The 131,934-nt window shown below is 45.8% G+C and overlaps 5 protein-coding genes across 6 annotated transcripts; 3 read left to right on the top strand and 2 right to left on the bottom strand.

The window, feature by feature from the left end:
* The first annotated feature begins 26,477 nt into the window (after positions 1-26,477).
* Positions 26,478-45,135, top strand: LOC106563567 (gamma-aminobutyric acid receptor subunit rho-3). Its single transcript, XM_014129265.3, has 9 exons — positions 26,478-27,001; positions 27,951-28,063; positions 33,565-33,632; positions 34,562-34,785; positions 34,948-35,030; positions 36,109-36,246; positions 42,610-42,762; positions 44,059-44,252; positions 44,491-45,135. The coding sequence occupies exons 1-9, from the start codon at positions 26,859-26,861 to the stop codon at positions 44,815-44,817; spliced, it is 1,443 nt and encodes a 480-aa protein (XP_013984740.1). The 5' UTR covers positions 26,478-26,858; the 3' UTR covers positions 44,818-45,135.
* Positions 45,136-45,294: 159 nt separating this feature from the next.
* LOC106563566 (uncharacterized) lies at positions 45,295-59,021 on the bottom strand. Its single transcript, XM_014129264.3, has 31 exons — positions 58,898-59,021; positions 58,740-58,814; positions 58,405-58,452; positions 58,151-58,224; positions 57,587-58,035; positions 57,409-57,454; positions 57,255-57,292; positions 56,895-57,028; positions 56,681-56,804; positions 56,484-56,563; positions 55,883-55,927; positions 55,716-55,783; positions 55,423-55,472; positions 53,557-53,596; positions 53,407-53,441; positions 53,157-53,284; positions 52,928-53,048; positions 52,103-52,458; positions 51,725-51,950; positions 51,393-51,546; positions 51,017-51,184; positions 50,689-50,811; positions 50,525-50,570; positions 50,326-50,429; positions 50,077-50,201; positions 49,395-49,666; positions 49,180-49,282; positions 48,722-49,005; positions 48,456-48,557; positions 46,909-47,025; positions 45,295-46,046 (listed from the first exon to the last, which is right to left on the bottom strand). Coding segments are annotated over exons 1-31 (3,846 nt in total). The 5' UTR covers positions 58,899-59,021; the 3' UTR covers positions 45,295-45,936.
* Positions 59,022-79,672: 20,651 nt separating this feature from the next.
* On the bottom strand, positions 79,673-93,052 carry spsy (Spermine synthase). 2 transcript variants are annotated; one of them, XM_014129238.3, is made up of 11 exons: positions 92,771-93,052; positions 91,693-91,813; positions 85,167-85,254; positions 84,768-84,832; positions 84,429-84,604; positions 82,398-82,552; positions 82,124-82,213; positions 81,834-81,948; positions 81,527-81,606; positions 81,188-81,303; positions 79,673-81,056 (listed from the first exon to the last, which is right to left on the bottom strand). In XM_014129238.3, the coding sequence occupies exons 1-11, from the start codon at positions 92,814-92,816 to the stop codon at positions 81,026-81,028; spliced, it is 1,083 nt and encodes a 360-aa protein (XP_013984713.1). In that variant the 5' UTR covers positions 92,817-93,052; the 3' UTR covers positions 79,673-81,025.
* A 16,272-nt stretch (positions 93,053-109,324) lies between these two features.
* On the top strand, positions 109,325-110,599 carry LOC106563632 (carbonyl reductase [NADPH] 1-like). The gene is made up of 3 exons (XM_014129387.3): positions 109,325-109,653; positions 110,023-110,146; positions 110,215-110,599. The coding sequence occupies exons 1-3, from the start codon at positions 109,514-109,516 to the stop codon at positions 110,452-110,454; spliced, it is 504 nt and encodes a 167-aa protein (XP_013984862.1). The 5' UTR covers positions 109,325-109,513; the 3' UTR covers positions 110,455-110,599.
* A 7,747-nt stretch (positions 110,600-118,346) lies between these two features.
* LOC106563565 (carbonyl reductase [NADPH] 1) lies at positions 118,347-120,767 on the top strand. The gene is made up of 4 exons (XM_014129263.3): positions 118,347-118,779; positions 119,511-119,691; positions 120,059-120,182; positions 120,266-120,767. The coding sequence occupies exons 1-4, from the start codon at positions 118,494-118,496 to the stop codon at positions 120,503-120,505; spliced, it is 831 nt and encodes a 276-aa protein (XP_013984738.2). The 5' UTR covers positions 118,347-118,493; the 3' UTR covers positions 120,506-120,767.
* Positions 120,768-131,934: the final 11,167 nt, after the last annotated feature.

Raw genomic sequence — 131,934 nt, 5'->3', positions numbered from 1 at the left:
TGCTTCGAATGGCTGGTCATGACTCACATCAACACCATTATCCCAGAAACCGTAGACCCACTTGAATTCGCATACCGCCCCAACAGATCCACAGATGATGCAATCTCAATCGCACTCCACACTGCCCTTTCCCACCTGGACAAAAGGAACACCTATGTGAGAGTGCTATTCATTGACTACAGCTCAGCGTTCAACACCATAGTGCCCTCAAAGCTCATCACTAAGCTAAGGACCCTGGGACTAAACACCTCCCTCTGCAACTGATCCTTGACTTCCTGAAGGGCCTAAAGGGCTGCCCCCAGGTGGTAAGGGTAGGTAACAACACATCCGCCACACTAATCCTCAACACGGGGGCCCCTCAGAAGTGCGTGCTCAGTCCCCTACTGTACTCCCTGTTCACTCATGACTGCATGGCCAGGTACGACTCCAACACCATCATTAAGTTTGCTGATGACACAACAGTGGTAGGCCTAATCACAGACAACGATGAGACAGCCTATAGGGAGGAGAGAAGGTCTGAGCCATGGCAGTGTGGTGCCAGGATAACAACCTCTCCCTCAACATGATCAAGACAAAGGAGATTGTGGACTACAGGAAAAGGAGGACCGAGCACGCCCCCATTCTCATCGACGTGGCTGTAATGGAGCGAATGAGAGCTTCAGGTTCCTTGGTGTCCACATCACCAACAAACTATCATGGTCCAAACACACCAAGGCAGTTGTGAGAAGTAGACACGACAAAGCTGATTCCCCCTCAGGAGATTTGGCATGGGTCCTCAGATCCTCAAAAAGTTCTACAGTTGCACCATCGAGAGTATCCTGACTGGTTGCATCACTGCCTGGTATCGCAACTGCTCGGCCCCCGACCGCAAGGCACTGCAGAGGGTAGCGCATATGGCCCAGTACATCACTGGGGCCAACCTTACTGCCATCCAGGACTTCTATACCAGGCGGTGTCAAAGACTCCAGCCACCCTGGTCATAGACTGTTCTCTCTGCTACCGCACGGCAAGCGATACCGGAGCACCAAGTCTAGGTCCAAAAGCTTCTTAACAGCTTCTACCCCCAAGCCATAACTCCTGAACAGCTAGTCACTTTAACCCGTTCTGCCAGTCACATTCTGTTAAAGGTCCCAAAAGCACACACATCCCTGGATCACTCCTCTTTTCAGTTCGCTGCAGCTAGCGACTGGAACGAGCTGCAACAAACACTCAAACTGGACAGTTTTATCTCAATCTCTTCATTCAAAGACTCAATCATGGACACTCTTACTGACAGTTGTGGCTGCTTCGTGTGATGTATTGTTGTCTCTATCTTCTTGCCCTTTGTGCTGTTGTCTGTGTCCAATAATGTTTGTACCATGTTTTATGCTGCTACCATGTTGTGTTGCTACCATGTTGTTGTCATGTTGTGTTGCTACCATGCTGTGTTGTCATGTGTTGCGGGCATGCTATGTTGTTGTCTTAGGTCTCTCTTTATGTAGTGTTGTGTTGTGTTGTCTCTTGTTGTGATGTGTGTTTTGTCCTATATTTATATTGTATTTTTTTTATTTAATTTTATCCCATGCCCCCGTCCACGCAGGAGACCTTTTGCCTTTTGGTAGGCCGTCATTGTAAATAAGAATTTGTTCTTAACTGACTTGCCTAGTTAAATAAAGGTCAAATAAAATACTTTAAAAAAAGATTAATATGAAAAATGATTCATTCTGTGACACGTTTACATACTCAACTGTGGTTTTAAGCACCTGCCATTTTCCATTTTGCTAGTAAGGTACACTGCACTGTCGCCTGAGGTTATGTTTAACACAATCATGACAATTGAAACATCAGTGTATAAAATTACTCTAATAAGAAATGACCAACTTCAATTAGCCTGTAGCTGGGTTGTTCCACCAATTAGGTGCCTTTTGTGGGGGGGGCTTGGTGTGGGCTGGCCTGTGTTGGGCTTGGTGTGGGCTAGCCTGTGTTGGGTTGGTGTGGGTTGGGCTGGTGTGGGCTAGCCTGTGAGGGGGGGGGGGGGGGGGGGGGTTGTGTGCAAGAGAAAGTGCAAAATGTCTCACTCTCACATGACTAAATAAACCTGTTTGACTGGTAACATCACTCCCTCCGTAAGAGACCTAGCCCAGATTAGAACACACACACACACACACACACACACACACACACACACACACACACACACACACACACACACACACACACACACACACACACACACACACACACACACACACCATACACACACACAATAAAGGTTAAATAAAAAGATACAAGAAAAAATAACTCTACCTACATGTACATATTACCTCGACTAATCTGTGCCCTCGCACATTGACTCTGTACCGGTACCCCCTGTATATAGCCTCCATATTGACTCTGTACCGGTACCCCCTGTATATAGCCTCCACATTGACTCTGTACCGGTACCCCCTGTATATAGCCTCCACATTGACTCTGTACCGGTACCCCCTGTATATAGCCGCCACATTGACTCTGTACCAGTAACCCCTGTGTCACGACTTCTGCCGAAGTCGGTTCCACTCCTTGTTCGGGCGGTGTTCGGCGGTCGACGTCACCGGTCTTTTAGCCATTGCCGATCCATGTTTCATTTTCCATTTGTTTTGTCTTGTTTTCCCACACACCTGGTTTTCATTCCCTCATTACGTGTTGTGTATTTAACACTCTGTTCCCCCCCATGTCTTTGTGCGGAATTGTTTGTTGTAAGTGCTTGTGTACATTGTTGTCTGGTGCGCGATGGGTTTTGTACCCATACGTTGTTATTCTGGATGCCTGTGGTTTTGTATATTAAACTGCTCCGGTTATAACCCAGTTCTGCTTTACTGCGTCTGACTTCTCTGCCACCAGTTACGCACCCCTTACACCCTGTATATAGCCTCGCTACTGTTATTTTACTGCTGCTCTTTAATTATTTGTTATTTGTATTTATATTTTTTTTATTATCTATTTTTTACTTATCTATTCTTAAAACTGCATAGTTGGTTAAGGGCTCGTAAGTAAGCATTTCACTGTAAGGTGTTGTATTCGGCGCATGTAACAAATCAAATTTGATTTGATATGATATAATTGATTAACTTGTGGACAGGTTAATAGACTATTTATTATATTTCAAAAGGGAAATTGAATTGTGTTTGGTTGTCAAGGAAACCAAATATCAACATTAAAAACACATATAATTAATATTAAAATGATTAGTATTTGAAAGAGATTAATCTTCTGCTTGGAAAGTTCCATCTGTGCAATTGATTTTGTCTGGCTTTAATTCCAGTTTGTCTACAACTTAATAATTGATACATTAGGGCAGAATGAAGATTTCCGCCTAAAAATGCATACCAAAAAGTAATGATTTTTCATGAGATGGCCATAAACAATAACTAGTAATGTTGAATAGTTTTAGAAAGGTCTAGAACTCACCTTTCTGGTAAAAAAAAATAGTTATAAATGGCTGAGGTTGTAACGCCCTGGCCATAGAGGGGTTTTTTGTTCTTTATTTTGGTTAGGCCAGGGTGTTACATTGGGTGGGCGTTCTATGTTCATTTTTCTACGTTGGCTGGTTTCTTTGGTTTGGCCGTGTGTGGCTCCCAATCAGGCACAGCTGTAGTTCGTTGTTGCTGATTGGGAGTCACACATAAGTAGCCTGTTTTTCCTTTGGGTTTTTGTGGGTGATTGTTTTCTGTTTAGTGTGTAACCGGACAGAACTGTTGCTGGTCGTTTTGTTTATTTTGTAGTGTTCATGCGATTCATTAAATCCTTTATGATGAACACATCCTCCGCTGCACCTTGGTCTCATTTTAACGACGGCCGTTACAGAGGTGTACCCACTTTTGAGGACACAACGTGTCCAAAAGTATGTGGACATGTTGTCGAACATCTCATTCCAAAATCATGGGCATTAATATGTAGTTGGTTCCCCTTTGCTGCTATAACTCTTCTGGGAAGGCTTTCTACTAGATACTGGAACATTCATGCAGGGACTTGCTTCCATTCAGCCACAATAGCATTAGTGAGGTCGGGCATCGATGTTGGGCGATTAGGCCTGGCTCACAGTCGGCATTCCAATTCATCCCAACGGTGTTCGATGGGGTTGAGGTCAGGGCTCTGTGCAGGCCTGTCAAGTTCTTTCACACCGATCTCGTCAAACCATTTCTGTATGGACCTCGTGTTTGTGCACAGGGGCATTGTCATGCAGAAACAGGAAAGGGCCCTCCCCAAACTGTTGCCACGAGTTGGAAGCACAGAATCGTCTAGAATGTCATTGTATGCTGTAGCGTTAAGATTTCCCTTCACTGGAACTAAGGGTCCTAGCCCGAACCATGCAAAACAGCCCCAGACCATTATTCATACTCCACCAAACTTTACAGTTGGCACTATGTATTGGATGCCAGCAGAATGCTGGTGTGGATGGACAAAATCAACAAAAGCGTGATGGTGCACGAGGATGCACGCCCGTGCCCAGTGTAGTCGGCTTGTGACGCATATTTTTTGTTGTTGTTGAGAAACTACCCTACAGCATTACATGCTGACGAGCCGGCTCTGCGCGTGCACCATCGTGAGTGTTGGATTTTGTCTATCCTCAACATACAAGTTCATGACATGCAGGTTAAAATACCAAAACCAACTGTGAAGCAACTGTATTAAACACACATGAAACATTCATGGACATAATTTGTCCTGGAAAATAAACAATGGGTTGTTATTTTAACTGAAATGCATATGGTCCTGGATCTCTGTAGAATTTTGACCAATGTTGAGTCATACAAAATCGTCTGTTCTCAAAAAATTCAACATATTTTATCCAAGGTTTGCTTATGTTGACATTTGGTTATCATGAACAACAGTTTACGTTGATGACTTTAAAAAAAAATGTATTTCCCATGTCACAATGCATTGACAAATTGAGTTGAAACAACGTTGATTCAAAAAGTCTGATTGATTTCTTTCCATGTCACTCTGTCAGCCAAATTCCCACTTCTTACACTATTTCAGTTGTCACTAGTTACCACAGCCGCAAATGGCTAAACCCTGCCTATTTCTACAATTTATCTTAAATAAAATCAGATTTGAAACCTAACCTTAACCACACTGCTAACCTTATACCTAACCTAAACCTTAAATGAAGACCAAAAAGATAATTTTTGATTTCATGAATTTTGAAGACGTAGTCAATTTTAACTTTGTGGCTGTGGTAACTAGTGACAACCCGATTTCACCTTAACTCTCTTCTGAGTAATAACTGCATACACAGTTAGTTCTCCTTTTTATATCGTGGTTTCCAATGAAACAGTATATTTTCTTGTATCTTGTAGTTCCGTAAAAGGCAGCTTCCTTTTTCTCTCAAACCTTCAGTACAGTCATTCACATCAAAGAGAACTGGTCTGGACGAGAAAAGCCACAGCTGGATGTCACAGTGCAGGCAGGCATGAGGCAAGAAGTTGATTCATGTGTACTATGATTTCCTTTCATGTGTACTATGATTTCCTTTCATGTGTACTATGGCAACTAAAAGATGAATAACAGTAACACACACAGGAAACACATTTCAATAAGATGAGATACAACAAAATCAAAACGTCAGGGCGTTGAGGTGTAACCGATGTGAAATGGCTAGTTAGTTAGTGGTGGTGCGCGCTAATAGCATTTCAATCAGTGACGTCACTCGCTCTGAGACTTGAAGTAGGGTTTCCCCTTGCGTTGCAAAGGCCGTGGCTTTTGTGGCGCGATGGGTAACGATGCTTCGTGGGTGTCAGTTGTTGATGTGTGCAAGGGTCCCTGGTTCGAGCCCAGGTTGGGGCGAAGAGAGGGACGGAACCTACACTGTTACAGAGGCAAAATTGGAACCTCAGGGAGACGAGATCAGCTCAGGGCCAATGATATCTCAATGTCGAACAGATTCAGTCACAGTGGTCATTTTTCTCCGAGGAGGTGCTACTGCCACTGTAATATACCCCCACGATCACAAACCCCACTAACCAACCCTGAATCCTAGTCTATTTCTTGTTGTGACTGCATATATGAACTTTTAAGTTTCTCAGCAAAGTAGGACTCCATTGGCTCCACATGACTATTCGATGGGCATGGTGGGCAAGGGCTAGCCCACACCAAGCCCACACCAGTCCAAAATGTGCTAGCACGTCAAAAGCTGTCGCACAGTAGCCCAAGATGGGCCAGCCCATATCAAGCCCAACACGGGCTAGCCCACAACAAGCTTAGCATATGCTAGCCTACAGCAAGCCCACACCAGCCCAACACATGTTAGCCTACAGCAAGCACACACCAAGCCCAAGATGGACCGGCCCACACCAGCCCAGGAAGGACCAGCCCACACCAAGCCCAACAAATGCTAGCCTACACCAGCCCAACACAGGCTAGCCCACACCAAGCCCAACACAGGCTAGCCTACACCAGCCAAACACAGGCTAGCCCATACCAGCCCAACACAGGCCAGCCCACACCAAGCCCAACACAGGCTAGCTTACACCAGCCCAACACATGCCAGCCCACACCAAGCCGAACACAGGCTAGCCCACACCAGCAAAACACAGGCTAGCCCATACCAGCCCAACACAGGCCAGCCCACACCAAGCCCAACACAGGCTAGCCTACACCAGCCCAACACAGGCCAGCCCACACCAAGCCCAACACAGGCTAGCCTACACCAGCCCAACACAGGCTAGCCCATACCAGCCCAACACAGGCCAGCCCAAAACAGGCTAGCCCACACCAGCCCAACCCACACCAACCCAACACAGGCTAGCCCACACCAAGCCCAACACAGGCCAGCCCACACCAAGCCCAACACAGGCCAGCCCACACCAAGCCCAATGTAGGCTTACCCACAGCAAACCCAACACAGGCTAGCCCTCACCAGCCCAACAGAGGCCAGCCCACACAAAGCACAACACAGGCCAGCCCACACCAAGCCCAACACGGCCAGCCCACACCAAGCCCAATGTAGGCTTACCCACAGCAAGCCCAACACAGGCTAGCCCTCACCAGCCCAACACAGGCCAGCCCACACAAAGCACAACACAGGACAGCCCACACACCAAGCCCAACAAAGGCCAGCCCACACCACGCCCAACACAGGCTAGCCCACACCAGCCCAACACAGGCCGGCCCACACCAAGCCCAACACAGGCCAGCCCACACCTAGCCAAAGGTAGGCTTGCCCACACCAAGCCCAACACAGGCCAGCCCACACCAAGCCCAACACAGGCCAGCCAACACCTAGCCCAACACAGGCTAGCCCAAACCAGCCAAACACAGGCTAGCCCACATCAAGCCCAACACAGGCCAGCCCACACCAAGCCCAAGATGGACCAGCCCACAACAGCACAGGAAGGACCAACCCACACCAACCCAACACAGGCTAGCCCACACCAAGCCCAACACAGGCCAGCCCACACCAAGCCCAACACAGGCCAGCCCACACCAAGCCCAACACAGGCTAGCCGACACCAGCCAAACACAGGCTAGCCCATACCAGCCCAACACAGGCCAGCCCACACCAACCCCAAAACAGGCTAGCCCACAACAGCCCAACACAGGCTAGCCCACACCTAACCCAACACAGGCCAGCCCATACCTAGCCGAACGTAGGCTTGCCCACACCAAGCCCAACACAGGCCAGCCCACACCAAGCCCAACACAGGCCAGCCAACACCTAGCCCAACACAGGCTAGCCCAAACCAGCCCAACACAGGCTAGCCCACACAAAACCCAACACAGGCCAGCCCACACCTAGCCCAACACAGTCTAGCCCACACCAGCCAAACACAGGCCAGCCCACACCAAACCCAACACAGGCCAGCCCACACCTAGCTCAACATAGGCTTTCCCACACCAAGCCCAACACAGGCTAGCCCTCATCAGCCAAACACAGGCTAGTCACACCAAGCCCAAGATGGACCAGCCCACAACAGCACAGGAAGGACCAGCCCACACCAAGCCAAATGCGGGCTAGCCCACAACAAGCTTAACATATGCTAGCCAACAGCAAGCCCACACCAGCCCAACACATGAAAGCCTACAACAAGCCCGCACCAGCCCAACACGTTAGCCTACCGCAAGCACACACCAAGCCCAAGATGGACCAGCCCACAGCAGCACAGGAAGGACCAGCCCACACCAAGCCCAACAAATGCTAGCCTACACCAGCCAAACACAGGCCAGCCCATACCAAGCCCAACACAGGCTAGCCCACACCAGCCAGACACAGGCTAGCCCATACCAGCCTAACACAGGCCAGCCCACACCAAGCCCAACACAGGCTAGCCTACACCAGCCCAACACAGGCCAGCCCACACCAAGCCCAACACAGGCTAGCCCACACCAGCAAAACACAGGCTAGCCCATACCAGCCCAACACAGGCCAGCCCACACCAAGCCCAACACAGGCTAGCCTACACCAGCCCAACACAGGCCAGCCCACACCAAGCCCAACACAGGCTAGCCCACACCAGCAAAACACAGGCTAGCCCATACCAGCCCAACACAGGCCAGCCCACACCAAGCCCAACACAGGCCAGCCAACACCTAGCCCAACACAGGCTAGCCCAAACCAGCCCAACACAGGCTAGCCCACACAAAACCCAACACAGGCCAGCCCACACCTAGCCCAACACAGTCTAGCCCACACCAGCCAAACACAGGCCAGCCCACACCAAACCCAACACAGGCCAGCCCACACCTAGCCCAACATAGGCTTTCCCACACCAAGCCCAACACAGGCTAGCCCACACCAGCAAAACACAGGCTAGCCCATACCAGCCCAACACAGGCCAGCCCACACCAAGCCCAACACAGGCTAGCCTACACCAGCCCAACACAGGCCAGCCCACACCAAGCCCAACACAGGCTAGCCCACACCAGCAAAACACAGGCTAGCCCATACCAGCCCAACACAGGCCAGCCCACACCAAGCCCAACACAGGCTAGCCTACACCAGCCCAACACAGGCCAGCCCACACCAAGCCCAACACAGGCTAGCCCACACCAGCAAAACACAGGCTAGCCCATACCAGCCCAACACAGGCCAGCCCACACCAAGCCCAACACAGGCCAGCCAACACCTAGCCCAACACAGGCTAGCCCAAACCAGCCCAACACAGGCTAGCCCACACAAAACCCAACACAGGCCAGCCCACACCTAGCCCAACACAGTCTAGCCCACACCAGCCAAACACAGGCCAGCCCACACCAAACCCAACACAGGCCAGCCCACACCTAGCCCAACATAGGCTTTCCCACACCAAGCCCAACACAGGCTAGCCCACACCAGCAAAACACAGGCTAGCCCATACCAGCCCAACACAGGCCAGCCCACACCAAGCCCAACACAGGCTAGCCTACACCAGCCCAACACAGGCCAGCCCACACCAAGCCCAACACAGGCTAGCCCACACCAGCAAAACACAGGCTAGCCCATACCAGCCCAACACAGGCCAGCCCATACCTAGCCCAACATAGGCTTTCCCACACCAAGCCCAACACAGGCTAGCCCTCATCAGCCAAACACAGGCTTGTCACACCAAGCCCAAGATGGACCAGCCCACAACAGCACAGGAAGGACCAGTCCACACCAAGCCAAACGCGGGCTAGCCCACAACAAGCTTCACATATGCTAGCCTACAGCAAGCCCACACCAGCCCAACACATGCTAGCCTACAACAAGCCTGCACCAGCCCAACACGTTAGCCTACCGCAAGCACACACCAAGCCCAAGATGGACCGGCCCACAGCAGCACAGGAAGGACCAGCCCACACCAAGCCCAACAAATGCTAGCCTACACCAGCCAAACACAGGCCAGCCCATACCAAGCCCAACACAGGCTAGCCCACACCAGCCAGACACAGGCTAGCCCATACCAGCCTAACACAGGCCAGCCCACACCAAGCCCAACACAGGCTAGCCTACACCAGCCCAACACAGGCCAGCCCACACCAAGCCCAACACAGGCTAGCCCACACCAGCAAAACACAGGCTAGCCCATACCAGCCCAACACAGGCCAGCCCACACCAAGCCCAACACAGGCTAGCCTACACCAGCCCAACACAGGCCAGCCCACACCAAGCCCAACACAGGCTAGCCCACACCAGCAAAACACAGGCTAGCCCATACCAGCCCAACACAGGCCAGCCCACACCAAGCCCAACACAGGCCAGCCAACACCTAGCCCAACACAGGCTAGCCCAAACCAGCCCAACACAGGCTAGCCCACACAAAACCCAACACAGGCCAGCCCACACCTAGCCCAACACAGTCTAGCCCACACCAGCCAAACACAGGCCAGCCCACACCAAACCCAACACAGGCCAACCCACACCTAGCCCAACATAGGCTTTCCCACACCAAGCCCAACACAGGCTAGCCCACACCAGCAAAACACAGGCTAGCCCATACCAGCCCAACACAGGCCAGCCCACACCAAGCCCAACACAGGCTAGCCTACACCAGCCCAACACAGGCCAGCCCACACCAAGCCCAACACAGGCTAGCCCACACCAGCAAAACACAGGCTAGCCCATACCAGCCCAACACAGGCCAGCCCATACCTAGCCCAACATAGGCTTTCCCACACCAAGCCCAACACAGGCTAGCCCTCATCAGCCAAACACAGGCTTGTCACACCAAGCCCAAGATGGACCAGCCCACAACAGCACAGGAAGGACCAGTCCACACCAAGCCAAACGCGGGCTAGCCCACAACAAGCTTCACATATGCTAGCCTACAGCAAGCCCACACCAGCCCAACACATGCTAGCCTACAACAAGCCTGCACCAGCCCAACACGTTAGCCTACCGCAAGCACACACCAAGCCCAAGATGGACCGGCCCACAGCAGCACAGGAAGGACCAGCCCACACCAAGCCCAACAAATGCTAGCCTACACCAGCCAAACACATGCCAGCCCACACCAAGCCCAACACAGGCTAGCCCACACCAGCCAAACACAGGCTAGCCCATACCAGCCCAACACAGGCCAGCCCACACCAAGCCCAACACAGGCTAGCCTACACCAGCCCAACACAGGCCAGCCCACACCAAGCCCAACACAGGCTAGCCCACACCAGCAAAACACAGGCTAGCCCATACCAGCCCAACACAGGCCAGCCCACACCAAGCCCAACACAGGCTAGCCTACACCAGCCCAACACAGGCCAGCCCACACCAAGCCCAACACAGGCTAGCCCACACCAGCAAAACACAGGCTAGCCCATACCAGCCCAACACAGGCCAGCCCACACCAAGCCCAACACAGGCCAGCCAACACCTAGCCCAACACAGGCTAGCCCAAACCAGCCCAACACAGGCTAGCCCACACAAAACCCAACACAGGCCAGCCCACACCTAGCCCAACACAGTCTAGCCCACACCAGCCAAACACAGGCCAGCCCACACCAAACCCAACACAGGCCAGCCCACACCTAGCCCAACATAGGCTTTCCCACACCAAGCCCAACACAGGCTAGCCCTCATCAGCCAAACACAGGCTTGTCACACCAAGCCCAAGATGGACCAGCCCACAACAGCACAGGAAGGACCAGTCCACACCAAGCCCAACACAGGCTAGCCCACACCAGCAAAACACAGGCTAGCCCATACCAGCCCAACACAGGCCAGCCTATACCTAGCCCAACGTAGGCTTGCCCACACCAAGCCCAACACAGGCCAGCCCACACCAAGCCCAACACAGGCCAGCCAACACCTAGCCCAACACAGGCTAGCCGACACCAGCCCAACACAGGCTAGCCCACACCAAACCCAACACAGGCCAGCCCACACCTAGCCCAACACAGTCTAGCCCACACCAAGCCCAACACAGGCCAGCCAACACCTAGCCCAACACAGGCTAGCCGACACCAGCCCAACACAGGCTAGCCCACACCAAACCCAACACAGGCCAGCCCACACCTAGCCCAACACAGTCTAGCCCACACCAGCCAAACACAGGCCAGCACACACCAAACCCAACACAGGCCAGCCCACACCTAGCCCAACATAGGCTTTCCCACACCAAGCCCAACACAGGCTAGCCCTCATCAGCCAAACACAGGCTTGTCACACCAAGCCCAAGATGGACCAGCCCACAACAGCACAGGAAGGACCAGTCCACACCAAGCCAAACGCGGGCTAGCCCACAACAAGCTTCACATATGCTAGCCTACAGCAAGCCCACACCAGCCCAACACATGCTAGCCTACAACAAGCCTGCACCAGCCCAACACGTTAGCCTACCGCAAGCACACACCAAGCCCAAGATGGACCGGCCCACAGCAGCACAAGAAGGACCAGCCCACACCAAGCCCAACAAATGCTAGCCTACACCAGCCAAACACATGCCAGCCCACACCAAGCCCAACACAGGCTAGCCCACACCAGCCAAACACAGGCTAGCCCATACCAGCCCAACACAGGCCAGCCCACACCAAGCCCAACACAGGCTAGCCCACACCAGCCAAACACAGGCTAGCCCATACCAGCCCAACACAGGCCAGCCCACACCAAGCCCAACACAGGCTAGCCTACACCAGCCCAACAAAGGCCAGCCCAAAACAGGCTAGCCCACACCAGCCCAACCCACACCAACCCAACACAGGCTAGCCCACACCAAGCCCAACACAGGCCAGCCCACACCAAGCCCAATGTAGGGTTACCCACAGCAAGCCCAACACAGGCTAGCCCTCACCAACCCAACACAGGCTAGCCCACACCAGCCCAACACAGGCCAGCCCACACCAAGCCCAACACAGGCCAGCCCACACCTAGCCAAAGGTAGGCTTGTCCACACCAAGCCCAACACAGGCCAGCCCACACCAAGCCCAACACAGGCCAGCCCACACCAAGCCCAATGTAGGGTTACCCACAGCAAGCCCAACACAGGCTAGCCCTCACCAGCCCAACACAGGCCAGCCCACACAAAGCACAACACAGGACAGCCCACACCAAGCCCAACACAGGCCAGCCCACACCAAACCCAAGATGACCAGCCCACAGCAGCATAGGAAGGACCAGCCCACAACAAGCCCAACATGGGCTTGCCCACACCAGCACAACAAAGGCTAGCTAACCCACACCAAGCAAAACACAGGTTAGCCCACACCAAGCCCAACACAGACTAGCCCACACCAAGACCAAGATGGACCAGCCAACAGCAGCACAGGAAGGACCACCCCACACCATCCCCAACACAGGCTAGCCCACACCAGCCCAACACAGGCAAGCCCACACCAAGCCCAACACAGTCTAGCCCACACCAGCCCAACACAGGCTATTCCACACCAGCCCAACACAGGCTAGTCCACACCAAACCCAAGATAGACCAGCCCACACCAGCACAGGAAGGACCAGCCCACACCAAGCCCAACACTTGCTAGCCCACACCAACCCAACACAGGCATGCCCACACCAGCGCAACACAGGCCAGCCCACACCAAGCCCAACACAGGCCAGCCCACACCAAGCCCAACGTAGGCTTTACCACACTAAGCCAAACACAGGCTAGCCCACACCTGCAAAACACAGGCTAGTCCACACTAAACCCAAGATGGACCAGCCCACAGCAGCACAGGAACGACCGGCCCACAACAAGCCCAACACAGGCTAGCCCACACCAGCCCAACACAGGCTAGCCCACACCAACCCAACACAGGCTAGCCCACACCAGCCCAACACAGGCCAGCCCACACCAAGCCCAACACAGGCCAGCCCACACCAAACCCAAGATGGACCAGCCCACAGCAGCATAGGAAGGACCAGCCCACAACAAGCCCAACATGGGCTTGCCCACACCAGCACAACAAAGGCTAGCTAACCCACACCAAGCAAAACACAGGTTAGCCCACACCAAGCCCAACACAGACTAGCCCACACCAAGACCAAGATGGACCAGCCAACAGCAGCACAGGAAGGACCACCCCACACCATCCCCAACACAGACTAGCCCACACCAGCCCAACACAGGCAAGCCCACACCAAGCCCAACACAGTCTAGCCCACACCAGCCCAACACAGGCTATTCCACACCAGCCCAACACAGGCTAGTCCACACCAAACCCAAGATAGACCAGCCCACACCAGCACAGGAAGGACCAGCCCACACCAAGCCCAACACTTGCTAGCCCACACCAACCCAACACAGGCATGCCCACACCAGCGCAACACAGGCCAGCCCACACCAAGCCCAACACAGGCCAGCCCACACCAAGCCCAACGTAGGCTTTACCACACTAAGCCAAACACAGGCTAGCCCACACCTGCAAAACACAGGCTAGTCCACACTAAACCCAAGATGGACCAGCCCACAGCAGCACAGGAAGGACCGGCCCACAACAAGCCCAACACAGGCTAGCCCACACCAGCCCAACACAGGCTAGCCCACACCAACCCAACACAGGCTAGCCCACACCAGCCCAACACAGGCCAGCCCACACCAAGCCCAACACAGGCCAGCCCACACCTAGCCAAAGGTAGGCTTGTCCACACCAAGCCCAACACAGGCCAGCCCACACCAATCCCAACACAGGCCAGCCAACACCTAGCCCAACACAGGCTAGCTCAAACCAGCCAAACACAGGCTAGCCCACACCAAACCCAACACAGGCCAGCCCACACCTAGCCCAATGTAGGCTTTCCCACACCAACCCCAACACAGGCTAGCCCACACCAGCCCAACACAGGCCAGCCCACACCAAGCCCAAGATGGACCAGCCCACAACAGCACAGGAAGGACCAGCCCACACCAAGCCCAACACTGGCTAGCTCACACCAGCCCAACACAGGCTAGCCCATACCAGCCCAACACAGGCCAGCCCACACCAAAACCCAACACAGGCTAGCCCAAACCAGCCAAACACAGGCTAGCCCACACCAAACCCAACACAGGCCAGCCCACACCTAGCCCAACATAGGCTTTCCCGCACCAAGCCCACCACAGGCTAGTCACACCAAACCCAAGATGGACCAGCCCACAACAGCACAGGAAGGACCAGCCCACACCAGCCAAACGCGGGCTAGCCCACAACAAGCTTAACATATGCTAGCCTACAGCAAGCCCACAACAGCCAAACACATGCTAGCCTACAACAAGCCCGCACCAGCCCAACACATGTTATCCTACCGCAAGCACACACCAAGCCCAAGATGGACTGGCCCACAGCAGCACAGGAAGGACCAGCCCACACCAAGCCCAACAAATGCTAGCCTACACCAGCCAAACACAGGCCAGCCCACACCAAGCCGAACACAGGCTAGCCCACACAAGCCAAACACAGGCTAGCCCATACCAGCCCAACACAGGCCAGCCCACACCAAGCCCAACACAGGCTAGCCCACACCAGCCAAACACAGGCTAGCCCATACCAGCACAACACAGGCTAGCCCACACAAGCCAAACACAGGCTAGCCCATACCAGCCCAACACAGGCCAGCCCACACCAAACCCAACACAGGCTAGCCTACACCAGCCCAACACAGGCCAGCCCACACCAAGCCCAACACAGGCTAGCCTACACCAGCCCAACACAGGCCAGCCCACACCAAGCCCAACACAGGCTAGCCTACACCAGCCAAACACAGGCTAGCCCATACCAGCCTAACACAGGCCAGCCCACACCAAGCCCAACACAGGCTAGCCCACACCAGCCCAACACAGGCTAGCCCACACCAGCCCAACACAGGCTAGCCTATACCAGCACAACACAGGCTACTCCACAGCAAACCCAAGATGGACAAGCCCACACCAGCACAGGAAGGACCACCCCACACCAAGCCCAACACAGGCTAGCCCACACCAGCCCAACACAGGATAGCCCACACCGGCCCAACACAGGCCAGCCCACACCAAGCCCAACACAGGCTAGCCCACACCAAGCCCAACACAGGCCAGCCCACACCAATCCCAACACAGGCCAGCCAACACCTAGCCCAACACAGGCTAGCTCAAACCAGCCAAACACAGGCTAGCCCACACCAAACCCAACACAGGCCAGCCCACACCTAGCCCAATGTAGGCTTTCCCACACCAACCCCAACACAGGCTAGCCCACACCAGCCCAACACAGGCCAGCCCACACCAAGCCCAAGATGGACCAGCCCACAACAGCACAGGAAGGACCAGCCCACACCAAGCCCAACACTGGCTAGCTCACACCAGCCCAACACAGGCTAGCCCATACCAGCCCAACACAGGCCAGCCCACACCAAAACCCAACACAGGCTAGCCCAAACCAGCCAAACACAGGCTAGCCCACACCAAACCCAACACAGGCCAGCCCACACCTAGCCCAACATAGGCTTTCCCGCACCAAGCCCAACACAGGCTAGTCACACCAAACCCAAGATGGACCAGCCCACAACAGCACAGGAAGGACCAGCCCACACCAGCCAAACGCGGGCTAGCCCACAACAAGCTTAACATATGCTAGCCTACAGCAAGCCCACAACAGCCAAACACATGCTAGCCTACAACAAGCCCGGACCAGCCCAACACATGTTATCCTACCGCAAGCACACACCAAGCCCAAGATGGACTGGCCCACAGCAGCACAGGAAGGACCAGCCCATACCAAGCCCAACAAATGCTAGCCTACACCAGCCAAACACAGGCCAGCCCACACCAAGCCCAACACAGGCTAGCCCACACAAGCCAAACACAGGCTAGCCCATACCAGCCCAACACAGGCCAGCCCACACCAAGCCCAACACAGGCTAGCCCACACCAGCCAAACACAGGCTAGCCCATACCAGCCCAACACAGGCTAGCCCACACAAGCCAAACACAGGCTAGCCCATACCAGCCCAACACAGGCCAGCCCACACCAAACCCAACACAGGCTAGCCTACACCAGCCCAACACAGGCCAGCCCACACCAAGCCCAACACAGGCTAGCCTACACCAGCCCAACACAGGCCAGCCCACACCAAGCCCAACACAGGCTAGCCTACACCAGCCAAACACAGGCTAGCCCATACCAGCCTAACACAGGCCAGCCCACACCAAGCCCAACACAGGCTAGCCCACACCAGCCCAACACAGGCTAGCCCACACCAGCCCAACACAGGCTAGCCTATACCAGCACAACACAGGCTACTCCACAGCAAACCCAAGATGGACAAGCCCACACCAGCACAGGAAGGACCACCCCACACCAAGCCCAACACAGGCTAGCCCACACCAGCCCAACACAGGATAGCCCACACCGGCCCAACACAGGCCAGCCCACACCAAGCCCAACACAGGCTAGCCCACAACAAGCCCAACACAGGCTTGCCCACACCAGCCCAACACGGGCTAGCCCACACCAAGCACAACACAGGCTAGCTAGCCCACACCAAGCCCAACACAGCCTAGCCCAAACCAAGCCCAAGCCCAACACAGGCTAGCCCACACCAAGCCCAACACCTAACCCACACCAGCCCAACACAGCCTAGTCCACACCAAGCCCAACACAGGCTAGCCCACACCAAGCCCAACACAAGCTAGCCCACACCAACCCCAACACAGCCTAGCCCACTCCAAGCCCATCACTGGCTAGCCCACACCAAGCCCAACACAGGATAGCTAGCCCACACCAAACCCAACACAGCCTAGCCCACACCAAGCCCAACACAGGCTAGCTCACACCAAGCCCAACACAGGATAGCTAGCCCACACCAAGCCCAACACAGGCTAGCCCACACCAAGCCCAACACAGGCTAGCCCAAACCAAGCCAACACAGGCTAGCCTACACCAAGCCCAACACAGCCTAGCCCACACCAAGCCCAACACAAGCTAGCCCACACCAAACCCAACACAGCCTAGCCCACACCAAGCCCAACACAGGCTAGCTCACACCAAGCCCAACACAGGATAGCTAACCCACACCAAGCCCAACACAGGCTAGCCCACACCAAGCCCAACACAGGCTGGCTAGCCCACACCAAGCCCAACACAGGCTAGCCCACACCAAGCCCAACACAGCCTAGCCCACACCTATGCCAGTGCCTAACCCACACCAAGCCCAAACCCTAACCCACACCAAGCCCAACACAGGCTAGCCCACACCAAGCCCAACACAGGCTAGCCCACACCAAGGCCAGTGCCTAACCCACACCAAGCCCAACACTGGCTAGCCCACACCAAACCCAAGATGGACCAGCCCACAGCAGCATAGGAAGGACCAGCCCACAACAAGCCCAACATGGGCTTGCCCACACCAGCACAACAAAGGCTAGCTAACCCACACCAAGCAAAACACAGGTTAGCCCACACCAAGCCCAACACAGACTAGCCCACACCAAGACCAAGATGGACCAGCCAACAGCAGCACAGGAAGGACCACCCCACACCATCCCCAACACAGGCTAGCCCACACCAGCCCAACACAGGCAAGCCCACACCAAGCCCAACACAGTCTAGCCCACACCAGCCCAACACAGGCTATTCCACACCAGCCCAACACAGGCTAGTCCACACCAAACCCAAGATAGACCAGCCCACACCAGCACAGGAAGGACCAGCCCACACCAAGCCCAACACTTGCTAGCCCACACCAACCCAACACAGGCATGCCCACACCAGCGCAACACAGGCCAGCCCACACCAAGCCCAACACAGGCCAGCCCACACCAAGCCCAACGTAGGCTTTACCACACCAAGCCCAACACAGGATAGCTAACCCACACCAAGCCCAACACAGGCTAGCCCACACCAAGCCCAACACAGGCTGGCTAGCCCACACCAAGCCCAACACAGGCTAGCCCACACCAAGCCCAACACAGCCTAGCCCACACCTATGCCAGTGCCTAACCCACACCAAGCCCAAACCCTAACCCACACCAAGCCCAACACAGGCTAGCCCACACCAAGCCCAACACAGGCTAGCCCACACCAAGGCCAGTGCCTAACCCACACCAAGCCCAACACTGGCTAGCCCACACCAAACCCAAGATGGACCAGCCCACAGCAGCATAGGAAGGACCAGCCCACAACAAGCCCAACATGGGCTTGCCCACACCAGCACAACAAAGGCTAGCTAACCCACACCAAGCAAAACACAGGTTAGCCCACACCAAGCCCAACACAGACTAGCCCACACCAAGACCAAGATGGACCAGCCAACAGCAGCACAGGAAGGACCACCCCACACCATCCCCAACACAGGCTAGCCCACACCAGCCCAACACAGGCAAGCCCACACCAAGCCCAACACAGTCTAGCCCACACCAGCCCAACACAGGCTATTCCACACCAGCCCAACACAGGCTAGTCCACACCAAACCCAAGATAGACCAGCCCACACCAGCACAGGAAGGACCAGCCCACACCAAGCCCAACACTTGCTAGCCCACACCAACCCAACACAGGCATGCCCACACCAGCGCAACACAGGCCAGCCCACACCAAGCCCAACACAGGCCAGCCCACACCAAGCCCAACGTAGGCTTTACCACACTAAGCCAAACACAGGCTAGCCCACACCAGCCCAACACAGGCTATTCCACACCAGCCCAACACAGGCTAGTCCACACCAAACCCAAGATAGACCAGCCCACACCAGCACAGGAAGGACCAGCCCACACCAAGCCCAACACTTGCTAGCCCACACCAGCCCAACACAGGCTAGCCCACACCAACCCAACACAGGCTAGCCCACACCAGCCCAACACAGGCCAGCCCACACCAAGCCCAACACAGGCCAGCCCACACCAATCCCAACACAGGCCAGCCAACACCTAGCCCAACACAGGCTAGCTCAAACCAGCCAAACACAGGCTAGCCCACACCAAACCCAACACAGGCCAGCCCACACCTAGCCCAATGTAGGCTTTCCCACACCAACCCCAACACAGGCTAGCCCACACCAGCCCAACACAGGCCAGCCCACACCAAGCCCAAGATGGACCAGCCCACAACAGCCTAGGAAGGACCAGCCCACACCAAGCCCAACACTGGCTAGCTCACACCAGCCCAACACAGGCTAGCCCATACCAGCCCAACACAGGCCAGCCCACACCAAAACCCAACACAGGCTAGCCCAAACCAGCCAAACACAGGCTAGCCCACACCAAACCCAACACAGGCCAGCCCACACCTAGCCCAACATAGGCTTTCCCGCACCAAGCCCAACACAGGCTAGTCACACCAAACCCAAGATGGACCAGCCCACAACAGCACAGGAAGGACCAGCCCACACCAGCCAAACGCGGGCTAGCCCACAACAAGCTTAACATATGCTAGCCTACAGCAAGCCCACAACAGCCAAACACATGCTAGCCTACAACAAGCCCGCACCAGCCCAACACATGTTATCCTACCGCAAGCACACACCAAGCCCAAGATGGACTGGCCCACAGCAGCACAGGAAGGACCAGCCCACACCAAGCCCAACAAATGCTAGCCTACACCAGCCAAACACAGGCCAGCCCACACCAAGCCCAACACAGGCTAGCCCACACAAGCCAAACACAGGCTAGCCCATACCAGCCCAACACAGGCCAGCCCACACCAAGCCCAACACAGGCTAGCCCACACCAGCCAAACACAGGCTAGCCCATACCAGCCCAACACAGGCTAGCCCACACAAGCCAAACACAGGCTAGCCCATACCAGCCCAACACAGGCCAGCCCACACCAAACCCAACACAGGCTAGCCTACACCAGCCCAACACAGGCCAGCCCACACCAAGCCCAACACAGGCTAGCCTACACCAGCCCAACACAGGCCAGCCCACACCAAGCCCAACACAGGCTAGCCTACACCAGCCAAACACAGGCTAGCCCATACCAGCCTAACACAGGCCAGCCCACACCAAGCCCAACACAGGCTAGCCCACACCAGCCCAACACAGGCTAGCCCACACCAGCCCAACACAGGCTAGCCTATACCAGCACAACACAGGCTACTCCACAGCAAACCCAAGATGGACAAGCCCACACCAGCACAGGAAGGACCACCCCACACCAAGCCCAACACAGGCTAGCCCACACCAGCCCAACACAGGATAGCCCACACCGGCCCAACACAGGCCAGCCCACACCAAGCCCAACACAGGCTAGCCCACAACAAGCCCAACACAGGCTTGCCCACACCAGCCCAACACGGGCTAGCCCACACCAAGCACAACACAGGCTAGGCTAGCCCACACCAAGCCCAACACAGCCTAGCCCAAACCAAGCCCAAGCCCAACACAGGCTAGCCCACACCAAGCCCAACACCTAACCCACACCAGCCCAACACAGCCTAGTCCACACCAAGCCCAGCACAGGCTAGCCCACACCAAGCCCAACACAAGCTAGCCCACACCAACCCCAACACAGCCTAGCCCACTCCAAGCCAATCACTGGCTAGCCCACACCAAGCCCAACACAGGATAGCTAGCCCACACCAAACCCAACACAGCCTAGCCCACACCAAGCCCAACACAGGCTAGCTCACACCAAGCCCAACACAGGATAGCTAGCCCACACCAAGCCCAACACAGGCTAGCCCACACCAAGCCCAACACAGGCTAGCCCAAACCAAGCCCAACACAGGCTAGCCTACACCAAGCCCAACACAGCCTAGCCCACACCAAGCCCAACACAAGCTAGCCCACACCAAACCCAACACAGCCTAGCCCACACCAAGTCCAACACAGGCTAGCTCACACCAAGCCCAACACAGGATAGCTAACCCACACCAAGCCCAACACAGGCTAGCCCACACCAAGCCCAACACAGGCTGGCTAGCCCACACCAAGCCCAACACAGGCTAGCCCACACCAAGCCCAACACAGCCTAGCCCACACCTAGGCCAGTGCCTAACCCACACCAAGCCCAAACCCTAACCCACACCAAGCCCAACACAGGCTAGCCCACACCAAGCCCAACACAGGCTAGCCCACACCAAGGCCAGTGCCTAACCCACACCAAGCCCAACACTGGCTAGCCCACACCAAGCCCAACACAGCCTAGCCCACACCAAGCCCAACCCCTAACCCACACCAAACCCAACACAGGCTAGCCCACACCAAGCCCAACACAGCCTAGCCCACACCAAGCCCAACCCCAAACCCACACCAAACCCAACACAGGCTAGCCCACTCCAAGCCCAACACAGGATAGCTAGCCCGCTCCAAGCCCAAAACAGAATAGCTAGCCCACACCAAGCCCAACACAGCCTAGCCCACACCAAGCCCAGCACAGGCTAGCCCACACCAAACCCAACACAGGCTAGCCCACACCAAGCCCAACACAGGGTAGCCCACACCAAGCCCAACACAGGCTAGCCCACACCAAGCCCACGCCTTGTCCACACCAAGCCCAACACATCCTAGTCCACACCAAGCCCAACACAGGCTATCCCACACCAAGCCAACACAGGCTAGCCCACACCAATCCCAACACAGCCTAGCCCACACCAAGCCCAACACAGAATAGCTAGCCCACACCAAGCCCAACACAGGATAGCTAGCCCACACAAAGCCCAACACAGGCTAGCCCACACCAAGCCCAACACAGCTTTACCCACACTAAGCCCAGCACAGCCTAGCCCACACCAAGCCCAACACAGCCTAGCCTACACCAAGCCCAACACAGGCTAGCTAGCCCACACCAAGCCCAACACAGCCTAGCCCACACCAAGCCCAACACAGCCTAGCCCACACCAAGCCCAACACAGGGTAGCCCACACCAAGCCCAACACAGGCTAGCTAGCCCACACCAAGCCCACGCCTAGTCCACACCAAGCCCAACACAGCCTAGTCCACACCAAGCCCAACATAGTCTAGCCTACACCAAGCCCAACACAGGCTATCCCACACCAAGCCTAACACAGCTTAGCCCACACCAAGCCCAACACAGCCTAGCCCACACCAAGCCCAACACAAGCTAGCCCACACCAAACCCAACACAGCCTAGCCCACACCAAGCCCAACACAGGCTAGCTCACACCAAGCCCAACACAGGCTGGCTAGCCCACACCAAGCCCAACACAGGCTAGCCCACACCAAGCCCAACACAGCCTAGCCCACACCTAGGCCAACACAGGCTAGCCCACGCCAAGGCCAGTGCCTAACCCACACCAAGCCCAACACTGGCTAGCCCACACCAAGCCCAACACAGCCTAGCCCACACCAAGCCCACCCCTAACCCACACCAAACCCAACACAGGCTAGCCCACACCAAGCCCAACACGGCCTAGCCCACACCAAGCCCAACCCCTAACCCACACCAAACCCAACACAGGCTAGCCCACTCCAAGCCCAACACAGGATAGCTAGCCCGCTCCAAGCCCAACACAGGATAGCTAGCCCACACCAAGCTCAACACAGCCTAGCCCACACCAAGCCCAGCACAGGCTAGCCCACACCAAACCCAACACAGGCTAGCCCACACCAAGCCCAACACAGGGTAGCCCACACCAAGCCCAACACAGGCTAGCCCACACCAAGCCCACGCCTAGTCCACACCAAGCCCAACACATCCTAGTCCACACCAAGCCCAACATAGTCTAGCCTACACCAAGCCCAACACAGGCTATCCCACACCAAGCCAACACAGGCTAGCCCACACCAATCCCAACACAGCCTAGCCCACACCAAGCCCAACACAGAATAGCTAGCCCACACCAAGCCCAACACAGGATAGCTATCCCACACCAAGCCAACACAGGCTAGCCCACACCAATCCCAACACAGCCTAGCCCACACCAAGCCCAACACAGAATAGCTAGCCCACACCAAGCCCAACACAGGATAGCTAGCCCACACAAAGCCCAACACAGGCTAGCCCACACCAAGCCCAACACAGCTTTACCCACACTAAGCCCAGCACAGCCTAGCCCACACCAAGCCCAACACAGCCTAGCCTACACCAAGCCCAACACAGGCTAGCTAGCCCACACCAAGCACAACACAGCCTAGCCCACACCAAGCCCAACACAGCCTAGCCCTCACCAAGCCCAACACAGGGTAGCCCACACCAAGCCCAACACAGGCTAGCTAGCCCACACCAAGCCTAACACAGGCTAGCCCACACCAAGCCCACGCCTAGTCCACACCAAGCCCAACACAGCCTAGTCCACACCAAGCCCAACATAGTCTAGCCTACACCAAGCCCAACACAGGCTATCCCACACCAAGCCAACACAAGCTAGCCCACACCAAGCCCAACACAGCCTGGCCCACATCAAGCCCAACACAATCTAGCCCACACCAAGCCAAACACAGCCTTACCCACACCAAGCCCAACACAGCCTAGCCCACACCAAGCCCAACACAGCCTAGCCCACACCAAGCCCAACACAGGCTAGCCCACACCAAGCCCAACACAGGCTAGCCCACACCAAGCCCAACACAGCCTAGCTCACATCAAGCCCAACACAGCCTAGCCCACACCAAGCCCAACACAGCCTAGCCCACACCAAGCCCAACACAGCCTAGCCCACACCAAGCCCAGCTAGAGGCGTGGGCTCATTCTAATATTTGTGGGACACAGATTGTTTTTGTGCAACCATTATTGAGAGTGTCGTTCCAGTTTAAGTGTTTGGGGAATGTCCTTCTTGTACACTGCCAATGATGAAGCCTTTCAATATACTTAAATAAGTGAATGTGACTTATTGTTGTCTTTCTGAGACAATGTATCACATTCCCTAAATATCCATAAGGCTTGAAAATGATACAATTTATGCATTGAGTTCATTCAATTGTAAAACCACATTATGATGAGAAATGTCCCACAGACCAGTCATCCCATAGGGGCTGATAAACAGAGAGAATCACTGAAGAAATGCACATTAATTTCGCAGCAGAATTGTATGTCAATAATGAGTGGCTATGGTTTTAATATATTAAAGTATATGTCTGTCATAGCAAGCATGTTTTAGTCTGGATGCCTCACTCTGTTGCCATGGTTTACCAACAGTGAGCACTAGACTAGAGGGTGTGTTTGCGAGATGGTACTGTAATCTAATCTACATGTACATGTCTCCTTTATGGTCCCTAGGAGGCGAGTGTGAGAGAAAACCCTGGCACCATGTGCATGCCTTAAAGATGGCAGCGCTTCTCTCTGTCCTCAGTCAACGCTAATCCCAGATTAAAGGAGAATGCCACTGGACTGGGATTATGCTGTGGGCGCTTCCATTTTATCATTGATTCTTTACCAGTCTCTTTCTGTCAAATTTGTAGACATCCTATACGGTTTTGTTATTTTCTATTCATGTGTGTTTACTCATCACTATAATGTCTGTTTGTTTTGTTTAGATTTTTCTCTGTGTAATATGGTTTAATTCTGCTTACATTCCAATGATTCAACCTTGTATCCATCCATTCCGAGTTATCATACCATGAATATTACCAGCAGTTATCCAAACCCCTTAGCATACATTCTGGTTGTTAAAAGCCAACATTTAACTGACCTGACAATCATGGTTGGCCTACATTAGTCAATGTACACCTTGAAAAGGAAATTGTTATTTTAAATGACTGGAAAATATGCACAGCCTGGTTTAAACTGTAGACATTACACAGCCCAATGCCTAATAATAGAAAAGCAGCTGTGAGACCACAATTTTAGTGCAACCTTAAAATCAATACAACCAATACCACAAAATGAAGAAGACATGCTCATTTTTGTTCCTTTCATGGATATATTCTATGAATGATGACGATTGTAGAAGAGCAACGTTACTGTTACTAGTACTATTCCTGTAATAATCCACCAATTCAGAGGTGTCTGTTCCTCTCTTAATATCCTGCTTATCATCTCAACTCTAATTGCTCTACCTCACCTCATTGTGTCACACAGATGCTCAACTAATCTAGTGGCATTAAACATTTGATGGTTGTCATTTGGCTATCCATCTCCATAGCTCCAGATTAGCTGGATGTTGACTGTTGATGCTTTGCAGATGTTAAGAGGAGGATTTATGAGGATGAAGTGATATGATAAAAAGATCTGTGGGTAACAGAGTGCATGACTGTGAGGTTTAGATGAATGACTGGCATATGGCAGACACTGGCATTCAACTGTATGCAACAGTAGGTTTACAGAGGTACAGTATAGTACCAAAGGTATAGTATTGTTGTGCTGACAGGAAAGCAATAACTGGACATACTGGCATTGACAGATAGTATAAACTTCTTTTATTGTCAATGGTTTAAATAAATCCATGGTAGCTATCCAAAATGCACAGATGCTTTTCTAAAAATCTGAATAAGCAAGTGGAACAGATATGTTGAAATCTGTTCCCGCTGACATCACAATCACAAAGCAATTCTAGGGAAAACCCTGGATCCATACTGTGAATGTGGGCTACATGCTTTTTCTTTTTATCTGGGGAGAATCGTGATTAGAAACTGTTGGTTGTGTTATCCCCACCCCACCCTCCCCTGGTTCCAGTTTGTAGGTTACTGAAAGATTTCAGCAACCACACATAAGAAGATTAGAGAGGAATTAACGTCATTCCTTTGTCATTATAGGAATAAATTGATATTTGGTTTTAATCAGAGGGAGGGGAGAGAGGAGAGCAGGGAGAACAGGATGTGCCCTGAGTAGCATAGAAGCACGAGCCAGAGGGACTGGCACTAAGACACGGGCATGCGAAAACACAAGCTGGAGGAACATTTTGTGGCACTGGAGCTGACAGTTGGATGCCTGGATCAACGTGCAGCATGTAACAGAGGACGAGAGGGTTGTATAACACAGATCTCTCAGAGCTCTGCGTGTCCGCTGTGAGGTGGAATGGGTGCTGCTGGGATATGGATGGGCCACCGGACAGGGACAGTCGGGGCGTCCCACTGACCTCCTGGAAGATCTCTGAGAGATAGACTCAGACGCATTGGAAAGACTTCCTGGTTGCTCCAGCTCTTCCAGCCCCAGGCATGAACCTGGTGCTCCTGGCCTTCAGGCTGATGTGCCTGGCCTGGCTGTGGCCTGTCACACTGCTCAACGACAGCCACCGACCCAACAAGAGGAGGCACAAGGACGTGTACCTTGGGGAGAACACCAAGAACCAACATGGAGGGTGAGCCAGAGTCTAGGGGTGTGGTCCCACTGGAGTTGTGTTATGTTCTTGTCAAGGGTTGTGTTTGCTTATCTTTTCTGTTTGGTTTGAAGCTGGTTGGTGTATAGTTCTGGAAGCAACGTTTCATTTAGTACACACACCACAGGATGTTACTGTTCTGTTGATCTGTTGTCTGATTGATATGGTTCAAAGGTTATTTTGGGGAGGAGTTGTATTGTTTAACATGGAATGCTATTCATAGATTCAATGCATCAATCCAATCTCTATGAATTTTCAAAAACACTGATGGGGAATTTACCATGGTCGTGTGAATGATCCCCAATGTGTGCTGGGACAGACGTCATTACTGCAGTGCATTGTGGATAAAGGCCAGGGCAGGTGAGGTAACCACAGGGACTTAGAGGTAATGTCAGGGGACCCGTGTTTGGGTGGGGACACCTCGTAAGAGAGAAGCAGTAATTTGTGGGTAATGATGGAGAGGGGTGTCGATAAGGGGTTTGAGTGTACGCCAAAATCATTTGTAAAAATAGAGTTGTTTGTGTTTGTGTAGTATGGGTATGATTTGTTTGATTCTAAAATGAGAATATCAATTGACTGAAGTTTTGTATGATGCTATTTAGAGGCTTTGCGAGTGATGATGCTGGGTGTGTTGTCACCCAAATTGGAGGGATTCATCAATCATGTAATTTGACCCTCTACTAACTGTAATGTGATTTTAATAAGACATATAAAGTGAAATTAATCATTCTTAACAGCTAACACCCCAGAGAAGATGTTGCTGCCTTAATAAGAGAGTGTTTGTCTCTCTCTGTGTGTGTGTGTGTGTGTTGTGTGTGTGTGTGTGTGTGTGTGTGTGTGTGTGTGTGTGTGTGTGTGTGTGTGTGTGTGTGTGTATTTCTAAGGAAAAATTACATCTGATATGCTGATCTGTGTCCGCTTTGCTCCTCAGACGAATAGACTTCAAGATGAAAAAGTCTGACAGCACCAAGTCCCTGCTAATTAAATCTGAACAGCTTCTCCGTATTGAGGACCATGACTTTGCAATGCGGCCTGGCTTTGGAGGTAAGACCACCCCCCAGTCTCCTTTGGCTTGGTGGGCATACAACATATTTGCATGTGGTTGAACTATGACAACGTGTAGTTTGGATGTGACTGTGTGTGCTTTTACCAGCACCTGTTAGGTTTGACTCATTAATTAAGAGTGAATGGGGAAGTCAAGGGTCATTCAAGGGAGGGAGGGAGGGAGGGAGGGAGGGAGGGAGGGAGGGAGGGAGGAGGGAGGGAGGAAAAGAGAAAAAGAAAAAAACAGAGGACAATGGAGCTTTACCTACAGTAATTTGTTTTTATAGATAGTCCATAACGTGCCACACAGCAGATGTGACAGATTAGGTATAATTCAGGTTTTGGAAGAGGCAGCATTAACGCTAGTACTGTGGCTTGTATGCTCTCTCCTGGAGCAGAAAGTAGGTTACAGTGTCATCTTTTGTAACACCCCATCCTGAAAAAAAATCACTGACCCAGATTGTCTGCAGAGCCTAGCAGACATAGACAGCCTGCGGCCGAGAACACAGATGTTAGAACTATAGTAATCTGGATTACGGTCCATGCTTTCTGAAACAATACCAAATGCTAAATCTTACTGGGCAGTCCAGAGCAGCAAAGAGTCCCATGTATACATACTACCGCAGTATGGTCATTTGGTGACACCTGAAACCCCACCTCTTTAAGGAATACCTAGGATAGGATAAAGTAATCCTTCTAACCCCCCCCCCCCCCCCCCCCCCCCCTAAAAGATTTAGATGCACTATTGTAAAGTGGTTGTTCCACTGGATATCATAAGGTGAATGCACCAATTTGTAAGTCGCTCTGGATAAGAGCGTCTGCTAAATGACTTAAATGTAAATGTAAATGTAAATGTGTTCAGAAAGTGTTAGATTGAACTACAGATCACGTGTGTCAGTGTTTGGGATCCCACTGTAAACTCTCGCTGCAACATGTATTTACATAGCAGTCATACTGAAGGCTATAATGACAGTTTAGCTACATATTTCTAAATGTGGTGTGATGGCACGTTATGGATTTATGTACATTTAGGTTTCCATCTGGCTGTTTTCCTATCTATTCCAAACTATCCCTGTGTTTTGTCTGTGTTTGTTTCTGTGTTGTCTAGGCGAGGTGGGGTGGGGTAGATGGAGGAAGTTAATCCCTGTAACGTTGAAATGAGATTGGGCAGGTCACAGAGAAGGGTACATTTGGTGGAATTTAAATTAGGAAACAATTTTTCCCTGAAATTGCTTATCTTTCAAAGAACTCATTTTGATACTGCCATGAGCACTTTAATCCTACCAAGGCAGATATGTAACTCAGTCTGTTAGCTCTACTGACACGTGTGAGACAGGGGCAGTCCAACTCAAACCCCTGTCATGTATTTTGAGTGAATATGGAATTGCTCCTCCTTCATAGGGTATGTCAGAACGGTAGATGGATGTATCTTGATTCTAGATGGATGTACACTACCTTTCAAAAGTTTGGGGTCACTTAGAAATGTCCTTGTTTTTGAAAGAAAATTAAAAAGTCTGTCCTTTAAAATAACAAATTGATCAGAAATACAGTGCATACATTGTTAATGTTATAAATTAATATTGTAGCTGGAAACGGCTGATTTTTAATGGAATATCTACATAGGCGTAGAGAGGCCCATTATCACCAACCATCACTCCGGTGTTCCAATGGCACGTTGTGTTAGCTAATCCAAGTTCATAATTTTAAAAGGCTAATTAATCATTAGAAAAACCTTTTGCAATTATATTAGCAGAACTGAAAACTGTTGTCCTGATTAAAGAAGCAATAAAACTGGTCTTCTTTAGACTAGTTGAGTATCTGGAGCATCAGCATTTGTGGGGTCGATTACAGGCTCAAAATGTCCAGAAACAAAGAACTTTCTTCTGAAACTCGTCAGTCTATTCTTGTTCTGAGAAATTAAGACTATTCCATGTGAGAAATTGCCAAGAAACTGAAGATCTCGTACAACGCTGTGTACTACTCTATTCACAGAACAGCGCAAACTGGCTCTAACTAGAATAGAAAGAGGAGTGGGAGGCCCCGGTGCACATCTGAGCAAGAGGACAAGTACATTAGAGTGTCTAGTTTGAGAAACAGACACCTCACAAGTCCTCAACTGGCAGCTTCATTAAATAGTACCCGCAAAACACCAGTCTCAACATCAACAGTGAAGAGGCGACTCCGGGATGCTGGCCTTCTAGGAAGAGTTCCTCTGTCCAGTTTCTGTGTTCTTTTGCCCATCTTAATCTTTTCTTTTTATTGGCCTGTCTGAGATATGGCTTTTTCTTTGCTACTCTGCATAGAAGGCCAACATCCCAGAGTCGCCTCTTCACTGTTGACGTTGAGACTGGTGTTTTGTGTGTTTTCTAATGATCAATAAACTTGGATTAGCTAACACAATGTACCATTGGAACACAGGAGTGATGATTGCTGATAATGGGCCTCTGTACGCCTATGTAGATATTCTGTTATTGCTGCCGTTTCCAGCTACAATATTCATTTACAACATTAACAATGTCTACACTCTATTTCTGATCAATTTGATGTTATTTTAATGGACAAAAAAATGTGCTTTTCCTTCAGAAACAAGGACATTTCTAAGTGACCCCAAACTTTTGAGCAGTAGTGTATATTGATTATAGATGGATGTATATTGATTATAGACAGAGGTATATTGATTATAGATGGAGGTGTATTGATTATAGACAGAGGTATATTGATTATTGACAGAGGTATATTGATTATAGATGGAGGTATATTGATTATAGACAGAGGTATATTATTATAGATGGAGGTATATTGATTATAGATGGATGTATATTGATTATAGATGGATGTATCTTGATTATAGATGAAGGTATGTTGATTATAGACGGATGTACATTGATTATAGATGGATGTATCTTGATTGTAGGTGGAGGTATGTTGATTATAGATGGAGGTATATTGATTATAGACAGAGGTATATTGATTATAGACAGAGGTATATTGATTATAGATGGATGTATCTTGATTATAGGTGGAGGTATGTTGATTATAGACGGATGTACATTGATTATAGATGGATGTATATTGATTATAGATGAAGGTATATTCATTTGAGACAGATTTATATTGATTATAGATGGAGTTCTATTGATTATAGATGGATGTATCTTGATTATAGATTAAGGTATATTCATTTGAGACAGATTTATATTGATTATAGATGGAGTTCTATTGATTATAGATGGATTTATCTTGATTATAGATGGATATATGTTGATTATACTGCAGATGGAAGTACAGTACCAGTCAAAAGTTTGGACACACCTACTCATTCAAGGTTTTTTTTTTATTTGTACTATTTTCTACATTGAAGAATAATAGTGAAGACATCAAAGCTATGAAATAACACATATGGAATCAAGTAGTAACCAAAAAAGTGTTAAACAAATCAAAATATATTATATTTGAGATTCTTCAAAGTAGCCACCCTTTGCCTTGATGACAGCTTTGCACACTCTTGGTATTCTCTCAACCAGCTTCATGAGGTAGTCACCTGGAATGCATTTCAATTAACAGGTGTGCGTTGTTAAATGTTAATATGTGGAATTTCTTTCCTTCTTAATGGATAGCCCTATTTGGTAAAAGACCAAGTCCATATTATGGCAAGAACAGCTCAAATAAGCAAAGAGAAACGATAGTCCATCATTACTTTAAGACATGAAGGTCAGTCAATCCTGAAAATTTGAAGAACTTTTAAAGTTTCTTCAAGTGCAGTCGCAAAAACCATCAAGCGCTATGATGAAACTGGCTCTCATGAGGACCGCCACAGGAAAAGAAGACCCAGAGTTACCGCTGCAGAGGATACGTTCATTAGAGTTACCAGCCTCAGAAATTGCAGCCCAATTAGAAACATATCAACATCAACTGTTCAGAGGAGACTATGTGAATCCGGCCTTCATGGTAAAATTGCTGCAAAGAAACCACTACTAAAGGACACCAATAATAAGAAGAGACTTGCTTGGGCCAAGAAACGCGAGCAATGGACATTAGACCGGTGGAAATCTGTCCTTGGTCGGATGAGTCCAAATTTGAGATTATTGTTTCCAACCGCTGTGTCTTTGTGAGACGTAGAGTAGGTGAACGGATGATCTCTGCATGTGTGGTTCCCACCATGAAGCATGGAGGAGGAGGTGTGATGGTGTGGGGGTGCTTTGCTGGTGACACTGTCTGTGATTTATTTAGAATTCAAGGCACATTCAACCAGCATGGCTACCACCGCATTCTGCAGCAATACGCCGTCTCATCTAGTTTGCACTTAGTGGGACTAGCATTTGTATTTCAACAGGACAATGACCCAACACACCTCCAGGCTGTGTAAGGGCTATTTGATCAAGAAGGACAGTGACGGAGTGCTGATTCAGAAGACCTGACCTCCACAATCACCTGACCTCAACCCAATTGAGATGGTTTGGGATGAGTTGGACCGCAGAGTGAAGGAAAAGCAGCCAACAAGTGCAACAGTCTTGAAGGGAACTCCTTCAAGACTGTTGGAAAAGCATTCCAGATGAAGCTGGTTGAGAGAATGCCAAGAGTGTACAAGCTGTCATCAAGGCAAAGGGTGGCTACTTTGAAGAATCTAAAATCTAAAATATATTTGTTTGTTTTTTTACACTTTTTGGGTTCCTAAATTTTTTACATTTTATTTTACCTTTATTTAACTTGTCAAGTCAGTTAAGAACAAATTCTTATTTTCAATGATGGCCTAGGAACAGTGGTTTAACTGCCTTGTTCAGGGGCAGAACATGATTGGACTGGTACTGTATATTGATTATAAATGGATGTATCTTGATTATACTTTAGATGGATATATATTGATTATAGATGGATATACTTTGATTATAGACGGATGTAGTAGGTTGATATGATAAGGACTTATAGAATGAAAGGAGATATGGAGAGAAGCCATTTATTAGTTTGGTGACACAGCGTCTCTTGGATCCCTGAGTTATGAGGATGCTGTGTCTTTGGGGTTATGTGGGGCCCTCTAGCCTGCATCTGTGTTCAGCGGGGAGAGTGATGGACAGGATAATCACAAAATAGGGCTTAGCTGACGAATGTTCAGCGTGACCACAGTGTCACAGTATCTCTGTTGAGACCAAGCATAGCCCCAAGTTGCTCTTTGACCCCCTTGTTAGTGTTTCTCTCTTATTCACAATTTGTTTACCCTAAATTGCATTTCAAGTATAGTGTTTGGGTTGATTTACAAATATTTTGGTCTTAAAGAGAACATTTCTCATGAACTGTATAACTAAGGCTACATGTGCAGACAGATGTGATAGGTCTTGTGAAACCCAGTGAGACTAGGTCATAAAATAGCTTTCAGGTTGAGTCTGACATGCTAAAGCCTTGAGTCATGAATCCATATGACAGCACACCGCCAAAAGCCTGACTAAACTTGCTCTCCCTGTCAAGATAGACATGTGAAATCTCAAGCTGTTTGTTTTCTCATGTAGGGGCAGCTATTCCTGTGGGCATAGACGTGCAGGTGGAGAGCATTGACAGTATATCTGAAGTCAACATGGTAAGTCTATAAACCTCTGTGTGTATGTGTGTGTTTTTGTGTTTTTGTGTGTGACCAACACACTGAAACTCACTTTCACAAAATGAGACAACCAATATATTCTGTCCCTCATCCTTAAAGGGATAGTTCAGCCAAATTACAAAATGACACATTAGTTTCCTTACCCTGTAAGCAGTTTATGGACAAGTAAAAAAATGCTAATATCAGTACCATGACTTAAATGGGATTTGTGCTATTAACGCTAAAACGTTAGCATTTGGAAACCGTGCCAGACAAACGGAAACAGTGACAGACAAACGGAAACAGTGCCAGACAAACGGAAACAGTGTCAGACAAACGGAAACAGTGCCAGACAAACCAAAGCATGGATTGCTGTCATATCTTGTCCATAGACTACTTACAGGGTAAGGAAACCAATGTGTAAATTCGAAATTTGGCTGAACTATACCTCTAAGTGTTGCAACACTATTCTACTCTATTCTGCCCAATTTAATGTTGAGGCATAACAGTCAACTCAAATATTGATTTTAAACGCTTTGAACCTGCATTACCCTGTCTCTCGACCTACTGTACATACAAATAATTTTTGTGCACCATTATTGACATACAATTAATCTCTAATGTGCTAGTTAATGTGCTGGATAATGTGCTAGTTAATGTGCTAGTTAATGTGCTAGTTAATGTGCTGGATAATGTGCTAGTTAATGTGCTAGTTAATGTGCTGGATAATGTGCTAGTTAATGTGCTAGTTAATGTGCTGGATAATGTGCTAGTTAATGTGCTAGTTAATGTGCTAGTTAATGTGCTGGATAATATGCTAGTTAATGTGCTAGTTAATGTGCTAGTTAATGTGCTAGTTAATGTGCTGGATAATGTGCTAGTTTGTCTATTGGGCCTAAGCGTTGGTGTGTGTTGGTGTGTTTGTATAGGACTTCACCATGACTCTGTACCTGAGACACTACTGGCAGGACGACCGGCTGGCCTTCCCTTCCAGCAGCAACAGAAGCCGGACATTTGACGCTCGGCTGGTGAAGAAGATCTGGGTGCCGGACGTGTTCTTTGTCCACTCCAAACGTTCCTTCATCCATGACACGACCATGGAGAACATCATGCTGAGGGTGTACCCTGACGGCAACATTCTCTACAGTGTCAGGTACACGGAGAATGGGCCTCCTTTACCACAGGAAGCATAAGGCCTTTAGGATAGTGCACCATCCTATACTATTGCTGCTTTATACACATAGGAGTCATGGGGAGTTGTTTTCTGCTGCTGTTGTATTGTGGAGCATATTATTGATTGTGCCGTTCGTTTTAGGATCACTGTGACTGCTCTTTGCGCCATGGACTTCAGTAGTTTTCCGTTGGACACACAGAATTGCTCTCTGGAACTGGAGAGCTGTGAGTATAAAACAATAAGGGTTTATGGGTGTAATGAGATATATTGTATATTAGCTCACGTGTATTCAGAGAACAGAATTAAAACATAATATGGAACAGTTGGCCCTCCTCTTTTCATATAGATAAAATCAAATTGGTAATCCTACGGTCAGGTCAGTTTGTGTCCATAATACATGTCTTTTTGAAGCAGGATTTACCAGGGATCAAAAGTCCTGTTCATCTTTATAGGAACAGCAGCTGGGTCGTTCCAAGAAATGAGTGCCATTTCCACCCCTTTGATATTCTAAGTAGAAATTGTGCAAAGATATTTAATTTTAAAAGCTTGTTTTATTAAATGAAGTGTCCTTTAACATAGCACACAGGGACAATTAAATACATCCGTTTTTTATATGGATAAAGACTTGCTAAAGTACAAATATTCAGTATTTTGACATGTCCCTCTGTGCACCCTCTGTGTCTGCTAGGAAGATTTTAACCCACTTAACCCCCACAAGTTCACTATTATCGTAAAGCCATAGTTATTTTGTTGCTTTGACAAAGTAATTTACGAAAATGTTTATTTATTTAATGTTATTAGTGATTCATTTTAACGTAAAAAAGAACACTTTTTCTTCCCACCAAGGTACACTACTCAAAAGGCACCTAATTGGTGGAATGACCCAGCTACAGGCTAATTGAAGTTGGTCATTTCTTATCAGAGTCATTTTATACACTGATGTTTCAATTGTCATGATTGTGTTAAACCTAACCTCAGGCGACAGTGCAGTGTACCTTACCCAGATTATAACACACACACACACACACACACACACACACACACACACACACACACACACACACACACACACACACACACACACACACACACACACACACACACACACACACACACACACACACACACACACACACACACACACACACACACACACACAGAAAGCATGGCCCTGGTCTCAGAGAAGAGGTGGTACTACTGAAGCTCAGTGTCTCCTCTCCTCTGAGGGACATAGCCCATGATTCTTCTAAGAGAGGCTACATGAAGGAGTCACCTTCTACCCTGTTCTCTCCTCTCTTGAAGACGCATACAATGAAAATGACCTCATGCTCTACTGGAAGAACGGGAACGATTCATTAAGGACTGACGAGATCGTGCTCTCGCAGTTTTTTATTGAAGAATTTCACCCTTCCTTCGGGCTTGCCTTCTACAGCAGCACGGGTATGTGTGGTCGTGTTGCACCCTGATGCATTGGGACATACAGTGCTGTTCCTCTGTCCTACTCTGCTGCTCAGCGTATTCTTACGTCATTTAACTGCTCTGTAAGAGCCAAAGCCAACATCCCAAACCCTCCTGCTTCTGATTCCACTCTGCCAGTCTGACAGCGAGAGTTTAGGAGATTTTCCTCCACAGAGTGTCAGTGTGGAATCCTGCCCAAACCTCAGTAATAACTTGTCCATTGCATCATAGCCATGTGATGTCCCATGTGACTATAATTTTGACTAGATTCCTTCCTGTGTCACAATGAGCTCTGATTACCCAGAGGAATGGTGCATGAACTGTTCCACCAAGAGTGATTATCTTTCTCTTTTCTCTCTCTCCCCACCTCTCCCCCCCACCTCTCTCTCCCCCACCACTCTCTCTCCCAACCCTCTTCCCCCTCCCACCCCTCTCTCTCTCCCACCACCCCTCTCTCTCTCCCCCACCCCTCTCTCTTCCCCCACCCCTCTCCCTTTCTCTCTCTCCCCACACCTCTCTCTCTCTCCCCTTCTCTCTCTCTCCCCCAACTCTCTTTCTCTGTCCCCCACCTCTCTAACTCCCCCCACCCCTCTCTCTCTCGCTCTCCACCACCTCCCTCTCTCTCTCTCTCTCTCTCTCGCCTCCCCCACTCCTATCTCTCTCACCCCACCACTCTCTGTCCCCCAACCCTCTCTCCCCCACCTCTCTCTCTCTTCCCCCACATCTCTCTTTCTCCCCATCCCCTCTCTATCCCTCTCTCCCAACCTCTCTCTCTCCCCCACCTCTCTCTTTCTTCCCCCACCCCTCTCTCTCTCTCTCTCTCTCCCTAACCTCTCTCTCTCTCCCCCAACCTCTCCCTCTCCCACCCCTCTCTCTGTACCCCACCTCTCTCAACCCAACCCCTCTCTCTCTCCCCACCTCTCTCTCTCTCCCCCATTTTCTCTTTCTCCCACATCCCCGATCTCTCTCTCATCTCTCTCTCCCATCCCCTCTCTCTCTCCCCCATCTCTCTCTTCCCACACACGTATCTTTCTCCCCCACCCTCCTCTCTCGCTCTCCACCACTCCTCTTTCTCTTTCCCCCACCCCTCTCTTTCTCTCTTCCCCCACACCTCTCTTTCTCCCCATCCCCTCTCTCTCTCTCCCCACCCCTCTCTCTCCCTCCCACCCCTCTCTCTCTCGCTCTCCACCCGCCTCTTTCTCTCTCTCCCCCACCTCTCTCTCCCCCCGCCCCTCTATTTCCCCCAACTCTCTCAACCCAACCTCTCTCTATCTCCCCCACCTCTCTCTCCCCCCACATCTCTCTTTCTCCCCATCCCCTCTCTCTCTCTCCCCAACCTCTCTCTCTCTCCCCCCACCTCTCCCTCTCCCACCCATCTCTCTGACCCCCACCTCTCTCTACCCAACCTCTCTCTCCCCACCTCTCTCTCTCTTCCCACATTTTCTCTTTCTCCCACATCCCCCTCTCTCAACCCAACCTCTCTCTATCTCCCCCACCCCTCTGTCTCTATCCCACCACCTCTCTCTCTCCCCCACCCCTCTCTCTCTCCCCCACCCCTCTCTCTCTCTCTCGCTCTCCACCACCCCTCTTTCTCTGTCTCCCCCCACCTCTGTCTCCCCCACTGCTCTCTTTCTCCCCACACTCCCCTCTCTCTCTCCCCACCTCCTCTCTCTCTCTCTCTCCCCCACCCATCTCTCTCTGTACCCACCTATCTCTCTCTCCCCCCCACCTCTCTCTCCCCCACCTCTCTCTTCCCCCACCCCTCTCTCTCCCCAAACCCCTCTCTCTCTCCCCACCTCTCTCTCCCGTCCCTCTCTCTCTCTCTGTCCCCCACCTCCCTCTCCCCCACCCACCCCTCTCTCCCCCACCTCTGTCTCCCCCACCCCCCTCTCTCCCCCACCTCTCTCTCTCTTCCCCCACATCTCTCTTTCTCCCCATCCCCTCTCTATCCCTCTCTCCCAACCTCTCTCTCTCCCCCACCTCTCTCTTTCTTCCCCCACCCCTCTCTCTCTCTCTCTCTCTCTCCCTAACCTCTCTCTCTCTCCCCCAACCTCTCCCTCTCCCACCCCTCTCTCTGTACCCCACCCTCTCTCAACCCAACCCCTCTCTCTCTCCCCACCTCTCTCTCTCTTCCCCCATTTTCTCTTTCTCCCACATCCCCGATCTCTCTCTCATCTCTCTCTCCCATCCCCTCTCTCTCTCCCCCATCTCTCTCTTCCCACACACGTATCTTTCTCCCCCACCCCTCCTCTCTCGCTCTCCACCACTCCTCTTTCTCTTTCCCCCACCCCTCTCTTTCTCTCTTCCCCCACAACCTCTCTCTTCTCCCCATCCCCTCTCTCTCTCCCACCCCTCTCTCTCCCTCCCACCCCTCTCTCTCTCGCTCTCCACCTCGCCTCTTTCTCTCCTCTCCCCCCACCTCTCTCTCCCCCCGCCCCTCTATTTCCCCCAACTCTCTCAACCCAACCTCTCTCTATCTCCCCCCACCTCTCTCCCCCCCCACATCTCTCTTTCTCCCCATCCCCTCTCTCTCTCTCCCCAACCTCTCTCTCTCTCCCCCCACCCTCTCCCTCTCCCACCCATCTCTCTGACCCCCACCTCTCTCTACCCCAACCTCTCTCTCCCCACCTCTCTCTCTCTTCCCACATTTTCTCTTTCTCCCACATCCCCCCTCTCTCAACCCAACCTCTCTCTATCTCCCCCACCCCTCTGTCTCTATCCCCACCACCTCTCTCTCTCCCCCACCCCTCCTCTCTCTCCCCCACCCCTCTCTCTCTCTCCTCGCTCTCCACCACCCCTCTTTCTCTGTCTCCCCCCACCTCTGTCTCCCCCACTGCTCTCTTTCTCCCCACACTCCCCCTCTCTCTCTCCCCACCTCCTCTCTCTCTCTCTCTCCCCCACCCATCTCTCTCTCTGTACCCACCTATCTCTCTCTCCCCCCCACCTCTCTCTCCCCCCCCACCTCTCTCTTCCCCCACCCCTCTCTCTCACCCAAACCCCTCTCTCTCTCCCCACCTCTCTCTCCCCGTCCCTCTCTCTCTCTCTCTCTCCCCACCTCTCTCTCTGTCCCCCCAACTCTCTCTCCCCCACCTCTCTCTCTCCCCCCATCTCTCCCACCCCTCTCTCTATCCCCCTCACCCCCCTCTCTCTCTCTATCCCCACCTCTCACTTTCTCTTCCCCCCACCTCTCTCTCTCTGTCCCCCAACTCTCTCTCCCCCACCTCTCTCTCTCCCCCCACCTCTCCCACCCCTCTCTGTCCCCCCACCTCTCTCAACCCAACCTCTCTCTCTCCCCCCACCCCCCTCTCACTCACTCTGTCCCCATCTATCGCTCTCTCTCCCCCACCTCTATCTCTGCCCCCACCCCTCTCTCTCTCCCCCCCACCTCTCTCTCCCACCCTCTCTCCCCCACCCCTCTCTCTCTCCCACCCCCTCTCTCTATCCCCCCTCACCCCTCTCTCTCTCCCCCACCTCTCCCTCTCCCACCTCCCTCCTCTCCCACCCCCTCTCTCTGTCCCCCTACCTCTCTCAACCCAACCTCTCTCTCTCCCCACCTCTCGCTCTCTTCCCCCCACACAACTCTTTCTCCCACATCCATCTCTGTCTCTCTCTCCCCATCTCTCTTTCTCCCACATCCTCCTCTCTCTCCCCCTCCTCTCTCTCTCCCCACCTGTCTCTCCACAACCTCTCTCTCTCCCCCCACCCCTCTCCCTCTCCCCCACCCCCTCCCCTCTCCCCACCACCTCTCTCTCCCCCACCTCTCTCTCCCACCCTCTCTCCCCCACCCCCTCTCTCTCTCCCCCCTCTCTCTCTATCCCCACCTCTCTCTTTCTCTCCCTCCACCGCTCTCTCTCTGTCCCCCACCTCTCTCTCCCCACCTCTCTCTGTCCCCCCCCACCTCTCCCCACCCCTCTCTCTGTCCCCCACCTCTCTCAACCCAACCTGTCTCTCTCTTCCCCAACACCACTCTTTCTCCCCCATCCCTTATCTCTCTCTCCCCCACCTCTCTCTCCCCAACCTTCTCTCTCCCCACCTGTCTCTCCCCAACCTCTCTTCCCCACCTCTCTTTCTAAATCCCCCACCTCTCTCTCTTCCCCCCACCCCTCTCTCTCTCCCCCATCCCTCTCTCTCTCTCTCCCCCACCTCTCTCCTCCTCCCCCACCCCCCTCTCTCTCCCCCCCACCTCTCTCTCCCCCACCTCGCTCTCTCCCCACCACCCCTCTCTCTCTCCCCCATCCCTCTCTCTCTCTCTCCCCACCTCTCTCTCTCCCCCACCCCCCTCTCTCTCCCCCCCCACCTCTCTCTCCCCCACCTCGCTCTCTCCCCACACCCCTCTCTCTCCCCCCACCTCTCTCTCCCAACCTCTCTCTCTCCCCCACCACTCTCTCTCTCCCCCCTCTCTCTACCCCCACCCTTCTCTCTATCCCCACCTCTCTCTTTCTCTCCCCTACCTCTCTCTTTCTGTCCCCAACCCCTCTCTCCCCCCACCCCCCCTCTCTCTACCCCCACCACTCTCTCTATCCCCCTCACCTCTCTCTCCCCCACCCCTCTCTCTCTCTCTCTCTCTCCGCCACCCCTCTTTCTCTCTCTCCCCTCACCGTTCTCCTCACCTCTCTCATCCCCCCACCCCTCTCTCTCTTTCTCTCTCTCACACACCTCTCTCTCCCCCACACCTGTCTCTCCCCACACCCCTCCCCCCCACCCCCCCCTCCCCCTCACCTCTCTCTCTCTCTCCCCCACCCCTCTCTCTCTCTCTCTCTCTCCGCCACCCCTCTTTCTCTCTCTCCCCTCACCGCTCTCCCTCTCCCCCACCTCTCTCTCTCTCTCTCTCTTCCCCCCACCCCTCTCTCTCTTTCTCTCTCTCCCCCACCTCTCTCTCACTCCCCCACCTCTCTCTCTCCCCACACCTTTCCGTCTCCCACCCCTCTTTCTCTCTTCCCCACCCCTCTCTCTCCCCCCCTCTCTCTCTCTCCCCACCTCTCTCCCTCTGTCCCCATCTCTCCCCCTTTCTTTCTTTCTTTCTTTCTTTCTTTCTTTCTTTCTTTCTCTTCTTTCTTTCTTTCTTTCTTTCTTTCTCTCTCTCTCTCCCCAAGCTCTCTCTCTCTCTCTCTCTCTCTCTCTCTCTCTCTCTCTCTCTCCACCACTCCACTTTCTCTCTCTCCCCCACTTCTCTCTCTCTCTCCCCACCTATCTTTCCCCCACCCCTCTCTCCCCCACCCCCCTCTCTCTACCCCCACCCCTCTCTCTATCCCCCTCACCTCTCTCTCCCCCACCCCTCTCTCTCTCTCTCTCCGCCACCCCTCTTTCTCTCTCTCCCCTCACCGTTCTCCCTCACCTCTCTCTCTCTTCCCCCCACCCATCTCTCTCTGTCTCTCTCCCCACCCACCTCTCTCTCCCCCACCTCTCCGTCTCTGTCCCCCATCTCTCCCCCTTTCTTTCTTTCTTTCTTTCTTTCTTTCTTTCTTTCTTTCTTTCTTTTCTTTCTTTCTTTCTTCTTTCTTTCTTTCTTTCTTTCTTTCTTCTTCTTCTCTCTCCCCCCAACCCCGCTCTCTCTCTCACTCTCTCTCTTGCTCTCCACCGCAACACTTTCTCTCTCCCCCACGTCTCGCTCTCCCCCCACGTCTCTCTCTCTCTCTCTCTCAACCCACCTCTCCCACCCCACTCTCTCCCCCACCCCCTCTCTCTCTCACCACCCCCTCTCTCTCTCCCCACCTCTCTCTCACCCACACCCCTCTTTCTCCCCTCCAACCTCTCTCTCTTCCCCCCACCTCTCTCTCTCTCGCTCTCCACTACACCACTTTCTCTCTCTCCCCCACCTCTCTCTCTCTCCCCCACCTCTCTCTCTCTCCCCCCACCTCTCTCTCTCCCCCCACCTCTCTCTCTCTCAACCCACCTCTCCCACCCCACTCTCTCTCCCCTACCCCCCTCTCTCTCTCCCCACCTCTCTCTCTCTCTCGCTCTCCACCTTTCTCTCTCTCTTTCCCCCCACCTCTCTCTCTCAACCCACCTCTCCCACCCCACCCCACTCTCTCTCCCCCACCCCCCCTCTCTCTCTCCCACCCCTCTCTCTCTCCCCACCTCTCTCTCTTCCCCACCCCTCTTTCTCCCTTCCAACCTCTCTCTCTCTTTCCCCCCACCTCTCTCTCTCACTCTGAACCACCCCCTCTCTCCCCCCACCTCTCTCTCTCTCTCTCTCTCTCTCTCTCTCCCCCATCCCAATCTTTCTCTCTTCCCCATCTATCTCTCTCTCTCCCCTCACCCCTCTCTTTCTCTCTCTACCCCACTTCACTCTTTCCCCCCCACCCCTCTCTCTCTCTCCCCACCACCCCTCTCTCTCCACCCCAGGTTGGTATAACAGGCTCTACATAAACTTCATCCTCAGGAGGCACATCTTCTTCTTCATGCTGCAGACCTATTTCCCCACCATGCTGATGGTGATGCTCTCCTGGGTGTCCTTCTGGATTGACAGGAGGGCTGTACCCGCCCGGGTCTCACTGGGTACAGTACTGATACTCTCACTGCTAGCAGGAGGGGTTTTGAAGGAATCTCCAGAAAATAACCTAAGCTCACAAACTGAGCAGAGAAACCTCACAAGGCCATCAGTATTTTCTGTACAGTATTCTTGATGCATCTCCATAAATTAAAGTGGGTGGGTGCTTTACCTTTCTCTTCCTTGTCACACCCCTGTTATTACCGTAAGGGGGACGGTTGTGCACCAATCTCCTATTGTGTTCCTGCTGTGAATGGACAGGTGAATATGAACCTGCTGCTTTTGACAGTTTCCAGAGCATAACTAATTACCCCAGAGAGAGAGAGAGAGAGGAGAGAGAGAGAGAGAGGAGAGAGAGAGAGAGAGAGAGAGAGAGAGAGAGAGAGAGAGAGAGAGAGAGAGAGAGAGAGAGAGAGAGGCAGAGACAGAAACAGAGACAGAGAGACACAGAGACAGAGTCAGAAACAGAGACAGAGAGAGACAGAGACAGAGAGAGAGACAGAGAGAGAGAGACAGAGACAGAGACAGAGACAGAGACAGAGAGAGAGAGAGAGAGTAGCAGTTGGGGTGGACACATCATCTCCCTCTCATCAGAGGACAACTGAAACTGAACACAGTGACAAAGAATGTTTAGTTCTGCACATGACTACAATCACCTGCACCAGGCGAGATCCCTTCAGGCAGTGTGGTGTATGTCTGTGAAAGTTTGTTTGTGTTGGAAAGAAAGCGAAAGGGAGGGAGAGGGAAGAGCAAGAGAGAGAGCAAGAGAAAAGGAGAAAGATGTTGACTTTGCACTTGATTTGTGAATAATGTTTTTTGCTAATGCAGCAGTGTGCGGAGTTTGCTTCACCCTGTGAGCAGTGCAGGTCTTTAGAGGCTCATACCGTAACAAAAGCTGGCCTAATTTCACTCTTCAGCTTAATAAAAATAAAAAAATTCCCCATTCACAGAGAGTTTGAATTGTTTACACACTGATATCTATTGTTATAAATGAAACCCATCTTCCCACTTCAGAGGAAAAAGAGGAAATGTACATGTACAGCTAGCTGCTCAAGGAAGTAGAGCTCAAAGTACAGACTCCTACACCATTTCTTCTTTTACTTTCCATCCACCTATGCTAAACCTCCACACAGTAATACACCTCACTATTTTTCCATACGTTTGCCTCTCTCTTTTTATCATCGAAGGCTGTCATGGTACAAAGAGATTTTAGGGGTGAAAAAAGGCTTAAAAAACTAATTGATCGAGAATGATATCTTAACTCAATAATCTCTCTTTCTCTCCCTTTCCCTCTCCCTCTCCAGGCATCACCACAGTTCTGACCATGTCCACCATCATCACAGGCGTGTCAGCCTCCATGCCCCAGGTCTCTTATGTGAAAGCGGTAGACATCTACCTGTGGGCCAGCTTCCTGTTTGTCTTCCTGTCCGTCATCGAGTACGCCACTGTCAACTACTTCACCACTGTGGAGGAGATGAAGAAGCTCAAGGGGGGAAAGGTCACTGACACTTATGGAGTCTATAGGGTCAAAGTTCATGGGTTAGATAAGTCATAGAGTGAGGGATCATGTGCATGGGTGTATTATGAAATATGGAATATGCTACCACTGTCAGAGCCACAACATGAGCGCCAAAGTAGGTTATAACAACAACTATGACTGCGTTTCCCCCTATTGGTCATGAATCGGAAGATCATTGAATTTAAACATTTAAATTCCCTCCCCTCTCTCTCCTCAGATCCCTGCCAATTTCAATGCCACTCAAACTATGGCCTTTGACGGATGTTACCATGACAATGACATTGACCTGATGCCATTCCCAGAGCTGCCCAGCACCCCCAACACAGAGCGGAGTCGGACGGCCACGTTGAGGAACTCGAGGAACTCCGCTGCAGAGCCCCCGCCCACGGAGGGCACCAGGCTACGACGTAAAAAATCCATCAAACACAACCTCAGCTTCATCATGAGTAACAGCTACATGATCGACTCATACTCCAGAGTCATCTTCCCCATGACCTACCTGCTGTTCAACATCATCTACTGGAGCTTGTACTCCAGTAGGTGAATAGACCGTCAACAGTCTACTAACAGTTCATCATGCAGTGGAGTATGGGAGTATGTACACCTAAAGCAGGATTGTCTAATGACTACTGAACTATATTACTACTGTATATTATCTATTAGGTTATTCACACTGACAACAGCATCATCGTCAAGGCGTTGTATTCTGCCACCCACTGGATTATGACGTAACCATTGGTGTCTACCAGAGTGCATTGTGGGAGTTTTGGACAGTCAAGCCCTACTGAAGAAGAGATACTATTGAGTAAATCTGTTTTTTATTGGAACCCTGTTGGAATCCGGGTTCAGGTGTGAAGTTGCTGGTGCTGTTCATGGAACTGCTTCTGCTGGAATACACAGATGCTTTTCCCCCCCACTGGTTTAAACATTTATTACTGTATATAGTATGAATTTAAATGTGCATGAAAATGAAGGCGTGTGTCTTTTATATCAGTGAATATCAGGGAAATACAATATCAGATTAGCTTAAAATAAAACATTTCATTTTATTTATACAATTGTTATTGGTGAAATAACATTAAATTATACATCCATTGTTATGTTGCCTCTTTAAAATATAAATACATATATATCTGATGGAAATATCTTGATTCTGAGTATAGTATAAAAGAGCTTAAATGAAATCAAACCAGGCAGCGACAGAGTGTTAGTATGTGTCAGCGTATGCCTCTGAAGAATGCTGACGAAAACGATAGAACATGTAGTATGCAGTCATATGATACAGCTGGTGATGATCTACAGTATGAGTTGGGGTTTTCCTCCGTGCTACTGTAGATACCTTTTCAGTACAGTACATGCATTGATATTCACAATCATAGGTGCCAGCCCAGACGAGTTCATGATAGTATTGGTAGGTCAACTGGACGAAATCCACGAGCATGCTGGATCTTCAGTGATGTCCCATCTCTTTAGTGTGGTCTGTCACACACTTCCATTAAACTTCCATTAAACTTCTAAACTTTTAATGCATTTGCAGCATTAACATTCAAATATTTCATATAAACGTAGAAAATACTATGAAACACACTGTCTCACGTAAGTCCACTCCCCTACCAGCCTACACTAGGTCTAGTATTTCACAGGACTCAGGACTCAGGCTGACTCAGGCCGCTCTCTGGCTCTGAGTCCTGAATTGGCTGTTCACCTCATTGAGGACCACGTCTGAGTTGAGCTCCTCAAGGGCTGTTATGGTTCTGTCGTTAAACAGACTTCCTGAAATGGTACACATCAGAGTTACAGCTTATCCTGCACACAAGTTACTGCATTTAAATCCTTAGAGTGGTATTTCTGAGATGAACTCTACATTAAAGGACCACGTATAAGAAAAGTAGATTACGGTGGATAGCCTTACAGCAAAACAACTTGATTTCACGTGTAGTTGTGTAAATTCGTGTATCTTATTTTCAAGGGCCAAATTATTCTGGTGATTCACTGTTTATAACTAAACGTATGAAATTCTTTCCGACCGTCTGGCAGCAGAATGGATGAAAGGCTTTTTCATGACCAAGAGCAGATAAACTAGCAGCAGGAGAGCAGAGACACACGTGACTGTTGGAATCCATCTGGCAGCCAGCAGCTGAGCCATCTGGCAGCCAGCAGCTGAGCCAGGCACATGGGCGGGGGTACAGTTAGATACAGTCACTATTTGATTGGATGGGTTAAGCTGACTAAATCCTGCTGTAGAGTGTCATACATAGACACACATTCTCACACACTGTTGCATACAAACACACACCAGTTACTGTGCACCATCAGTAAGAGGCTGAAAGAGGCGCTATAGACGTGGCCGGAGCTCAAACCGTACAGCTAGCTCCAATTCCGGGTAAAATTATGTTAAAGGGAAAAGGTCATCTCAGAGCCCGTCACAGAGATTTCATAAGTTACATAGGTCATCAGTGACATGGATATGAAGGCTTGCTAAGCCATCCCCTGCTCTGATAACAGAGGTTTAATATTATGACATGCTTCCACTTTTATCAGGGGCAGAAAGTAGATCAGCATATACAAAAACTATTTCTCTATTGGTTGTTAGTAATCCCTGATCCCCCCCCCCCCCCCCAATCCCCATGCCTACCTGTTGCTCCACTGGGCCGTTCTGGGGAGTCACCGGAGTTGCCGGAGCGGAAGGACGTGGCTCTGGTCACTGACAATGACTTCTTCTCTGTCTTCTGTGTAGCCGTGCGGCTCCAGTCTGTGATGAAACAAAAGTTCATTAAAACTGTGTACATTAAATTACATAAAATATCTCAATTCAGGGAAGCAAAAGTCATTACCTCCCAAGAATAGTAAAGCCCCTCTACTGGCTCAAATAGCCCACCAATCAGCCTGTTACCAATCCTAAGTAAACCTTTGGAAAAAATGGTGTTTGACCAGATACAATGCTATTTTACAGTAAACAAATTGAAAACAGACTTTCAACACACTTATAGGGAAGGACATTCAACAAACACGGCACTTACACAAATGACTTATGATTGATTGGCTAAGAGAAATCGACGATAAAAAGATTATAGGAGCTGTTTTGTTAGACTTCAGTGCAGCTTTTGACATTACCGATCATAGTCCGCTGCTGGAAAAACACGGTGTTATGGTTTACACCACCTGCTATATTATGGATAAAGATTTAGCTGTCTAAGAGAACACAGAGGGTGTTCTTTAATGGAAGCCTCTCCAACACAATCCAGGTAGAATTGTTTTAATCATTACTAATGACATGCCACTGGCTTTGAGTAAAGCAAGTGTGTCTATGTAGGCAGATGACTCAACACTACAGCAACTGAAATCACTGCAACACTTAAAGAGCTGCAGTCAGTTTCAGAATGGGTGGCAAGGAATAAGTTAGTCCTAAATATTTCAAAAACTAAAATTATTGTATTTGAGACAAATCATTCACTAAACCCTAAACCTCAACTAAATCTTGTAATGAACGTGGAAATTGAGCAAGTTGAGGTGACTAAACTGCTTGGAGTAACCTGGATTGTAAACTGTCATAGTCGAAACATGTTGCAACAGTAGCTAAGATGGGGAGAATTCTGTCTATAATAAAGTGCTGATCTGCCTTAACAACACTATCAACAAGGCAGGTCCTACAGGCCCTAGTTTTGTTGCACCTGGACTACTGTTCAATCGTGTAGTCAGGTGACACAGAGGTAAAATAACAACAGACTATGGGAGGCACACAGTACTACATAGAGCCATGACTATATGGAACTCTATTCCAAATCAGGTAACTAATGCAAGCAGTGGAATCAGATTTAAAAAAACAGATAGAAATACACCTTATAGAACAGTGGGGACTGTGAAGAGACACACACAGATACAGACACACGCGCTATCACACCAACTCTACACACACGTACATTGTAATATTGTTGTATGGTGGTGTTATACATGTTGTAATATAGATATATAGTGGTATAATAATGTTATATGTTGTAGTGTTTTATATTTTGTTTAATGTGTGATATAAGTGCCTTAATATGTTCAGACTCCAGGAAGAGTTGCTGCTGCCCTGGCAGGAACTAATGGGGATCCCTAATAAATACAAATACAAATAAATGGAAGGTTCTTCTCTTCTTCAAACTACACATATGTTGTAAGATGCAGGTCAACAAGTCTTACCTGAGTTCTCTGCCAGTCTCAGTCTACCACAGCAGAGGTAAGTCCTCCACTGCCTCCTCACGTTCTCCTTCACAGCGCAGTGGAACAAAAAGATAAAGAACCCTGCAAAAGAACACAAGCGTCAGGTAACTACACTTTTGTTACACACTTGGCAACAGATTTCCCAAGAAACTCCTCAGGCTTTGTGTCGGTGTCTTCTCTGAGAACATTAATAGTGAAATCATTTTCAAATCACAAAACAAATCTGGAGGAGTCCTAAATCTCACCTTGAAAGGAGTTGAAGATGGCGAAGAGGTACATGAAGGCCAGGTTGACGGGCCCCCAGGCGAAGAAGGCAAAGCCCCAGGTGAGGCCCAGGAGTAGGGTGATCCCAACCACACTGCGCAGGTCCTGCAGCCCGTTACGGTGCCTCATGTTGTGGGGGTTCTGACTCTTTATCCGACACAGCTGAACCATCACCATCACAAACATGCTGAGGTTCAACAGGAAGATGACACAGAAGTAGGCCACCACAGATACGTAGAAGGCGATGTTGTTCTTCAGCCAGCAGCTGTGTGAGAGGAAAGGAGTAAAATACAGGAGACCATATTTGAATTGATCAGCTATCCTATTACGTAAATGTGAGTACTGGTATAAATGTCATGATGCAAAAACAAGCACTAAATACCAATGCTCCAACGGTAAATTGGCATGTTAAATATTGAACAAAATGCAAGGGACTTACAAGTCATCTGTAGGGGAGTTATCTGAGTACTTTCCGTAGCTAACAAGGCCGTAATTGTTCTTATCAACAGCAATAACGACGATGACCACAAGGAGTGGGACGCCTATGATGAGAGACAACAGACTACATTGAACTGTAAGTAACTGTTACCTTTATAAGCACATGGTGGCTGTTTTTCACTCTGATGACAGTCCCAGAATCATTTTTTCACTTACCCCAGCCGACGAGAGAGAACTTGAGCATATAGCGTTTTATGTATGTGTTGAAGACCTTGACAAGGGCCAAGTACATGTGGACGGCCTCCAGGCCCATCCAGGTGAAGGAAGCCAGCAGGAAGTAGTGCAGGAACCAGGCGGTGGAGATGCACAGGCCCACAGCGTCAGGGTAGAGGGCCAGCCAGGCATCCACCAGAAACACCAGGTTTAAAAACAACAGAGCCACACACAGCTGGATCAGGATCTTAGATGGGATGTCCTTACGCAGTTTCCTAAAGGAATTAGGATTGGAATCAGGACTGGTATTACATTGATTACAGCTTGTTTATATGTCTTTGTATTTAGATCAGTTCTCCAGGTGAGTGTCATCAGAATCAAATCCAATTGTCTTTGTCACGTGCTGAATACAGCAGGTGTAGACCTTACCGTGAAATGCTTACTTACAAGCCCTTAACCAACAATGCAGTTTTAAGAAAACAGAGTTAAGAAAATATTTACTAAATAAACTAAAGTAAAAAAATTATTAAAAGTAACACAATAAAATAACAATAACAAGGCTATATACAGTGGGTACCGGTACCGAGTCAGTGTGTGGGGGTACAGGTTAGTCGAGGTAATTTGTACATGTAGGGGTAAAGTGACCATGGATACCCTGCGCTGATCACAAGGGGCTCAGACTCACCCAAAGGCCAGGTAGGTGAGCAGAGTGACAGAGAGGAAGATGGCGGAGATACCACAGCCGATGTAGGTGATGTAGGTGAGGATTGTGGCCTGGAGATGATTGGTTATGCCCGTTCTGGAGATGTCCTGGGAGAAAAAAATACCAAAAACATGTTTTACACGTTGAATAATTCTAAAAATAAGTCCTTGATTGTTGACAAAGACTGAATGGGAGAGATCACATTGCACCCCTGTCTCAGGAAGTACTCACCAGTAGCACACCGAAGCTGGTGAGATGGTTGCAGGCACAGACAGTCTCATTATCTGTGCTGTTCCTGACAGAGCAGCCATCTCGGTTCCAGCCTCCTGAGCCATCTACGAGAAGAAAAAAACATTTTTATTCTTTAATGCCTGTCAATTGTCAGAGATAGTCTTCCTTTCATTTTGGGAGACACAAGAGGAATACTTACCATTCAAGCCAAAGTCCCAGAAAACACATGAAACCACAACATTTGCCTGTGTAGACAAATGATGAAGAGAAGACAGGGTGTTAAATACTTCTCAAGATGTCCCATCCTTGACATAGGGAAAAGGTCTTGACTAGATAAATGCAGTGTGTGTTTGTTTGACTCACTGGGACGGCCTCAGTGTTTCTCAGGGTGATCACCACGTCCTCCTGCAGAGATTTGATTGACAGGTTGGCCACACTGGCTCCCAGGATCCCACTGTACAGCCTGCTGTCTCCCAGGGCTCGGTCCTGAGGAACGGCATGGAAAGAATATGGCATTGTCTATACATTATTTTACTAGGGTTTCACAGTTCTTCATTTCTGACCGATTTATGTGACTTTTATTCATAGTCATCATATCTACATAAATAGCAAGGGCTGCTTAAGTAGCAATGAAGGTTTAGGCTTGGCAATGGGTTGGGACAGTACTGAATACAGAGGAGCAGGTAAGCACCTGGAACACAGTGGCCTTCTGGTAGAAGTTGAACTGTAGTCTGGAGGCTTGTAGCTGCTGCTCATGGGAGAGGTTCTCTGTGAGGGAGGAGGGGAACGTGATGGAGCCCTGGGGAAGAGAGGACGCCTCTGTTCTCAAACTTCTCCTGGCTCTGCCATCTCCACGGATCTGAAGGGGACACATTTCTCTATGGTTAACACTTAGCAATAAACAGGAGTTTTGTGTCTATCTACATAACAGACCCTACCAGACATACGGCAGAGTGCAAACATCATTCATGCAGAGTGAAGGATGTTCTACATTACTTCTGCATGTATTTTGACGGCAACCGAGGCTACAGTATTTACTACTCAGTGTTTCCTTACTGGAAGGTTACCTGCACATTGTTGGGGTCCGGGATGGAGAAAGATGTTTGCTGGAAATTAGTGCCGTCCACTGTTTTGACAGCGATAGCAACCGACTTGGTTAAAATCGTAGCCTCTTGCTGAACGACCAGCTTCAGGCCCACCATATCAACAATCCCAATGATCCTGGTAGAAAAATCAACCGTTATTCTGATGTGCAGGCTGGTCAAGGCCATTGCTAAGATTTCTTCCGGTTTTAAGAAAATGTTGTCACAGTCTCTTTACAGGCTTTATATAAGTAATCATTTCTGGTACAGCACAGCAAGCAGCATAACAGTAGATTGTTTATCTCCAGGTAGCTCACTTGGTGGAGGAGGAGGCCAGGGTGTCAGAGGAGGCACCCAGCAGGTTGCTAACGATTTTGACAGAGGTTTTCCCCAGAGCCAGGCTGACATTGTGCCCGGCTAGCAGGGCCTCTAGCTGCGACACCAGCTGGTCCACCTGGGAGGAGTTGAGCTTGGACACGTCACTAGTCAGATCCAGCAGCTGATTGGCCTGCTCTTCACTACTGGCTGCTGTGGTGTTGGGCGCTGTGGGGAAAAGGATCCATAATAAAAACGAGGATGTTATCAGAGGGGAACTTTGACATTGGGTCTACATTTTAAATGTAGATTAATGTGGCAGTACCAGCTATGGCCCAGGTAGGTCAGAGATCAGCTTGGGTTAGTATCCTGAGGGTTACCTGCGGTGGTTGTTACAACAGCTGTCGTGGTGTAGTTTGGGGAAGCTGTTGTGGGATTCACTGGTGGAATGATGGGTGTTGATGAGTTTGTAGTGGTATTACCCCGGGTTGTCGTGGCGATGGTTGTATTTGGAGCTGATGGTGTAGTATTTGGAGCTGTAGAAGTGGTGTTTAGTGGCGCTAATGTTGTGTTCAATGGGACGTAGGGGGTGTTTAGGTGTATAGTGACATTGGATGGAGGAGGCAGTATTGTTGTTGCAGGCAAAGTGGTGTTGGCCATTGGGCTGGGTGAAGTAGAAGGAGGCATGGGGTCGCACATTTCATTCAGGAGCACACACACATTTTCCCCTTGTTTGCTAAACAGAGAAAGGGACAGATAAATGTAGCTCTTCAGTGCATATAGTCGATGATATATTTACGGAATAAGGCCCGAGGGGGTGTGGTATATGGGCAATATAGCACGGCTAAGGGCTGTTCTTATGCACAATGCAACAGGGAGTGCCTGGACACAGCTCTTAGCCGTGGTATATTGGCCATGTACCCCAAACCCCCGAGGTGCCTTATTGCTATTATAAACTGGTTACCAATGTAATTAGAACAGTAAAAATAAGTGTTTTGTCATACCTGTGGTATACGGTCTGATATACTACGGCTTTCAGCCAATTAGCATTCAGGGCTTGATTTATAAATAGCTATATAACTTAAATGTACAAATAACAATGTGCATTTTGTTTACTCTCCATCATTTACAGTGTTTTACACAATTACAAAATGTCTAACAAGGTTTTGATGTCTTTGAAGCACACAAAGAGAGACTGGACTGACCAGCTGACGATGTCAGGGGTCTTTTCAGCCTCACAGAACAAAGTGGAGTTGAGGTTGATACTCTCCCACGTGAAGGTCGAATTCAATAGACCTCCACTGGATCCTGGGCAGCCACAAATGGCTGTGTGAAATGAATGAACACAAACAGTCAGAAACACATACTGTATAATGTATATGAATAAATACACCGATGCTGTCAGTTTCCACCATCCATGGTATGGCCACTCACCTGCTCGGGTCACCGTTCCATTAATGCCAATACTCTGCTTATCATCTAACACAGTCATCAATGCAGTACTGACAGCACATATAGGCACCGAATGGTTGAGGCGCACGATAACCCTGCAGCTTTGGAGACTGGTAAGGAAACATTAATGGTATAGTTATTAATTAGTCACACCACCATCATCACTCCACATAAAGGGCCGTCTTGAATGTACTGTAAAGGTGTTAGGCCTGCAAGGAGTACAGGAACTCACTTGGTATTTGCACCATCGCATTTCACATGAGCATCCTGTGTGAAAACAACACAGAATGGCTCATAAGGTTTCAAATGATGTCTTTACAGAGCAACATAAAACAATGAAAGCTCATTGTGGGGTTGGGGTATCATCTCAACATAAAATCACCTGGTAGATAGTTGATATGATGGGCAGGGGACAGGGAGGACTGTAACAGAGAATTACGTCAGAAAAAATATCAAACCTGCTGTAGCAAGGTATGGCACTATATGTACTATTGGGGTTCATTTACACTGTAAGGATCTAATTGGAAGGTATGGCACTATATGTACTATTGGGGTTCATTTACGCTGTAAGGATCTACTTGGAAGGTATGGCACTATATGTACTATTGGGGTTCATTTACACTGTAAGGATCTAATTGGAAGGTATGGCACTATATGTACTATTGGGGTTCATTTACGCTGTAAGGATCTAATTGGAAGGTATGGCACTATATGTACTATTGGGGTTCATTTACGCTGTAAGGATCTAATTGGAAGGTATGGCACTATATGTACTATTGGGGTTCATTTACACTGTAAGGATCTAATTGGAAGGTATGGCACTATATGTACTATTGGGGTTCATTTACGCTGTAAGGATCTAATTGGAAGGTATGGTACTATATGTACTATTAGGGTTCATTTACACTGTAAGGATCTAATTGGAAGGTATGGCACTATATGTACTATTGGGGTTCATTTACGCTGTAAGGATCTAATTGGAAGGTATGGCACTATATGTACTATTGGGGTTCATTTACACTGTAAGGATCTAATTGGAAGGTATGGCACTATATGTACTATTGGGGTTCATTTACGCTGTAAGGATCTAATTGGAAGGTATGGCACTATATGTACTATTGGGGTTCATTTACACTGTAAGGATCTAATTGGAAGGTATGGCACTATATGTACTATTGGGGTTCATTTACACTGTAAGGATCTAATTGGAAGGTATGGCACTATATGTACTATTGGGGTTCATTTACACTGTAAGGATCTAATTGGAAGGTATGGCACTATATGTACTATTGGGGTTAATTTACGCTGTAAGGATCTAATTGGAAGGTATGGCACTATATGTACTATTGGGGTTCATTTACACTGTAAGGATCTAATTGGAAGGTATGGCACTATATGTACTATTGGGGTTCATTTACACTGTAAGGATCTAATTGGAAGGTATGGCACTATATGTACTATTGGGGTTCATTTACGCTGTAAGGATCTAATTGGAAGGTATGGCACTATATGTACTATTGGGGTTCATTTACACTGTAAGGATCTAATTGGAAGGTATGGCACTATATGTACTATTGGGGTTCATTTACACTGTAAGGATCTAATTGGAAGGTATGGCACTATATGTACTATTGGGGTTCATTTACGCTGTAAGGATCTAATTGGAAGGTATGGCACTATATGTACTATTAGGGTTCATTTACACTGTAAGGATCTAATTGGAAGGTATGGCACTATATGTACTATTGGGGTTCATTTACGCTGTAAGGATCTAATTGGAAGGTATGGCACTATATGTACTATTGGGGTTCATTTACACTGTAAGGATCTAATTGGAAGGTATGGCACTATATGTACTATTGGGGTTCATTTACGCTGTAAGGATCTAATTGGAAGGTATGGCACTATATGTACTATTGGGGTTCATTTACACTGTAAGGATCTAATTGGAAGGTATGGCACTATATGTACTATTGGGGTTCATTTACACTGTAAGGATCTAATTGGAAGGTATGGCACTATATGTACTATTGGGGTTCATTTACGCTGTAAGGATCAAATTGGAAGGTATGGCACTATATGTACTATTGGGGTTCATTTACACTGTAAGGATCTAATTGGAAGGTATGGCACTATATGTACTATTGGGGTTCATTTATGCTGTAAGGATCTAATTGGAAAGTGTGAGCATATTGATGCTAAGCAGAGAGAGAACTGTTTTATAACAGATGAAGAAATTAGGACATACTGTGTCTTTGAGGTGTTGTCGCAGGGTGGAGGAGTTTTTAGCTTATCAATCTGGGGAACACAGCGCACGCACACACACACACACACACACACACACGAACACACACACACACACACACACACACACACACACACACACACACACACACACACACACACACACACACACACACACACACACACACACACATACACATACACACATACACACACACACAAATAAATATGCATACAATTACAAACACACACACATATATATGCACACAAACAGGTGACACAACAGAAACAACTCACCATGTTGAAGATCTTTGAAATATTCATAGCAGGATCTTTGATCTGTATGCCCAAGGTATAGTATGCAGCTAAAAAGAGAGAGAAGGAGAGAGAGTTATCACATGGCAGGAAATGAAAAAGTGTAGCGCGACCATCGCAGTATCAGTGAAATGATATATTGCATTTACCTGTACCATAGCTGTAAGCAGAGCAGTTGGAGACAATCTCCGCATCTGAAAAACAGGAATACGGTACTTATCAAGATAGAGGGGTTTACCATCGTTACAGTGTTAATATGCACAGTACCAGTCAAAAGTTTGGACACACCTACTCATTGAAGGGTTTTTCTTTATTTTTACTATTTTCTACATTGTAGAATAATAGTGAAGACATCAACACTAGGAATTAACACATATGGAATCATGTAGTAAGCAAAAAAGTGTTAAACAAATCAAAATAGACTTTAGATTTTAGATTCTTCAAAGTAGCCACCCTTTGCCTTGATGACAGCTTTGTACACTATATACACTTTATTTCTATTTATTTCTATTCTTTATTATTACTTTTATTGTTTTTATTTCACTTTGACCTGCATTGTTGGTCCTCGGAGCTTAAGATATTCATTGTACCCTGTAATTACACCTGCCACCCTGTACATCTGACTGTTTAAAACCCCCACTGAAGATTGAAATGGCAAATGAATGTGTCTGTCTGTTAAATGTGGATAATGAGTACTACACTATCACATGGGTAAATGAGCAAGGGTGAAAAAAATGTCCGAGTTTTTACCGATGGGAGGTTCAGGGGGCATACCACAGTCCATTTGGGTTTGATTCCCAAGAGGCATGTAAACAGTCCCTGCATGTCCACTGTAAGATACAACATGTTCGTATCAGAGGATGGATACCCTATTGATACTAAAGAAAAGCTACAAACACAGAAACAGCAGCATAGTATTAACTTTTCCAGAGTGACCTCCAACTGACCATGAGATATTGACAGGCCCTGGAGTGTGACACGTGTTTGGAAGAGGGAGAGTGCCATTCAGGAAGCCGGTGCACTTTGCAAAACCATTACTTGGAGGCAATTGGCCTGCACACAGACCCTTAGCTACAAGTAACAAGCAACAAACGTTAGGCTCAGATAAATGTACATTCCTATGAGAGATTTCATATTCACATTAGGGTCAGTGCGACTCACCCACTCTTTCCACTCTATTTCCCACTATATGGGTTTGTATGGAGCTGTTCTCCTGACCCTTCCACAGCGCTCGCTGGAAACAACAGGGAAACGTTGGCTTCCTCGTCTTCAGCAGCACAGTGCAGTTAGTCCTCCTGGAGGGTTTTGGGCAGTATTACACCGTGGAGCGGGACAGAGGATGCTGAACTGTAGTATTGAAATTAGTGGAGGTATTTCCACCACAGGAGGCTGGTGAGGGGAGAATGGCTCATAATAATGACCGGAATGAACTGATGTGTCGATACCATTCCATTGCAGCCATTACTATGAGCACGTCCTCCCCAATTCAGGGGCCACCAGCCGCCTGTGAGTTCAACTAACCTGATCCCTGTTTTATTGACACACGTCACCTCAATGTCCTGTAAAGATAAGAGTTTTGATTCAACTCACATACTTTTACAGACTGAGAAAAAGTGCCCTGTAATGTTGACATGCACATTAAGGCAGGTTTGTCTGGAGAGAGATGTAGTCTTACTTGAAACAGGCTGGCAGCAGTCATATTTCCACCTTCATGCTCTTCACTACAGAACAGACAGTGAATAAACAGAGATAGCTTCAGAAGAGATTTTTCTTTTGATATTCAAACATCCTTTTCTGTACATCTACGGTATAAATCATAACAGGCAATAATGACGTGTGACTGAATACTTTACCTTGTGGTGCTATGGGGCCAGCTGGGAGAAAGAGTTGTCATGCTATGGTTGTAGGGTGGGGTGGACATGCTATGGTTGTAGGGTGGGGTGGACATGCTATGGTTGTAGGGTGGGGTGGACATGCTATGGTTGTGTGAGGGAGTACTAATACTATTGTAAAGCATAGTTGTCATGTTAGTTGTCATGTTGAAGTTGGTGAAGTTCTGGGATAGTGTTGTCGTGGTGAAGTTGGGGAAGTTCTGGGATAGTGTTGTCGTGGTGAAGTTGGGGAAGTTCTGGGATAGTGTTGTCGTGGTGAAGTTGTATAACCATGTTGTCATGTTGTAGGGGGTGGGATATGTTGGACTGACAGAGATGGTTTGCAGTGTGTCAGTCAAATTTGTGCCATTTGCTTGTTCAGGGTTGTAGGGCTCACAGGAGTCCAAGAGAGAATGAAATAGAGTCCTGAACTGAAACAGGAAAACAATGCTGTCACATTTCATGTATAACTAAACAAATGTACAGTTTCAACAGGATTCACCACACATCAGTCAATCAAGTTTCATTCACTGTCTTCTGGCCTACCCAGCCACTGATGTCTGATTCATTCTTCAGATCTCCAGTCACATTCACCGCAAGGACCATCCAGTAGTACACAGCTGTTAAACATACACATTACATCTCACATTTCAAATCAATCAATCAGACTTTATTTATATAGCACATTTCTTACCCCCCTCCAAAAAAGTTAAGTAATTAACATAAATAAGTAAAATAACAGCGGGCATGAAAGACTAATGCCTCAATATCATATTAAAAGCATGATTCATTAAACATACACTGATTGGCACAGAGCTGTGAGAAGTTACAAAGCACCTCTGCTGACTCTGAAACAGAGGGGAGAGGAGATATGTGAGGATCAGTGCAAACCAACGCAACAGGCAATGCAAAATTGTAGTGTATTCGAGGTTTGAAAAGGCTTCATAATAATTCATATTTCCTGTTGCTGCAGGACTATTTTTCCTACTGTAGCAAACTGGCTCAAATGAAGATCCCACATCTGTAGCTCCACACAAACTCCTTTATTATACAGAGACATTATCACACATACAGTCAATAGTATGATTACTCCCTGTGTTAAACCCCTCCACTATAAATCAGACAGTTGACTTACCTGTAGTGGCATTAGAGGTGACTGTTATTGGCAAAGGAGTGGAGTGTCTTGGAGTTGTGGCATTTTTAGAGGTCACTGAAATGGAGAGACAGGAGTCTATTAGCTTGCTGAGTCTGACTGTACAATGAGTGTAATTGAATGATGAGATTTGAACATACTGAATAAGGATGACCTAATTTACTGTTGGTAGTGGACGTTATGATGGGCGAAGTCGACTGCAGAATAGTGGATGGAGACGGCATGGTGGATGTCATTGGTTCCTTAGTCATGTTGGATAAGGCAGTGTGCAGTGGTGATGGGTGAGGGGTTGTGAGGGATGTGGGGGGTGGGGTTGTGAGGGATGTGGGGGGTCGGGTCGAGGATGCATTAGACATGGGCACTGAGACTGTTGACGTGTTTGGAGTGTTAGATGAAGAAATGTCTGTAATGGGTAACGTGGCTGTGGACAGGATGGCTGATGGAGCTGCAGGTGTTGTGGCTATAGCTGATGGAGCTGCAGGTGTTGTGGCTATAGCTGGTGGAGCTGCAGGTGTTGTGGCTTTAGCTGATGGAGCTGCAGGTGTTGTGTCTATAGCTGATGGAGCTGCAGGTTTTGTGGCTATAGCTGATGGAGTTGCAGGTGTTGTGGCTATATCTGATGGAGCTGCAGGTGTTGTGGCTATATCTGATGGAGCTGCAGGTGTTGTGGCTATAGCTGATGGAGCTGCAGGTGTTGTGGCTATATCTGATGGAGCTGCAGGTGTTGTGGCTATAGCTGATGGAGCTGCAGGTGTTGTGGCTATAACTGATGGAGCTGCAGGTGTTGTGGTTATAGCTGATGGAGCTGCAGGTGTTGTGGCTATAGCTGATGGAGTTGCAGGTGTTGTGGCTATAGCTGAAGGAGCTGCAGGTGTTGTGGCTATAGCTGATGGAGCTGCAGGTGTTGTGGCTATAGCTGATGGAGCTGCAGGTGTTGTGCCTATAGCTAATGGAGCTGCAGGTGTTGTGGCTATAGCTGATGGAGCTGCAGGTTTTGTGGCTATAGCTGATGGAGTTGCAGGTGTTGTGGCTATATCTGATGGAGCTGCAGGTGTTGTGGCTATAGCTGATGGAGCTGCAGGTGTTGTGGCTATAGCTGATGGAGCTGCAGGTGTTGTGGCTATAGCTGATGGAGCTGCAGGTGTTGTGGCTATAGCTGATGGAGCTGCAGGTGTTGTGGCTATAACTGATGGAGCTGCAGGTGTTGTGGTTATAGCTGATGGAGCTGCAGGTGTTGTGGCTATAGCTGATGGAGCTGCAGGTGTTGTGGCTATAGCTGATGGAGCTGCAGGTGCTGTGGCTATAGCAGATGGAGCTGCAGGTGCTGTGGCTATAGCTGATGGAGCTGCAGGTGTTGTGGCTATAGCTGATGGAGCTGCAGGTGTTGTGGCTATAGCTGAAGGAGCTGCAGGTGTTGTGGCTATAGCTGATGGAGCTGCAGGTGTTGTGGCTATAGCTGATGGAGCTGCAGGTGTTGTGCCTATAGCTGATGGAGCTGCAGGTGTTGTGGCTATAGCTGATGGAGCTGCAGGCGCTGTGGCTATAGCTGATGGAGCTGCAGGCGCTGTGGCTATAGCTGATGGAGCTGCAGGCGTTGTGGCTATAGCTGATGGAGCTGCAGGCGCTGTGGCTATAGCTGGTGGAGCTGCAGGCGTTGTGGCTGTAGCTGATGGAGCTGCAGGCGTTGTGGCTGTAGCTGATGGAGCTGCAGGCGTTGTGGCTGTAGCTGATGGAGCTGCAGGCGTTGTGGCTGTAGCTGATGGAGCTGCAGGCGCTGTGGCTATAGCTGATGGAGCTGCAGGCGCTGTGGCTATAGCTGATGGAGCTGCAGGCGTTGTGGCTATAGCTGATGGAGCTGCAGGCGTTGTGGCTATAGCTGATGGAGCTGCAGGCGTTGTGGCTATAGCTGGTGGAGCTGCAGGTGTTGTGGCTATAGCAGATGGAGCTGCAGTTGTTTTGGCTATAGCTGATGGAGCTGCAGGTGTTGTGGCTATATCTGATGGAGCTGCAGGTGTTGTGGCTATAGCTGATGGAGCTGCAGGTGTTGTGGCTATAGCTGGTGGAGCTGCAGGTGTTGTGGCTATAGCTGGTGGAGCTGCAGGTGTTGTGGCTATAGCTGATGGAGCTGCAGGTGTTGTGGCTATAGCTGATGGAGCTGCAGATGTTGTGGCTATAGCTGATGGAGCTGCAGGTATTGTGGCTATAGCTGGTGGAGCTGCAGGTGTTGTGGCAATAGCTGGTGGAGCTGCAGGTGTTGTGGCTATAGCTGATGGAGCTGCAGGTGTTGTGGCTATAGCTGATGGAGCTGCAGGTGTTGTGGCTATAGCTGATGGAGCTGCAGGTGTTGGGGCTATAGCTGGTGGAGCTGCAGATGTTGTGGCTATAGCTGATGGAGCTGCAGGCGTTGTGGCTATAGCTGATGGAGCTGCAGGCGTTGTGGCTATAGCTGATGGAGCTGCAGGCGCTGTGGCTATAGCTGGTGGAGCTGCAGGCGTTGTGGCTATAGCTGATGGAGCTGCAGGCGCTGTGGCTATAGCTGGTGGAGCTGCAGGTGTTGTGGCTATAGCTGATGGAGCTGCAGGCGTTGTGGCTATAGCTGGTGGAGCTGCAGGCGTTGTGGCTATAGCTGATGGAGCTGCAGGCGTTGTGGCTATAGCTGGTGGAGCTGCAGGCATTGTGGCTATAGCTGATGGAGCTGCAGGCGTTGTGGCTATAGCTGGTGGAGCTGCAGGTGTTGTGTCTATAGCTGATGGAGCTGCAGGTGCTGTGGCTACAGCTGATGGAGCTGCAGGTGCTGTGGCTATAGCTGATGGAGCTGCAGGTGTTGTGGCTATAGCTAGTGGAGCTGCAGGTGTTGTGGCTATAGCTGGTGGAGCTGCAGGTGTTGTGGCTATAGCTGGTGGAGCTGCAGGTGTTGTGGCTATAGCTGATGGAGCTGCAGGTGTTGTGGCTATAGCTGATGGAGCTGCAGGTGTTGTGGCTATAGCTGATGGAGCTGCAGGTGTTGTGGCTATAGCTGGTGGAGCTGCAGGTGTTGTGGCTATAGCTGGTGGAGCTGCAGGTGTTGTGCCTATAGCTGATGGAGCTGCAGGTGTTGTGGCTATAGCTGAAGGAGCTGCAGGTGTTGTGGCTATAGCTGATGGAGCTGCAGGCGTTGTGGCTATAGCTGGTGGAGCTGCAGGAGTTGTGGCTATAGCTGATGGAGCTGCAGGCGTTGTGGCTATAGCTGGTGGAGCTGCAGGCGTTGTGGCTATAGCTGGTGGAGCTGCAGGCGTTGTGGCTATAGCTGATGGAGCTGCAGGCGTTGTGGCTATAGCTGGTGGAGCTGCAGGCGTTGTGGCTATAGCTGATGGAGCTGCAGGCGTTGTGGCTATAGCTGGTGGAGCTGCAGGCGTTGTGGCTATAGCTGATGGAGCTGCAGGCGTTGTGGCTATAGCTGGTGGAGCTGCAGGCGTTGTGTCTATAGCTGATGGAGCTGCAGGCGTTGTGGCTATAGCTGATGGAGCTGCAGGCGTTGTGGCTATAGCTGATAGAGCTGCAGGCGTTGTGGCTATAGCTGGTGGAGCTGCAGGCGTTTTGGCTATAGCTGGTGGAGCTGCAGGCGTTGTGGCTATAGCTGATGGAGCTGCAGGCGTTGTGGCTATAGCTGGTGGAGCTGCAGGCGTTGTGGCTATAGCTGATGGAGCTGCAGGCGTTGTGGCTATAGCTGGTGGAGCTGCAGGTGTTGTGGCTATAGCTGATGGAGCTGCAGGCGTTGTGGCTATAGCTGATGGAGCTGCAGGTGTTGTGGCTATAGCTGATGGAGCTGCAGGCGTTGTGGCTATAGCTGGTGGAGCTGCAGGTGTTGTGTCTATAGCTGATGGAGCTGCAGGTGCTGTGGCTACAGCTGATGGAGCTGCAGGTGCTGTGGCTATAGCTGATGGAGCTGCAGGTGTTGTGGCTATAGCTAGTGGAGCTGCAGGTGTTGTGGCTATAGCTGGTGGAGCTGCAGGTGTTGTGGCTATAGCTGATGGAGCTGCAGGTGTTGTGGCTATAGCTGATGGAGCTGCAGGTGTTGTGGCTATAGCTGGTGGAGCTGCAGGTGTTGTGGCTATAGCTGATGGAGCTGCAGGTGTTGTGGCTATAGCTGATGGAGCTGCAGGCGTTGTGGCTATAGCTGGTGGAGCTGCAGGAGTTGTGGCTATAGCTGATGGAGCTGCAGGCGTTGTGGCTATAGCTGGTGGAGCTGCAGGCGTTGTGGCTATAGCTGGTGGAGCTGCAGGCGTTGTGGCTATAGCTGATGGAGCTGCAGGCGCTGTGGCTATAGCTGGTGGAGCTGCAGGCGTTGTGGCTATAGCTGGTGGAGCTGCAGGCGTTGTGGCTATAGCTGGTGGAGCTGCAGGCGTTGTGGCTATAGCTGATGGAGCTGCAGGCGTTGTGGCTATAGCTGGTGGAGCTGCAGGCGTTGTGGCTATAGCTGGTGGAGCTGCAGGCGTTGTGGCTATAGCTGATGGAGCTGCAGGCGTTGTGGCTATAGCTGGTGGAGCTGCAGGCGTTGTGGCTATAGCTGATGGAGCTGCAGGCCTTGTGGCTATAGATGATGGAGCTGCAGGCGCTGTGGCTATAGCTGGTGGAGCTGCAGGCGTTGTGGCTATAGCTGGTGGAGCTGCAGGCGTTGTGGCTATAGCTGATGGAGCTGCAGGCGTTGTGGCTATAGCTGATGGAGCTGCAGGTGTTGTGGCTATAGCTGATGGAGCTGCAGGCGTTGTGGCTATAGCTGGTGGAGCTACAGGTGTTGTGGCTATAGCTGGTGGAGCTGCAGGTGTTGTGGCTATAGCTGGTGGAGCTGCAGGTGTTGTGGCTATAGCTGGTGGGGCTGCAGGTGTTGTGTCTATAGCTGATGGAGCTGCAGGTGTTGTGGCTATAGCTGATAGAGCTGCAGGTGTTGTGGCTATAGCTGGTGTCGATGTTGTGCTACTATGTGATATGGTTGATGCTACAGTATTTTGGGTGGTAGACACTGATGTGGTTGTAGTCTGTGTAGTTGATATAGTGTTTGTTATAAGTGGTGCACTTGGTGGAGTTGTGTACGAAGGAGGCGGGGCAGCGGGTTGTAATGATGAATTTACTGAGAACAGAAACAGAGAAGTCAACATGGTCAGTGTAACGATAACTTTAGACACTCGGCCACTTCCCCAGATCAGGGAGCCCGACAGACAGTCTAGGTTAACAACATAAGTGAACAATACCTAAGACATTCTACAGATTAACGCACCAGCCAGAATGGCCAGTAAAAGCCTGCTGTTAAGAAGTCGAATGGCTGTTGATAACAGGCCTTTTTCCATCCACTATAACAAAAACCTACCCAATCCTTCCCCTTTTTTCAACTGTTCCTGTTTCCTCCCTTCCTCCCTACCTCTCGGCCTTAGTGTGACTGTTTCCATCTCCACTATGTGTTGACTAACAACATCTTTGTCACATTTCTGGGTGTTTAGTTGCAGGTGAGACTCGAACCAGACCAGCAGGTTTTTCTATACTTAGGAGGTATGAGGCATTGCGTGTGTGTTGATGACAGGTAATGCTGAGTGACCAGCATGTCAGACTTCTCCAGCCTTACAGTAGGATGGGGTTTCTCAGATTCCCTCTGTAAACAGCTAAACAGACTAATGAGACATTCCTCAATGGTTTCTCAGTACAACCTTTGGATTGTGTTCTGAAAAGGTGTGTTTCTGATGTATTGTGTTGTTTACTGGTTACAACACCTCACCTCTGGCTACATGAAGAAGAAGGACCAGCAGGGATATCCAGAGCAGGGTTGGATGTCTCCGAGTTCCCATGTGTTGGAGATCAGAGGCTCTGGTCATCGTTCTGTAAAACAACAGTTCACAGCATCAACGTTAACAACTCCGAAATCAATCCCAACACATTTCATTGTTAAAGCAACTCTGTATCAAGTCTGATGAGAATCCTTTACCACAAATGAAATAAAAAACTTTGACTGCACTACTGAGATAGTGAAGGTGTGGTGAGACCAAACGAACCCGTGTCTAAAAAATAGATGATACTGTCTAGATTTAGCCCGGTCTAATTGCATGACCAAGAGATAAGATTTGACTGATGAGACAAGTACAAGGAACACAGAGACACCATACATCCTCTCTACAGTATAAGGAACACACAGACACCATACATCCTCTCTACAGTATAAGGACCACAGAGACACCATACATCCTCTCTACAGTATAAGGAACACAGAGACACCATACATCCTCTCTACAGTATAAGGACCACAGAGACACCATACATCCTCTCTACAGTATAAGGACCACAGAGACACCATACATCTCTCTACAGTATAAGGAACACAGAGACACCATACATCCTCTCTACAGTATAAGGAATACAGAGACACCATACATTCTCTCTACAGTATAAGGACCACAGAGACACCATACATCCTCTCTACAGTATAAGGACCACAGAGACACCATACATCCTCTCTACAGTATAAGAAACACACAGACACCATACACCCTCTCTACAGTATAAGGAACACAGAGACACCATACATCCTCTCTACAGTATAAGGAACACAAAGACACCATACATCCTCTCTACAGTATAAGGAACACAGAGACACCATACATCCTCTCTACAGTATAAGGAACACAGAGACACCATACATCCTCTCTACAGTATAAAGAACACACAGACACCATACATCCTCTCTACAGTATAAGGAACACAGAGACACCATACATCCTCTCTTCAGTATAAGGACCACAGAGACACCATACATCTCTCTACAGTATAAGGAACACAGAGACACCATACATCCTCTCTACAGTATAAGGACCACAGAGACACCATACATCCTCTCTACAGTATAAGGAACACAGAGACACCATACATCCTCTCTACAGTATAAGGAACACACAGACACCATACATCCTCTCTACAGTATAAGGAACACAGAGACACCATACATCCTCTCTACAGTATAAGGAACACAAAGACACCATACATCCTCTCTACAGTATAAGGAACACACAGACACCATACATCCTCTCTACAGTATAAGGAACACACAGACACCATACATCCTCTCTACAGTATAAGGACCACAGAGACACCATACATCCTCTCTACAGTATAAGGAACACAGAGACACCATACATCCTCTCTACAGTACAAGGAACACAGAGACACCATACATCCTCTCTACAGTATAAGGAACACAGAGACACCATACATCCTCTCTACAGTATAAGGAACACACAGACACCATACATCCTCTCTACAGTACAAGGAACACAGAGACACCATACATCCTCTCTACAGTATAAGGAACACAGAGACACCATACATCCTCTCTACAGTATAAGGAACACAGAGACACCATACATCCTCTCTACAGTATAAGGAACACAAAGACACCATACATCCTCTCTACAGTATAAGGAACACACTGACACCATACATCCTCTCTACAGTATAAGGACCACAGAGACACCATACATCCTCTCTACAGTATAAGAAACACACAGACACCATACATCTCTCTACAGTATAAGGAACACAGAGACACCATACATCCTCTCTACAGTATAAGGAACACAGAGACACCATACATCCTCTCTACAGTATAAGGAACACAGAGACACCATACATCCTCTCTACAGTATAAGGAACACACTGACACCATACATCCTCTCTACAGTATAAGGACCACAGAGACACCATACATCCTCTCTACAGTATAAGGAACACAGAGACACCATACATCCTCTGTACAGTATAAGGAACACACTGACACCATACATCCTCTCTACAGTATAAGGAACACAGAGACACCATACATCCTCTCTACAGTATAAGGAACACAGAGACACCATACATCCTCTCTACAGTATAAGGAACACACAGACACCATACATCCTCTCTACAGTATAAGGAACACAGAGACACCATACATCCTCTCTACAGTATAAGGAACACAGAGACACCATACATCCTCTCTACAGTATAAGGAACACAAAGACACCATACATCCTCTCTACAGTATAAGGAACACAGAGACACCATACATCCTCTCTACAGTATAAGGAACACACAGACACCATACATCCTCTCTACAGTATAAGGAACACACAGACACCATACATCCTCTCTACAGTATAAGGACCACAGAGACACCATACATCCTCTCTACAGTATAAGGAACACACAGACACCATAATCCTCTCTACAGTATAAGGAACACAGAGACACCATACATCCTCTCTACAGTATAAGGATCACACAGACACCATACATCCTCTCTACAGTATATGGAACACACAGACACCATACATCCTCTCTACAGTATAAGGAACACACATACACCATACATCCTCTCTACAGTATAAGGAACACAGAGACACCATACATACTCTCTACAGTATAAGGAACACAGAGACACCATACATCCTATCTACAGTATAAGGAACACAGAGACACCATACATCCTCTCTACAGTATAAGGAACACAGAGACACCATACATCCTCTCTACAGTATAAGGAACACAAAGACACCATACATCCTCTCTACAGTATAAGGAACACAGAGACACCATACATCCTCTCTACAGTATAAGGAACACACAGACACCATACATCCTCTCTACAGTATAAGGAACACACAGACACCATACATCCTCTCAACAGTATAAGGAACACAGAGACACCATACATCCTCTCTACAGTATAAGGAACACAGAGACACCATACATCCTCTCTACAGTATAAGGAACACACAGACACCATACATCCTCTCTACAGTATAAGGAACACACAGACACCATACATCCTCTCTACTAGAACAGTCTAGATCTCTGATTTATACATCAATATTAAAATCCACATTTTTTTCTCTGAATAAAATATTTTGGGTGCGTCTTCTGATCTCGCAGAAACAAATGTGGTTTTAAATACCTGTGTTGATATCTCTGATGTTATTTCTGTGTGTCAGTTACAGATGGATATTTGATACAGTAGGGAAGCATCCATGTGTTAATGCTATTGTCTTACATAACACTAATATGGTGTACATGACTCTAAAGTAAACACAATACTGAGTGCCTGTTACGACACACTTTAATTTACACTATCAGCTGTGTCCTGAAACGATATTACAATTACTCTGGTCCATTCACCTGGAGAGCTGCAGAATAAGTCTACCTGTTGAATTGTTAAAACATCAATTGGAAACCACACACACACACACACACACACACACACACACACACACACACACACACACACACACACACACACACACACACACACACACACACAGTTTGATCATTCCTATGTGGGATAATATTGACAGTCTGGCAGAGATGTATGTTCAAATCAACAATGCTACTATAGTTTGTTATTTAGATTATTTAGATTAGATTGTATAAATGTGTTTAGTTCATGTTAATTGTCTTCCTATTTTCTGTGGTATTGCAAATGTGAAATCAGAACATGAACACCATATAGACCTAGCTACAAGAACATATATTGACCAATAACAACACTGTAAAATAATCTATATTGACCAATAACAACACTGTTAAATAATCTATATTGACCAATATATTGACCAATAACAACACTGTAAAATAATCTATATTGACCAATAACAACACTGTAAAATAATCTATATTGACCAATAACACTGTTGCATCATCTATCTCAACCTTCTATTATTTTTGATCTACACATTTAATAATAGAACTTGCTACCATAACGGACAACAGAAAAACTATTCACCCTCAATGTCAATGGTAACGGTCAATCTCAAATCATTGACCGCCTGGACCTATAGCCTATACGTAGGTAGGCTACTGTAGGTCTATGCCCTGAACAGCAGAGGAAGATTGTCTGAGGAATATATTTTACCTGGTGAAGCACCGCATACGGACACAGCGCACTCCACCACACCACATAGCTGGCGCCTTCTCGGGGTTGTCCTCGTCTTCATAAAACATGTATTTCTCTTCCGCGATGCAACAATCCAGATTTAGGCTATTTTCAGCACTGACCCCCTGATAGATCAATTTAATAAATCAAGTTTATGATTGTTCTTCCCCTCTCAGACCGACGTAATAACAACAACGGTCCTTAAATAAGCAAATATACGGCACAAATAAAAGCGCAAATGTTTCCTTACTGTAAAAATAGTCCAGGCTACTAAACCAACGTGAAGACACTAGCTGTGACTTTCCCACCATCATTAGGTGACATGTGGGACACACCCCTAAGGCGTCAAAGCCAGTTCTGAAAAATGTACTATTCTCGTCATTGACTGTACCTGACCAAGAGACAAAACTTTTATGAAAGAAAATTAAACAAGGCTTAAATACCTATTTTATAAACACATTCGACTTGTCACTCTCCTTACCTTTTTCAACTTTTTATCATTTTGGTTTTTGTATGATTATTTTCTGGAATATAACAGGAGCAAGTTTGCAGGTGTTAACTGCTCAGTGAATCCGATCTTTAGGCTACAGTTTATCCAGTTACATTATTTTTTTTTGTACTGGCCCCCGTGAGAATCAAACACACAACCCTGGCGTTGCAAACACCATGCTCTACCAACTGAGCCACAGGGAAGTTCTCACATAATACTAGCTAGCCTGTTCATCTTGAATATTATATGATATTTAATTATATTTCTATATTAATGGAGTTGAAAATAAGTGGATTAAGTAATGAAGAGTTAGACCCAAGGGAGTGGCCAGATGCTTTCAGCAGTGTCTGTTTTTTTAAGGTCAATCGACCTTAAGGGTAATGTGTTTGGAGGTCAGATGTTTGGCCCAGATGGTTTCAGGGTCAGAAGGTAGAGCATAGCTGTGTCTGTTGTTCTAAGGATAGTACTGTACTTGTCTAGTCTGGTGCCCGGGGATTGAGGTGTGCCCCATGGCTCAGTGTGTTGCCATTGTGTGGAGCTAACTCAAAACCAGTCAGGTGTGTTTTTTTTCTTTTCAGGGGGTTGATCAGCTTCTAAATTGCAAAAAGATTGTGGCTTCTATCAATGTAATTGTCTGCATCATTTCCAATCCCCCATATATATATATTTTATAAATATACAGTATATATTATTTTAAATATATATATATATATTTTAAATATATTTTCCTTTATTATTTTCCCCTAACCCTACCACCCCTCCCCTAATTGGAGTAAACTAATGGACAACAATACTTAGGCTTCTACTTGCAGTTTATACATACTATATACAGTTGAAGTCAGAAGTTTACATACACCTTAGCCAAATACATTTAAACTCAGTTTTTCACAATTCCTGACATTTAATCAGAGTAAAAAGTCCCTGTCTTAGGTCAGTTAGGATCACCACTTTATTTTAAGAATGTGAAATGTCAGAATAATAGTAGAGAGAATGATTTATTTCAGCTTTTATTTCTTTCATCACATTCCCAGTGGGTCAGAAGTTTACATACACTCAATTAGTATTTGGTAGCATTGCCTTTAAATTGTTGAACTTGGGTCAAACGTTTCGTTTCCCACAATAAATTGGGTGAATTTTGGCACATTCCTCCTGACAGAGCTGGTATAAATGAATCAGGTTTGTAGGCCTCCTTACCCGCACACGCTTTTTCAGTTCTGCCCACAAATTGTCTATAGGATTGAGGTCAGGGATTTGTGATGGCCACTCCAATACCTTGACTTTGTTGTCCTTAAGCCATTTTGCCACAACTTTGGAAGACCCATTTGCGACAAAGCTTTAACTTCCTGACTGATGTCTTGAGCTGTTGCTTCAATATATCCACATCATTTTCCTACCTCATGAAGCCATCTATTTTGTGAAGTGCACCAGTCCCTCCTGCAGCAAAGCACCCCCACAACATGATGCTGCCACCCCCGTGCTTCACGGTTGGGATGGTGTTCTTCGGCTTGCAAGCATCCCCCTTTTTCCTCCAAACATAATGATGGTCATTATGGCCAAAGAGTTCTATTTTTGTTTCATCAGACCAGAGGACATTTCTCCAAAAAGTACTATCTTTGTTCCCATGTGCAGTTGCAAACCATAGTCTAGGGTTTTTTATCCTGTTGGGGTATAGGGGGCAGTATTTTCACTTTTGGATGAAAAGCGTGCCCAGAGTAAACTTCCTAATACTCGGGCCCAAAGTCAAATATTTGCATATTATTAGTAGATTTGGATAGAAAACACTCTGAAGTTTCTAAAACTGTTTGAATGATGTCTGTGAGTATAACAGAACTCATATGGCAGGCAAAAACCTGAGAAAAATACAACCAGGAAGTGGAAAATCTGATGGTTGTAGTCCTTTCAAGTCCTTGCCTATCTAACACACAGTGACTTAGGGTTAATTTTGCACTTCCTAAGGCTTCCACTAGATGTCAACAGTCTTTAGAAAGTTGTTTGAGGCTTTTATGGTGAACAGAGAGCCAACAAAAGGAGTTGGAAGTTGTTGACTCAGGAAAGCACATGAGTTCATTGCCGCGCGTTCACGTGAGGGGTAGCTGTGTTCCAAAACGTTTTTTCAAGACATTGGAATCGTCCGGTTAGAATATTATTGAAGTTCTAAGTTAAAAGGGCCCTAAAGATTGATGCTATACAACATTTGACATGTTTGAACGAACATAAATATAACTTTTTTTGACTTTTCTTCGTGAAATTTTCCGCACGCTTCCTACACTTGGAGTAGTTTACTGAACGCGCAAACAACAAGGGGGTATTTGGACATAAATTATGGACTTTATCGAACAAAACAACATTTATTGTGGACCTGGGATTCCTGGAAGTGCCTTCTGATGAAGATCATCAAAGGTAAGTGAATATTTCTAATGCTATTTATGATTTTAGATGACTCCAAAATGGTGGGTATCTGTATAGCCTGGTGTATTTTTCCGGACGCAGTACTCAGATTATTGCAAAGTGTGCTTTCCCCGTGAAGTTCTTTTTAAATCTGTCACAGCGGTTGCATAAAGGAGATGTTAATCTAAAATTCTTTGAATAACAGTTTAATATTTTATCAACGTTTATGATGAGTATTTTTGTAAATTGTTGTGCTGATTCACCGGCAGTATTGGAGGCAAAATATTTTCTGAACATCACGCGCCAATTTAAAATGCTGTTTTTGGAAATAAATATCAACTTGATCGAACAAAAAATGCATGTATTGTGTAACATGATGTCCTAGGAGTGTCATCTGATGAAGATCGTCAAAGGGTAGTGCATAATTTCAGCTGAATTTATGGTTTTTGTGACCCCTCTCCTGCTTGGAAAATGGCTGTGTGGTTTTTCTTGTGTTTTCACTGTCCTAACATAATCTAACTTTATGCTTTCGCCGTAAAGCCTTTTTGAAATCGGACAACGTGGTTACATCAAGGAGAAGTGCATCTTTAAAATGGTGTAAAATAGTAGTATGTTTGAGAACTTTGAATTATGACATTTTGTGGTTTTGAATTTGGGGCCCTGATATTTCACTGGCTGTTGAATAGGTAGAACCTTGGGGGGACAGTAGCGTTCCACGTAGCCCTGAGAAGTATGCCGGTTTTGGAGCAGTGGCTTCTTCCTTGCTGAGCGGTCATGAGGTTATGTCGATATAGGACTTGTTTTACTGTGGATATAGATACTTGTACCTGTTTCCTCCAGAACGTGGAACCTTCAGGCGTTTGGAAATTGCTCCCGAGGATGAACCAGACTATCCATTTTTGGCTGATTTCTTTTGATTGTCCCATGATGTCAAGCAAGGAGTTACTGAGTTTGAAGCTAGGCCTTGAAATACATCCACAGGTACACCTCCAGTTGACTCAAATGATGTCAATTAGCCTATCAGAAGTTTCTAAAGCCATGACATAATTTTCTGGAATTTTCCAAGCTGTTTAAAGGCACAGTCAACTTAGTGTATGTAAACTTCTGACCCATTGGAACTGTGATACAGAGAATTATAAGTGAAATAATATGTCTGTGAACAATTGTTGGAAAAATGACTTGTGTCATGCACAAAGTAGATGTCCTAACCAATTTGCAAAAAGTACAGTTTGTTAACAAGAAATTTGTGGAGTGGTTGAAAAATGAGTTTTAATGACTCCAACCTAAGTGTATGGAAACGTCCGACTTCAACTGTACATTTTACAGACACAGTATATTTTGAATTAGTTATCTTTTGTTTGTTTTTAGTCCCATCCCTCAGCTACCCTCAACCCCTCCCATCTATCTCTGAAGACCATTCAGTTTTGATTTCTATTTGCCATATTTTTTTCAACTGTGCTGTGATGTTTCACAGAAGTTATGAACCTTTTTATTCTCATAGTTTCTACAGATTTTAAATTAAAGTTAAACATTTTTGCTTAGAGTATTACAATATTATTTATTGATTGACTATGACTTTTCAAATCACCCAGCAGTGCTATTTGCAGAGTTAACCAAAAACAAGCTACATATGGACAGTACCAAAACAAATGATGTAATGATTCTGTCTCTTCACAGCAAAATCTGCAGAGCTGGGATGGTTGTATCCCCCAAATATATGACATCCTATTGGTTGCAAGGATTTTGTATAATAATTTTAATTGAAAAACTCAAAGTTTTGAATACGGCGTTGTTTTGTGTGTTAGTTCATAAACCATGTGCTATGGAATCGGTATATTGAAAATCTCTTACCGACTATTTTGCAATCTGTATGGCACAGCTGTCAATTTTTTTTGTCCTTTAATTAAACTGGTATACTTTTTTATTTCTCACAATTTTCTTTAACCAGTTCTGGTCTTTAATGCAGGGTTTCCAAACAAGGTCCTTACTTTCTACCCCTTCCACTTGCCTCTTCCATTTTTGTGGTAATGCTGCAATTAGTCAGTCAGATGTGTTTCCACTTTCCAATGTTGCATAAAGACTTGGAAAGAGTCCTAGTTTTGATGCTTAACATATGAGTGGGCTATCGTTACGTCAGAGGAGGATATGTTCTGAGTTGGACCTGCATCATTACTGTTACACTATGCACCTGCTTGACAATGTTCTGAGGGATCCCGCCTCTGATTCACCGATAGTCTTTCTCTGCTCACATGCCACACCTGTGTTCCGTTTCCAGTCCTGACTTTCATTGTGTGGTTCTCTGACATAGGCTGCTACCTGTTGGTAAACTTTTTACCCACCTGCCCTCAACTCAAATGTTTTCATTTTCAAACTGCAGCAGCTGTGCATTCTGTTTGTACTGTGTCTCAAATCATCACAATGTGTCTGGTTGTGTTTTGGGTATATGCACAATTCTAAGATATTACAGTATTCTACTAATTCTTCTACCGGTTGAGAGCTGTCCAAAATATGATCCATCTAATACTCAGGTCAACAAAACCTGTAACTAATAACCCAATGATTCACCCAATCCAACCAACCTTACCCAAAACAAACAAATTCATTCATGTCTATGTATTTTGTAGCTCGTGCATGTAAATTCAAACAACATGGCGACTGTTGAACTGACTGGCTGTGATAAAGGACGTGTCCAGTGTTCATTGCACAATGTTCACTCAACGGTGAGTGAGAGAGAGAGAGAGGCTACACTGCTATCACCAGAGAGTCACTAGAGAGATAACATGTTAAAAACTTCAGAGCCACAGTCGAGTCAGAAACAGCAGCAAGCAGGGCATAACATTCAGACATTAATAATACAGAGACAATGTTCGTTTTCTTGAAAATCCTCGGAATTTCCCCCGTTTGTGAATAGCAGGAATACCTCACGACTTTGTGAATAGCAGGAATACCTCACGACTTTGTGAATAGCAGGGATACCTCACGACTTTGTGAATAGCAGGGATACCTCACGACTTTGTGAATAGCAGGGATACCTCACGACTTTGTGAATAGCAGGGATACCTCACGACTTTGTGAATAGCAGGGATACCTCACGACTTTGTGAATAGCAGGGATACCTCACGACTTTGTGAATAGCAGGGATACCTCACGACTTTGTGAATAGCAGGGATACCTCACGACTTTGTGAATAGCAGGGATACCTCACGACTTTGTGAATAGCAGGGATACCTCACGACTTTGTGAATAGCAGGGATACCTCACGACTTTGTGAATAGCAGGGATACCTCACGACTTTGTGAATAGCAGGGATACCTCACGACCTTGTGAATAGCAGGAATACCTCACGACTTTGTGAATAGCAGGGATACCTCACGACTTTGTGAATAGCAGGGATACCTCACAACTTTGTGAATAGCAGGGATACCTCACGACTTTGTGAATAGCAGGGATACCTCACGACTTTGTGAATAGCAGGGATACCTCACAATTTTGTGAATAGCAGGGATACCTCACGACTTTGTGAATAGCAGGGATACCTCACGACTTTGTGAATAGCAGGGATACCTCACAATTTTTTTTTTTAATGTTATCACAGGTCCTCAAATTCAGGATTTCTGTGCCTCTCAAGTAGAGCACAAAGTCGCCACACCTATTTATTAAGACCAAACAAAGAGAACAGAGGTGCTGGGAAAGGCATTCTGCTATCCACTTCTGCTATCAGGCTTTCACTTCTTTATTTAACCAGGACAGACCACAAACATTTTTCATGTTGATTACATTATGTCAAGGATGAAGGTAATAGAGAGATGGAAGGTAGGCAATAGTGAGTGAGTGAGTGTAGTCCAGAGGTAGAGCATGGTGCTTGCAACATCAGGGTCGTGGGTTTGATTCCCATGGGGAACCAGTATGAAAAATGCATGCGCTAAATACTGTAAGTTGTTTCGGATAAGAGCAGCTGCTAAAATGTGAGTGGGTTTACTGTATGACTTCCCTGATGTAGCTTACTGTATTCTGTTACCTATAATGAAGGGGAACAGTGGTATTCATTTACGGATTAAAAAGGGAAACAGAAACAGTTGGGCACTCCTTCAGTGACACATCATTACCATAGTGATAATAATATAAACCAGTAGGTTAGAAAGTGCTGCAACACACTGCAGTACAGCTCTGTCATGTACTTGTCTAGTGGTGCCATTGTCCTGTATATAATGCAGCGCATTCATGGAGGAAAACATGAATGAAAATGTAGGGAGCAATAAATGAATGGAATCTGAGGAATATTTCAAAAAACGTATATCTATACTGAGCAAAAATATAAATGCAACATGCAACAATTTCAAAGATTTTACTGAGTTATAGTTCATATAAAGAAATCAGTCAATTTAAATAAATTCATTAGGCCCTAATTTATGGATTTTACATGACGGGGAATACAGATATGCATCTGTTCCTTGATGTCCACATCACCAACAAATTAGAATGGTCCAAACACACCGAGATGGTCGTGAAGAGGGCATGACAAAGCCTATTCCCCCTCAGGAAACTAAAAAGATTTGCCATGGGTCCTGAGATCCTCAAAAGGTTCTACAGCTGCACCATCGAGAGCATCCTGACTGGCTGCATCACTGCCTGGTTCGGCGATTGCTCGGCTTCCGACCGCAAAGCACTACAGAGGGTAGTGCGTACGGCCCAGTACATCACTGGGGCTAAGCTGCCTGCCATCCAGGACCTCTATACCAGGTGGTGTCAGAGGAAGGCCCTAAAAATTGTCAAAGACCCCAGCAATAGACTGTTCTCTCTACTACCGCATGGCAAGCGGTACCGGAGTGCCAAGTCTAGGACAAAAAGGCTTCTCAACAGTTTCTACCCCCAAGTCATAAGACTCCTGAACAGGTAATCAAATGGCTACACAGACTATTTGCTTTGTGTGCCCCCCAAACCCTCTTTTACGCTGCTGCTACTCTGTTTATCATATATGCATAGTCACTTTAACTATACATTCATGTACATACTACCTCAATTGGCCCGACCAACCAGTGCTCCCGCACACTGGCTAACCGGGCTATCTGCATTGTGTCCCGCCACCCACCAACCCCTCTTTTATGCTACTGCTACTCTCTGTCCATCATATATGCATAGTCACTTTATCCATATCTACATGTACATACTACCTCAATCAGCCTGACTAACCAGTGTCTGTATGTAGCCTCGCTACTTTTATAGCTTCGCTACTGTATATAGCCTCGCTACTGTTATTTTTCACTGTCTTTTTACTGTTGTTTTTATTTCTTTATTTACCCATTGTTCACCTAATACCTTTTTTGCACTATTGGTTAGAGCCTGTAAGTAAGCATTTCACTGTAAGGTCTACACCTGTTGTATTCGGGCGCACGTGATAAGTAAACTTTGATTTGATCTGTTGGTCACAGATACCTTAATAAAAAGGTAGGGGCGTGGATCAGAAGTATCTGGTGTGTCCACCATTTGCCTCATGCAGCGCAACACATCTCCTTCACATAGAGTTGATCAGGCTGTTGATTGTGGCCTGTGGAATGTTGTCCCACTCCTCTTCAATGGCTGTGCGAAGTTGCTGGATTTTGGCGGGAACTGGAACACGCTGTCATACATTTCGATCCAGAGCATCCCAAACATGCTCAAAGGTTTACATGTCTTGTGAGTATGCAGGCCATGGAAGAACTGGGATATTTGCAAATTCCAGGAATTGTGTACAGATCCTTGCGACATGGGGCAGTGCATTCTCATGATGAAACATGAGGTGATGGTTGCGGATGAATGGCACAACAATAGGCCTCAGGATCTTGTCACAGTATCTCTGTGCATTCAAATTGCCATCGAAAAAATGTAATTGTGTTCGTTGTCCGCAGCTTATGCCTGTCCATACCATAACCCCACCGCCACCATGAGGCACTCTGTTCACAACTTTGACATCAGAAAACCGCTCACCCACACGACGCCATGCACGTAGTCTGCGGTTATGAGGCTGGTTGGACGTACTGCTAAATGCTCTAAAACAACATTGGAGGCAGATTATAGTGGAGAATTGAACATTCAATTCTCTGGCAACAACTCTGGTGGACATTCCTGCAGTCAGCATGCCAATTGCACGGTCCCTCAAAACTTGAGACATCTGTGGTATTGTGTTGTGTGAAAAACTGCACATTTGGCCTTTTGTCCCCAGCACAAGGTGCACCTGTGTAATGATCATGCAGTTTAATCAGCTTATTGATTATGCCACACCTGTCAGGTGGATAGATTATCTTGACAAAGGAGAAATGCTCACTAACAGGGATGTAAACAGATTTGTGCACAACATTTCTGGGATCTTTTATTTCAGCTCATGAAACCAACACTATACATGTTGCATTTATATTTTTGTTCAGTGTATGTGGGTCAGGTATCCGTGTCCAAAAAGATGAATGGAAGTGGAAACAGATGGCAGTGACAGACAGCAGTGCCTTTACTTAGGGCCCAAAAAGTCTAGAGCCAGCCCTGATCAGATAGCATATATATATAGAAGAGCAATAAATTAGCAACATCTTCTCACAGCCCCATAAAAATAACTTATAGAATAGCAACAAATTTGCTATAAAACTGCAACATTTTCTCTCAGTCCAAAGGCAAAATGTGTGGAATTGCAGGAAATAAGCTATAGAACTGCACATGTTTCTCTCTGCTCCATGGCAAAATGTTTAGAATTGCATGAAGTTAGCTTTAAAAAATATATATATATATTAAAAAAAATAAACTACCCACCACCATGAGGGGGGCCTCCAAAATGTTCTTGTTCAGGCCCCCTGATGTGGTTAGTCCGACCCTTTTGACACCCCTCTTCAGTTAACTGAAACACACATTACTACATTATCACGGGAGTTCTATATCCTATCTCCAATAACAAAAAGTATGTGATAAATGTGATATATATATATACACACACACACACACACACACACACATCTTGTTAAATATCACATCCATAAAATAAAATACAAATGTTAAAAATATTCAATATACACCTCCAGGCTGTGTTAGGGCTATTTGACCAAGGAGAGTGATTGAGTGCTGCATCAGATCACCTGACCTCAACACAATTGAGATAATTTGGACCGCAGAGTGAAGGGGCCAACAAGTGCTCAGCATATGTGGAAACTCCTTCAAGACTGTTGGAAAAGCATTCCAGGTGAAGCTGGTTGAGAGAATGCCAAGAGTGTGCAAAGCTGTCATCAAGGCAAAGGGTGGCTACTTTGAAGAATCTGAAATACAAAATATATTTCGATTTGTTTAAAACTTTTTGGGTTACTACATGATTCCAAATGAGTTATTTCATAGTGTTGATGTCTTCATTATTATTCTACAATATAGAAAATAGTAAAAAATAAAGAAAACCCTTGAATGAGTAGTGTCCAAACTTTTGACTGGTACTGAATTGAGACATGATTAGTTCATCACCGGCAGAGCCCACATCAGAAGGGCTAATGATGGTGAATGACAGTAGACATGTACGATTTTCTCCCAAAAGTCTTGGCAACGTGATGTTTACTTTCATGGCTAGACTTATCCAGCGGTGTCCTCTTCCAAAATGTTGTTACCTGAGAATTGGTCATTCAGGTTCTACACAGAGACAAAACACAAACAGTACAATATGCTAAAATCTCCAATAGAAATGTAACAATGTCAAATGCTTTATTCATGAGACCACAAAAGACTGATCTAGGGGAAAGAGAGGAAAGGTGGGGCGAATACAGTTAAAACAGAGGAAAGAGTTGTGACGACACACACAGGTATGTGTGCTGGTGTAATGTTCGCAATTAAAATTGCAATCTTATTAGGTGTATACAGCAGCTTCCCAGAATACAAGCGTTGCTCCAGGTTGGAAGTGTCATTTCAGCAGTTTGATCAGCACATTCAGCAGGTAGCTTAATGGTTAAGAGCATTGGGCCAGTAACAAAAAGGTTGCTGAGCTGGCCAGGTGAAACATCTGGCGATGTGCCCTTGAGCAAGGCACTTACACCTCGAATAAAGAACTACGGACACATTGTTACAGCGTCCGTGGACATCAGGAGCAGGGTAATCAAATGATTGAAGTTCGTGTTAACAAAGGGGAAGGTTTATTGAAATCAACATTGCTCATGGTAGAATTAATTTCAAAAGGAAGTACATGGGAAATGCAAGCAAATCTGCAAGCAAATCTGTATTCAAAGTAGTGAGTTTGCTCTTCATGTTTGCATTGGTATGATTCTGGACTTTTAGTAGAAACACCCAAATTGTCTGTCAGTTGTGACTGCTAGCTAAGATATGATATACTCCTCTGAATCAAGCAAAATAAAAACATTTTCTTCTCCAACTCATTTTTAATAGCAGGTAGTCACTGCTGAACAAAAAGGTATTTTGGATAAAACAGCATTTGGTGAAATAAAATAAATACATTTAACAAAGCACCACAATAATGATCAAATGCATGAAGTTGCACTGTGTATATGGTAAGCTACATTCAATAAACATATTTACATTTCCAGCACATGCACCAAACAAACTTAGAGAAATATTCTAAACTGAATATGTAAAATAAGACCCAGCAGGAGAAACTAAAAAGGTGCTAAATAATAAAAACACAATTCACATTGAAGCAGTACAAGCAAGAAACCACCACAAAGGAGGGCCTTTTTCCCTTTTAAAAACCCATTTGGACACTTCAGCCTGAATGGACAGGGTCACACTTGGAAAGGACTGGGAATCAAATCACACTTAAGCCAGTTAGCTACAACAAAAGAAGAAAATCAAACGCAGACAGACATTCATTTGAAACCACGGCGAGCACATATCCTATCACACAATCAGAACCCCAAAGCCTATTGTATGTTGGTGCTGTTTTAAGTCAAATTTGAAAAGTAACAACACCCTGAGGGGTAGGTGTACCAAGAGTGTTTAAATACTGGTCCCAGATCGGTCTAGGCTTTAGACCTCTGACTATAGCCTGGTCCCAGACCTGTATGATATTTAGCCAACTCCTCTGAGAATTGTTGCCCTGCCATGTATAAGACATGTAACATGTATGGCATGACAACTACACAACAGTCAGAGAATTCTAAACCCTAGAAAGGTCTGGGTCCAGGTTATAGTCAGAGAAGTCTAAACCCTAGACCAGTGGCGGCAGCCCTACACGGTCAGCCCCACGCTCTCCCTGGAGGGCACACGCAAAAACAACAGCCCAATTCAAAATATCCAACTAACAGAAATACAATCTCTTGTAAGTTTGGACATAAAATAATACAACTAAGATGTAAAAGGGGTTTAAGAGAGAGTTGGACATGGAAGGATAATAAAACAGTGTGAGTAGAGATGGGGAGGGGGTCATCTCTCCCCTCAGTGCGACGGAGGACAATGGGGGGGTGGACAGTTTTCACATTCCGGCAGGCAGCGTACGGAGGAGACTGGGGGGCCTCTTTACTTCTTCCAAATGGTGTAGAAAACCCACCTGAGTCAGCTCATTAAGGAGAATGCCATGTACACAACAAGTAACCACACGTCTATGTATGAAAGTATGCCTGTGTGACCGTGAACGGGAGACGTGTCTGATAAGGGCAAGACTCTTTTAATGAAGGATACAGTTCCATATAAGAGGGCACACACACCACTTCCTTGGAGAAGTCTACAGGACATGAGAGCCTTCCCAGCTGCTCCTCATAAAGAGCCAGTGTCTCAGTCAGATTGGCACTATTACCCTGATGATACGGGGTTAAAAACATGGACCACACAGAAATTAGGGGACAAAAATGTCAACAAAAAACCCCCATCACACTAGGACAAATTTGTCTCTCATGAACAACAAAGATATACGAGACAGACATACAAGTTAATCATGTGTAGGGATGGTGATCTCAATATGAGCTGAATTCCACAAGGGTGGGATGACTGTATGAAGCACTCAATAAATATGGGTCTCACCTGTGTGAAGTACTTCCCAGTAGGACGCAGTACTTTTATTGAGAGATCCAAGATAAGCTGTAGGAACTCCCATGTAGAGTCTGAGAGAGTAAACCATCTTTCAACCAATTGTGCAAGTGTTTCATACAAGCCCTGATCCACGAAACAGGTTAAGATTATACTATCCACATCCTAAAATCAGATCAATTCTTTGCAATGAGGTACAAGGCGGCGCGTCTTTACAAGAGCCCTACCAGCATTCATCATTGCATACACCGTTAGAACGGAATGTCCAAGAAGACCCCATGAGAGAGCATTTGTCACTCACCTTCCTCTGGCGCTGTGGAGATGGGGACCGCTGTGAGGTCATTGATGACGTAATCAAACGTCTTCCCTTCCTCAACATACTTTTTTAGAACAGGAACGCAGTCCTCTACCAACACCTGGAATGAGATAACAACAGATGGAGGGGGTGCAGGGAAATGTAGTTCTGGAAACCCCATGTAGTAACATACAAGACTACAGAGGGCGGAGCAAATCTTTTCAGAGCAGTGGGCAAATGACAAACGTTCCATCTCAACTAAGGAGAGGTGCAGTGGACAGCACTGTCCTGCTCACCTGGTAACATTCTCCCTTCAGGTTATCCAGAACACTTCCACATGCCTTCCTCATATGTGTTCTACACCCATCAATCACCATTTGGTCGATGTAAACACTTTGTCAAGGCATTACAAACCAGGCACAGGGGAAGACAGATGACAGACCAGATAATCCTACGTCTCAAAAAAATGCTCATAAGAGGTTAGTGTTAAAATATTGTTGGTGCAAATCCCTGAAGCAAATTGTTAACTGAGCACAGAGCGAAGTGAAAAGCAGGGTCCTGAAAGGATATCTCCACCATGGTGATCATCTTTGGCTTGAGTTTGACGGCCTCTGCGAGAATTCCTCCATCACCGCCTCCTAAGATCAGCACCTCCTTCCCTGCATAGTTCTCTTTCCCTCTGCCCATGATGGCCTGGGTGTAGGGCAGGTCACTCTCTGCTAGATCTGTCATATAATCACATTACAGTAGGACCCTTCACTCTGACAGATCTGTCATATAATCACAATACCATTAGATAAGTAAGCCACATGCCATGACTGAAACCCAGCCAAATGTTCATCTTATTAGATTCAGTTTTCAGAATTGAAAAATAACAGTTGAACAACAACTGACCTAAATAACTAAAGTAAATAACATAATTACAACAATATACAGTAGCAGTAGGTGAGGAATAATTCATAATTGTTTCTAAAAATCAAGGCCTGTAGGAATGCTACAGTGAAGGAAAAAAGTATTTGATCCCCTGCTGATTTTGTACGTTTGCCCACTGACAAAGAAATGATCAGTCTATAATTTTAATTGTAGGTTTATTTGAACAGTGAGAGACAGAATAACAACAACAAAATCCAGAAAAATGCATGTCAAAAATGTTATAAATTGATTTGCATTTTAATGAGGGAAATAAGTATTTGACCCCCTCTCAATCAGAAAGATTTCTGGCTCCCAGGTGTCTTTTATACAGGTAACGAGCTGAGATTAGGAGCACACTCTTAAAGGGAGTGCTCCTAATCTCAGCTTGTTACCTGTATAAAAGACACCTGTCCACAGACGCAATCAATCAATCAGATTCCAAACTCTCCACCATGGCCAAGACCAAAGACCTCTCCAAGGATGTCAGGGACAGGATTGTAAACCTACACAAGGCTGGAATGGGCTACAAGACCATCGCCAAGCAGCTTGGTGAGAGGGTGACAACAGTTGGTGCGATTATTCGCAAATGGAAGAAACACAAAAGAACTGTCAATCTCCCTCGGCCTGGGGCTCCATGCAAGATCTCACCTCGTGGAGTTGCAATGATCATGAGAACGGTAAGGAATCAGCCCAGAACTACATGGGAGGATCTTGTCAATGCTCTCAAGGCAGCTGGGACAATAGTCACCAAGAAAACAATTGGTAACACACTACGCCGTGAAGGACTGAAATCCTGCAGCGCCCGCAAGGTCCCCCTGCTCAAGAAAGCACATATACATGCCCGTCTGAAGTTTGCCAATGAACATCTGAATGATTCAGAGGACAACTGGGTGAAAGTGTTGTGGTCAGATGAGACCAAAATGGAGCTCTTTGGCATGAACTCAACTCGCCGTGTTTGGAGGAGGAGGAATGCTGCCTATGACCCCAAGAACACCATCCCCACCGTCAAACATGGAGGTGGAAACATTATGCTTAGAGGGTGTTTTTCTGCTAAGGGGACAGGACAACTTCACCGCATCAAAGGGACGATGAACGGGGCCATGTACCGTCAAATCTTGGGTGAGAACCTCCTTCCCTCAGCCAGGGCATTGAAAATGGGTCGTGGATGGGTATTCCAGCATGACAATGACCCAAAACACACGGCCAAGGCAACAAAGGAGTGGCTCAAGAAGAAGCACATTAAGGTCCTGGAGTGGCCTAGCCAGTCTCCAGACCTTAACCCCATAGAAAATCTGTGGAGGGAGCTGAAGGTTCGAGTTGCCAAACATCAGCCTCGAAACCTTAATGACTTGGAGAAGATCTGCAAAGAGGAGTGGGACAAAATCCCTCCTGAGATGTGTGCAAACCTGGTGGCCAACTACAAGAAACGTCTGACCTCTGTGATTGCCAACAAGTACTAAATCATGTTTTGCAGAGGGGTCAAATTCTTATTTCCCTCATTAAAATGCAAATCATTTTATAACATTTTTGACATGTGTTTTTCTGGATTTTTTTGTTATTATTCTGTCTCTCACTGTTCAAATAAACCTACCATTAAAATTATAGACTGATCATTTCTTTGTCAGTGGGCAAACGTACAAAATCAGCAGGGGATCAAATACTTTTTCCCTCACTGTATATTTTACTTACTAACATCCCCATTGAGGATCAGGATATTGCCAAACTGCCGTGAGTGCATGATCTTTATGTTCTGGTATGCAGAATCCTCATCATATACAACCCGATCTATGTCATACTCCACCAGCCTGCCGTCTGCTGTGGGCCAGTATCGATCAACAGCTGCACCTCGTGTCAGAGCTGGGAGCCTGGGGAAGGTGGGACATGGAAGATATCATGTTCATGATGCCATCATGGAGATATTGACAGGGGGTTATAGGGTAATCGTTTCACACTACAGCTTGTGTCCAGTCACAAGATAGTCAACACACAAGGCCACTACCGTAAGATCATCCACCACTCGAGGCTTACCTCTTGACCCTCTTAATGTTTCCATGTAGGAGACTTCTCAGCTTCTCTTCCAGTGTATTCAAAAGCTGAGAGAAAAATCGAATACCGTATTTGTTATTTTGCATATTCTAATAATACATTAAGCAACATATCCTAAATGTCAAATAGTCCAAAGGCCTATGAGACCACATATTCGAAAGGTTCGTAAGCAAGCATTTCACTGTAAAGTCTACACCAGTTGTATTCGGCGCATGTGAAAAATACAGCAACACATCAAATTGTATCTAATTCATGGAAATATTTCTTAGGGTATTCTGAAGGTCTTAAATATGATCTTTGTTGTTTTTTGTATTTGTGTTATTGTATTATGTATGGATGTAAGCAGGTCCATTGTAAAGACAAGTTTCTCTCATCACCTACATTCTCTACTTGTACAATGTTATCTCCTTCACAACACTGCAGATCAATGGTAAGCAGGCCAAGGGCGGTCACACGCAGAATAACCAACCTGAAAAGAGAGACATACAGAAACAGAGAAAGAAGCACAGAGTTAAATTGAGAGAAACATAGAATTGAATCTAGGCTATAACTTCGCTCTCACACTTCGCTCTCCTTCAACACAAAGCTCATGAGCCATGGCACGACAGGTTGTGACCTATTGACCTAAGCTTTATGAAAGCACAGTGGAGAGCCAATGGGCAGCTGAAGGTTGAGCATTTCTACCCAAAATGTGTGGTGATGCTGCAGGTATATTCATGCAGGCTTAGGCCCACACAATGGCCAACCGGCAGTGTTTACCACTCACAAAACAGGAAGCGCCAAAGCCCTTACATCCGATAAACAAAGCCACTAAAGAGCTATGCGTTCATTTGAACGCGAGCCATTGTGGTACCAATGAGACACAATCAATGGTCTTCCTAAAGGGTGTCTGGGGTTTTTATTAGCCAGTCAGGGTATTGTTTTAAATGTAATTTAACTTTATTTAACTAGGCAAGTCCATTAAGAACTGGATAGTGTTTGGGCCAGCTAGTGTTTGGAACTTCTGTCTACATTTGTTTTGCATAAACCTTGACAACCTCACAGATACAAACACTACATACGCACACATTTACAACACAAAACACAATTTGCTGCTTCTTTATTTTACTCATCATCATCATCTATCCGGATGCCTTGTCACTTTACCCTGCCTTCCAGTACATATCTACCTCAAGTACCTCTGCACATTGATCTGGTATTGTGTGCTCCCTGTATATAGCTCCACATTGATCTGGTACTGGTACTCCCTGTATATAGCTCCACATTGATCTGGTACTGGTACTCCCTGTATATAGCTCCACATTGATCTGGCACTCCCTGTATATAGCTCCACGTTGATCTGGTACTGGTACTTCCTGTATATAGCTCCACATTGATCTGGTACTGGTACTCCCTGTATATATCTCCACATTGATCTGGTACTGGTACTCCCTGTATATAGCTCCACATTGATCTGGTACTGGTACTCCCTGTATATAGCTCCACGTTGATCTGGTACTGGTACTCCCTGGATATAGCTCCACATTGATCTGGTACTGGTACTCCCTGTATATAGCCTCACATTGATCTGGTACTGGTACTCCCTGTATATAGCCCCACATTGATCTGGTACTCCCTGTATATAGCCCCACATTGATCTGGTACACACACTGGTACACACACATACACCAAAGCACGCAACAGGCTGACCAATACAAGAATACAATACAAAAATTGTTGGCCATCCGGACAAATTTGAGGCTTTTTGAGCCTGACAGTGAGCCATCCTCAACAAGATTGGAAAGTGACAGTGAAGATGAGGCCTCAGAGTCTGATGTTCAAGACGTGGACATTGAGGAGGTCCAGGGTGAAGACATGGAAGCCTGAGAGGAAGACAACCAAAGATCTAGCTTCTAGATGATCATTTTACAGATGTATGTTGAAAATGTTTTTGGGAGATGCGATGGATCATTGGGGATCATTCAATATTCCCTTTCTTTTGTTGTTCAGTGAAATCATCCCATGTGAAGAGTCAACTCATTTAATTAAAGTTAAATTCGTAACTAAATTGTTTTATTTCTATTGGAAGGATTTAATAATTTGCAATTATGTCTACCTATGATAAGGTAAAAGGTTTATGTTTCTGTCTCCATATGATATGGTAAATATATCCAATGCAAAATACATCAACATATAAATGGTATTAATATTAATGTACATATATTTCCGTTATTTCCCATATATTCCTGTTAATTCCCACAGAAGGTTTCCACCTCTGAATATTCCCCAAAATGTGCAACCCTAGTTATAACATCTACAGAAGACAGAAATGCCAATGGGGGCGGTGTTAAGCTTAGGTAGGATCTCATGTTAAATACTGTTGAAGTAATATGGCTACAGGCTCGCCTGCCTCACCTAAAGCCCATTCTGGTGGGAAGCTGCTATAGACCACCAAGTGCTAACAGTCAGTATCTGTATAATATGTGTGAAATGCTTGATAATAAACAGAGAATAAACAGAGTATATTTTCTGGGCAACCTAAATGTTGACTGGCTTTCATCAAGCTGCCCACTCAAGAAAAAACATCAAACTGTAACCAGTGCCTACAACCAGGTTCATGCTTTCAGCAATCTGAGGAACTGAAGAAGGACTACAACATTCTCTTGAACACCCTTCTTTGCACAGGGAAGAGAACAGTCATCTCTGGCCCCCTGTCGTGCTATAGAAGGGGTTTGGAGCGTTACCGCTGCCTCGCTGCCCTAAACGAGTTCCTGAAGCTCTCCAAAACCAGAAATGTCTCCTTTTGTGACAATTTTGACTTCCTGTGAGAGAAACAAACACTCTTTAAAAGAGATGGGATTCACCCTAACCGCAGGGGTTCCAGCATTATCTCCAACATAGCGAACTACTGAAGGTAGCAAGGATCCCATGTCAGATGATGCGGAAGTAATATGGCTACAGGTTCATCTGCCTCACCTAAAGCCTATTCTCGTAGGAAGTTGTTATAGACCAGTGCCAAATGTCAGTATTTGGACTAGATGTGTGAATCAGTCAACCTACCAGGGTATTTACAAACAGAACAGGAACTAAATCATCCACGTGTATTGATCACATCTTTACTAATGTGTCAGAAAACTGCTCTAAAGCAGTATCCACACCCATCTGATCTAGTGATGATGATAATAGCCATAACTAGAAAAAACTAAGTTCCAAAGACTGGACCTAAAATTGTGTATAAATGAACAGAGAGGTTTTGCAATGGTACCTATGTCGAAGATGTGAAAAATATGTGTTGGTCTGATGTGTGTAATGAGGGACATCCGGACGCTGAAGTATTTATGAAAGTGCTTCTTCCGGATACGGATAGGCATGTGCCCATCAAGAAGCACGTATTGCACTTCGATGTACACGGAGGGAAAATGTCAGTCTTTCCTGGCTCAAAGTTGAGGAGAGTTTGACTGCATCACTATTGATGTGTTGAAGGTACAGAACTGTCTGTTCAAGCAGTTAACACACAGTTCAGACACTCATCAATACAAGACGTGCAGCCAGAGGTCTCTTCACAGTCCCCAGGTCCAGAATAGAGCCATGACTACATGGAACTCTGCCACCCCCGTTAACTCAGTCTGGCAATGAAACCAGTAAAAAAAAGATATTATATATAAAAGAAAACCTGTGAAGAGACAGCCATTTTATATTTATTGTATTGTAATTTGCACTATGTATTAGACCTAGATATTGTGTGCATGTACTGATATGTAGGCTGTGTGTGACATTTTAAATGTATGCGTTTCAGTCTTGACTAATAATGTTCTGTACTATGTATTATGCCATGTTTGACGTAGACCCCAGGAAGAGTAGCTGATGCTTTTGCAGCAGCTAATGGGGATCCTAATAAAAACCAATACCAAATGTTATCAGTCAACCTACCAGGGTATTTATAAACAGCACAGGAATGAAATGAACATGTATTGATTACATCTTTACTAATTCTGTAGAAATCTGCTTTAAAGCAGTATCCAAATCCATCGGATGTAGTGATCACCTTATAGTAGCAATATCTAGGGAAACCAAAGTTCCAAAGGCTGGGCCTAATATAGTATATAAGAGGTCATACAATACGTTTTGTAGTGATTTCTATGTTGATGTAAAAAATATTTGCTGGTCGGTGGTCTGTAATGAGGAGCAACCAGACGCTGCACGTGACACATTTATGAAATTGCTTATTCCAGTTACTAATAAGCATGCACCCATTAAGAAAATGACTAAAAACGTAAATCCCTGTGGATTGATGAGGAATTGAACAACTGTATGGTTGAGAGGAATGAGGCAAAAGAAATGGCAAATAAGTCTGGCTGCACAATTGGCAAACGTACTTCAAAATGAGAAATCGTGTGACTAAACTGAATAAAAAGAAAAAACTATACTATGAAACAAAGATAAATTACATAAAATAATGATAGTAAAAAGCTTTGGAGCACCATAAATTACATTTTGGGCGAAAAGGCAAACTCAGCTCCACCATTCATTGAATCAGATGGCTCATTCATCACAAAACCCACTGATATTGCCAACTACTTTAATGATTTTTTTAAATGACAAGATCAGCAAACTTAGGGATGACATGTCAGCAACAAACGCCGACACTACACATCCAAGTATAACTGACCAAAGTATGAAAGACAAGCATTGTCATTTTGAATTATGTAAAGTGAGTGTGGAAGAGGTGAACAAATGATTGTTGTCTATCAACAATGACAAGCTACCTGGGTCTGACAACTTGGATGGAAAATTACTGAGGATAATAGTGGAAGATATTGACACTCCTATTTGCCATATCTTCAATCTAGGCCTACAAGAAAGTGTGGAGGGAAGCAAAGGCCTGGAGGGAAGCAAAATGAATTCCGCTGACAAAGAATCGTAAAGCCCCCTTTACTGGCTTAAATAGCTGACCAATAAGCCTGTTACCAAAAAAAATGTGTTTGACCAGATACAATGCTATTTTACAGTGAACAAATTGACGCCAGACTTTCAGCACACTTATAGGGAAGGACATTCAACAAACACGGCACTTACACAAATGACTTATGATTGGCTGAGAAAAATGATGGTAAAAAGATTGTAGTAGTTGTTTTGTTAGACTTCAGTGTGGCTTTTGACATTATTGATCATAGTCTGCTGCTGGAAAAACACATGTGTTATGGTTTACACCACCTGCTATATTATGGATAAAGATTTAGCTGTCTAACAGAACACAGAGGGTGTTCTTTAATGGAAGCCTCTCCAACACAATCCAGGTGGAATCAGGATTTCCCCTGAGCAGCTGTCTAGGTCCCATACTTTTTCAAATCATTACTAATGACCTGCCTATGTAGGCAGATGACTCAACACTATACACGTCAGCGACTACAGCAACTGAAATCACTGCAACACTTAAAGAGCTGCAGTCAGTTTCAGAATGGGTGGCAAGGAATAAGTTAGTCCTAAATATTTCAAAAACTAAAAGTATTGTATTTGAGACAAATCATTCACTAAACCTCAACTAAATCTTGTAATGAACGTGGAAATTGAGCAAGTTGAGCTGACTAAACTGCTTGGAGTAACCCTGGATTGTAAACAGTCATGGTTAAAACATGTTGATGCAACAGTAGCTAAGATGGGAGAATTCTGTCCATAATAAAGCAATGCTCTGCCTTCTTAACAACACTATCAACAAGGCAGGTCCTACAGGCCCTAGTTTTGTTGCACCTGGACTACTGTTCAGTTGTGTGGTCAGGTGCCACAAAGAAGGACTTTGCTCAATTGGCTCAGAACAAGGCAGCACGGCTGACCCTTAAAATGTACACAGAGCTAACATTAATAATATGCATGTCAATCTCTCATGGCTCAAAGTAGAGGAGAGATTGGCTTCATCACTACTTGTTTTATAAGAAGTATTGACACGCTGAATGCACCGAGCTGTCTGTTTAAAGTACTAGCACACAGCTCAGACACCAATGCACCCCACCAGAATACCTAAGTGCAGAACAGACTATTGGAGGCGCACAGTACTATATAGAGCCATGGCTACATGGAACTCTATTCCACATCAGGTAACTGATGCAAGCACTAGAATCAGATTTACAAAACAGATTTAAAAAAAATACACCTTATGGAACAGAGGGGACTGTGAAGACACACACACACACACACACACACACACACACACACACACACACACACACACACACACACACACACACACACACACACACACACACACACACACACACACACACACACACACACACACACACACACACACACACAGATTTTGTATCGTAGCTATGTGGTAGTAGAGTAGTGACCTGAGGACCCCAGGAAGAGTAGCTGTTGCCTTGGCAGCAGCTAATGGGGTTCCTTAATGAATACAAAATGTATTGTACAGTATGTAAGGGTGCTATGGATGTGCATACTGTACATGCTTTTAAAGTGTACCTAAAGCACCATACCTTGCTGAATCTGTCTGGCCTGACTGTCTTCATAGTGTGTTGTGTGTCATGTGCTGTATTACTTGTTCTTATTATTATCATCAAGATAGGCTCCCGAGTGGCGCAGCGGTCTAAGGCACTGCATCTCAGTGCAAGAAGCATCACTACAGTCCCTGGTTCGAATCCAGGCTGTATCACAACTGGCCGTGATTGGGAGTCCCATAGGGCAGCGCACAATTGGCCCAGCGTCGTCCAGGTTTGGCCAGGGTAGGCCGTCATTGTAAATAAGAATTTGTTCTTAACTGACTTGCCTAGTTAAATAAAGGATACATTTAAAATGGAAAAAAAATATTTAGGTTTTTAATGTAACACTTCGGTTTTTTTGAACATTAGATTAATTCTACAAAATATGTTGGTCGGGACATAATGATGACAGTGTTGATGGAACTGGTGCCTACCTGCCATTCTTGCCAATGAAGGTAGCAAGATATCCATGTCCCTCAGTGTCATGGACAGTCTCTGTCATTTCCTGTTCTTGAAATATAGACTGCAGCCCATGCACAGTCGTTGGACAGTCTGCTAAACAGAAAAGGGAGGGGCATTTCTAGGGTGACAGCACAATAATTAACACAACACCATACCCTCCATGTTTGAAATTCCTGTTTTAGACAGAATCACCATTAAATGGTAAAAAAAAAAAAAAAAAGCCTATTAAGAAGGTGATATCTAGCTAGCTAAAGGAGAGACAGGGTTGCACTTACTGCACACAAACTGTAGCAACCTTGTAACAACCACCAGAAATGTCAAATAATAAGCTAGATAACTATGTTATTCATGTCCGTCTGTGTACCTTAACGTTAGACCAGACAGTTGGCTATGCAGCAACATGCTAAAAATAAATGGCAGTAGCCTAGCTAATTTGACTTGCAAATTCTGCTTGTATGCTATTTTACCGTGAGTGCATATACTATAGATATCAGACTGATAATTGGCCACTGGGACCTTATGAATAAAAGAAAGTGTGACCAACTTGAGATGGCTATAGCCTCATCAATAAGCAAAGTTAACATTGCTATGCTAACTAGCTAGCCAGTCAAGCCTGCCTGTCCATTAAAACCAATCATATACGACGCAGACAGGCGCAGCAGCAGACAGATGAGATGCCTTTGCTAACCTAACTAGCTAACAACTGCACAAAAGGTCATATTACCCGCCTGCCAGTCATGTTGCTGGCAACCAGCAATGTCTGATTTGGAATTATGCCATCAAGATAGCAGACGACATTTAACTAGATCAATATTACTCAGCACGCCATTAGCTACGTCCTCCGCGAAAAAAAGCACTAATCGTGCATATCACAATTGTATGATTTGTATATATTGGACAGACTGCGCGTATTGACAACGATTAGTTAGCTAGATAGCTAGTTAGCTAGCTAGCATACAGTACATGCGCAAAGGGAAACGATAGCTAATGACCCCCATGTCCTGTTATGCTGCAACCGTTCGTAGCCTAATGCCGGTGTGTGTCATTTACCTGGCGCTGAGAGGTTGAAGTCGAGGGTGTAATGTCGCAGTGCCATGACTGGGTACAGCCGTCAGCCATGCCTGGAGTAGGCAGCCGGTGTGAAAATGGAATTTGCGTGTGGGGACAGAAGGAGGGATACGTACTGGTACTGCCAGAGTGTTGTTTGAAGTGGGAGTGTTTGCTAGAGTGCAGACTGGTCTATGGACACGCAGGGGGAGGGTCCGATGACGGCCACCTCGTGCTCACATTTATCGACAGTTCAAATTGCAGGAGGCTTCCTGTTAGTTGTACAGAGAGAGAGATGTTTCTGATTTTCTTATGTTTCTTTTGACAGATTACAGTATCATCACTCCAGTCCGTTGCAGGGATGGGCAAGCGTAGGCCCGCGGGGCTCATCCAGCCCGTGAGCCAATGAAAAATGTAATCTGCAGTGAATTATATAAAAAATACACTGCTCAAAAAAATAAAGGGAACACTTAAACAACACAATGTAACTCCAAGTCAATCACACTTCTGTGAAATCAAACTGTCCACTTAGGAAGCAACACTGATTGACAATACATTTCACATGCTCTTGTGCAAATGGAATAGACAACAGGTGGAAATTATAGGCAATTAGCAAGACACCCCCAATAAAGGAGTGGTTCTGCAGGTGGGGACCACAGACCACTTCTCAGTTCCTATGCTTCCTGGCTGATGTTTTGGTCACTTTTGAATGCTGGCGGTGCTTTCACTCTAGTGGTAGCATGAGACGGAGTCTACAACCCACACAAGTGGCTCAGGTAGGGCAGCTAATCCAGGATGGCACATCAATGCGAGCTGTGGCAAGAAGGTTTGCTGTGTCTGTCATAGAAGTGTCCAGAGCATGGAGGCGCTACCAGGAGACAGGCCAGTACATCAGGAGACGTGGAGGAGGCCGTAGGAGGGCAACAACCCAGCAGCAGGACCGCTACCTCTGCCTTTGTGCAAGGAGGAGCAGGAGAAGCACTGCCAGAGCCCTGCAAAATGACCTCCAGCAGGCCACAAATGTGCATGTGTCTGCTCAAACGGTCAGAAACAGACTCCATGAGGGTGGTATGAGGGCCCGACGTCCACAGGTGGGGGTTGTGCTTACAGCCCAACACCATGCAGGACGTTTGGCATTTGTCAGAGAACACCAAGATTGGCAAATTCGCCACTGGCGCCCTGTGCTCTTCACAGATGAAAGCAGGTTCACACTGAGCACGTGACAGAGTCTGGAGACGCCATGGAGAACGTTCTGCTGCCTGCAACATCCTCCAGCATGACCGGTTTGGCGGTGGGTCAGTCATGGTGTGGGGTGGCATTTTTTGGGGGGGCCGCACAGCCCTCCATGTGCTCGCCAGAGGTAGCCTGACTGCCATTAGGTACCGAGATGAGATCCTCAGACCCCTTGTGAGACCATATGCTGGTGCGGTTGGCCCTGGGTCCCTCCTAATGCAAGACAATGCTAGACCTCATGTGGCTGGAGTGTGTCAGCAGTTCCTGCAACAGGAAGGCATTGATGCTATGGACTGGCCCGCCCGTTCCCCAGACCTGAATCCAATTGAGCACATCTGGGACATCATGTCTCGCTCCATCCACCAACGCCACGTTGCACCACAGACTGTGGAAACACTTTAATTTTGAGTGTTACTCCAAATCCAGACCTCCATGGGTTGGATAAATTGGGATTTCCATTGATTATTTTTGTGTGATTTTGTTGTCAGCACATTCAACTATGTAAAGAAAAAAGTATTTAATAAGATTTTCTTTCATTCAGATCTAGGATGTGTTGTTTAAGTGTTCCCTTTATTTTTTTGAGCAGTATATATAAAGTAACAGTCAACTTTGGACACACCTACTCATTCAAGGGTTTTTCTTTATTTTTACTGTTTTCTACATTGTAGAATAATAGTGAAGACATCAAAACTATGAAATAACACATGCAATCTGGTATTCTGTAAACTTCTGGCCCTTCTTTGGACACTGTTAACTAACCTCCAGACGAGCTTCAATGCCATACAACTCTCCTTCCATGGCCTCCAACTGCTCTTAAATGCAAGTAAAACTAAATGCATGCTCTTCAACCGATCGCTGCCCACACCTGCCCACCATCACTACTCTGGACGGTTCTGACTTAGAATATGCGGACAACTACAAATACCTAGGTGTCTGGTTAGACTGTAAACTCTCCTTCCAGACTCACATTAAGCATCTCCAATCCAAAATTAAATCTAGAATTGGCTTTCTATTTCAAAACAAAGCATCCTTCACTCATGCTGCCAAACATACCCTCGTAAAACTGACCATCCTACCAATCCTTGACTTCGGCGATGTCATTTACAAAATAGCCTCCAACACTCTACTCAACAAACTGGATGTAGTCTATCACAGTGCCATCCGTTTTGTTACCAAAGCCCCATATACTACCACCACTGCGACCTGTATGCTCTCGTTGGCTGGCCCTCGCTTCATATTCGTCGCCAAACCCACTGGCTCCAGGTCATCTATACGTCTTTGCTTGGTAAAGCCCCGCCTTATCTCAGCTCACTGGTCACCATAGCAGCACCCACCCGTAGCATGCGCTCCAGCAGGTATATTTCACTGGTCATCCCCAAAGCCAATTGCTCCTTTGGCCGCCTTTCCTTCCAGCTCTCTGCTGCCAATGACTGGAACAAACTGCAAAAATCACTGAAGCTGGAGACTCATATCTCCCTCACTAACTTTAAGCACCACCTGTCAGAGCAGCTCACAGATCAATGCACCTGTACATAGCCCATCTGTAAATAGCCCATCCAACTATCTCATCCCCATACTGTTATTATTATAATTTGTTTTGCTCCTTCGCACCCCAGTATCTCTACTTGCACACTCATCTTCTGCACATCTATCACTCCAGTGTTTAATTGCTATATTGGAATTATTTCTCCACTATGGACTATTTATTGCTTTACCTCCCTTATCCTACCTCATTTGAACACACTGTATATAGACTTTTTCTATTGTATTATTGACTGTATGTTTGTTTATTCCATGTGCAACTCTGTGTTGTTGTTTGTGTCACACTGCTTTGCTTTATCTTGGCCAGGTCGCAGTTGTAAATGAGAACTTGTTCTCAACTAGCCTACCTGGTTAAATAAAGGTGAAATAAAAATGTAGTAACCAAAAAAGTGTTTAACAAATACAATTATATTTTATATTTGAGATTCTTCAAAGTAGCCACCCTTTGTCTTGACAGATTTGCACATGCTTGGCATTCTCTCAACCATCTTTGTGAGGTAGTCACCTGGAATACTTTTCAATTAACAGGTGTGCCTTGTTAAAAGTCTTTCCTTCTTAATGCGTTTGAGCCAATCAGTTGTGTTTTGACCTGGTAGCAGTGGTATACAGAAGATAGCCCTATTTGGAAATAGACCAAGTCCGTATTATGGTAAGAACAGCTCAAATAAGCTAAGAGAAGCGGCAGTCCATCATTACTTTAAGACATAAAGGTCAGTCAGTACAGAACATTTCAAGAACCTTTAAAGTTTCTTCAAGAGCAGTCACAAAAACCATCAAGCGCTATGATGAAACTGGCTCTGAGGACCGCCACAGGAAAGGAAGACCCAGAGTTACCTCTGCTGCAGAAGATAAGTTCATTAGAATTGACTGCACCTCAGATTGCAGCCCAAATAAATGCTTCACAGAGTTCAAGTAACAGACACATCTCAACTTCAACTGTTCAGAGGAGACTCCGTGAATCAGGCCTTTGTGGTTGAATTGCTGCAAAGAAACCACTACTAAAGAACACCAATAATAAGAAGAGACTTGCTTGGGTCAAGAAACACGAGTAATGGACATTAGACCGGTGGAAATCTGTCCTTTGGTCTGATGAGTCCAAATTTGAGATTTTTCGTTCCAACCGCCTTGTTCCAACCGCTGGTCTCTGCATGTGTGGTTCCCACTGTGAAGCATGAAGGAGGAGGTGTGATGATGTGGGGGTTCAAGGCACACTTAACCAGCATGGCTACCACAGCATTCTGCAGCGATACACCATCCTATCTGGTTTGCACTTAGTGGGACTATCATTTGTTTTTCAACAGGACAATGACTCAAAACACACCTCCAGGCTATGTAAGGGCTATTTGACCAAGAAGGAGAGTGATGGAGTGCTGCATCAGATGACCTGGCCTCCACAATTACCCCAAGAAAGGTAGAAGCGTGGATCAGAAAACCAGTCAGTATATGGTATGACCACCATTTGCCTCATGCAGCGTGACACATCTTCTCCGCATAGAGTTGATCAGGCTGTTGATTGTGACCTGTGGAATGTTGTCCCACTCCTCTTCAATGGCTGTGCGAAGTTTCTGGATATTGGCGGGAACTGGAACACGCTGTCGTACACGTCGATCCAGAGCGTCCCAAACATGCTCAACGGGTGACATGTCTGGTGAGTATTCAGGTCATGGAAGAACTGGGACATTTTCAGCTTCCAGGAATTCTGTACGGATCTTTGCAACATGGGGCTGTGTATTATCATGATGAAACATGAGGTGATGGTGGCGGATGAATGGCACAACAATGCGCCTCAGGATCTCATCACGGTGTCTCTGTGCATTCAAATTACCATCGATAAGATGCAATTGTATTTGTTGTCCGTAGCTTATACCTACCCATACCATTACCCCAGCGCCACCATGGGGCACTCTGTTCACAATGTTGACATCAGCAAACTGCTTGCCCACATAACGCCAAACACGTGGTCTGCGGTTGTGAGGCCGGCTGGACTTACTGCCAAATTCTCTAAAACAACAATGGAGGTGGCTTATGGTAGAGAAATGAACATTCAATTCTCTGGCAACAGCTCTGGTGGACATTCCTGCAGTCAGTATGCCAATTGCAAGTTCCCTCGAAACTTGAGACATCTGTGGCATTGTGTTGTGTGACAAAACTGCACATTTTAGAGTGACCTAATATTGTCCCCAGCACAGTGTGCACTTGTGTAATGATCATGCTGTTTAATCAGCTTCTTGATATGCCACAGCTGGATTTATTATCTTGGCAAAGGAGAAATGCTCACTAACAGTGATGTAATAAAATGTGTGCACACAATTTGAGCGAAATAAACTGGGATATTTTATTTCAGCTCATGAAACATGGGTCCAACACTTGTTGCGTTTATATTGTTGTTCAGTGTAGTAGTATAGAGTAAATCCTGACATAATTTATTTTCAGCCTGTATTTGTCAACACACAGTGCATTCGGAAAGTATTCAGACCCATTCTCTTGTTGTAATGTTGTTACATTACAGCCTTCTCTAAAATGTATTAAATACATTTATTTCTTCATCAATCTACACAAAATACCACATAATTACAAAGCAAAAACAGGTTTTTAGAATTTTTTGCTAATTTATTCAAAATCAAAAACAGAAATACCTTTAAATAAACTGTACTGTAATATTTAAATAAGTATTCAGAGCCTTTGCTATGAGACTCGAAATTGAGCTCAGGTGCATCCCGTTTCCATTGATCATGCTTGAGATGTTTCCACAACTTGATTGGAGTCCACCTGTGTTCAATTTAATTGATTGGACATGATTTGGAAAGAGACACACCTGTCTATATAAGGTCCCGCTGTTGACAGTGCATGTCAGAGCAAAAACCAAGCCGTGAGGTCAAAGGATTTGTCCGTAGAGCCCCCCGAGACAGGATTGTGTCGAGGCACAGATCTGGGGAAGTGTACCACAACATTTCTGCAGCATTGAAGGTCCCCAAGAACACAGTGGCCTTCATCATTCTTTAATGGAAGAAGTTTGGAACCACCAAGACTCTTCCTAGAGCTGGCTGCCTGGCCAAACTGAGCAATCGGGGGAGAACGGCCTTGGTCAGGGAGGTGACCAAGAACCCAATGGTCACTCTGATAGAGCTCCAGAGTTCCTCTGTGGAGATGGGAGAACCTTCCATGAGGACAACCATCTCTGCAGCACTCCACCAATCAGGCCTTTATGGTAGAGTGGCCAGACAGAAGCCACTCCTCAGTAAAAGGCACATGACAGCCCACTGGAGTTTACCAAAGGGCACCTAAAGGACTCTCAGACCATGAGAAACAAGATTATCTGGTATTATGAAACCAAGATTGAACTCTTTGGCCTGAATGCCAAGCGTCACATCTGTAGGAAACCTGGCATCATCCCTACAATGAAGCATGGTGGTGACAGCATCATGCTGTGGGGATGTTTTTCAGCGGCAGGGACTGGGAGACTAGTCAGGATCGAGGGAAAGATGATCGGAGCAAAGTACAGAGAGATCCTTGATGAAAACCTGCTCCAGAGTGCTCAGGACCTAAAACTGAGGTTCATCTTCCAACAGGACAATGACCCTAAGCACACAGCCAAGACAACGTAGGAGTGGCTTGGGACAAGTCTCTGAATGTCCATGAGTGGCCCAGCCAGAGCCCGGACTTGAACCCGATCGAACATCTCTGGAGAGACCTGAAAATAGCTGTGCCGTGATGTTCCCCATCCAACCTGACAGAACTTGAGAGGATCTGCAGAGAAGAATGGGAGAAACTCCCCAAATACAGGTGTGCCAAGCTTGTAGCGTCATACCCAAGAAGACTCGAGGCTGCAATCACTGCCAAAGGTGCTTCAACAAAGTACTGAGTAAAGTGTCTGAATACTTACGTAAATGTGATATTTCAGTTTTTTTTATTAATTTGTAAAAAGTTTGAAAAAAGAATTCCACTTTGACATTATGGGGAATTGTGTGTTGGGCAGTGACAATTCTTTTTACATTTTATAAAAAAATGTATTCAGGCTGTAACACAACAAAGTGTGGGAAAAAGTCAAATGTAATGTGTTGCGTGCATGATCATGAGCAAAGTCATTGTAGCCTATCATTTCACTTCCCCTGTGAGAACTACTGTGTCCACTACAATGTAGAAAAACACATATCAGCTATCTTTCAATAGTTATCCATATTATCTTCATCTTATTCTTTCTAACTATGTGTATGGCAGATTTGTGTCCGCAATTTATGGAAGATGACAAAACTTTGGAGATAACAATAGATGGCAAAGGCAAAGATAGGCCAGTGGTTTCCATCTGTGGCTAAATTTTCCCTAAGTAAATGCTTATGACAAATCTAGCTCCAGATCCAACCATAGAGCCAGCTAATTCATCTTTTGAATACGGTGTAATAAAAATAAAAAATCATCAACAACAGTTAACATTAGCTAGCTAGATAAGGTTAGCATGCTAGCTAGCTACACTGACCGCTGTCTGTGCCCTATTTGTTCATGTTTATCAACTCCACATGGAAATTCCCACACCCAATTCGTGAATATGTGTAAGTAGCCTTCGTCATTCTTGGGAGGTGGAACCTAAATGTGCATTTCTAGGACAGGAAATTATGTCGAAATAGTGGCGACAACCCCATCTGGGGGACTCCTTTAAACATGCACCAGGCATTTCACACACGCACAAACACACACACAAAGGCTAAGGTGTGGGACTGACAGGTAGGCAAAGGGACCTGGAGTCAGTTGGGCGTTCCCTCCACCCAAATTACTGGGAACTGAATCATTCTCATAAGTGGTCTGACGTATGTGGTTTGACTGTCTGTTTCTGCTTTCTTGCCAACACTCTTATCACACCCAAAATTCCATAAGGCAAAATAGCACACACACAGTGGCGATTTTAGCATGTACATCTTAGTGGGGCAAAAATATATATATATTTTAGATGCATGCCAGCAAAGCCACTACACAACATAACACTAAACAATATATTAATTGCACTATAACGGTGACAAACGGTGCCCACAAACTGTTAGGGCCTACATAAAGCTATCCCAACAGCAGAGGTTTCTTTTCAGCACAATGGAGTGAATCTTTACCACTGCTACACCTTGCTATAAGTGGAGCCTTGTCTGGCAGCAAAACAGTTCATTCAGCCTTAAAAAAACATAGCTGATATGGCTGACTTGCTTAAACAAATGTGGTTTCTACTGACAATTGAGATGTACAAACTATGGCATAAGGGGACGACGAGCGGATAAGAGGCAATTCATAATTTTGATTAAGACATTAATGAGCGAGCTAGGAAGGACGTAGTCAGTATAACTATTTGTTCAGCACTTCTAAAATGTACAGCGTCAGAATTCAGAACATGGGCTGTTCATTCAGTATACACCTAGGTCAGAACTGTAGGATAAATAAAGGGGGCATATAAGCAAACAATGAAAGCTCTTACAATATTCAATGATTACATTTCTCTAAAACAGGCTAAAGGCTACATGTGCACCACCAATTCAGAACAGTAGGCTAAATTATGAGGGGGAAAGGGACCAAATTATTAAGGTGAGGCACATGGGCTACTAACAACTTACTACACAACATACACTTAGTGTTACTTACTTAGCTCTTGTGTGTACTTAGTGTACATATCTACCTGGCCTATTCCATCATTTATGCAGCACAAATAAGAATTTCTTGGACTCACCTTGTTGTGCTATGCTCATTTGAACAGGAAGGTGGCGTGGCAGTGCTTGTGGGCAAATTTTGTCATCAAACTTCATCATCAAAGTCTGGCATTCTCTGAATGTATGGTGCTTTCAAGACAACTGGGAACTCTGAAAAAAACAAGGTTGAATCATGACGTCAGTGATCTTCAGGTCGGAGCTCTAGAAAGAGGCCCAAGTTCCCGACTTGGAATTCCGAGTTGGATGACCGTTCAAAACATACTTTTCCAGTCAGAGCTCATTTTTTCAGAGTTCCCAGTTGTCTTGAACTCACTGAAGTCTGAGATTTCCCGGTTCCGAGTGTCCAGTTGTTTTGAATGTGGCTGACTGCATGGCCAATGTATTCAAACTTTTCTTGCACATGGTGTTTAATGTTTGTCCTTTTAAGCTTGGAAAAGAGACCCATAAACACAGACTTGGACCACACTCAGACTCCATTGAATAGCAGGCTAGTGATTACTTTGCAGGCACTGATTCCTTCCAAACCACTCATTGTTGAATTTGCGATTTCCAACTTGTTGTGTAATGTTTATGTCCAATGGCCAATGAGCACCAATACGTTTTATCTATAATTTATCTTCATATGACAAGGGTTGAAAAGGATTTGCCAGTAGATTGTTGACGTGATTCATGATGATGACTGCTTGTCTAGCTTGCTAGGTAAGATTTCGAAAATATAATGTTAACATGATCAGTCCAATCAAAGCTACAGCAGATATAATGTGATTTGATGTCATTTTATCTGTGGCCAATGACCTTGAGCCTTCTTGAATGGGCACTTCTAATTGAACTCTATGGCAGCACGCCAGGGTCTTGAATTTTCGAGCTCTCCCCATAGATTTTGCAGTGACGTAGTGTCCCCATAAGTGACAGAACACTGAGCCAATCACAGCGCAACTAGAGAACATTACCAACCCCTACACACCACCACAGAAAGCACCAAGTTAGGCTGAAACACCTGTATTTTGGAGCTGCCTTACTCAAGAAAGCAAAAAAGAGACCATGTTTGTATGCTTTATGAAATCAATTGTTATTCATTTTTACATGAATGCCAAAATAACATGCAAAACTGGCAAAAGAAAAACAGACGGGTCGACACTGCACACACACAATCAATGCTGAGGTGTAGGATTGACAGGTACGGACCCACTGACAATTTAGAAATGTTTACAAATTAATACAAAATTAAAAGCTGAAATGTCTTGAGTCAATAAATATTCAACCCCTTTGTTATGGCAAGCCTAAATAAGTTCAGGAGTAAACATTTGCTTAACAAGTCATATAATAAGTTGCATGGACTTTTGAATGATTACCTCATCTCTGTCGCCACACATACAATTATCAGTCGAGTAGTGAATTTCAAGCACAGATTCAACCACAGGGAGGTTTTCTAATGCCTCACAAAGGGCACCTATTGATAGTTGGGTAAAAAAAAAAATGCAGACATTGAATATCCCTAAGAGCATGGTAAAGTTATTAATTATGCTTTGGATGGTGTACCAATACACCCAGTCACTACAAAGATACAGGCGTCCTTCCTAACTCAGCTGCCGGATAGGAAGGAAACCGCTCAGGGATTTCACCATGAGCCCAATGGTGATTTTAAAACAGTTACAGAGTTTAATGGCTGTGATGGGAGAAAATGTAGGATGGATCAACACCATAGTAGTTACTCCACAATACTAACCTAATTGACAGAGTTAAAAGAATGAAGTCTGTATAGAATACAAATATTCCAAAACATGCATCTGTTTGTAATATGGCACTAAAATAATACTGCAAAAAATGTGGCAAAGAAATTAACTTTTGTCCTGAATACAAAGCATTATGTTTGGGGCAAATCCAACACAACACACCACTGAGTACCACTCTCTATATTTTCAAGCATGGCTGTATCATGTTATGGATATGCTCTTAAATCGGCAAGGACTAGGGAGTTTTTTGTTGTTGTTGATAAAAAGACAGAGAATAGAGCTAAGCACAGGCAAAACCAGGAAAACCTGGTTCATTCTGCTTTCCAACAGACACTGGGAGACAAATTCACCTTTCATCCGGGGCAATAACCTAACACTCAAGGCCAGATACAGTTGAAGTCAGAAGTGTACATATACCTTAGCCAAAAACATTTACAAACTCAGTTTTTCACAATTCCTGACATTTAATCCTAGTAAAAATTATCTGTCTTAGGTCAGTTAGGATCACCACTTGGTTTTAAGAATGTGAAATGTCAGAATAATAGTAGAGAGAATGATTTATTTCAGCTTTTATTTCAGCTTTTATTTCTTTCATTAAATTCCCAGTGGGTCAGAAGTTTACTTACACTCAATTAGTATTTGGTAGCATTGCCTATAAATTGTTGAACTTGGGTCAAACATTTTGGGTAGCCTTCCACAAGCTTCCCACAATAAGTTGGGTGAATTTTGGCCCATTCCTCCTGACAGAGCTGGTGTAATTGAGTCAGGTTTGTAGAACTCCTTGCTCACACACGCCTTTTCAGCTCTGCCCACAAATTTTCTATAGGATTGAAGTCAGGGCTTTGTGTTGGCCACTCCAATACCTTGACTTTGTTGTCCTTAAGCCATTTTGCCACAACTTTGGAAGTATGCTTGGGGTCATTGTTCATTTGGAAGACCCATTTGCGACCAAGATTTAACTTCCCAAAGTATGTCTTGAGCTGTTGCTTCAATTTATCCACATCATTTTCCCCCCTCATGATGCCATCTATTTTGTGAAGTGCACCAGTCCCTCATGCAGCAAAGCACCCCCCACAACATGATGCTGCCACCCCCGTGCTTCACAGTTGGGATGGTGTTCTTCGGCTTGCAAGCATCCCCCTTTTTCCTCCAAACATAATGATGGCCATTATGGCCATTGTGGCCATTTTTGTTTCATCAGACCAGAGGGAACAAAGTACAATCTCTGTTCCCATGTGCAGTTGCAAACCGTAATCTGGCTTTTCTTAATGGAGGTTTTGGAGCAGTGGCTTCTTCCTTGCTGAGTGGCCTTTCAGGTTATGTCGATAAAGGACCAGTTTTACTGTGGATATAGATACCTTTGTACCTGTTTCCTCCAGCATCTTCACAAGGTCCTTTGCTGTTGTTCTGGGATTGATTTGCACTTTTCGCACCGAAATACATTAATCTCTAGGAGACAGAACGCGTCTCCTTCCTGAGCGGTATGACGGCTGCATGGTCCCATGGTGTTTACACTTGCGTACTATTGTTTGTACAGATGAACGTGGTACCTTAAGGCATTTGGAAATTGCTCCCAAGGATGAACCAGACTTGTGGAGGCCTACACAATTTTTTTCTGAGGTATTAGCTGATTTCTTTTGATTTTCCCATGATGTCAAGAAAACAGGCACTGAGTTTGAAGGTAGGCCTTGAAATACATACACAGGTACACCTCCAATTGACTCAAATGATGTCAATTAGCCTATCAGAAGCTTCTAAAGCCATGACAGTCAACTCAGTGTATGTAAACATCTGACCCACTGGAATTGTGATACAGTGAATTAATAAGTTAAATAATTTGTCTGTAAACAATTGTTGGAACAATTCCTTGTGCCATGCACAAAGTAGATGTCCTAACCAACTTGCAAAAAGTACAGTTTGTTAACAAGAAATTTGTGGAGTGGTTGAAAAACGAGTTTTAATGACTCCAACCTAAGTGTATATAAACTTCCGACTTCAGCTGTATACACTGGAGTTGCTTACCAAGACGACATTGAATGTTCCTGGATGGCCTAGTTACAGTTTTTACTTAAATCGGCTTGAAAATCTATGACCGCCATTCCTCCTAGTTCTCTGTTGCTAATGACTGGAACGAATTGCAAAAATCACTGAAGCTGGAGACTCATATCTCCCTCACTAACTTTAAGCATCAGCTGTCAGAGCAGCTTACAGATCATTGCACTTGTACATAGTCCATCTGTAAATAGCCCATCCAACTACCTCATCCCCATATTGTTATTTATTTATTTTGCTCCTTTGCACCCCAGTATCTCTACTTGCACATTCATCTTCTGCACATCTATCACTCCAGTGTTTAATTGCTATATTGTAATTATTTATCCACTACAGCCTATTTATTGCCTTACCTCCCTAATCTTACCTCATTTGCACACACTGTATATAGATTTTTCTATTGTGTTATTGACTATACGTTTGTTTATTCCATGTGTAACTCTATGTTGTTGTTTGTGCCGCACTGCTTTGCTCTATCTTGGCCAGGTCGCAGTTGTAAATGAGGCCTACCTGGTTAAATAAAGGTGAAATAAAAAATACAAATAAAAAATTGTTTTCCAGTTTCTTTAAATACTTTGCAAATGCAACTGAAATTGTCTATTCATTCCTTTTAAATTTTGTAGATGCTCTTATCCAGAGCAACTTACAGTAGTGAGTGCATACATTTTAATACTTTTTCATACTGCTCCCCGGTGGGAATCGAATCCACAACCCTAGTGTTGCAAGCACCATTCTCTGCCGAGTGGCGCAGTGGTCTACGGCACTGCATCACCAGTGCAAGAGGCGTCAGTACAGTACCTTGTTCCAATCCAGGCTGTATCACATCCGACCGTGATTGGGAGTCCCATAAGGCAGCGCACAATTGGCCCTGTGACGTCTGGGGTAGGCCATCATTGTAAATAAGAATGTGCTCTTAACTGACTTGCCTAGTTAAGTAAAGGTTACATTTTAAAAAAATACTAAAGTTACCAACTCATCACCACAAACCACTTGATGTCTCAACGTACTGAATTATTGTATTGTGCATTGTTTTTCTTCATGCTGATGGAAAATCTACAGGTCCCAAACCTAGATGACCAACCTATGTACTGTACAATATAGTAATGTACAGTATATTTACATTAAGTGATTTGTAAGGATGGTAAATTATTACTGCACAAAAAGTAGTTGTTTCCATGTTATTTGATCAAGAAAAATATTGAATTTGATGTGGATGTTTTGTGTCTTTGTCCATAACGTTACACCTTCAGAACAAGGTTTTCTTTTTTCTGGATTCCTTTAGAATGACAATCGCAGAGAAAGGGACATGGCAAAAACTCTTACAATTCCAACTATTGAATCCTGCAAGATATGTTTTTTAATTTCCTTTATTGCCAAAGCAGAGATGCTGACATTTCTTTTGCCCATGATACAGCAGTATATATTGGTCTGCTAATAACAGTAAAAACCCAGTGCACTACTTTCGTGACAAATATACTTTTTTCAAATATATGTATTTTTTTCTATTATTATATTTTTTTATTCTGATTTATCAGGGAGTTCTGCAGAACCCTCAGCATCCTACTTCTCGCAGCTATACGTCCGCAATCTACTCACGTCAAGGTAATCTACTCACGTTCGTATACAACAGTTTATGGACCATCTATGTCCGGTTTGCATCTGGTTTACACAGCCCAACCTCACACGCCCACTAGCACTCCTGCTGCGTTCAAAATAACTCGGAACTCGGAACTGGGAATTAGGAAATCTCCGACTTCTGTGAATTCAAAACAACTTGGAACTCAGAATTTTTTTTGCTCTGACTGGGAAAAATCTATTTGAACAGTCAACCAACTCGGATTTCCAGCTCAGGATCTCGGGCCTCTTTCTAGAGCTCAAATTTTCCAACTGGAATATCACTGACATCATGATTTGACCTCGTATTTGTCTGAGTTCCCAGTTGCTTTGAAAGAGGCATCAGTGCGCACAGGGAGCAGCACGAGCAGCGATGAGGTCATCACGTAATGTGAAAACACGGCAGTGTCATGACTGTCCTGTAAGGATCAGAATGGGTCAGATCAACTTATCAATGGATAACTTCAACCAGACGAACCGCCCCTTTTGAAGAACTGCATAAAATGATGGGTTAAGAATTAACATATCGGACCAGAGAGACGTTGAGCTGCAGCTTATGTCCAAAGTGTGCAAAGTATGATTACTGAGAGAGTAGTTAACTGTACCAAATTATTATGTCTGTCCCTCTCTCCCTTTCCATGTCTTTTTTTTCTCAATGTCTTTTGTAGCAAGCCGCCATATTGTGTCAGTCCCCTAGGGACCTGTTTCTAATGTATTAAGTGTGTATGTTTATCGTGTGTTAGCTAGTAAATGAATAATTAAACCAATTTGTATAGTACTGAATCATAAGTAAGGCTGGTGTTTTTGCAGACGTAGGAGGTTATGACTGTTCAGAATGATGATATGATACGAGGTCATGATTAATAAGTTGATTGTTTATAGATGTGATAGGTTAAGACCTTGAGTTTAATTCTGGAGATGGTAACTATTTAACCTGTCTGGGCTAGGGGGCAGTATTTTCAGGGTCGGATAAAAAACGTACCCAATTTAAACTGGTTACTACTCATGCCCAGAAACGAGAATATGCATATTATTAGTAGATTTGGATAGGAAATGCTCTAAAGTTTCTAAAACTGTTTGAATGGTGTCTGTGAGTATAACAGAACTCATATGGCAGGCAAAAACCTGAGAAGATTCCATGCAGGAAGTGGCCTGTCTGACAATTTGTAGTCCTTCTGTTGCATCTCTATCAAAATTACAGCATCTGAGCTGTTACGTGACACTTTCTAAGGCTTCCATTGGCTCTCTAAAGCCTTCAGAAAGCGGATTGACGCGTCTCCTGTCTCTGGGCAGATAACAGGAGCAGAGTTTGTCAGTGGTCTGCCTGGGGACAGAGAGACTGGAGATGTGCATTCACGAGACCTCGGCATTTTTTTTGTGACATATATGCTTGCTTTGAAAATGGCTGTGTGATTATTTTTGGCTGGGTACTCTCCTGACATAATCTAATGTTTTGCTTTCGCTGTAAAGCCTTTTTGAAATCAGACAATGTGGTTGGATTAACGAGAGTCTTATCTTTCAAATGGTGTAAAATAGTCATATGTTTGAGAAATTGAAGTTCAAGCATTTTTTAGGTATTTGTATTTCGCGCCACGCGATTCCACTGGCTGTTGAATAGAGTGGGACGCTAACGTCCTACCTAGCCCATAGAAGTTAAAGAACCGCTCTCGTGGTGCCCCAATTCCTAATGAGTTAATTGTTACATGATTCATTTAAATCTGGTAAAAATTAAACATAGTTAGTTGATTAGATAAATTACAGTCATCAGATTAATGAAAGTAAAGTCACGACAGCAGACATTGGATTAATATAAAATGTTAAAAAGGTACCGAACAGTGAAAATAATGTTTTTCCATCAAATTTCATGATATTTTGATTAAACCAGTTCATAGTAGATTGACACAAGTATGAAAAAGTACTGTAGCTGGTACATTGAAAAAGTTTTTCATAAAGTTACTGGTCCCCTCCCCCCATGTCAAACACATGGATTCAGGAGGCAGGTATTACTTCCTGCATTATGCAATGTCTATCAGGATAAGGTAAGACCCAGATGCAGACCGTGTCGAAGTGACAATGTTTATTACTACAACATAGGCAAAGATACAGGACGGCAGGCAGGCTCAGGTCAGGCGGAGGCCGGAATTCCAGATAGGGGCAGAGGTACAGGACGACAAGCAGGCTCAGGGGCATGCAAAGTGGTCAGGCGGGCGAGTTTAGGGTCAGGACAGGCAAGGGTCAAAAACCAGGAGGGCGAGAAAAAGAGAGGCTGGGAAAAACAAGGAGCTGACGGGACAAACGCTGGGTTGGCTTGCTCTGACTGGCTGTTGGACTGGGGGTGGAACTCGGAGGACAGGCTGGCCGACAACCCAATGAGGGTGCAGAATGCCTTCCGGTACTGGGACGAGAACTGAGGACCCCTGTCGGAGGCCATGTCCACAGGCAGTCCATGGATCCTAAAGACGTGCTGCAACATGAGCTGGGCCGTCTCTTTGGCCGAGGGTAGTTTGGGGGAGAGGAATGAAGTGGGCGGCTTTGGAAAACCGATCAACCATGGTCAGGATGGCGGTGTTGCCGTCAAACGGGGGAAGACCCGTGACAGAGACCAGGGACGGTGGGGGACAGGCATAGGTTGGAGGAGACCAGCAATTATAGTAGGGCTACTTGATTGCAACTTTTGTGTAACATGAATGATAGGACTATGTAACAGTGTGATTGCATTTGAAAATGATGCTCTGAAAATATGATGGGTGAGGGTGACGCTATATTGACACAGCCTCCCCCCCATCCCCCACTCTCTTTCTCTCCCTCTCTTGTACAAAGCAATAATTGATCATCACATTTTTTCCCTAGATGATGCGACTGAGCCTTTTGGGGAACAGGCTGAGGTGACCATGCGCACCAACTTTTGGGGCACCCTGTGGGTGTGCCATGCTCTCATACCCCTCCTCAGACCAAATGCCAGAGTGGTGAATGTCTCCAGCTTTGTTAGCAAGAAGGCTCTTGATACATGCGGCCCTCAACTACAAGCCAAGTATGATTTTCATTCTGTATCTAAAACCTCATTCATCCCTTAACTTAATTCTGATCTACTGAGGGAGAAATATACACTGATATCATTATACATCCCTCCAGCCGCAGACCTGACCTTCTTGAAGGAAAGCCCTTTTCATTCCTTTAATAGCAGCTGTCGCATTAGCAGAAATGAAGACCATTGTACTTAAGGCCACAACAGCAAAATTGGAAAATCAAATCAAAGTGTATAATGTCAATTGCAATTCTAGTACACACAAATGCTACTACAGATCATAGACAATATTTAGAAATGAAACCATTACTGTGATCATCACATGCAGTCATAAACTACTGTATTACAAGGTCTTTTTTCTGTGGTGTCTTGAAGGTTCCGTGATACTGAGCTCTCTGAGGAGGAGCTGTGCTTGCTGATGGGGCAGTTTGTTATTGCTGCTCAGCAGGGAAACCATCAGGCCCAGGGGTGGCCAAACACAGCCTATGGCACAACAAAGGTAGGGTTCTGTCTGTCCACACAACTATTAAGGGGAATGGGCAAAGTGTTTTGTTCATCTCTGTTTAGATTGGAGTGACTGTGCTGTCCAGGATTCAGGCTCATATTCTGACTAAGACCCGGGCAGCTGATGGAATCCTACTCAATGCCTGCTGCCCTGGCTGGGTCCGCACTGACATGGCAGGCTCCAAGGCCCCCAAGAGTCCTGAAGAAGGAGCACAGACTCCTATCTATCTGGCACTTCTTCCTGAAGTGGCCAAGGAGCCACATGGACAGTTGGTGTGGGACAAGACCGTTCAGCAATGGTAGAGTGGAGGCAGCAGGAAGTTTACCTCATCTCAATCAGAGACTTGAGGAAAATTGCACAAAAAGATTCTGCCAAATTCACATGACAAAAGACGCATTGCAACAGAGGGTTGTTGACATATCATCTTAGCTTTTTTTTCTTTATATAATTTCATGTGAATAATTTGCATAAACACTCAGGAGTACTTTCAATGTAATGAAGGCCTGTTATTCTTTCAAAAAGTTGAATGATGTAAAGAAATAAAATAGATTGATAATATTGGAAACTCTTGTTCAAAGTTGGAACTTTGTTTATTGAATTGAGCCTCTAGGGCATAGTTCCCCAACTGGCGGCCCGTGAGCCGAATTTTGCCTGCGGGTGATTTTATTGGGCCCCCAAAGTTTTCTACCAAAAAAATAACTTTTTGGATTGGATATATAAGACTGTAAAAACACCAGCAAATCAACTCCAAGTGATGTCTACAAATTATTTGTAATTACATTCGGGCCCCCTGACCATCCACTCAAGAAAGAAATCAGCCCGCAGCTGAATCTAGTTCAGGCCTCTGGGGCCGGAGTGATGTCACACTTTTTCCCCATCCCTAGCAAACACAGCTGATTAAACTAATTGCGTTCTAAACTGAAGATCATGATTAGTTGATTATTAGATTCGAGGTGTGTTAGTTCAGGCTGAGGCAAAAGTGTGACACCAATCAGGCCCCCGAGGACTGGCGTTGCCCATCCCTGGTCTAGTTGATGATCCCTGCTGTAGGGATTGTCTCTGCATTCAGTAGGAGGAGATAGTTGTTTTGCCATGTGTTCACCCCTGAGGATGAGAGAGACCCATTTCATTCAAGCTACCTTATCTTCCTCTCCCTTATGAACTTGTATTGTACAAATCATCTTTTGACTGGAGGAGTAGCATTCCCACCAGATGGAATGCACTGAGAGGAGGTACGCTTGAAAAGAAGTAGAGTGCAGGTGTCTGCAAGCACAAAGACTCTTGCAGGGCACTCAACCTTGAGTGAGAGCCAGCCCTACCACATAGACCTGACATACCATAACATAGTGACATATTCAGAGTGCAAATTAATAAAATAAAAATGTAACCATTCTATTTGTTTAAAATGCAATGTGTACTGCTACAGTGGTAAATATAAAAATAAAACCATTCCAAATTAAACCAACCCCCCACCTGTGTCCATAGCCGGGGGAAGCTGCAGCACCCCCTGATAAATGGAAATCATTTTGCCATAAAAAATCATTTCCCACTAAACTAAATTACTGAACAGACATAAATCAAAGTATTGAAAATACTACACCAGAGAGCATACTTTAGATACATACAGAGGATCAATAGCTTCTAAAAAAAAATAGCTGGTGATTAAGTTTTATCACAACCACTTACAGTCGGGAAGGCTGCAATTTGGGCAGCATGCGTGCCAAATATAGAACAGCTTGTTACGTTGTAGCCATTGATATAATCCATAGAAGGACTTCAGAACCTCTAACCCTGGCACTTCGACTGATACATTTATGGGTACACTAGCAATGGCTGCCAGTCCTGACTTGAATGGGAACTGTCATCTATGGATTATATTTCTATGGTGGTTGCGGCTGTCAGTTTGCCAGTTTACATTGCTGACTATCATGTGTAGGCTAGGCTACACGAGACCTCTCAACACAGTTACTGAAGGCAATCTCCATCTCACATTCACAAATTTCCAAACTAGTTTTGTGGTACTGGCAGAGGCTCAAAATATAAACCGAAGCTACTCACTGTCAACAAAATGGCTGGTACATTGTGTCCACATACATGCTAGGGGCTGACATCTTTCAGTCGATGGTAAGCTAAAACAAAGTGTAATGTTCACTAGGTTGTAGTCTAATAACCTCATTATACACTGAGTGTACAAAACATTAAGGACACCTTCCTAATTTTGAGTTGCGCCTCCTTTTGCCCTCAGAACAGCCTCAATTAAATTTAGGCATAGACTCTACAAGGTGTTGAAAGCGTTCCACATGGATCCTGCCCCATGTTGACTCCAATGCTTCCCACACAGTTGTGTCAAGTTGGCTGGATGTCCTTTGGGTGGTGGACCATACTTAATGCACACGGGAAACTGTTGAGTGTGAAAAACCCAGCAGTATTACCTGGACACACCTGGTGCCCGGGTCTAAATCAGTCCCTGATTAGTGGTGAACAATGAAACAAATGCAGTGGAATTGGCTTCGAGGTCCAGAGTTGAGTTTGAAGGCTATATGCAAATACAAACATAAAACACCACAATTCAAGTGTTTATATAGGAAGATGGTATATTCTGAACCAGGGGTTGATGGAGAAAAATACACACTTTTTCAATCTTCAATAGCTCTTGCACAAAGCGTTCCATGACTATGAAATTATATATTCTGACGGGAGGACAGACAAAAATCCACAGTTTTTTTTTGTTGTAGAATTTTCTAATTTTTATTTAGATGAATATAAAATGTTAATATATTCGACTGTGAATGATTAAAAAATACGTTTGTTGACAGGGGCGGAAATCCCGGGGGGGACAGGGGGGACACGACCCCCCTCATCCTGGGAAAAATATGATTTGTCCCCCCCAATATATCACTGAAACATAACTATGTAATTTAAATAATATTAATAATACGCAATGAAAGCAATTGTGCTGATTATAGACACTTAATAGCGCGTTTTTAAGTTTCAAAAGATTGCGACCCCCCCGCCCTTTGCCTCACAATGGTTTGCTCCACTGCCAGTTCCTTAGCTTGCTACGTAACTGCCGTGAGGTTCATCCAGTCAATCGCGCACACACACACTAGCTGAATATGCAGAGCTAGCGCGCAAATATTAACTATTAAGCTAGCTAGTACCTATTCCATTTATGTGGCGTCGTCAAAGATGGAATCAGCATGCAGATGATGTAAGTTAGTGCTTCAAAGTCCCTGTGATAAGGTTAGCGATAAACTGAAGTCCAAACTGAACTACACTCTCTTCTACCATTGTCTTAAATATATTTAATGGTCTCGTTGCAAAAGCTAAATTGTCGCAAGGGAACTTTTATTTATTTATTTTATTTCATCTTTATTTAACCTGGGTACCAAAGATTATAGCAAACACCACTGAAACGGAATTGGTGCTCGCTAGCTTTGCAAATTCAGCTATTGTTGGAAGCCAGCCAATATGAAACAAACTATTAAAATTACAAAAGGTTGCAGCATATGTCGTGTAAATGGTGAACTCATACAGCTGTCAACTCTTGTCATTTTAATCCGTTTCACATTTGCTAGCTACCTTTTAGATCGAAGCCCATATAGAATGATTGAAGATGATAGAAGCCCATCTCCTACTGTAAATAACCTACACACTGTGTGTGTAGCCAGCCAGCCAGCCAGTTAGAAAAATGGCAGAAAAATAAAAGACGGACATCAGAGTATTTTTCAATACACCAAAACGCATAGTAAGAACCCTAGTAGCCTAATATCTCAAAGACTAGTTGATAAAATGTTCATAAGAAAGAAATGAAATTCTAATGGAAATGTTTCACAATGATGTCATTAGGCAGAGCAGGCAACAGATGGCACACAGACAGCAGAGTTGGGGACAGATATGCAGGGACAGACTGGCAGAGACAGGGAGTCTCAGGTAAGTTTGTTGAGTCTTTGTTTGGCAACCTTTATGAAAGGTTTTACATTTTTTTGACTTGTAAAATAGGAACATAATTGGAAAATGCCATGGATACCCCCACTCTCAACTTAAACTGGTGACTGAACTAAGATTTGTTAAAGGCAATGGTATTGCTGTTGTGATTAGTTGTGTAGTTTTGGGTACCGGTAGTTAGGAGTACGGCAAACACCTTATTTCTTTGGTTCCTCAATATACATTTACCATATTACAATGTAGCCTATGTGTTACAGCACTACTTTTGGTGTCCCCCTCAGGAATTGCTCTTGAGAAAATGTCATGTAATTGTCCCCTCCAAAGTGGATATCAGATTTTCGCCCCTGTTTGTTGAGAACGGTTGTATTAAACCAGAGAATGACAGAGGCCTCATTTTAAAGTTATCAAAGTAGCAACTGTGTGGGAATTCCTATGGGAGAGAGATAGCGAGAGAGAGGTCATGAGCTCATGGGCTCCTGCGTTATTCTGAAAAAAATTGAATTATAGTTGGATAAAGTTTTTTCTTGATAGTCCTTGGTAGTAAGAACCCATTCAGGTAATTCTGTTGAAAATCAAGGTTTTAGGTATGGAATTTATATTTATATTTATATCAACTCTTCATTTAAAGTATTACAGTTTGAATCGGACAGCAGCCAATCAAATTGCGCCAGCTGAGGAAAAAGTTGTGTTTTATGTTTGTTTTTGCATATAGCCTTCAAACTCAACTCTGGACCTCGAAGCCAATTCCACTGCATTTGTTTCATTGTAGATAAACTTTGATAATTTTTTTGCAAGGACAAGATACTAGCCTCTACATCAAAACCTTAAAACTAAATATAAATTCCATACCTAAACCCTTGATTTTGGACAGAATTACCTGAATGGGTTCTTACTACCAAGGACTATCAAGAAAAAACTTCTAACAAACCAAAATCTGCAGAAGAAACACAGCAGAAACCTGGAAATACCATCCAACACATAACTGTGTGAGTAATGTTCAGTCTGAACCTACTTCTGAAGCCAAAAAGTAATTGACAATAATCTCTCGGTAATTTTGTTATATAAAGCTTAGTAAATACGGCTACAAAGCTACCAGGACCGAACAGACCTGACTGCAACTTCAATTAGCACTGAAGTGTGAAGTGAGATGTGTGAAAACTCTTGAGCTTAACAATGGCAGGAGAGTTTTACAGCCTCCCCCACCCAAATGCAGAGGCCTTTGAAGCCCCCTGTGCAGATGTCATCACAATACAGTACCCCCTGCATGGAATAAGTACAAAAAGAAGCTCCTCAAGGACATCCAGAGACACCATTTGCTGACTGCTACAAAGAGGGGAACGTAAACAACTTCATTTTCCACACAGACCCTCCCCTGACATGGCACAGTGCTATAAGAGCACACTACCTCTATGTCAAGAGAGAGTGTATTGGCCCAGGGTGGAAACTCAGATTACTAGACATTGAGGAAATTGAAACAACCTCTGTCAATATGTCCAAGTCTGGGACAGTAATGGTGCAGGGCATCCTCAAGCAGTTCCAGCAGGACTTTTACGGGATAAAGAGAGAGCACAGCAGGAAAAGCTCTCTCTTGGTGATGACTCCCCCATCCTGAGTGAGTCTGATCACACCTCTTCAAACTGTTCTGCAGATGAGGATAGTAATCCCCAGAGGTGTGGACTCGAGTCACATGACTTGGACTCGTATGAGTATGGACTCATACTCACAAATATGATGACTTGCAACTCGACTTTGACGTTAACACCAATGACTCGTGACTTAACTTGGACTTGAGCCTTTTGACTCGACCTGACACCATCCAAGCCCAAATATAAAAAATTATGCTATTAAAAAATGTGTGCTGCGCATCAACTCTTCATTTAAAGGATTACAGTTGGAATCGGACAGCAGCCAATCAAATTGCGCCAGCTGAGAAAAAGTTGTGTGTGGCAGTGCAGAGGAACGTTTGTGGGTGAATTCAGATGGAGCCCTTGGAAAGATGATAGCCAAAATTGTTATTTTCAGATTTAAGGACGATGCTGTATCAACAAAAAACAGATTGCAACTTGCAAAACATGCAGGAAGAAAATGACAGACGGAGGCGCAACAACTTCCAACTTTGTTCGACATTTGAAGCTGCACAAAGAACGGTAAGTTGTGGCTAATATAGCCGACAGCTATATAATTTATAACTTTGCCAGTGTAGCATGTTGGCTAACGTAACGTTAAATCAATGAGCCTCCACACAGTCAGTCAGTGCGGGACCGTGATCATTGCACCCAAGATTGAGCTACAACTGGCTAGGCAGTTGGTAGCCTAAATCCTGCCTGATGTTACTGCTGTTCCTAAAGCCATTGACATACGTTAGCCTACTGTAACCACACACAGAGAGTGTGTGTGTGTGTGTAAGGTTGGGCGATTGTGTAAAAGCCTACATCGCCGATTGCGCCCCATAGCGATCCTCGATCACTATTGGGGGAGGGGGGGGTCTTATGGCTACCCATGTATTTCCATGGAAATATAACATTTATTTGGAAAGTAATAAATATATAGATATTTTTAAAAGCATTCATGATTTGCGTAAATGTAATATACAAACTATTACTCGTTAAAAAATATGAAATGGTATTACATTTGGTGAAGAGCACAATATGACTCGAAACTCAAAGTTTAGGACGTGAGGCTTGGCTTGATAGTTGTCGGTCTTCACTTGAGACTTGACTTGGGACTTGAGACTTACTTGTGACTTGTAAAACAATGACTTGGTCCCACCTCTGGTAATCCCCCCCAGAACTGAACTCACCCAGGTCCCACAACTGCACCGCTCCTCCGTCATTTTTTTACCTTTATTTAACTAGGCAAGTCAGTTAAGAACAAATTCTTATTTTCAATGACGGCCTAGGAACAGCGGGTTAACTGCCTTGTTCAGGGAAAGAACAACAGATTTGTACCTTGTCAGCTCGGGGATTTGAACTTGCAACCTTGCGGTTACGAGTCTAACGCTCTAACCACTAGGCTACGCTGCCACCCCCCATTGAGTCAGGTTGTGTCTGGAAAAAGCACAGTGTTTTATAAACTGGATGTCATAGTGTTCATTTAATGTTACACTATTTTCCTCCAACAGTAGTGGTTGCTTTTCATTTTGGGCGGACGGGCTGCACCAATAATTATGATCATGTCACACGTGTGCAGTGCACATTTTGTGCCAATTTGATTTGTCAATTGATGAGAACATCAGGAAGCTAATTCTGAAGATGGATACTGTACCATTAACAGTGGATCAGTGGCTCTTGCAAGAGCTGACCATAATGTAAATATTACAGTTTGACACGATGGTCGTGGCTGTGGCTGTGGCTGCTTTGACTTGTGATCAGTATATTTTTCTGTAATACCTGACACAGCTGACACAAAAGAATGTTGTCCACAAAAGGAGTTGCGGTGGGAATAGTATTTGTCATTTACCGATGAAAATCATACACTGAGTATACCAAACATTCGGAACACCTTCCTAATATTGAGTTGCACCCCCCCACCCCCTCTTTTGTTCTCAAAAAAATTGACAAAAACATTTGTTTTGTGCACAATGGTGATGATGATTAAAGTGTCTTAGGAATTTTGAAATCTGTCTTCTGTATGTGGCCTTCTATGGATAGACTTTCTGGGCCGGGCGTCAGTTAAAATGCAGTACCGAAGCAAAACTGTAGGAGCAGTCGAAACTGTGTTTATATACCGGAACCCTGGATGAGAACTGTTGTATGAAATCATAGACATTTCCACAAAACAGCTGTTTTGTGCACAATGGTGATGATGATTAAAGTGTCTTAGGAATTTTCAAATCTGGCTTCTGTATGTGGCCTTCTATGGAAGGCCTTCTACCATTTTAAAGTAGTCAAAGTACTCAACTGAGTGGGGATTCCTGTGGATTGTAGCCTCAATGGCACTGCCCATGCTTTCACAGATGCTACAATGGCATATATATAAAGATGAGTCCTATTTATCTCTGTGTATAAAACCAATCGGTATGTAAAGCAAAGAGCTTAACTGTGCCAGCCAGCTCTTAAGTTCTATTCAGTTCAACTCGCAATACGACATCTGAACTGTGTGTGAATTACCTAACCTCTCCCATTTTATATAAATATAATCGTGTGATATGACCTCTCCCTCACATTTTTTCATGTGGTTATCTGATCAAAGATTACCCAACATCTGTCAGAGTGACAGTGCACATTCCTTTGTTTGCAAAAGTAGCCAATAAGACTAGACTTTCTTCTACACCCGGATCAGCGTACACGTCAGCCTAATACAACCACAGCGCAGTTAATTACATTATTTAAACCCTAGTTGGGCTACTTTAACTAAGTCCTTTACAGGAAGAAAGTTTTGGAGAGCAAAGGAAATGTCGAAAAAAGTGGCAGTAGTTACCGGTGCCAATAAAGGCATAGGACTTGCGATTGTGAGGGAGCTTTGCAAGGCTAAATTTACCGGAGATGTTATTCTTACTGCTCGAAATGAGAAACTTGGAAATGAGGCAGTGAAGATGCTAAAGTCCGAAGGATTTGAAGTTGCTTACCACCACCTTGATATCTGCGACCAGGGCAGCGCCAAGCAACTGAGTAACTTTCTGCAGAAGACGTATGGCGGATTGGATGTGCTTATTAACAACGCTGGAATGGCTTTTAAAAGTTCCGTACTGTAGCCTATTCTACTATTTTGGCGACTCTGGCCATGCAATTGTTACTGTTTTAGCCGATCATAACAATTACTCTCACCCGGGCGCCGGTATAGGTGTGTTTTGCACCGACTGAACGTTGATTGCGTTCTATTTGGAATCGTGCTGCCTCCCAGGGCCCGCTCTATCCGACGGAGAAGTCGGCTCAAAATAAAAGCGACTTCATTAAGCACGTGTAGTAATTCGTATGATTTTATGTTTCCCATGCAAAAGTGATTGCTTTTGATTAAAAACGATGTATATCTGCCTTCCCAATGAAAACTAGTTAGACAATTCAAACATTTATTTGATGGAAAAGAGATGTGTATGATGCAGTATGCTGCCTCGTTGACAAAATAAGTGGCTCAGATTACTGTTTAATTGAGAAGCGTGCTCCTCCATACCCGCTTTCGCCTGGGCCAGTGTAAAATAACTCCGTCACTGTAGCCAGATAGTGAGAGGTTTGTGGGCAGATCTTGTGCTATGTTAAGCAACAAGCAGCAGTTCATTTTAAACTGCCTACCAATTATAGTACGGCTCCTTGAATGATAGTCCTATGTAACAGTGTGATTGCATTTGAAAATGATGCTCTGAAAATATGATGGGTGAGGGTGACGCTATATTGACACAGCCTCCCCCCCATCCCCCAATCTCTTTCTCTCCCTCTCTTGTACAAAGCAATAATTGATCACATTTTTTCCCTAGATGATGCGACTGAGCCTTTTGGGGAACAGGCTGAGGTGACCATGCGCACCAACTTTTGGGGCACCCTGTGGGTGTGCCATGCTCTCCTACCCCTCCTCAGACCAAATGCCAGAGTGGTGAATGTCTCCAGCTTTGTTAGCAAGAAGGCTCTTGATACATGCAGCCCTCAACTACAAGCCAAGTATGATTTTCATTCTGTATCGAAAACCTCATTCATCCTTAACTTAATTCTGATCTACTGAGGGAGAAATATACACTGATATCATTATACATCCCTCCAGCCGCAGACCTCACCTTCTTGAAGGAAATCCCTTTTCATCCCTTTAATAGCAGCTGTCGCATTAGCAGAAATGAAGACCATGTACTTAAGGCCTCAACAGCAAAATTGGAAAATTAAATCAAAGTGTATGATGTCAATTGCAATTCTAGTACACACAAATGCTACTACAGATCATAGACAATATTTAGAAATGAAACCATTACTGTGATCATCACATGCAGTCATAAACTACTGTATTACAAGGTCTTTTTTCTGTGGTGTCTTGAAGGTTCCGTGATACTGAGCTCTCTGAGGAGGAGCTGTGCTTGCTGATGGGGCAGTTTGTTATTGCTGCTCAGCAGGGAAACCATCAGGCCCAGGGGTGGCCAAACACAGCCTATGGCACAACAAAGGTAGGGTTCTGTCTGTCCACACAACTATTAAGGGGAATGGGCAAAGGCAGATTTATCATACTGTTTTTTTCACCTCTGTTTAGATTGGAGTGACTGTGCTGTCCAGAATTCAGGCTCATATTCTGACTAAGACCCGGGCAGCTGATGGAATCCTGCTCAATGCCTGCTGCCCTGGCTGGGTCCGCACTGACATGGCAGGCTCCAAAGCCCCCAAGAGCCCTGAAGAAGGAGCACAGACTCCTACCTATCTGGCACTTCTTCCTGTAGGGGCGAAGGAGCCACATGGACAGTTGGTGTGGGACAAGACCGTTCAGCAATGGTAGAGTGGAGGCAGCAGGAAGTTTACCTCATCTCAATCAGAGACTTGAGGAAAATTGCACAAAAAGATTCTGCCAAATTCACATGACAAAAGACGCATTGCAACAGAGGGTTGTTGACATATCATCTTAGATTTTTTTTCTTTATATGATTTAATGTGATTAATTTGCATAAACACTCAGGAGTACTTTCAATGTAATGAAGGCCTGTTATTCTTTCAAAAAGTTGATGATGTAAAGAAATAAAATAGATTGATAATATTGGAAACTCTTGTTCAAAGTTGGAACTTTGTTTATTGAATTGAGCCTCTAGGGCATAGTTCCTCAACTGGCGGCCCGTGAGCCAAATTTTGCCTGCGGGTGATTTTATTGGGCCACCAAAGTTTTCTACCAAAAAATAACTTTTTGGGATTGGATATATAAGACTGTAAAAACACCAGCAAATCAACTCCAAGTGATGTCTACAAATTATTTGTAATTACATTCGGGCCCCTTGACCATCCACTCAAGAAAGAAATCAGCCCGCAGCTGAGTCTAGTTCAGGCCTCTGGGGCCGGAGTGATGTCACACTTTTTCCCCATCCCTAGCAAACACAGCTGATTAAACTAATTGCGTTCTAAACTGAAGATCATGATTAGTTGATTATTAGATTCGAGGTGTGTTAGTTCAGGCTGAGGCAAAAGTGTGACACCAATCAGGCCCCCGAGGACTGGCGTTGCCCATCCCTGGTCTAGTTGATGATCCCTGCTGTAGGGGGCACCAAAGACCAAGCGGAGACTGACCTAGAAAGCCTAGAATAATGTTCTCAAAAGGCAATCTATTTCTTACCAGAAATTTAGCATTTTGTAGAGACCTGATTGTCTCTGCATTCAGTTGGAGGAGATAGTTGTTTTGCCATGTGTTCACCCCTGAGGATGAGAGAGACCCATTTCATTCAAGCTACCTTATCTTCCTCTCCCTTATGAACTTGTATTGTACAAATCATCTTTTGACTGGAGGAGTAGCATTCCCACCAGATGGAATGCACTGAGAGGAGGTACGCTTGAAAAGAAGTAGAGTGCAGGTGTCTGCAAGCACAAAGACTCTTGCAGGGCACTCAACCTTGAGTGAGAGCCAGCCCTACCACATAGACCTGACATACCATAACATAGTCATTCAAGCTGCCTGTTGAGATAGTGACATATTCAGAGTGCAAATTAATAAAATAAAAATGTAACCATTCTATTTGTTTAAAATGCAATGTGTACTGCTACAGTGGTAAATATAAAAATAAAACCATTCCAAATTAAACCAACTCCCCACCTGTGTCCATAGCCGGGGGAAGCTGCAGCACCCCTTGATAAATTTAAATCATTTTGCCATAAAAGAAATATTTTTCCACTAAACTAAATTACTGAACAGACATAAATCAAAGTATTGAAAATACTACACCAGAGAGCATACTTTAGATACATACAGAGGATCAATAGCTTCTAAAAAAAAAAATAGCTGGTGATTAAGTTTTATCACAACCACTTACAGTCGGGAAGGCTGCAATTTGGGCAGCATGCGTGCCAAATATAGAACAGCTTGTTACGTTGTAGCCATTGATATAATCCATAGAAGCACTTCAGAACCTCTAACCCTGGCACTTCGACTAATACATTTATGGGTACACTAGCAATGGCTGCCAGTCCTGACTTGAATGGGAACTGTCATCTATGGATTATATTTCTATGGTTGGTTGCGGCTGTCAGTTTGCCAGTTTACATTGCTGACTATCATGTGTAGGCTAGGCTACACGAGACCTCTCAACACAGTTACTGAAGGCAATCTCCATCTCACATTCACAAATTTCCAAACTAGTTTTGTGGTACTGGCAGAGGCTCAAAATATAAACCGAAGCTACTCACTGTCAACAAAATGGCTGGTACATTGTGTCCACATACATGCTAGGGGAAATAGACATTTGCTACATTGTTCCATGATGTTACTATTACAAAATCTTGACTAGTTGTATTCCCAGACATCTGATCAACCGCAGTGCTATCCTGGTGCTGAATCCCACTACTAGGCCTATTTGCTTGTTTAGCGGAGATGTTCCCTGTGACTGTCACTACAAGAAGCAGGTTATCATAAAGTGAAAACGGCCACAACCTTCCAAAATTTCCCCTGGTAGCCAGATGCGAAGGGAGAGAAAAGGGCTGACATCTTTCAGTCGATGGTAAGCTAAAACAAAGTGTAATGTTCACTAGGTTGTAGTCTAATAACCTCATTATACACTGAGTGTACAAAACATTAAGGACACCTTCCTAATTTTGAGTTGCGCCTCCTTTTGCCCTCAGAACAGCCTCAATTAAATTTAGGCATAGACTCTACAAGGTGTTGAAAGCGTTCCACATGGATCCTGCCCCATGTTGACTCCAATGCTTCCCACACAGTTGTGTCAAGTTGGCTGGATGTCCTTTGGGTGGTGGACCATACTTAATGCACACGGGAAACTGTTGAGTGTGAAAAACCCAGCAGCATTAACTGGACACACCTGGTGTCCCGGGTCTAAATCAGTCCCTGATTAGTGGTGAACAATGAACAAATGCAGTGGAATTGGCTTCCAGGTCCAGAGTTGAGTTTGAAGGCTATATGCAAAAACAAACATAAAACGCCACAATTCAAGTGTTTATATAGGAAGATGGTATATTCTGAACCAGGGGTTGATGGAGAAAAATATACTGCTCAAAAAAAATAAAGGGAACACTTAAACAACACAATGTAACTCCAAGTCAATCACACTTCTGTGAAATCAAACTGTCCACTTAGGAAGCAACACTGATTGACAATACATTTCACATGCTGTTGTGCAAATGGAATAGACAACAGGTTGAAATTATAGACCATAAGCAAGACACCCCCAATAAAGGAGTGGTTCTGCAGGTGGGGACCACAGACCACTTCTCAGTTCCTATGCTTCCTGGCTGATGTTTTGGTCACTTTTGAATGCTGGCGGTGCTTTCACTCTAGTGGTAGCATGAGACGGAGTCTACAACCCACACAAGTGGCTCAGGTAGTGCAGCTCATCCAGGATGGCACATCAATGCGAGCTGTGGCAAGAAGGTTTGCTGTGTCTGTCCGCGTAGTGTCCAGAGCATGGAGGCGCTACCAGGAGGCAGGCCAGTACATCAGGAGACGTGGAGGAGGCCGTAGGAGGGCAACAACCCAGCAGCAGGACCGCTACCTCCGCCTTTGTGCAAGGAGGAGCAGGAGGAGCACTGCCAGGGCCCTGCAAAATGACCTCCAGCAGGCCACAAATGTGCATGTGTCTGCTCAAATGGTCAGAAACAGACTCCATGAGGGTGGTATGAGGGCCCAACGTCCACAGGTGGGGGTTGTGCTTACAGCCCAACACCGTGCAGGACGTTTGGCATTTGCCAGAGAACACCAAGATTGGCAAATTCGCCACTGGCGCCCTGTGCTCTTCACAGATGAAAGCAGGTTCACACTGAGCACGTGACGCGTGACAGAGTCTGGAGACGCCGTGGTGAACGTTCTGCTGCCTGCAACATCCTCCAGCATGACCGGTTTGGCGGTGGGTCAGTCATGGTGTGGTGTGGCATTTCTTTGGGGGGCCGCACAGCCCTCCATGTGCTCGCCAGAGGTAGCCTGACTGCCATTAGGTACCGAGATGAGATCCTCAGACCCCTTGTGAGACCATATGCTGGTGCGGTTAGCCCTGGGTTCCTCCTAATGCAAGACAATGCTAGACCTCATGTGGCTGGAGTGTGTCAGCTGTTCCTGCAAGAGGAAGGCATTGATGCTATGGACTGGCCCACCCGTTCCCCAGACCTGAATCCAATTGAGCACATCTGGGACATCACGTCTCGCTCCATCCACCAATGCCACGTTGCACCACAGACTGTCCAGGAGTTGGCGGATGCATTAGTCCAGGTCTGGGAGGAGATCCCTCAGGAGACCATCTGCCACCTCATCAGGAGCATGCCCAGGCGTTGTAGGGAGGTCATACAGGCACGTGGAGGCCACACACACTACTGAGCCTAATTTTGACTTGTTTTAAGGACATTACATCAAAGTTGGATCAGCCTGTAGTGTGGTTTTCCACTTTAATTTTGAGTGTGACTCCAAATCCAGACCTCCATGGGTTGATAAATTGGATTTCCATTGATTATTTTTGTGTGATTTTGTTGTCAGCACATTCAACTATGTAAAGAAAAAAGTATTTCATAAGATTATTTCTTTCATTCAGATCTAGGATGTGTTGTTTAAGTGTTCCCTTTATTTTTTTGAGCAGTGTACACACTTTTTCAATCTTCAATAGCTCTTGCACAAAGTGTTCCATGACTATGAAATTATATATTCTGACAGGGGAGGACAGACAAAAATCCACAGTCTTTTTTTTGTTGTTGAATTCTTTTTTCTTTTTTTACATTAGATGAGTATAAAATGTTAATATATTCGACTGTGAATGATAAAAAAATAAGTTTGTTGAGAACGGTTGTATTAAACCAGAGAATGACAGAGGCCTCATTTTAAAGTTATCAAAGTAGTCAACTGTGTGGGAATTCCTATGGGAGAGAGATAGCGAGAGAGAGGTCATGAGCTCATGGGCTCCTGCGTTATTCTGAAAAAAATTGAATTATAGTTGGATTAATGTAGATAAACTTTGATTTTTTTTTGTTGCAAGGACAAGATACTAGCCTCTACATCAAAACCTTAAAACTAAATATAAATTCCATACCTAAACCCTTGATTTTGGACAGAATTACCTGAATGGGTTCTTACTACCAAGGACTATCAAGAAAAAACTTCTAACAAACCAAAATCTGCAGAAGAAACACAGCAGAAACCTGGAAATACCATCCAACACATAACTGAGTGAGTAATGTTCAGTCTGAACCTACTTCTGAAGCCAAAAAGTAATTGACAATAATCTCTCAGTAATTTTGTTATATAAAGCTTAGTAAATACGGCTGCAAAGCTACCAGGACCGAACAGACCTGACTGCAACTTCAATTAGCACTGAAGTCTGAAGTGAGATGTGTGAAAACTCTTGAGCTTAACAATGGCAGGAGAGTCTTACAGCCTCCCCCACCCAAATGCAGAGGCCTTTGAAGCCTGTGGTGGATGAATCAGAATTAGTTGGGTAACATAGATGATTAAGATGTTTTATTAGTATAATATGCTTATGTGAGATACTTGTCATTAGAAAGTGTCCTTTGGACTCTGGTATGTTTCAGTTGCACGTTTCCCTTAGCTGGGGCTCAGACACTTGGGGCCCAGAGAGGGGAGAGGTCAAACTTGTCTTCATGTGAATGTGTCTTTACCTATTCTTAAACCATGTGAAGGGATGGCGTGATTAATGGGGAACCAATTATTTGTCTCCACAATGTCTGTGCGCAGGTCACTCCCCTCAGTGAGCTTGTCCAGGAGTGGGAACAAGAGGTGTTTTACTGAGGATGGGCCACTATGAGATAGCACTGACAAAGGAGATTTATGGTGTATTTTGATAAGAACGCCTAAAAAGCATTCCAGAGGACATGAGCTAGTGGTTTTGTTCTATACCGTACCAGGGAGGGACAGTTCTAGGGAGACCAGACACTGGTCTATATAATGAACACTGTTGAGATAGCAGTTGCTGTCTGCTGTGCTTTATAGATATATTTTCATACAAAACTTAACCTTGCATGGAATAAGTACAAAAAGAAGCTCCTCAAGGACATCCAGAGACACCATTTGCTGACTGCTACAAAGAGGGGAACGTAAACAACTTCATTTTCCACACAGACCCTCCCCTGGCATGGCACAGTGCTATAAGAGCACACTACCTCTATGTCAAGAGAGAGTGTATTGGCCCAGGGTGGAAACTCAGAATACTAGACATTGAGGAAATTGAAACAACCTCTGTCAATATGTACAAGTCTGGGACAGTAATGGTGCAGGGCATCCTCAAGCAGTTCCAGCAGGACTTTTACGGGATAAAGAGAGAGCACAGCAGGAAAAGCTCTCTCTTGGTGATGACTCCCCCATCCTGAGTGAGTCTGATCACACCTCTTCAAACTGTCCTGCAGATGAGGATAGTAATCCCCCCGAGAACTGAACACACCCAGGTCCCACAACTGCACTGTTCCTCCATCATTGAGAGGGATAAATTCACAGAGCTGGAGAGAGACATGGGGGAGCTCAGAGAGCTAGGTCCACACAATCCAGACAGAAATCAAATAGTATTTGTCACATGCTGAATACAACAGGTAGACCTTACAGTGAAATGCTTACTTACAAGCCCTTAACCAACAAAGCAGTTAAGAAAAAGAGATGTTAAGTATTTACTCAAATAAACTGAAGTAAAACATTTTTTTAATAAAGAGCAACAATAACAGAACAGTAACGAGTCTATATACAGGGGGTACCAGTACAGAGTCAATGTGCTGTGCACAGGTTAGTTGAGGTAATTGAGGTAACATGTACATGTATGTAGAGGTAAAGTAAATATGCATAGGTAATTAACAGAGTAGCAGCAGCGTAAAGATTGGGGGGGTGGGGGGGGGGGGGGGGGGCGTGGGCAATGAAAATAGTCTGGATAGCCTTTTGATTAGCCGTTCATGACAACAAGCTCAGTCCAATGATGCTGTGACACACCGCCCCAGACCATGACGGACCCTCCACCTCCAAATCGACCCCGCTCCAGAGTACAGGCCTCGGTGTAATGCTCATTCCTTCGACGATAAACGCAAATCCGACCATCACCCCTGGTGAGACAAAACCGCGACTCGTCAGTAAAGAGCACTTTTTGCCAGTCTTGTCTGGTCCAGCGACGGTGCCCATAGGCAACGTTGTTGCCGGTGATGTCTGGTGAGGACCTGCCTTACAACAGGCCTACAAGCCCTCAGTCCAGCCTCTCTCAGCCTATTGCAGACAGTCTGAGCACTGATGGAGGGATTGTGCATTCCTGGTATAACTCGGGCAGTTGTTGTTGCCATCCTGTACCTGTCCCGCAGGTGTGATGTTCAGATGTACCGATCCTGTGCAGGTGTCGTTACACGTGGTCTGCCACTGTGAGGACGATCAGCTGTCCGTCCTGTCTCCCTGTCTTAGGCGTCTCACAGTACGGACATTGCAATTTATTGCCCTGGCCACATCTGCAGTCCTCATGCCTCCTTGCAGCATGCCTAAGGCATGTTCACGCAGATGAGCAGGGACCCTGGGCATCTTTATTTTGGTGTTTCTCAGAGTCAGTAGAAAGGCCTCTTTAGTGTCCTAAGTTTTCATAATTGTGACCTTAATTGCCTGCCGTCTGTAAGCTGTTAGTGTCTTAATGACCGTTCCACAGGTGCATGTTCATTAATTGTTTATTGCATGGGAAACGGTGTTTAAACCCTTTACAATGAAGATCTGTGAAGTTATTTGGATTTTTACGAATTCTTTTTTTGCTGAGTTTACATTCAAGAGAATAAACTTCTTCCACTTTCCCCAATGCACAAGTAGTTATCTCCACCCTGTTACCACTAAAAGACATTCACATTGCTACCATACAGTGGGTGAATGCAAGCATTTCCCGGGACTGTGCCTCAAAACCTAATGTCTACCTGACCCACCACTCCACCCTGGACTCCACCCTGGACTTGAACAGTCTTTACGGCCAGGTCCACCTCTACAAGGCAGCAATCACAACTTTTGCCAGGACCCTGAAGGATGTCACCCTCAACTGCAGCCCCAGCACCTCACACAGGAGCAATAGAGCCACAGACACCCCGCCCAGACCAGCGAGACACCCTCTCAGACCTGCACGACCCCTTCCCGAAGGACCTGCACCGAGAGAACCCATGCCAAGAAGACCTACACCCAGACCACAGCTTCACCAGCCACACCCCAACCAGCTGAGACCACCCCAAACAAACCCTGGCCACACCCTATATAGGCCCACCCAGATCATTCCTAAGCCCCATCCTGCGACCTAAGAGGTATGTATCAGATGCTCACACCTACTGTAATGGTCCGGGCCTAAACCACATGAAAACAACACTACACACTATGGGACAAAAAGCTTTTACTATCTCATCCTGGAATATATGGTCTGAGGTCATATGCCTTTGGCCTAAAGAGCAGGAACCCGGACTTCATCAAATAAATTGGAAATACAGACATTGTCATCCTACAAGAAATATGGTATAGAGGTGACGGACCCACTGGTTGCCCATCCACCAAACTACCAGGTGTGAAATAGGGAAGAGACTCAGGGGGTATGCTAATTTGGTATAGAGCAGACCTCTATTAAATGAGTCAAAACAGGAACATTTGACATCTGGCTAGAAATTAATAAGGAAATTATCACAACAGATATCCCCCAATAGAATCCCCATACCTTAACGATGACAGCTTCTCCATCCTAGAGCGGGAGATCAACCATTTCCAGGCCCAGGGACATGTACTAGTCTGTGGCGACCTAAATGCCAGAACTGGACAAGAACCAGACATACACTCTCAGCACACAGGGGGACAAACACCTACCTGGAGGTGACAGTATTCCCTCCCAAATACGCACCCCTAGACACAACTACGACAGAACAACCAACAAAAACGGGTCACAACTCCTGCTGCTCTGTCACACGCTGGGTCTGTACAGTCAATGGTAGGCTTCGAGGAGACTTCTATGGTAGGTACACCTACAGCTCATCCCTTGGCAGTAGTGCTGTAGATTACTTCATAACTGACCTCAACCCAGAGTCTCTCAGAGTGTTCACAGTCAGCCCACTTACACCCCTATCAGATCACAGAAAAATCACAGTCTACCTGAACAGAGCAATACTCAATCATGAGGCATCAAAGCCAAAGGAACTGCACAATATTAAGAAATGCTATAGATGGTAGGAAAGTAGTGTAGAAACCTACCAAAAAATAAATAGACAACAACAAATGAAAGGCCTTTTAGACAACTTCCTTGACAAAACATTTCACTGTAATAGTGAAGGTGTAAACTTGGCAGTAGAAAACCTAAACAGTATATTTGAACTTTCAGATTCCGCATCAAATAAAAACAAATTAAGTAGACAACCTAAGAAAATGTAAAACAATGACAAATGGTTTGACGAAGAATGCAAAAACCTAAGATAGAAATTGAGAAACCTATCCAACCAAAAACATGGAGACCCAGAAAACCTGAGTCTACGCCTTCGCTATGGTGAATCACTAAAACAATACAGAAATACACCACGAAAAAGAAGGAACAGCATGTTAGAAATCAGCTCAATGTAATTGAAGAATCCATAGAATCTAACCACTTCTGGGAAAATTGGAACACACTAAACAAACACAAAGAGTTATCTATCCAAAACAGAGTTGTGTGGATAAACCACTTGTCCAATCTTTTTGGCTCTATAAAAAAGAACAAAACAGCAAAAACAGATACATGATCAATTAAAAATCTTAGAATCAGCTATTAAAGACTACCGGAACCCACTGGATTCTCCAATTACAGTGAACAGACTACAAGACAAAATACAAACCCTCTAACCCAAAAAGGCCTATGGTGTTGATGGTATCCTAAGTGAAATGATAAAATATACAGACCAAAAATTACAATTGGCTATACTTAAACTCTTTAACATCATCCTCAGCTCTGGCATCTGCATCTTCCCCAGTATTTGGAACCAAGGACTGATAACCCCAATCCACAAAAGTGAAGACAAATTTGACCCCAAAAACTACCGTGGGATATGTGTCAACAGCAACCTTAGGAAAATCCTCTGCATTATCATTAACAGCAGACTTGTACATTTCCTCAGTGAAAAAAAATGTACTGAGCAAATGTCAAATTGGCTTTTTACCAAATTACCATACGATAGACCACGTATTCACCCTGCACACCCTAATTGACAAACAAACAAACCAAAATAAAGGCAAAGTCTTCTCATGCTTTGTTGACTTCAAAAAAGCTTTTGACTCAATTTGGCATGAGGGTCTGCTATACAAATTAATGGAAAGTGGTGTTGGGGAAAAAACATACGACATTATAAAATCCATGCACTCAAACAACAAGTGTGAGGTTAAAATTTGCAAAATACACACACATTTCTTTCCACAGGACCGTGGGGTGAGACAGGGATGCACTTTAAGCCCCACCCTCTTCACCATATACAGTGCATTTGGAAAGTAGAATCTTCTTGGGTATGATGCTACAAGCTTGGCACACCTGTATTTGGAGAGTTTCTTCCATTCTTCTCTGCAGATCCTCTCAAGCTCTGTCAGGTTGGATGGGGAGCGTCGCTGCACAGCTATTTTCAGGTCTCTCCAGAGATGTTCGATCGGGTTCAAGTCTGGGTTCTGTCTGGGCCACTCAAGGACATTCAGAGACTTGTCCCAAAGTCACTCCTGCGTTGTCTTGGCTGTGCACTTAGGGTTGTTGTCCTGTTGGAAGGTGAACCTTCCCCCCCAGTTTGAGGTCCTGAGAGCTTTTTCATTAAGGATCTCTCTGTACTTTGCTCTTTTCATCTTTCCCTCGATCCTGACTAGTCTCCCAGTCCCTGCCTCTGAAAAACATCCCCACAGCATAGCTATGGTGCCTGGTTTCTTCCAGACATGATGCTGTGTGGGAGAAAGGTAGACGTGCTGAGGAAAGAAAAATAGAAATACATTAGCTAGCGAAAGAGGAGACTGGCAGCAGGCCCCGAGTGGAAATAACAGATGGCCATACATCCCCAAGTAGGCAACGGCCAGGCAAGCTGTATGTATGGCCATGACTAAATATATGCCAAGCGTAAGCATGCAATGCAGGCATTATTTTCATATCCATATGAGGAGAGTCTAGCCATCAATATGCTAGAGCTAAAAGCAGATATGGGCGTTATCATTTGGGTTGAAAGAAAAAGGTGGCAGAACGCATAGGGGGTTTTACTTCATTTACATAAAGGATGGACCTATGTATTGTATATGCATAAAAGCAGAGCCGGGGCCGAAGGAAGGGAGTTGTTGTCCGCGGACCGGCTCGGCTTTGTTACTCTGTATTAAAGTCTATATTGAATTTACAAGTTCTTGTAAGAAGTGTTATTCTTAAGACAATTTTCCACGACAGCTGCCACCACCATGCTTGGATGGCGCCAGGTTTCCTCCAGACGTGACGCTTGGCATTCAGGCCAAAGAGTTCAATCTTGGCTTCATCAGACCAGAGAATCTTATTTCTCATGATCTGAGAGTCCTTTAGGTGCCTTTTGGCAAACTCCAAGCGGGCTGTCATGTGCCTTTTACTGAGGAGTGGCTTCTGTCTGGCCACTCTACCATAAAGGCCTGATTGGTGGAGTACTTCAGATATGGTTGTCCTTCTGGAAGGTTCCCCAATCTCCACAGAGGAACTCTGGAGCACTATCAGAGTGACCATCGGGTTCTTGGTGACCTCCCTGACCAAGGCCCTTTTCCCCCGATTTCTCAGTTTGGCCAGGCGGCCAGCTCTAGGA

The sequence above is a fragment of the Salmo salar genome, chromosome 11, assembly GCF_965601325.2.
Source record: "Salmo salar chromosome 11, fSalSal1, whole genome shotgun sequence".
NCBI classification, from domain to species: Eukaryota; Metazoa; Chordata; class Actinopteri; order Salmoniformes; family Salmonidae; genus Salmo; species Salmo salar.
The sequence above is the reverse complement of the archived record's forward strand: the minus strand, read 5'-3'. Positions and strand labels throughout refer to the sequence as shown.

What these genes read in the sequence shown, in the direction of transcription:
- LOC106563567 (XM_014129265.3), top strand. Translation starts at nt 26,859, where the DNA reads ATGAACCTGGTGCTCCTGGCCTTCAGGCTGATGTGCCTGGCCTGGCTG. An exon ending in AATGCGGCCTGGCTTTGGAG is followed by an intron (nt 28,064 to 33,564) that starts GTAAGACCACCC and finishes TTTCTCATGTAG; the next exon opens with GGGCAGCTATTCCTGTGGGC. An exon ending in AGAAGCTCAAGGGGGGAAAG is followed by an intron (nt 44,253 to 44,490) that starts GTCACTGACACT and finishes CTCTCTCCTCAG; the next exon opens with ATCCCTGCCAATTTCAATGC.
- LOC106563565 (XM_014129263.3), top strand. Translation starts at nt 118,494, where the DNA reads ATGTCGAAAAAAGTGGCAGTAGTTACCGGTGCCAATAAAGGCATAGGA. An exon ending in CGCTGGAATGGCTTTTAAAA is followed by an intron (nt 118,780 to 119,510) that starts GTTCCGTACTGT and finishes TTTTTTCCCTAG; the next exon opens with ATGATGCGACTGAGCCTTTT. An exon ending in AGCCCTCAACTACAAGCCAA is followed by an intron (nt 119,692 to 120,058) that starts GTATGATTTTCA and finishes GGTGTCTTGAAG; the next exon opens with GTTCCGTGATACTGAGCTCT.
- LOC106563566 (XM_014129264.3), bottom strand. An exon ending in CTGCTGCCAGCCTGTTTCAA is followed by an intron (nt 57,293 to 57,408) that starts GTAAGACTACAT and finishes TTATCTTTACAG; the next exon opens with GACATTGAGGTGACGTGTGT. An exon ending in CCAGCTTCGGTGTGCTACTG is followed by an intron (nt 50,202 to 50,325) that starts GTGAGTACTTCC and finishes TTTTTCTCCCAG; the next exon opens with GACATCTCCAGAACGGGCAT.
- LOC106563632 (XM_014129387.3), top strand. Translation starts at nt 109,514, where the DNA reads ATGCGCACCAACTTTTGGGGCACCCTGTGGGTGTGCCATGCTCTCATA. An exon ending in GGCCCTCAACTACAAGCCAA is followed by an intron (nt 109,654 to 110,022) that starts GTATGATTTTCA and finishes GGTGTCTTGAAG; the next exon opens with GTTCCGTGATACTGAGCTCT. An exon ending in CAGCCTATGGCACAACAAAG is followed by an intron (nt 110,147 to 110,214) that starts GTAGGGTTCTGT and finishes ATCTCTGTTTAG; the next exon opens with ATTGGAGTGACTGTGCTGTC.
- spsy (XM_014129238.3), bottom strand. Translation starts at nt 92,816, where the DNA reads ATGGCACTGCGACATTACACCCTCGACTTCAACCTCTCAGCGCCAG. An exon ending in GATCCTCAATGGGGATGTTA is followed by an intron (nt 82,553 to 84,428) that starts GTAAGTAAAATA and finishes ATTATATGACAG; the next exon opens with ATCTAGCAGAGAGTGACCTG. An exon ending in TGAAGGGAGAATGTTACCAG is followed by an intron (nt 81,949 to 82,123) that starts GTGAGCAGGACA and finishes ATCTCATTCCAG; the next exon opens with GTGTTGGTAGAGGACTGCGT.